The 129,166-nt window shown below is 41.3% G+C and overlaps 1 protein-coding gene across 1 annotated transcript; it reads left to right on the forward strand.

Annotated features, from left to right (window-relative positions):
* The first annotated feature begins 78,044 nt into the window (after nt 1-78,044).
* Nucleotides 78,045-120,187, forward strand: sall4 (spalt-like transcription factor 4). Its single transcript, XM_078418992.1, has 4 exons — nt 78,045-78,122; nt 103,178-105,799; nt 115,842-116,155; nt 117,523-120,187. The coding sequence occupies exons 1-4, from the start codon at nt 78,053-78,055 to the stop codon at nt 117,946-117,948; spliced, it is 3,432 nt and encodes a 1,143-aa protein (XP_078275118.1). The 5' UTR covers nt 78,045-78,052; the 3' UTR covers nt 117,949-120,187.
* Nucleotides 120,188-129,166: the final 8,979 nt, after the last annotated feature.

The following is a 129,166-nucleotide window of genomic DNA, read 5'->3' on the forward strand; positions in this document are numbered from 1 at the left end:
TAACATTGTTAGTGCATGCCTGGTTTGTACATGGCACTGTTGCCATGCATTTGGCCACTTGGGGTGATGCCTTCTTCTGTTGTTGGTGGGGTTTGTCTGCAGGACCCAGCCCATCAATGTACACTCGTGGAAGGAAACTGGATTGTGGTTCTCCCCCACAGAGCCTTGGCGTTGGCTGCACCAAGCTTCAGTGCACCCCACAGCACGCACTCCTGCAGTCTGGAATGCATCAATTAGCAGCATTACCTTATGGACATCTCCCTACACTGGAAGACCACTGCATTTCAGGCATTGAAAGAGCATTGAATTCTCCAATTTTAGGCAACTAACCTACAAACACCACTCCTCCCCATTTCCCCTCCTCTTTTCCCTGTGCTTCTTCCCTGGATTTGCACATATTTTTCACTTTCCCCTGAGCTGTCCCTGAGTCTAGTTGTAAGTGCTTTCAAGATTTTGCATCCACTGCCCAATGGGAGAGAGGAGAAGAGGGAATGACTGAGGTGAAAAAGGCCCATGATTATGTTGGCTGCTTTCCTGGGGCAACATGAAGTGTAGGTAAAAGTGTTGAGTCCGCTCTGCGTGATGGACTGGGCTACATCCACAATTCTCTGCAATTTCTTGCAGTCTGCTATGGTACATCTGTAAAAGCTGGTAAGAGTAGTAGGAGATATGCTGAACTTTCTTAGTCCCTTGAGGAAGTAGAGGCAATGATGTGCTTTTTTGGCCCTAGCTTCAATGTGGTTGGTCCAGGACAGATTGTTAGTGATATTTACGTCTGGAAACTTAAAGCTTTTGACTATTTTCACTTCAGCACCACCGATGCTGATTTGGACATCTATTCCACCGTGATTCCTGAAGACAATAAGTAGCTCCTTCATCTTGAAGACATTGAGGGGGAGGTTGTTGCCTTAACACCATGGTTCTCAGCTCTCTAACTCCTTACTATATTCTGTCTTCTTATTCTTCAAGATCTGGCCCAATACAGTGGTGTCATCTGCGAACTTGTAGATCGACCTTGAATAGAATTTGGCCACGGGGTCATGAATGTATTGGGAGTAGAGTAAGGGACTGAGAACGCATCCGTGTGTTGTGAATTATTGTGGAGGGAGGGGGGGGGGAGAGGGGAGGGGGGGGAGGAGAGGGTGCTGCACCAATGCAGGAGAGGTTTGGGCCCAACGGGTCCACTTGGTCTAGTAGAATAATAAAAACAAAGTGCTGGTGGAATTCAACAGGTCAAGCAGCATCTGTGGAGGAATGGACAAATGACTTTCCGGAATGGGACTCTTTTTCAAACTCGGAATAAGGGTCCAGATCTGAAACGTTGACTTACATTTGCTCCCCTGCCTAACATGCTGAGTTCTTCCAGTACGCTTGTTCTTTGCTCAAGATTCCAGCACCTGCAGTTTCTTGTGTCTACAAAACAGAATAACGTTAAGAGGTAAAAGGGTTGAAAGTAGGAGTACATGGCAGCACCTCCTGGAATGATGAGGGTGAAATAAGGACAGAAACTGAAAGTAGAATGGTCATCTCTCTGCAGATGCTTTCTTGACCAGTTGAGTGGTTCCTGCTTTTTCTGTCTTTATTTTATGTAGACTATAACCTGGATGAAATCATAGTATCTTAAAAGAGAGAAAAAGAGAAAATTAGGACTAACCTTAATCGAGAGGAAGAGAACAAAAGCTTTTTAAACAAAACCGTGCTGGATTAACTCAGCTTCCCTGGTGACGTTTTGAGTTGGGACCCTTCTTCAGACTGATGCTGCCTCTCCTGCTGAGTTACTCCAACACTGTTTTTTTTTTGTAAACCAGCATCGGCCATTCCTTGTGTCTACAGAACAAATGTTAAACTTGGGATATTAGTTTACAAACTGTTGGGAGTGTACACGGAAATCAGAACATTTTTGTACTAAGGTGGGGGAAGGTGGGGGAAATTCTATCAATTTTTCTACGTATTCGCGGGGGTTTAAAAATACGCCCTTGGGATCTTAACTAATTCTCCTCAGCAGCGATCCCTGGCTAACAGAAATACTGATCAGTGCTTCCTTCCCTAACATAAGGTTTGTGGTGGACATTTTTACCCACAACAGTACCGTGTCTGAGTCCTTCGTCACTGATGAAGGTGAGATCTGGGGCCATCATGACCTATCATTATACAACGGACAAGTCAGTCAACCACTGGGAGAACATTAGATCAACCTCACTCCAAGAGTTGCTTTGGTAAGAACAGTCAACTCTGAAATTATGGAGATCATACTTCATGAGGCTGGCATGTACTGTGTCATGCCTGCTTTTCTTCCTCACTTCTTCAGCAAGATAATATGTCTTCATTAAATAATATCATTAAAACTTACAATGAATTGCTGCACAATGCTTTTTTTGTGTCTATCTTCAGTGTAAACCAGTATCTGCAGTTCCCCCTTACTCATTAAGATATTTCTCTGTTTATTTATTCAGGATACCATATTCATCAAAATATCAATTTTAAATGTTAGGTTACTGGATGAGATCTTTGTAGCAGCTCTGTTTATCCCTATTGAAGAACATAATGCTGCACTCTGTATTTCCCCCCATGCTCTATCTGTTGTATTTTTATTTAACATGATTGTATATATGTATTATTTATCTGATCTGTGTGGATAACAGACAAAATAAAGCTTTTCACTGTACCGTGGGGCATTGTGAGGCGGCACGGTGGCGCAGCGGTATGGTTGCTACCTTACAGCGCCAGAGACCCGGGTTCGATCCTGACTACGGTTGCCGTCTGTATGGGGTTTGTACGTTCTCCCCGTGATTTGCGTGGGTTTTCTCCAGGAGCTCTGGTTTCCTCCCACATTCCAAAGACGTACATGTTTGTAAGTTAATTGGCTATGGTAACATTGTAAATTGCCCCTGGTGTGCAGGATAGTGCTAGTGTGCGGGGATCGCTGGCCGGCATGGACTCGGTGGACCGAAGACCCTGTTTACGCACTGTATCTCTAAATGAAACTAAACTAAGCTGAACATGTGACAAAAATAAATCTAAACGTAAATATGGATAGATTGCATGCATTTATTTGATTAGGAAACTTGAGAGTCTATGACTGCTGTTGCAAACTATGCACAGTACTGTATGTCATTTGGGATAATACTGGTTATGTCAGTTGTTTGGACTGATGTCCTTGATTCTCTGTTTTAAAATTAACCGCTGGTTGTGTGCACCACATGTTGCTGAAAATAAATAATCGTCTGTAGCTCAGGAAGGAGCTGGAGCTGGAGCCTCTAATTATAACACTTCTGTGAATTTGAAACGAGGAACTAATCAAGGCCATAAATCCAGAAAGATTTAGTTTAAGAAGATAGACACAAAAAAGCTGGAGTAACTCAGCAGGTCAGGCAGCATCTCGGGAGAAACGGAATAAGTGACGTTTCGGGTCGTGACCCTCCTTCAGACTGATAGTCAGGGGAGAGGGAAATGAGAGATATGAAAAATATCTAAAAAACAAATAAAATCTCATTTGTTTAAGAATTTGTATGTATATGTGTGTATATGTGTATATATATATATACACACACATGCTGAACTTTTTTTCTCATTTATTATATTGTTTACATATTCTATTGTGCTGCTGGAAGTAAGAATTTCATTGGTCTATATGGAACATATGACAATAAAACACTCTGGAATTTGTTTTAAGAATTCTCATTCAAAACGGCTCCAAAGGAATTTAATTCAAAAAATCGTTGCTGCTGAAATCAAGTAAAATATTAATCTGAAGAAAGGTCTTGACCCGAAACGTTACCTATTCCTTTTCTCCAGAGATGCTGTCTGATCGGCTGAGTTACTCCAGCTTTATGTTTCTATCTTCGGTTTAAACCAGCATCTGCAGTCGCTTCCTACACATAAAATATTAATCTCACACTCTAGCTTTCTTCTCCTCTGTGTTTTGAATAGTTATTTATTAATAACTGACCACCCCCAGGGTTGGTTTGGTAAGACGATGAGCAGTGTAAATACTCAAGAGATCAAATTCAATTTAAATCTTGCAAGTTGCACCTCGGTGGAATCTCTCTGTAGATGGTCAGTACTGTTGTAATTTGGAACTCAAAGAATGGTAGCAGCACGGTGACACTTATCACATCATCCAAGGGTTTTGTTTGTTTAAGAGAGTAAACCAGAAAACTCTCCAACGGAAAGCTAATTCCATAACGCTATCTACACCCTATTTACTTTTCCTCTAAAATGGAAGTAATCCTTTTTGATTGCACTTCAGGCTGCCTAGCTTCCTCTCGCCTTTAGGGGAGATATCACGGGGATGATATTAGACCTCAAATAGTTCGCACAGATGGTGACCACCATCAGTCAACATTCTCACATGAATTCTTCAGCGCAGTCAGCTACATTGGGAGATGTTTCTGTGTCACTTGATGCCATTTTGTGGCCTTGGGCTCGTAATCATGATATCAATCATGGCCTTTGTTTAAAGAGATTATGAAGAAGTAAGCAAAATAACAAAAAAAAAGGTCTCATTTCCTCCTTCCACAAATTAATTTGAGTTTCAGATTTAAACAAAACATTCAAATAATAGTTCAGGAGCATGCAGTTATCAGCATTGAGAGAACAACTATACTATTATTATAAAGTGGGTAGGTTCATTGGTGTATCTTTAAAAGTCAAGAGTGTTTTAATGTCATATGTCCCAGAGAGTGCAATAAAATTCTTACTTGCAGCAGCACAACAGAATATGTAAACATAGTGCACTATAAACAATATAATAAATGAGAAAAAAAATCAGTGTGTGTATATATACATATACATACATATACATACATACCTATACACACACACATATATATGTGTATATATATATATATATACATATATATATATTTCGATTATATATATAAGATAGGCACAAAATGCTGGAGTGACTCAACGGGACAGGCAGCATCTCTGGATAGAAGGAATGGGTGACGTTTTCGGTCGAGACCATATTTCTGACTGTATAAACATATATATATATATATACACACACACATAACATTTTTTACAGCATTGCTTCTGTTGTAGATATTAGATGGATACCTTCATATGAATTGTGCTTAGAATACCAATGAAAATATTCCCGTTTATTGTTTTAAATTAAAAATTATGCACGTAGAATCAGCTGGGTAAGTAACAACGTTAAAGCATAATTGTTTGTTTTTTAATAATTGAAAAAACATTTTTGGTTTCGTTCACAGTCTTCAGAGATTGATAACATATGTGCATCTCTTAATGTTGAATTATTTGCATTTCATCCTGTCATTTTTGCATTGTCATTTTTATATTATTTTCACTACTAAATATGAAAGTATAAAATTGTATCTTGTGGATAAAATTATGTTCTGGAATTAGCAAACTTAAAAGTGCTATTAGGAAGCAACTGCCCCTTAAGATAAGAGAGTGAAGTTAAAAGTTCAAGATTCAAGAAAAGATAGCATTGGATTCTTCAATGAAAATAACAGGTTAAATGGCATCATTTTTATATGTCTTATAATCAACTTATATAGCCTTACAATGCCTGGGATCGATCTTGACTACAGGTGCTGTCTGTACGTAGTTTGTACGTTCTCCCTGTGAACGCGTGGTTTTTTGCCAAGATCTTTGGTTTCCTCCCACACTCCAAAGACGTACACGTTTGTAGGTTAATTGGCTTAGTATTAAAATGTAGATAGTCTCAAATGTGTTTGTGTGGGATAGTGTTAATGTGCGGGGATCGCTGGTCGGTGTGGACTCAGTGGGCCAAAGAGCCGGTTTTCCACACTGTATCTCTAAACTAAACTAAACTAAACCAAATCAACATCTACTAATTTGATCAATTTACATATTCACACATTTTTGTGAATTTGTGAATTTGTTTTCTCAAAGAATTTAACGCAGGCCTTTGTTAGTCTCAGAAATATTTTGAAATGCAGTAGGCGAACCAAAAGGTCTTGTGTAATCTGCCTGTCACTGCAATCACGGGACCTGTAAGAATGTCCCGTTTAAACCATATCATTTCTTGACCAACTGAGCTCAGTACAAAGGCAGGTAGGGACTTGTGATTTAAGAAGATCTAATTACATTTTATTCAGCTTTGCCAGAAACCAGAGAGGTTAGGTTTATACTGAAGATAGACACAAAGTGCGGGAGTAACTCAGTGGGACAGGCAGCATCCCTGGTGAAAAAAAAATGGGTCCTTTTTCTCCAGAGATTCCTGACCCACAGAGTACTCCAGCATTTTGTGTCTATCTTCGGTATAAGCCAGCATCTGCAAATCCTCCCTACACATTTAGGTCAGGTCTATTATTGTCACGTGTACCAAGATACAGTCAAAAGATTTGCTTTGCATTCAGACTGAAGAAGGGTTCCGACCCGAAATGTCACCTTTGTTCCTTTTCTGAAGAGATGCTGCCTGACCCGCAGGGTTACTCCAGCACTCTGTGTCTATAACGCTAATGCATGTATGTATAACCGCTGAGAATGGCGGAAGAGCTTTTGCGCTCTTCTTGTTTTGTATATATTTATTATTCTGAATACAGCTTTAAAAAAATAAGGCAGTGATGGAGCGCAAGGCTGTGCTGAGATTGCACACTGTCCATGAAGCAGGGTTACCTTCACTGCACATAAGGACATCACACGTCACCACTGCCCCAACCTAAATCCCCTGCTGGTGTGTGAACTGTGGCCAGCAAACCCCAGAGACAGATGCCAGGTTCACTGGCAGTGGGCATGGTGCCTACGTTCTGCGGCGGTCCATTATATCAGTTACCTTCAAGCAACCAGAGCAAACTAAGAGCGGCTGTGGGAAGACAATGGCTATTTTCGGTAACAACGATGCATGACCACCACCCAACCCAACACACACACGCACTGTTTCTCAGATGGCACCATCCTGCGGCAACTGAGCTGAAATGAAACCCATCGTAAAATTAATCTTCCTCACCCTCTGCTCTGGCCGAGGCCATTTATGACTGGGAATTCACCAAGTGCCGTCTCTGAAACAAGCCCTTCAGCCCAACCAATCCATGCCAACCAAGATGCCCCATCTAAGCTAGCCTCGTAATAACATCCATGTCGTTACTTTGGAGTGCTGTTCTCTGTGCTGGTAACTGTGAGTGTAAGACTGTTGCTTTATCCTCAATGGCTTTCTCTAGTTTCTTGACCAGGATACAGTCCTTGTGTTTCTGAGAATGGGACAATGGTAAAACTGTGGTGCAGAGAGAAAACCTATTGGAGCTTTTACTACATGCACACTTTATAGATCAGAAGCAAACGGGAGATTGATAGTCAGCGTGGACTTATTTCTTTACTCTAAAGAAACACCTTCTCACCTGTATCCACTTGGTAGAAAGAGGTGAGGGGAAGGGGTTTGACAAGGGACAATATTAACAGGTGAATAAGGGTGAGGAGGGGTTGTTTACTGTTTCTTTAAACTAAAGCTAAAGCTGAACTAAACTAAAGTGCAGGAAACTGTGTTAAGTGTAAGAAGGAACTGCAAATGCTGGTTTACACCGAAGATCGGCACAAAATATTGGAGTAACTCAATGGGTCAGGCAGCATCTCAAAAATGCAAGTTACTTGGGAGAATTAGAGAGCAAGTTCTTGTCGCCAGTGTGGCTTCTAGCCCAGTGCTGGCCGCAGCTTCGACAGGGGTTGTCCCACTGAGTAGCAGAGTAGGGGGGGGTGTCAGACATACAGGCATACTTGTCCATCTAGTGGATCTTGGCACTGTACCATTGCTAAGAGAGAGGGGAATGTGTAAATGAGCACAGATAGGTCTGTTGTGTGACGTGGCAGCCATGGTTGTATAGCCGGTAGAATGCTAATGGGGAAGTTGGTGGGAGATGGCATTTGAAGGTATCTTGCAGGCAATGTCCACCTAGGAGACCGTTAAACCTATGCAGCACTGCATCCCCATCTCCAGGCCCTGACTCTTTGAATTGCCATCCAGGGAACCGCTGCCTTCAATGCAGCTTCTGAGAACAGTGGAACCAGCCTTTACCCTCACCTCGACCATCCTTCAATGTTTCCCAGAGCAGACATGGTCATGGGATGACCAGAACCTGGTCCAGTCACAGCGATCCTCGGCTTTCAGATATGCACCTCGAATTGGACCTCACCACTCAGCGATAGTATCCTGACACAAAGTGTTGGAGGAACTCAGCCGGTCAGGCAGCATCTCTGGAGAAAATGAATGGGTGACATTTCGGGTTGGAACCCTTCTTCAGTTTCCTGTGGATACATCCAGCCTTACGGCAGCACAATTAGTGCACAAGTTAATCACACATCTCGATCCCCATGTCAACATTCTTTTGAAACAAGTAGCTTAACTTTGTTTCTTGATCACCCGACTTTGAGAAGTTATACTTGCGTAGTTGCTTTCTACCAAACATTGACATAATCCCATCGATGAATTACTTGGGAGAAAAAAATTTGGAGTGCTGGTTTCCTTCCTTGAAACGGATTATATAATTGGGACATTCCTCCACACCAAATACAGGACATCTTGCACCCTTTGCATTCAACAGATCAAGATAGGTTTCAACCAGTTCCAATGTTAAAGCCACACTCGTTTAATGGATGCAAGGGGGGAAATGAAACACAGGGTCCAGACCACAGTGGCCCAAAATTGTTTTGCATCCAGGAAGCCCTTTTGCAGCTCTCTTCCCTCTATTACAATGAAGAAGGGTCCCGACCCGAAATGTCATCTGTCCATTTCCTCTACTGATACTGCCTGACACGCTGAGTTCCTCAAGCACTTTGTGTTTTGTTCAAGATTCCACCATCATTCGAATCTCTTGGGGAGGCCATATGTGTTTACATTCCTAATATTGGATTCTTAAAAACAGATACGCAACTCAAAGTTGATTTACACAAGAGAAATGATGTTCTCAAAGCCTCCTTTAATAGTCTAACACCCTTAACAACTTGCGGGCATCCCTGGTGTATGAATGCCCGAGATGCAGATGTGGATGGAGATGGGGCAGGATGGTCGCGCAGCGGTAGAGTGGCTGCCTTACAGTGCCAGAGATCCGGGTTTGATCCTGACTACGGCTGTTGTCTGTGCGGTGTTTGTACAGACAACATGTAACCCTGTGGGTTTTCTCCGGGAGCTCCGGTTTCCTACCACACTCCAAAGATTTACAGGTTTGTATGTTAACTGACTTAGGAAAAAATTGAAAAATGTCCTGCCGTATGTAGGATAGTGCAAGTGTACGGGGTGATTGCTGGTCGGCGCAGACTTGGTGGGCTGAAGGGCCTGTTTTCGCGCTGTATCTCTAAACTAAACTGAACTAATTCTGGATGACACTGAGTATCCCACATCCCTCCACCAGCAGCACGTAAGAAGCCCAGCAAAAATAAGTAAAGAGATCGCCAGTTCCCAAAATTTACACCCACCCCACCCCACACCTACTGTTTCACCTCAGCCAGAATCTACCTTTGACCACCTCAGGAACCCGCAGAACAGGAGAGGACGCAGGTCACCCTCATCCTCAAGGGAATGCTTGAGAGGAAGACGAAAATCCCAGAGAAACGAATCCCGTGCTGAAGATAGACACAATGTGTTGGAGCACTCTGCTGGACTCCAGGCAGAGATGGGGAGAGATAGATAGATTCTTGATTAGTACGGGTGTCAAAGGTTATGGGGAGAAGGCAGGAGAATGGGGTTAGAGGAGGGAGAGATAGATCAGCCATGATTGAATGACGGAGTAGACTTGATGGGCCGATGGCCTAATTCTGCTCCTATCACTTATGACATGATAACTCAACGGGTCAGGCAGCATCTCTGGAGAAAAAGGATGGGTGACGTTTCAGGTTAGGACCCTTGCTCAGACTCTACTGTGCTTGCTGGAATGTGCACAAACGTTATCTAACTCGTTTGAAGGATCCCCAGCTGAATCTGCAACATTCATTTAACAATTGAGCAAAAGTGCTTAAAAATCAATGTCCAAGTGTCTTTTTCTCCTGTCCCGCAACAGTGACAGGGATATTGAGCTTTAATTCCAGTGGAACCTGGAAGGAAGGAAAATGCTTAACTGTGAGGATAGAACCACCTGAACTGTCTGCTATACTTTCAATGGTGCCACGGGATTATTGGGGCTGACGTGAATTGACAGAGAAGGCTCTGATAACATCTTACTGAAAGGATGGTACCTCCAATAATACAGCACTTCCGTCAGACTGCTTTGGAATGTTTACCAAGGCTATGATGACACATTGTGCAATGCAAAAGAAACTATAAATCCTGTTGTTACTCTACAGGAACAATGGGCTGATTTTCTTTTACTAACTGGGTATAGTCCAATTTTTTTTTAATGTTTCTTTTGTCTGCAACTGAGAAAACAACATGTTAAAATTCACATTGGCCACACAATATATCACACATTTCTATGGTTTCCTGTCACTTTGGAATTCAGACTGTTCATTCCGACACCCATTTTCCAGGTAGTTTCTACTTGTGTGTCAAATGGAAGTGAAAAGCTATTCATTATCTTTTAGCTTAGTTTTGGGGAAACAGCATGGAAACAGGCCCTTTGGCCCACCGAGTCTGTGCTGACCAGCCATCCCCGCACACTAACACTATCCTACACACACTGGGGACAACTTACAATTTTTACTAAGCCATTTAGCCTATAAACCTGTACGTCTTTGGAGTGTGGGAGAAAACCGGAACACCCGGAGAAACCCCAGGCAGGGTTATGGAGAGTACGTAAAAACTCCATACAATAGAAAGATTCATCCCACTGGCTCTATTATTTACAGGAGTTTAATCCAATTTAATTCGCAACTCAAAATTAGCAGCTGGTGTTTGTGTTTCTGATCTATCTGGGCAGAACAAATGCTTTCAATTGTGGCAGCTCATGACAGAGATGGAATTTGCTCAGAGGGAAGGTTTCATTTTACCTTTTGCTTATCAAAGTCAGTATCTGATTACACATTGAGCCTCAGTTTAGGCAGCTTACTTGTTTCCACTGCTCAAGCAACATAAATAAGCATCTTGGGCTCCCCTGGTGGCCTAGCAAATTCACCCACTTCATGACTGAGCAGCCTAACCTGGCTTTTGGTCTGCAGTGAATGAGCTGTTAAGGATGTGAGAATAACATACATGACTGAAGAGCCATCACATCAGGAATGGCAGAAACTAACTCCTGATCGCTGTTCATCAACTTTTGCTGGAAGAATTGACTGCAGATGGCAGGTGAGACAATTAACGTTAATAATGATGCTGTGGCAGATGAAAAGTTTGCTTTCATTTATCCACAGGGCTTACACTTAAGTGAATCGATAATGCCTTCAGGAGGTGAAGGGAGAAAATTGAAAAGTAAAAGAAGCAAAAATGTCAAAAGCAGAATTGTTCTCCGTGAGGTTCAGTTTTTTTCCGTGCTGTTTCTTTTCTCGTTTCTGCTTCTTCTTTAAATACACCTTGTAGAAGCAAGGAACTGCAGATGCTGGTTTACATAAAAAGGACACACAGTGCTGGAGTAACTCAGTGGGCCAGGCAGCATCTCTGTAGCATGTGGATGGGTGAGGTGTAGTCTGAAGAAGGGTTCCGACCCAAAGATAGGGTTCACCTATCTATGTTCTCCAGACCTGTTATTCCAGCAATGTGTGTCCTTAAATACACCTTTACTTGTTTTAAAGTTAACCCTGTTATTGCAACAAAAATTCAGCATAGATTTTGGAGTTCTTGGGCTTGAAAATTTACTGTGCAGCACTAAAAGGTGAAATATTATGTACAATCATGAATTAATTGGATCTTTGATTGAGCAGCAAATAGAGCCAAGAGTCAAGAGTGTTTTATTGTCATGTCCTAAATAGAACAATGACATTCTTACTTGCAGCAGCACAACAGAATATGTAAAGATAGTACACTGTAAACAATATAATAAAGAAGAAAAAAACGTTCAGTGTGTATACACACATACATGCATATACAATACGATAGAACTTTATTGATTCCGGAAGGGAAATTGATCTGCCAACAGTCATAAAAACACAAACATATATATACATATATACAACACAAACATACACATACACACACACACACACACACACATACACACACACACACACACACACACACACACACACACACACACACACACACACACACACACACACACACACACACACACACACATATATATATCCAAAAACACACACACACACACACACACACACACATATATATATATATATATATATATATATATATATATATATTTTAATATATATACATACATACACATAAAAGCAAACAAACAATAATAGTGCGAAAAGACAAAACCAATGCTGCAAGTCTATGTAGTTCAGAGCTTATTTGGAGGTTGTAGTGTTTAACAGCCTGATGGCTGTTGGGAAGGAGCTGTTCCTGAACGTGGACGTTACAGTTTTCAGGCTCTTATATCTTCTTCCTGATGGCAGGAGTGAAATGAGTGTGTGGCCAGGCTGGTGTGGGTCTCTGATAATGTTCGTTACCTTTTTGAGGCAGTGACTCCTGTAAATCCCTTCAATGGTGAGGTGGTCAGAACCCGTGATAGACTGGGCAGTGTCCACCACTTTTTGCAGTCTTCTTTGCTCCTGGGCATTCAAGTTGCTGAACCAGGCCGTCATGCAGCCAGTCAGTATGCTCTCTGCTGTGCACCTGTAGAAGTTCAAGTAGAAGTTTGCAGATGCTGAAGTATACGTGGAAGTTTGCAGCTGGAAGTGTACGTGGAAGTGTACGTGGAAGTGTCCATGTACATGGATGTTTGCTGGATTGATAGCAAATGTATAGTCGCAGTTGTTTCCGCTAACCTTGGCCAGATATGTTCAATGGTTAAACTTCCTTGTTACTGGTACCAGGTCATTGGGTCATCCCTGATGTTTCTCTGGCGACCTCCTCCTGTGAACTCGTTTATTTTGCCCCCTTCTTCCTCCTGTGTTGTGAAAATGCAGGACCTCATCCCAGGTAACTTTTGCTCTACTGAACCAATTAAGGACCATCAGCTGGGATTTCCACAGCCTGATCTGTGCTGGCTGTTACTACATCATTGTGACAACAACAACTCCAGAAATAATTCATTGGCCACAAAGCACCTTTGAAATATCTTGTGGACACAAAATGTAGTTTTGTTCATTCTTACTACTTTAAGGCGCAAAACAAAATCCTCCAAGTTTTATTCACAGATCATCCCACTAAATACTGCAAAAGTAAATTAGTTTTGACTTAAACTTCTTTATATCTGTGATCCAGTCTGCACTGGATCTTGTTAACAAAGATACCTAATCCGGTGTGCTTCTACTATTTTGGAAGCTTACGGTCAAAATGCGAGATATATCCTTCTCCTGATGTTGTTTACTCTTGGATTGCTGCTTGACCTGTTGAGTTACTCCAGCACTTTGTGTCTTTTTTTCCCTCATATCACCTGCAGGTTTTACCTGGGCTGCATCCACACCTCTCTGCAATTTCTCGCAGACTTGGGCAGAGCTTTTAGCAAACCAAACTGTGATGGTTTTAAGGCCTGGGAGGATTTTGTGAGGTTTGATGGTATTCAGCGCTCTACCCATCTATGGGAGGATGAAATGTCTGGGGCAAAATCTGTGCTGGTGTTGAGTGTGGACAGCTCTCTATTCACTCTGGACTTGATTCTGTGCTCCTTTGTTCAGAGCAAGTGACCAGCCTCGGCAGCATGGATGGGGCGGCACGATGGCGCAGCGATTGCTGCCTTATAGCGCTTGCAGCACTGGTGACCCGGGTTCGATCCCGACTACGGGTGCTGTCTGTGCGGAGTTTGTACGTTCTCCTCGTGACCGCATGGGTTTTCTCCGAGATCTTCGGTTTCCTCCCACATTCCAAAGACGTCTAGGTTTGTAGGTTCATTGGCTTGGTATAAGTGTAAATTGTCCCTAGTGTGTGTAGCATAGTGTTAATGTGCGGGGATCGCTGGTCAGTGCGGACTCGGTGGGCTGAAGTCTTTCTGGCCATAAATCCCAAGATCTTGACAATATCATCTTCATCTGGTTCAGTGAACACTATCGAACAACAATGAAACCATCACACACCCCATGATCTATCAAAGAAGATAAAATAAACTCTTACCAGTGTGTTCACAAAACGTTCATACAACTTTGGAGCAGACTTGGCCTTTTGGTTCCTCCAGCCTGTCTTTTAATTAGATTATGGCTGATCTTATAACTTCCCATTCCCATCTAGCCCCAGTAAACGTTCACCCACATGGTTATTAAGAATCTACCCTAGGAAGGACTGCCCCGACCTGAAACATTACATATCAATTCTCTCTGTAGATGCTGGCTGACCCATTGAGTTCCTCCAGCATTTTGTGTTCTAAGTAAGACATAACCTACCTCTGCTTTAAGTTCAAGTACTCTTCTGCAATCCTGGAAGGGAACTCCAAAGTCTCTCACTCCTCAAAAGAGAAAGGCGGTGGCACAGTGGCGCAGCGGTAAAGTTGCTGTCTTACAGCACCAGAGATCCTGGTTCGATCCTGACTATGGGTCTGTGTGAATGGAGTTTGTACGTTCTCCCTGTGACCATGCGGGATTTCTGCGGGTGCTCCGGTTTCCTCCCATACTCCAAAGAAGTACAGGATTGTAGATTAATTGGCTAGTTGGTAAAATTGTAAATTGTCCCTAGTGTGTAGGATAGCGTTAGTGTGTGGGGGAAGACTGACCGGCGCCGACTCGGTGTGTCGAAGGGCTTGTTTCCGCACTGTAACTCTAAAGTCTAAAAGTAAAGTCGAAAGTCTTTCATCAGCCCAAGCAGTAAACTCACCATCAGTCTGAAGGAGGGTCTCGACCCGAAACATCACCCATTCCTTCTCTCCTGAGATGCTCCCTGACCTGCTGAGTTACTCCAGCATTTTGTGAAATAAACTCATCTTATTAGTTTCTTACTGTGCAGAACATGCACCTACCATACCACAAAGTACCATACCACACTGGGTCTCGACCCGAAATGTCACCCATTCCTTCTCTCCGGAGATACTGCTTGTCCCGCTGAGTTACTCCAGCACTTTGCATCTATCTTCGGTTTAAACCAGCATCTGCAGTCCCTTCCTTTACATACCATACTTCATGTTCACTAATCGTGATCAGTGACTACACTTCCTAAAATAACTCATTGGCTGCAAAGTAGTCTGCGATGACCTGAGCAAATTAACAGTGATTCTCTATGTAAATGCAAGGTTTTCGTTATTAGCATTTCCAGTCGGATATATTTGAGGAGATTTTGTCTTGCAGATGATCCCATTAATACTTGCAAAGACTCAAATGAGATTTATTTGTTCTAAATTAAATTACGTTTGCCATATCAGTGGTGCATCAACTTTTATCTTTTGTGTGTGCCTTGCTTTATTGAGATACTTTGACCAGTGCAAAGGTTTTGTTAAGTACACATCATTTTCATAAGATACAGGTCTCTATTGTTGTCTTTCACAGGCATGATTAAAAAATATAGATCCAAGAAAGTTTCAACGTAATGAAAATGGGGGGGGGGGGGGGGGGGGGGAATACTGAAGCATTTTCTATTTACACTCCAATGTATTCATTTTTGTAACTGAACACAATTATCTACAATTATCTGTCATTTCCAGTTAAGTAGCAGTTTCTTTCTAAAGACGCACACTATGCCATGGATGTTTGTAACCCAAATTACACACACTTAAATTCTACATGAGGTTGTATTTTGCTGCTCCACATGTTTTAGTTTATTTTTGCTTTTGAGTAAATTACAGAATAAAGTAGAACACTGGTGTAACAACCTTCGGTATGACAATGTTCCCATTATAACAAACATCTTTTTAACCGATTCTGGTGGGAGCTTCTTTGAAGAAGTTTTTCTATTCAAGACTTACAGATTTTAATATGTTGTCGACATTTAGCAATTGCATCCTCAGAGTTAACCTTTGAAATGTTGAATAATTTATGCACATACCTGTCAAAGTAAAACAGTAGCCAAAATGTATAAAATAACCATAGTTTCGTTTAATTTAGAGATACAGCGTGGAAGCAGGCTCTTCGGCCCTCTGAGTCCGCGCCGACCAATGACCCTCGTACACGAGCACGGCCCTACACACTAGGGACATTTTACAATGTTTACCAAAGTCAATTAACCCACAAACCTGTACGTCTTTGGAGTGTGGGAGGAAACGGGCGCACCTGGAGAAAACCCACGCAGGTCACAGGGAGAACGAACAAACTCCGTACAGACAGCACCCGTAGTGAGAATCAAACCCGTGTCTCTGGCGCTGTAAGGCAGCAACTCTACAGGTGTACCACTGTGCCACCTACTTTCTCTTTGGGGAGTGGAATCCCCTTCGCGACGTGCTGAGGGACATGTAGCTGGGTGCACTGAAGCTTGGCGCAGCCTCTGCAAATGTTCTATGGATAAGATCAAAATATAAGAAAATAGGAGCAGGGGTAAGCCATTCAGCCCCTCAAGTTTGTCTCACCATTCAATATCATCATGATATAAGAAAATAACTGCAGATGCTGGTAAAAAATGGAAGGTATTTATTCACAAAATGCTGGAGTAACTCAGCAGGTCAGGCAGCATCTCAATGAGTGATGTTTTGGGTCGAGACCCTTCTTCAGTCTGAAGAAGGGTCTCGACCCGAAACGTCACCCATTCCTTCTCTCCTGAGATGCTGCCTGACCTGCTGAGTTACTCCAGCATTTTGTGAATATCATCATGATGACTTGTTCCCCAGGTTTCATCATGTTTTTTTTAATGCCATTTCTCCATTTCCCTCAATTCCCCATTCATTCAAATAATGATCTACTTCCTCTTTAAATACCTCCAATGGTTTAGCCTCCACGATACTTAAGGGTAGAGAATTCCAGAGATTTAACACCTTCTGCAAAAAAGATGGTTACAGTTTAGGGTCCTTTTTCCATTACACCCTGAGGGTCTGGAACATGCGAAACAGTTCCTCAGATGTCGCTTATGGAATGTCTGTTAAAGAAATGTATCTTGAGGGTGGCGCTGTGGCCCAGCTGGTAGAACTACTGTCTCACACAATTAGAAACCCAGGTTCAGTCCTGACCTTGAATGCTATCTGGGTGGAGTTTGCACGTTTCCCCTGTGACTATTTCGGTTTTCCTCTGCCTTCTCCTGTTCCTTCCACCTCCCAAGGACATGCAGGTTTGAAGTTTAATTGGCCTCTGTAAATTGCCCCCAGTGTGCAGGGGCGTGGTTGTGTGAGTGGGATAACATAGAACTAGTATGAACCAATAATGATTGATGGTGGGCCAAATGGCCTGTTTCCATGCTGTATCTTTCAATCTTTTAATCAATCTTTCAAAATGTGATGGTGGACACAAAATGCTGGAGTAACTCAGCGGCTCAGGCAGCATCTCGGGAGAGAAGGAATGGGTGACGTTTCAGGTTGAGACCCTTCTTTTGTGTCCACCTTCGATTTAGATCAGCATCTGCAGTTTTTTTTTCTTTCAAAATGTGATGTTTGGTGTGATGTAATGCTGATATAATGTAAATATTGTTAGCAGGTTGAATAATATCAATTACCACATTTGAATCACTTCATTATAAATTGCACAGTTTATTAATAAAGAATATTTTGGAAAATTTAAATCTTCTTGAATTTTTTTTTCTCATCTTTGTTTACAATTCCCTGTGTCCATTTCCATTATCTTCTGTAGCCTGCAGCCATCTGTAATATCTAGGCTCCAATCTGTTTTTTCAAAGTTCCACATACTTAATCGTACTTGCCAAAACCCCGAGACTTGGAATCCCCTCCCCTAACCTATCAACGCCTGATCTTTTTCTCCCCCTTAAAATGCTCCTTAAAGCTTATCTCATTGAAATATGCATGTTGTAATTCCCCTTGTGTAGCTTATGGACTAATTTTTTTTTATAACACTGTCATTAACATAGCTGAACATCCTAACTTTGGGAAGTTCAGCTATGTTGATGACAGTATATCGATATAGATTGCTGTTACTCCTGTTGTGTTGATTTTCCATCTGTGCCTAAAAGCTGAATACACCACACTGCACACTAACATTGTCCTTTGCGTCACATGTGTTTACTGCTGGAAAGCTTTCTCTGCCTTAGGTGGAATAGCTTCATGGTTTTTCCAGTGGTTGATTAAAAAATTACAATGGTCATCTCCAGGTAACAACATGAAATTAGTTTTAAAGCTTAAAATAATATAACCAAAACACCCATTATCCACTGAAAATGCAGATAGATGTTATCTGCATTTCAGACACAGAATGTTTGAAAGTATTTACTAAATACTTTTGAAAAGGCTGTCAGAGATTTATTATTATATTAGAAGAACAGAATTTTGTGCTATAAAATTGAATGAGATAATTATTAATGGCCATATTCACAATCTAATTGCCACGTGATCTTGGTATCATATCTATGAAAAGTATTTGCCTGCACATAAGGGCCAATGACTAATACACATTTTTGGTATTTGGTTGCACTGTGGACTTTGGGGAGGGGGGTGGGGGGATTGCAGTAGTATTATGGCTATTGATTTATTGATTTTTGGGGATTATTTTATTTGTGTGCGTATTGTGCTTACAGGCCTGATAAGCCGCTGCAAGTAGGACTGACATTGTTCCATTGTCGTTACATATGACCATTAAACACTCTTGACACCTTTGATTTTTCAGATACAAAGTAAAGGTCTCTGGCATTGTGGTACTTTTTTAACAAAGGGTGGAATATTTACATTGTCTCGAAACATGCACATTTCTCTTTGTAGAAATGTATAACATTTACTAGCTGCAAAATTAATTTATGGAGGAGAGGCAGTAATTTCTCTTACATCTGTTTCAACTCTCTCTCTTCTTTCTTTCTTTCATCCTTTCTTTCTTTCAACATCTGATATTTATTTTCCTCCAGTTTCCTGTCTGAACTAATTCAAGCACACAAGGCCATCAACAAAAGTACAAATGACAGGAAGCAATACTCTGAGGACACAACTGTCCCCAACAAAGTTGTTTTTTTCTCTCTCTCCATTCACCTACGAGTAATTTCCTTCTCTTCTCATTCCACAAAAATCCTCAAAAAATCAATACTTCATTCCAAGACTTGATACAAACCTTGGATAAGATGAAGTGGGGGCTGGTGGAGTTAGCAAATAAAAAGAGATTGCAATTTTCTACTTTGCTCAGCCTTTGGTATGTAAAAGTCAGCTCACAATCTTGTCTGCAGATTGTTTATCATCCCCTCGGCCTTTCTTCTCCTTTTGTTTAATCAAGATCTCTTGATGCCGGTGGAGGATTTTTAAAAAAAAGGTGAGTCATCAACTCCCTGACATTAAGGCCACAAAGATGACTCTTGTATTTGAAAAAGAGCATGATGCGTACAAATTATCCGTCAAACAATAATATTTGTCTTTTGGAGACTGTAATTCAATCAAATAATTAGAAGAGGGTCATTGTTTATATCTCAAATTTGATATATCTGAGTAATTTTTATATGGTGCAATAAAAATCACAATAACTTCTTAAGTGCTTTCAGATATATCAAATAAATTCCACATTAAAACCATATAGAATAGTAAGCACAGATAATCCAATCTTCAAAAATAAATTAAACGATAACATTGTTGGAAGTCAGTCTTCCAAATATACCTTTTTAGATCTAACATGTACAGATTAGTAGTTCAATTCTGCTTTATCTCTCACCCTAAGCCTTGTTTCAGCCACCCTATTTATAAAATCCCAATACCGATCTGACTGCACTTATGTGTCAAGTTAATTTAAGCAGGAGATAGATTCTGGCCAAATACTTAGCAGCCAAACTATACTTGGTTCTGAGTAACAGCATCACAATTTCCTCTACTTTGACCCACTGCACGTTACATTCATTCTTACAACGTATCAAACATTCATTGTCTAAAACTTCTGCTCATTTAAAAAAGATACATTTCATTGATTGTTATTCAATGGGCAATATTCTGCCTCTCAATATAAAGGTTCTGAGCTTTTTTTTAAATTAGAAAAGGCTCATATAACAAAATCTTGTGAGGGCGAAATTACCGTGTTTCTATATACAGGTACATGAAAAAAACATTGTGAACTCGGTCAAAAAGCCTATTGCTTCACTCCTGCAACTTACTTATTTTTCAATGTTAACAATAACCAGAATTGAATTCCCACTTCACAGAGTGTCACTGAGCCAGATATTTGTCTATGTTTCCATTAGTGTGGTAATGCAATGTTGTGCCGGTATGTGTGCCTCAGTGAATGTGTATCTATGGTTGCGGGGGTAGGGAGAAGGAGAGTAATGCAAAGGAATGGCTTTGAGAAACATCATTGTATATGCAGAAGGAAGTAGATCCATTTTGTTTGACCTTGTTGAACAATACCAATGATTAAATTATTCTCAAAATGGTGGTTTCCAACATGGTCGAAGCAGCAACCAGGGAAGATCAAGTTTGTATATTATATATTGGTAGACATTAAATTAATGTTCAGAATTCTGCAAGCAAAAATACAACATTTTAAGTGCTGTTTGATTTTTATCTATGAGTTATTTTAAACAATTTATTTTCGTATCAGTGTTTACTGCTTTGCTTATAACCTGAAGCAGTGTGTTAAATGAAGCCAACCCAATTTCCAATTTAACTGATGATATTAGGCTGAGAATATTGTAAGGGTGTTCATAAACTTGCACGAAATAGAAAATTCAGACATACTTCAGAGAGAAAACTAGATATTAAATAAACCAAGGATATTCTTCATCAATTGAATCTTAGAAATCAGTGATTAACTAGACTAGAAGATTTCTTTAGGTTGGGAAAGGGAATTTAGTTCTGTGTGTGTGTGAGCACAACAGTGATGTTTCATTATACACGAGACAATGTGTGTAAGAGATCAGCCCTTATTCACTTAGATAATAGACAATAAACAATAGGTGCAGGAGGAGGCCATTCGGCCCTTCGAGCCAGCACCACCATTCAATGTAATCATGGCTGATCATTCTCAATCAGTCCCCCGTTCCTGCCTTCTCCCCATACCCCCTGACTCCGCTATCCTTAAGAGCTCTATCTAGCTCTCTCTTGAATGCATTCAGAGAATTGGCCTCCACTGCCTTCTGAGGCAGAGAATTCCACAGATTGACAACTCTCTGACTGAAAAAGGTTTTCCTCATCTCAGTTCTAAACGGCCTACCCCTTATTCTTAAACTGTGGCCCCTTGTTCTGGACTCCCCCAACATTGGGAACATGTTTCCTGCCTCTAACGTGTCCAACCCCTTAATAATCTTATACGTTTCGATAAGATCTCCTCTCATCCTTCTAAATTCCAGTGTATACAAGCCTAGTTGCTCCAGTCTTTCAACATATGACAGTCCCGCCATTCCGGGAATTAACTTAGTAAGCTTAGTGTGGTAAACATCTTCTCTCTGCCAGTAGCACCATCCCAGGTTGTTGTGGTACGGGGAGAATTCAGAGTTGTAGTTGCAAGTAGAGAAATACGCGGGGGGCAGCGCTGGGGGTTGAGGAAGATGAATCCTGGAACGATGTGAGGCAGAAGCATCAATGGAAAGGCACACACTCAGCAGGAAGCATCAAACATCAGATGACACAGGATGGAGCTGTGAGAATCTTGTATCAAGCAAGTGGAGCATTGGCTATTAGGAGATAAAGCAAAAGATTTGGGGATGGTCAAGAGCCAAGAGAGTCAATAGTCAAGAGTGCTTTATTGTTATGTGTCCCAAACTGAACAATTACATTCTTACTTGCAGCAGTACATCAGAATATGTGCACAGAGTACTCTGTAAAAAATATAATAAACGAGAAAAAAAAGTTCAGTAAAAACTCTTGTTTGTTTGTTTGTTTGTGATCGAACTTCAGCCAAAACAGTATACGATAGCGCGACAATTTTAGGCCCACCTTGCTCACCGCCGTCCCTTTGGTGCTAATGGAAGCTTTCATTGAAATCGGTGTTATATTTTAAAAGTTATTCACGTGTTAAAGTTTAAATCTACTAGAGAGGGAGCGGGGAGGGAGGGAGGGGGAGGAGGGAGGATATGGGGGGTTGAGGGGGAGGGGAAAGGGGAGGGAGGATATGGGAGGTTAAGGGGGAGGGGAAGCGGAGGGGGGTGGGGAGGGAAGGGGCGAGGAGGGGGAGGGAGGGGGGAGGGAGGAGGGAGGATAAGGGGGGTTGAGGGAGATGGAGGGGAATGGGGAGGGGAAGGGGGAGGGGGAGGGGGAGGGAGGGGAAGGGAGGGGGAGGGGGAGGAAAGGGGGGAGAGGGGAGGGGGAGGAGAGGGTGCTGCACCAATGCAGGTGAGATTTGGGCCCAACGGGTCCACTTGGTCTAGTATACATGTACATATATATATACACAAAAAACACACACACACACACACACACACACACACACACACACACACACACACACACACACACACACACACACACACACACACACACACACACACACACACACACACACACAAGACAAACAATAATAGTGCAAAAAGACAAAACCAATTCCCCTAAGTCTATGTGGTTTAGAGCTTATTTGGAGGTTGTAATGTTTATTAGACTGATGTCTGTAGGGAAGAAGCTGTTCCTGAAATGGGACTTTAATGTTTTCAAGCTCCTCTATCTTCTTCCCGACACATAGTTAGATGCATGGTCTGTGTTAGGAGACTTCAAACATGCATTTGGGACGGTGCGATTGGGCTGGAGTCAGGGTTGGAGGGACGGTGGAGAGAGTTTGCAGAGACACAAGTGAGGACAACAGCAGTAAACAGAGCAGAGCAAGAGCAAGAACCGAGCACACTGCCTTCAGATGTGCCAGAATCCACAGCCACAGATCTGGTGAGCTTGTTTACTTGTGTTGATGTATGCCTCAACCCTCCAGTTAAGACATTATTCCAGAGAGAGTGGCCCTCAATGTTGGCTGATCTCAACTTCAGAATAGAAATGTTACGATCGCAACGTTTAAGAAACATTTAGACAGATACATGGATAGGGCAGGTTTAGAGGGGTGTGGGCCAAGCACGGGCAGGTGGGACTATTGTGGATGGAACATGCTGGTCAGTGTGAGCAAGTTGGGCCAAAGGGCCTGTTTCCACGTTGTATAATTCTATGACTATGACTTTAATATGTTTTAGTTCTAATGACCTGAGCCGTTAACCCTGCTTGTCTTTCCACAGATGCTGCCTGATTTGCTGGGTGCATTTTCTGTTTCAGATTTCAAGCATACTTTTATTTTCAACTCCATCTTTTATGAACCATTTAAATAATATTATTCTGCTACAGTACCTCACTGAACCTTGCTAGGCTTTGCCCCATCCTTACCTCTATTTCCCAGTGTTCTACCCCCCTAGCTCCATCAGTCTGAAGAAGGGTCCCAACCCAAAAGGTCATCTGTCTATTCCCTCCACAGATGCTACCTGACCTGCTGAGTTCCGCCAGCATGCTCAAGATTCCAGCATCTTCAGTTTTTTGTCAAGTCAAGTCAAGTTTATTTGTTACATACACATACACGATGTGCAGTGAAATGAAAGTGGCAATGCCTGCGGATTGTGCACAAAAAAGAATTACAGTTACAGCATATAAATAAAGATGAAAAGGAATTTCTTTAGTCGGAGCGGAGTGAATCATTGCCCCAGATGACTGTGGTTGCCAGGTCATTGGGTATATTTAAAGTGGAGACTGACAAATTCATGATTAGCAATGTGTCAAAGGTTATGGGGCGAAGGCAGGAGATTGGGATTGAGAGGGAAAGATCGATCAGCCATGATTGAATGGCGGAGTAGACTCGATGGGGCGAATGGCCTAATTCTGCTCCCATGTCTTAAGAATTTATGAATGTATGAACTTTTGTGTCTTCATGCTACAATGACCTGGGTTCAATCCTGACCTCGGGGTCCCTCTTTCTGCAAGTGGCACGTTCTCACAACGGCCACGTGAGTTTTTCCTCTGGAGCTCCAGTTTTCTACCACATCCCAGAGACGTGCGGGTTAATAGGTTAATTATCCCAAGTCTGTAAGTGAGTGGTGGAATCTTCAAATGGCGGGAATGTGGGGAGAATAAAATGGGATTAGTATAAGATTAGTGTAAAAGGTGATTGATGGACTCGGTGGGCCAGAGAGACTGCCTTGTGCTGCATAACACTATGGCTCTGAAGCCAACACAGTTGATGCTGTTATCATCTTTCTTTTCATGCTGTTAATTGTTTCTTCATTCTTAATCATGGGTCCATAGGTTAGTTTCCCATGTTTTCGTCATTAAAATTCCAGTCCACATTCTCCAATTACTCCCCTAAAAGGGTGGTTTCATAAATAAGGGAAAACATGAAACCAGTGTACAGGCATTATTCTACCTTATCCAAATGACTAAAATAACAAACTATTGTTAATTGTGTCAGGAATGTTACCAGCACAGATTCAGGGACTCACCCAACCTGCCAGACCATGCATTTCAGTGTTTCCAGATCTTTCCATCATTATCTTTTTAATGGTTCTTTATTGTCACATATGCAGTGCACAGTGAAATACTTTTGCACAATCCACCCATGCATAGTCGCCATAATTTGGCGCCTTTGGTTCGGCCCGGTGGCACAGCGGTAGGGTTGTCGTCTTACAGCGCCAGGGAACCGGGTTCGATCCTGACTACGGGTGCTGTGTGTACGGAGTTTGTACGTTCTCCCCGTGACTTGAGTGGGGTTTCTCCAGGTGCTCCGGTTTCCTCCCACACTCCAAAGATGGAAAGGTCTGTGGATTAATTGGCTTGGTATATTTGTAAATTGTATGATTGTAAATTGTCCCTAGTGTGTGTGGGATAGCGTTAGTCTGCTTTCCCAAGGCAGTGTGAAGTGTAGGCAGAATTTATTTCCCTGTTTTCCCTGTCACATGCATAGCTTATAAACTGTTGAATATTTACACATTGAGCACTGTTGAGTTAAACTGCATTTTATCAACACCAGCAATTGGAACCACCGACAGTGAACTTCTGTGCCAAATGAATAGAACAAAGTTTGAGTGCGTCTTTTAACTAAGGAAAGCTATCACTATCATCTTGAAGGTATTTACAGTCGCGTGAGCAGGAAGTGGGCAAACAGGATTTAGGTGCATCGTAATTACCTTGCAGGTAGACACCAAATGCTGGAGTAACTCAGCAGGTCAGGCAGCATCTCGGGAAAGAAGGAATGGGTGACGTTTCGGGTCGAGACCCTTCTTCAGACTCTTTCTGGGTCAAAACGTGGTCGTAGAGTTGGAGGGAAGGAGGAATCACAGAGGGGGAGCAGCGAGAGAGGATGTTGCTGAACTCTCGTCGGAGAGAGGAGGAGAACTTCTTCAAAGCTGACATACGTTGAGGAGATTTCGGAGTGGAGTGGCTATTAATTACCTTGCACTTCAATGCCAACCATCTCCAAAAGGTTAGGTTTTTGTATATTTGTGTTTATATGTCTTCGTTGCTCATCACGCAGTCTGAGCCAAGTTTGCAAACAGGTTGGATCAAAACAGGTGATCTTGACATTTGACATTTATGTGTGGAACATTTTCCAGCCAGGTCAAGGTTTATTTTGTGCAACAACCTCCTGACCCCCCCAAAAAAATACTTGACAATATTTCGTCCAACTGCTGAATGATCTATTTGCCTGGGCAGCTTGTAGCCCAGTGGTATGAACATCGACTTCTCCAACTTTAGATAGTCCCTCTGTCCCTCTCTTCCCCTCCCCTTTCCCAGATCTCCCTCTATCTTCCTGTCTCCACCTATATCCTTCCTTTGTCCCGCCCCCCTGACATCAGTCTGAAGAAGGGTCTCGACCCGAAACGTCACCCATTCCTTCTCTCCTGAGATGCTGCCTGACCTGCTGAGTTACTCCAGCATTTTGTGAATAAATAGTTTAAATAAAAGATTGTGTAGGAAAGAACAGCGGATGCTGGTTTATACAGAAGACAGACACAAAGTGCTGGAGTAACTCAGCGGGTCAGGCAGCATCTCTGGAGACAAAAGATGGGTGATGTTTCGGGTCGGAACTCTTTAGTTTAGTTTAGAGATACAGTGCAGAAAGAGGTCTTTCGGCCCACCGAATCCACGCCAACCAACAATCTCTGCACACTAATGCTATCCTACACACCACTAGGGAAAATTTACAATTTTACCAAACCAATTAACCTACAAACCTGTACGCCTTTAGAGTGTCGGAGGAAACCGAGCTCCCAGCGAAAACTCACGCGGGTCAGAAGACGAACGTACAAACACTGTACAGACAGCGCCCATTGTCAGGATGGAAACTGGGTCTGTGACGCTGTAAGGCAGCAACCCTCCCGCTGTGACATCGAGCTGCCCAAACCTTCTGCAGATTGAAATTTAAAATAAAATTTTAAATGGTAGTTCAAATAAAAGATTGTTTCTTGTCGCCAGCCTTAAAATTAGCTGTAGGTACCATCGTTTCATTAGGAGGCAGAATCATGCGCATGTCATTTATTGCAGTAACAAAGGCAGCTTTAGAATGGAAATACAGAAATTGGTAATCAGCTGTGGACTTAAAAATGCACAGTTAAAAATAAATGGAAGGGTTGCCTGAGGGTCTGGCAAATAAAGGAACAACCCAATTGTATTACAAAGCTCTACAACCCTGCAAAGCTTCTGGTCGAAACACAAGGGACTGCAGATGCTAGATTTTTGAGCAAAACACAAAATGCCGGAGTAACTCAATGGTTCCGGCGGCATCTGAGGAGCGAATGGATAGGCAACGTTTCAGGTCAGGAGCCTTCTCCACTTTGTGTTTTGGTCAAGCTTATGGTCGATCCTTCTCTATGTGTAAGTTATTTGATCTGATCTAGCACACTGGTTCTTTAGACTTTATACATTAGAGATACCGTGCGGAAACAGGCCCTTTGGCCCATCGAGTCCACACCAACCAGTACACTAGCACTATCCTACACATGAGGATTAATTCACACTTTAACCTAAGCCAATTAACCTACAAACCTGTACGTCTTACAAGTGTGTGAGGAAAACGGAGCACCTGGAGAAAACCCGCACGGACACAGAGAGAACGTACAAACTCCATACAGACAGCACTCGTAGTCAGGATCGAACCCGGGTCTCTGGCGCTGTAAGGCAGCATGTAAGGTTTGTGATGTTAAACCTAGCCTAAGCTATTTAAACTAGGGGATGGGGGGGGTAAAAGTATTAGGCTGAAATTCTATCCAGTATTTGTCTCTGAAATGTGCATAGATAAAATCAAATGATGACTGGGTCGTGCTTAACAAAACTGTGTTGGTGCCAGAGATCCTACCAGCTTCACCTATGCAGTGCTCTGAATCAGAATCAGAATTACCTTTATGTGTCATCCAAAAAACAGGTCTTTTGGACGAAATTTTGTCACCCACAGTCCAACAATAAGAGCAATAAAATAAGCAATTACACAACCACAACCAACACAAAACACACAAAAAAAAAAGAAACATCCATCACAGTGAGTCTCCTCCAGTCACCTCCTCACTGTGATGGAAGGCCAAAATGTCTTTTCTCTTCCCCTGCCGTCTTCTCCCGCGGTCAGGCTGTTGTAGTTGGCCACGTTCCAGGCCGCGCCGGACCGTGAAAGGTCTGCAGCGAGCCGACCCAAGCCCCACGATCCGGGGCGGGCGAAGACGCTGCCGCTGCACGTCGGGGCAGGGGACTACCCTCTGGGTAGGGGACCACAGAGTCATACACCGAAACAGGTCCCCAGCCAATCCATGCCAATCAATAAGCAATCGTCCACAACGCCACCGTAATCCTAGTTTAGGTTTCAAGGTCAATGTCAATTTATTGTCACTTGTACCAATTTAGGGAGAGTGAAATTCGAATTTACCCTCATCATATACCCATCCAACTTCGGCCCATCCCACTACTTACCTTCACACACTGAGGGAATCTACAATGGCCAATCAACCTGCCAACCCACATGTCCTTAAGATGCTAGAGGGAACCGGACACATTCTAGACAGTAGACACAAAATGCTGGAGTAACTCAGCGGGACAGGCTGACAGCATCTCTGGAAAGAAAGATTGGGTGACGTTTCGGGTAGAGACCATTCTTCAGGCTGAGAGTCAGGGGCAAGGGAGACATGGAGATATGGAAGAGTAAGGTGTGAAAACACAGATCAAAGGGGATGCTAATCAAGGAAAACGTAGAATGGTTCATTATTAGCTGAGAGGAAGGTGACAACAAGGTGTACAATCAGTAAAATTTAATCAGAACAGTGAAACTAGTCGGGACTAAGATGGTGAAGGGAGGAGAGAGAGGGAAAGCAAAGGTTATTTGGACCATGACCCCCACAGATGAGCACCAGGCCATAATCATTCCTTCCCACACATTCTATGTCAGGCTCTATCCAAACTTCTCTTCCATTTCTCATCTCTGACATTTCATCTGACCATTGATTACTCGTTCACACTAGTTCTATGTTATCCTACTTTCCCATCCACTGCCTACACACAGGGGGCAATTTACAGAGGTTAAATAACCTGCAAATCTGCACATTTTTGGGATGTGGGGGGAAAACCGGAGCACCCAGAGGAAAACCACATGGTCACAGGAAGAAGGTATAAACGCCACACAAACAGCACCCGAGGTCAGGATCGATCCCTGGAGAGGGAACACGCGGTGTCCACGGGGACTATGGAGGCCTTCCGTGAACGCTGGTCGCCGCGGGGGGTTGAATGTATTGTTGACAGAGATGGCGGGATTTTAATGTGATAATTGTTTGTTTTGTAAACTGCCGATACAGGCGGCTTTTGTTTGATCACATTTTGCTTAGTATGTTTGTATGTTTTTCTTTGGAATAAAACTTTTATATTAAAAAATAAATTTTAAAAAAGAGGTCAGGATCGAGCCTGGGTGACGTGACCCTTTAACCCTTATTTGGGAGTGGGGAAGTTGGCGGCACGGTAGCGCAGCGGTAGAGTTGCTGCTTTACAGCGAATGCAGCACCGGAGACTCAGGTTCGATCCTGACTACGGGTGCTGCACTGTAAGGAGTTTGTACGTCCTCCCCGTGACCTGCGTGGGTTTTCTCCGAGATCTTCGGTTTCCTCCCACACGCCAAAGACGTACATGTATGTAGGTTAATTGGCTGGGTAAAATGTTTTTAAAAAATTGTCCCTAGTGGGTGTAGGATAGTGTTAATGTGCGGGGATCACTGGGCGGCACGGACTTGGAGGGCCGAAAAGGCCTGTTTCCGGCTGTATATATATGATATGATATGATAACCCTACTAATAAGGGACAAGGGCGGTCCCGTACGGGACAAATCAATTTAGCCCAAAATACGGGATGTCCTAGCTAATACGGGACAGTTGGCAACCCTAGCTTCAACCCTACTCCAGACTGGGAAGGGTCTCGACCCGAAATGTCACCTATGCCTTTTCTCCAGCGCTGCTGTCTGACCTGCTGAGTTACTCCAGCTTTTTGTGTTTATCTTCGGTTTAAACCAGCATCTGCAATTCCATCCTACACAGCTTATTTTTCTGCCCATGCCAATGGGCAAATTTTTAGCATGTAAAAGGACTGTCAAGTCTGCAAACCATTATTGAGTCTTAGGCAAGTAGTTAACACCAGGGAAATGGATTGGCTTCTTTGCAGGTAATGGAGGCAGATACCTATGGGGTTGGGCAGCTGGGATGAGGTGGCTGGACAGTAATGAGCACTAATAATTTAGTGTAAAGTAATTGAGGTAAATTTTGAATATAAGAATGAAAGATGCACTCATTTTGTACATTTGTGGTCTATATGTTATTAGAAAGATTGAAATGAACTTTAGCGTTTTGCCTGCATATGTGAGTATTTAAAAATGTAGTGGTGGGAGATGATTGTTAATAGTTTCATCCCCCACTTCCATAAAAGCCTTGCTGTGGCTTTGTAAAGCACCAAATAGAACAATCTCAAATCTTGTCCCAGTCACTGCAATGACTAAGCTGCTTAGTTAGTGTTTTAATCCTTTTACCAACTTGTCTGTGAGCCTGCCCGTTTTTTTACAGGCAGGTTTTACATCAATTTCTCCTGGGATTGGAGACCACTTTTTCTTTCACTTGATTAGCATAATAATAGTTATTTAAATATGACTGAAAAGTTCCAATTTCTCTACAAAGTAAATGTTCAATGGCTCAATGGTTCTTTATTATCTCATGTGCCGAGGTGCAGTGAAGTTCTTTTTTTTTGTATACAGTTCAGTAAAGTATTATTATATATAAACACAAAGTGTATAGAAGTAGTCCACTGAGATAATATCCAAGAGTCGCCAGGTTTTGGCGCCATTTTCAAGTCCAGGCTGCCTTTAAATGCAGCTGGCCTTAAAGGCCTGTTGTCCCCGGTAGTGTTGCAGGGTCGGCCTGGCCAAGTGAAGTTGTAGGCTTGGCCGCTGCAGGCCGTGTTTGGTCCATGTGTCGCTCTCCTGGAGCGGCTCCCAATCCAGTCGAGCCGCCCAGGCTGCTTCAGGGCCTCCAACCATCGCCTCAGCCCAGATCCTCATTCAGCTAGCAAACCGCCGTCCCTCTCCTCGCCCGGCCACTGTTCAGCCTTTGTGCTCTAGGGGGCGCCTGCCACAGCCGACCTGGAGGGTGCGGAAGGTAAGACCTCGGTTCTTTGTTCTTGCGTCTGCTGTCGCCAATTCCCTCCACCCTCCCCTCCAGTTTACTTTATTTTCACATGTACTGAGGTACAGTGAAAAACGTTTGTTGCATGCAGACCAGTCAGCGGAAAGACTATACATGATTACAATCGAGCCATCCATGGTGTACAGATACATGATAAAGGGAATAACATTTAGTGCAAAATAAAGCCCAGTAAAATCCAAATAAAGGTAGTCTGAAGTTCTCCACTGAGGTAGATAGTGGCTCAGGACTGCTCTCTAGTTGTTGGGGAGTGGTCCTGAGCTACTATCTTCATCATTGGAGACCCTTGAACTATCTTTAATTGGAGTTTACTGGACTTTATCTTGCACTATTGGAGGAACCACCATTATTGTTGCTCCCTCGTATGCTTGTTTGGTCTCTCCTTATATATGTCTCCACTATTTCCTTCAGATTTAGATAAGGAAACTAGGAAGGGACACCAGTGGGCCATAACCCCCAGCATCGATGTGTTGGGCCGAATGGCCTATTTATCCAATGTAAATATGATCCCTTTGTGTCTTCAACCATTGGAACTTTTGTCATTTAAGCTCACCAGCCTTCAACCCGGTCACCAACCTTGTTTGTCTTTCTTCCCATCCCCCATCCATGCATTTAAAAACTTGTTTGCCCAGAAATGCAGCCTCATTTGGTAGTGCTCAGTGTGCTATGTGGCAACAGAGTGCATTGCACTCCATCTCTGAAATTCATTAACGATGATTTCAGCTACCATTATACCGTGCGGCACTGACCAGGAATGAATATAAAGGAAGTTATGTGTAAGAAGGAATTGCAGATGCTGGTTCAAACTGAAGATAGACCCAAAAAGCTGGAGTAACTCAGCGGGCCAGGCAGCATCTATGGAGAAAAGGAATAGATGACGTGAAGGGTCGAGACCTCTCCTCGGAGTTAGGGGAAAGGGAAACGAAATATAGGTGGCATATAGAACGCTGGGCAGCACGGTGGCGCAGCGGTAGAGTTGCTGCCTTACAGCGAATGCAGCCCCAGAGACTCAGGTTCGATCCTGACTACGGGCGCCGTCTGTACAGAGTTTGTACGTTCTCCCCGTGACCTGCGTGGGTTTTCTCCGAGATCTTCTGTTTCCTCCCACACTCCAAAGACGTACAGGTATGTAGGTTAATTGGCTGGGCAAATGTAAAAATTGTCCCTAGTGGGTGTAGGATAGTGTTAGTGTGCGGGGATCGCTGGGCGGCGCTGCCCCGGTGGGCCGAAGGGCCTGTTTCTGCGCTGTATCTCTAAATCTAAATCTAAATCTAAATGAATGAAAGATATGCTGAAAGCAACAACGATCAAGGAAAGTAGACACAAAATTCTGGAGTAACTCAGCGGGTCAGGCAGCATCTCGGGAGAGAAGGAATGGGTGATGTTTCGGGTCAAGACCCTTCTTCAGATTGTTCAAGGAAAGGTGGAGCCACAATGGTTCATTGTTGGCTGTGGGGTCGGTGTTCTAATGAAAGGTCATCAACCTAAAACATTAGCTCTGTTTCTCTCTCCACAGATCTTAACAACCTGCAGAGTTCTCACGGCATTTTATGCTTTAATTTATCTGGAGGACTGCAGAACTAAGAATGGCTTAAAAACACTGAGTCGGGTCATTGAGTAGCATATCAGTGGATGTTTCAACTGGGAACCTGCTGCCATTGTCGTTATTGACTGAGCTCTATGTCATTGGGTGGCCCTCTCCTTCACACACTGTAAACATGCAAAGATGAATATAGTGCCCAGGACTGGGTCTGAAGAAGGGTCTCGACCCAAAACGTCACCCATTCCTTCTCTCCAGAGATGCTGCCTGTCCCGCTGAGTTACCCCAGCTTTTTGTGTCCAACCCAGGACTGGGGCCATCTTCAAGCCAGGGTGGAGGAAGTCAGCAGTGAAAGAGCTAAATGACTCTAGAAATGGGAGGGGTGTTAGCCTGGAGATCAATGCACAGGAGATAGAGTTTTGTATCGTGGTATCGGGACGATAACCTCTCCATCAATGCCAGCAAAATGAAGGAGATGGTCATGGATCTTAGGAAGCAGAGTGGAATAGACATCTCCAGTCTGCATCAATGGTGCTGAAGTGGAAATGGTCGAGAGATTCAGGTTCCTAGCTGTTATTATCACCAACAATGTGTCCTGCTCCAACCACATTGATGCCTTGGCCAAGAATGCTTCTGGTGTGAATGGGGGCTCACAACATGGGCTGGTCAGGTTTGGCCTGGGCCAAGATGGTAGGGTCTTTAGTAACTTGTCAGTTTCTTTGTTGAACTAAATTAAGGCGCAATTTGCAATCAAAAGCGCTTTTTGAACAATTGGTTGGGCAGAAAGCCAAACTGTAAGAAAGAGGACTGCGCCTCCTTTTCAAGAGCAGCCAGCTCTTGTACGGTTGGTGCCAAAGCATCAACATGACCCTTATACGTGCCACCTGCCGTTGCTCTTTTCTGTCCATAAACTACTTTGCCATCAAATTCATCCACTGGGATTTTTAGGTCAGGCTCAACTTGCGAGATGATGACATTCAATTGCTCTTCAACTTCAGTCAACAACTGCATTTCATTGAGCATTTGGCTGGAACCTTACCAATGTGAATTGTGCCTGCAAGTTTCATGTGAACGCAATGCTGGAATCACATTGAATAACATCTTTTCCTGTACAAGGCTGGGAAATTAATCCACGTTGTTCTGGACACAACCAGTGGCCACTCTCCGGGTGACCATGTTTACATCGTGCGTTGCTGGAATGAAAGACCTCCACATGAAGTCCCTTTTATTGGTCTGAACCGCCCATGCGCTAATTCCCCCCACTCAACCGTCTTGAATTCTGACTTCCCTCCAATCCCGCAACCCCATTGTCCCTGATTAACCCCGTTTGCAAGACCCTACCATCTTGGCCCAGGCCAAACCCTGACCAGCCCATGTTGTGAGCCCCCATTCACACCAGAAGCCCAGGTCCAACACTTCATTCATCCCAGATCTGAACACCTGTAATCCTCTGATGCCCTGGGATTCAATTTCCCAAGTCTCAATCCCACAAAACCCTCTTTTCAGGCTCCCAAAGGAAAACCCTTAATCTCCACTCAATCTGCCACGGTCCTGATCGCATTCCCTCCCTTCTGCCCCAGTCAGCCAGTCCCTGCCTTTTCGCCATCCTTTCCCCACCCTCAATGGTTCACCCTAGCTCTGATTCTGATCAATGAATGCCTCTCATTCCAACCACCCTTCCCACACCCCCATCTCCCAGTCCTTATCTGACCTCCAGCCACAATCCTCTCTCTTTCTCAACCTCTGCAGAGATACTCTATTAAGTTTCCAGAATTACTTTTTGGAATGTGACTTTGTAAGAATGGATCCGAGACTAAAACATACCTACACCTACACACTTATCATCTACACCTGCACACTTATCATCTATACCTACACACTTATCATCTACACCTACACACTTATCATCTACACCTACACACTTATCATCTGCAAGTATCATTCTTTGCCTCATTAGGTCCTGGCCCAGCTTCCTTCACGTTACTTTAGAAATAGAGCGTGGAAACAGGTCCTTCGGCCCACCGAGTCCAAACTGACCAGCAATCACTCCGAACACTCACACAATCCTAACTATCCTGCACACTAGGGTCAATTTACAATTTACAAAAGCCAAGTAACCTACAAACCTGCATGTCTTTGGAGGGTGGGAGGAAACCGGAGCACCTGGAAAGATCCCACAGCCTGAGGGGGCGCTGTGAATTGTTTATGTATGTGCTGTTATGTTTGTGTGCCATTGTATGTTCGTTCTTAGTACCTGAACTGATGTACAGCACTTTGGTCAACGTGGGTTGTTTTTAAATGTGCTATACAACTAAAATTGACTTGACTTGACTTGACAGCGGTCACAGGGAAAATGTACAAACTTCATACAGACAGCACCCGCAGTCAGGATAGAACCCGAGTCTCTGGTGCTGTGAGGCAGCAACTCTCCCGCTGCGTCACTTTGCCTCCCTTCGATGGATGTAGAGATTCAGCAGTCATGTTCCCAGCACAGTTCATTGGGAAATCATCTAATATCCTACACTGCACTTTAAAAAAAAATTCACATTCATATATATTACAATAAACCATCCATGCAACTACATTTAATAATAAAAAATAACTGTTGTGGTCAGAAGCGACTTTAAGAATCACAACACTGTCAGTCTCCAGTGACAGTGATAAGACACTTCGTCTAAGAGTCCCTGTGATCTCGTATCTGGCTGTGCTATCCTTATCGGATGTACACTTGAAGCCCTAAAGTGTGTTTTAAAATTGTTGCATAGATCTGCATTATTGGGCAGTCAATGCACCCACTTGTCAATGGTGTTCCATGAATCTGCAACCAATCGGACTTTACTGGACTTTATCTTGCACTATACGTTATTCCCTTTATCCTTTACCTGTACACTGTGGATGGCTCGATTGTAATCATGCAAAGTCTTCTGCAAACTGGGTAGAAGACAACAAAAAGCTTTTCACTGTACCTCAGTGCACATGACAATAAACTAAACTAAAGTTACTTACGGAGTCATGGAGCAATACAGTGGAAGCATGCCCTTCGACCCAACATGTCCCAGCTACACTAGTCCCACCTGCCTGCGTTTGGTCCATATCCTTCCAAACTTGTCCTATCCATGTAATGCAACTTAAAATGCAATGGAAATTTGTAAAGTAAAACAAAAAAAGAATGCCTTCATTAATCGATCCATTTAGATTTTTTTTTTAATGAATAGGAAGAAAAATGTGGATTTTAGTTCATTACCAATTAGTATTATTACTAATCTTTTATTACCTTTCAGCTTTCTCTGGGTATTTGATCTTTTAACCTTAAGGATAATCCACATGACAGGTCAGCAAACCCAATCAGCTATTCGTTGGTTTTGATTGCTTTTCTGCAACCTCATCTGTTGTAATGATTTCTTTTGAACTGAGATGTTGTGTAAAGTTTCACAGAATTTTACAAGCCATTCTTTCACCTTTGGAAGTGGGATTTAATTCCACTCCAAACTGGGGAGGGTTGAGCCCTTTGATGAATGTTAATGTTATTTGATAAAACAATCAATCAGCTGGTGTACATGGAAATGCTGATGAAGGCAGTTCACAATCAGGCAACTGTTGGCACTTAGAAACAAAGTGCTGGAGCAACTCAGCGGGTCAGGCAGCATCTCTGGAGAAATAAAATGGCTGACATTTTGGGCGGGACCCTTCTTCAGACCCTTCCAGCTTTCTCTCCACACCCCCCTCCCCCACAAGAAGGGTCCCGACCTGAAACGTCTCCTAGCCATGTTCTCCAGAGATGCTGTCTGACCTGTTGAGTTATTCCAGCACTTTGTGTCATCACCCATTGGGAAATGTGGTTACACCCAGATGACAACTTTTTTTTGAACACTTATTAAAAAGAAAAGATACTTGTTGCTATTTATTTTATATTAGACTCGCGTTATGGAAATGTTGCAACTTACATTCACTGTGCAGTTTGGCAGATGCAGAAAGGAGCATAATACCACCTCGTCTGAAGAAGAGTCTCGACCTGAAACATCACCTATTCCTTTTCTTCAGAGATGCTGCCTGACCCGTTGAGTTACTCCAGTATTTTGTGCCTACTGCCGTGTGATTATTGTGAAATGGAGCAATTAATTGTCTGCATGCAACTATGAAACAAGCTCTGTGCATTAGCCACAAATAAGTGTCCAAGCTTCAATAATCTGCTGTTTTATTTGGTACTCCTCTCCTGTACAGAACAGAATCCCAAGGGCTGCACCTGCAAATTTGCTTTTTTTTAAAATTAGGAGATCTCTTTTTTGTTTTTCTTTAATCTTTTTTAACGTCATAACAGTGTCTTCCATATATTGTCATTTTCCTCCATCATATCAGCGCACTCTTTGTTCCAATGCCTGCTTTCATCTTCGTTCCTTTGCAGCGGTTCAAAATAAACTAAACAGATCACAAACTCAATAAATGGAGTAATCAGAGACAACTGTCAGTTTAAGGGTGAGGAGCTAAATTATCAAAGGTGACACGATGGAAAAATATGATTTTCGCATGGATTCATGAATCCGTTATTTCCCTTTAATGTGCTAAAATCTAAACTTTATTTATAACCCAATTACAAAATAATGTATTTATCAAATTGTTGTATCAAATTCCAACCAGTAAATTGAATGTTCACGTTCATAAGTTCATATGTTCAAGGAGCAAAATTAGGCCATTCGGCTTATCAAGACTACTCTGCCATTCAATCATGGCTGATTTATCTTTCCCTCTTAACCCATTTTCCTGCCTTCTCCCCATAACACCTAATACCCATACTAATCGAGAATCGATCGATCCCTGCCTTAAAGATGTCCATTGACTTGGTCTCCTCAGCCGTCTGTGACAATGAATTCCATAGATTCACCATCTTCTGACTAAAGAAATTCCTCCTCATCTCCTTCCTAAAGGTACGTCCTTTTATTCTGAGGCTATGGGCTCTGGTCCTAGACTCTCCCACTAGTGGAAACATCCTCTCCACTCATAGATAAGAGAAAGCATTTCATAGATGGGTCGCACATCGTTTAAGCTAAATATATAGACATGATCTTTTATCATTAAATATGATGGTTCTTTTGATCATCAATGACTCCATATGTATATTCCCTGTGGCTCAGCTGTTGGTGAATGTAACTGAGTAAATGGAACATTAAAACAAGGATGTCCCTTCCCATTCCCATGCCTACCTTTCTGTCCTTGGCCTCTTCCATTGCCAGTCAGTCCACATGTAAACTCAAAGAACAGCACCTCATATTTTGTTTGAGTAGCTGACAAACCACCATAATGCATTCTCCATTTTCAAGTAGCAGCTCTCCCTGCCAGGCTGGTGCAAATAATTTTGTCCTACATTTTCAAAGCACAAATCTCAGCGAAATGCCTTATTTAAGGTTGTGAAAGAAGAATGTAGACACAGAGGGAACTGCGGAAGCTAATTTCCAAAAAAAGACACAAAGCGGGTCAGGAAGAATCTCTGGGGCACATGGATAGGCAATGTTTCGGGTCTTTCAACCTGAAGAAGGGTCCCAACCCGAAATGTCGCCTATCCATGTTCTCTCTAAAAGCAGAATGATTTACTATCAAAAGATGTATCTTCGTGCTGATATACTTGTACTGAACTGTATACAAAAATGAATTTCACTGTACCTCCGTACATGTGACATATAAAGTACCATTGTAACCATTATAACCTTCCGGTTCAAGTAAAACAAACAATATTTTGTTGAATAAACTAATATTCTAAATACTGCTGCAATATTTCTAGTTTGACTGCCTTCAATGAATGACATATGGTATGGTACTTTATAATATAAGAAAATAACTGCAGATGCTGGTACAAATCGAAGGTATTTATTCACAAAATGCTGGAGTAACTCAGCAGGTCAGGCAGCATCTCGGGAGAGAAGGAATGGGTGACGTTTCGGGTCGAGACCCTTCTTCAGACTGAAGAAGGGTCTCGACGCGAAACGTCGCCCATTCCTTCTCTCCCAAATTGGTACTTTATAATATCGTACATTATTTGTCACATGTACCGAGATACAGTGAAATTCATTTTTGTATACAGTTGAGTACAAATATCACTACACATAAGCACTTAGATACATCTGAGTAAGCATCTAAGATACAGTACAAGTGTTTTGCAGTAGTATAATTGTACAAAGTATAATTAATATAAGCACGAGAAATATTTGAAGTAATAATAAAGACAAGTAAACACCACCATCCTTTAAAAGTCTGAGTGGCAGCACCACATGCACGAAATAGTCAATCTCCACATTCTCTAACGTTGGGGTGGGGGATGGGCAGAGCTCTTGTAATTAAGTATTCACTGTTTTGGTGAGGGAAATAATGGGGCAATGCAGAAGTGCCAGCAAATCATGTGCAGTCTACATAACGTGTCAACTCATTTACAGACTATAAGCCTTGATCTGCAACTAATATCCATTTCCATTATCCCTGATGAAGATGTAAGGACTTACACTGTGGTTTCCTGGAGTTTGTTTGCTACAATAATGGAGTAAGCTGCCGGTTGGTGAGCCATTAAAAAGGGTCAATATTCAAGGAATTCCAAGCCAATGATTTTTCAAGATTGCCATAAGAATTCACTCTACTTTAGTTTAGTTTAGTTTGGTTTAGTTTAGAGACACAGTGTGGAAACAGGCCGTTCGGCCCACTGAGTCCGCACCAACCAGCGATACTTGTACACTATCCTACTAGGGACAATTTACAGTTTTACCGAAGCCAATTAGACGACAAACCTGTACGTCTTTGGAGTGTGGGAGGAAACCGGAGAAACCCCATGCGGGACACGAGGAGAACGTACAAGCTCCATACAGACAGCACCCGTAGTCAGGATCGAACCCGGAACAGTAAGGCGCCAATTCTACTTCTGTGCCACCGTGCCACCTAAACTCAAAAACAAATAGAAAATTGGTTGTGTACCTGCTTAAGTACTTCTTGCAGAAGTATAAAATCACTGAGCAACATTTCATGGTAGAAACCAAAACCTGCAAAATGCGGGTTTATATCAAAGATAGACGATAAGTGCTGGAGTAACTCAACAGGTCTGGCAGCATCTCTGGAGAAAAGGAATAGGTGTTGTTTTTGGGTCGGGACTCTTCTTCGGACTGGGACTCTGTACTGGAAAGTGTGGGTGTGGATATGTTTGCCTGAAATTGGCAGATACACTACCTATGATTGTGGAAATACAGATTCGGATTCAGATGTTACTGTCATATACACTAGGGTACAATGAAATTCCGTGTTTGCATTAAGCTCAGAGTAATTAGTATATATATATGTGTATAATAAGAGATATAAGAAAATAACTGCAGATGCTGGTACAAATCGAAGGTATTTATTCACAAAATGCTGGAGTAACTCAGCAGGTCAGGCAGCATCTCGGGAGAGAAGGAATGGGTGACGTTTCGGGTCGAGACCCTTCTTCAGGTCCCCTGCCATCAGTCTGAAGAAGGATCTCAACCCGAAAAGTCACCCATTCCTTCTCTCCCGAGATGCTGCCTGACCTGCTGAGTTACTCCAGCATTTTATGAATAAATATATGTGTACAATAATAGATACAACAATAACTGCAATAACGAATGTGAAACAGCGGAATGGTGCAAAGATTGCAGAGCAACCTGACGTCGTGTAAAAAAAATACTACGGTACAGTAATGGAATTACCAAATGAGGTTGAGTTAAGCATAAGAGTAGGTGCCTGCATCTTCAGGAAGGGGGTGTGGAAAAGGCTCAGGAGTCAGATAGCAATGGGGTAGAAGCTGTTCCTAGGACTGCACATCTTACCTTTCAAACTCCCGTAACTTCTCTAAGAGATTAGACAGGAGAAAGGGGAATCAGAACTGCCCCCTCCATCGACTCCTGGAGTGTGGGAGGAAACCGGAGCACCCGGAGAAATCATCATCATCATATCATGTACATACAGCCGGAAACAGGCCTTTTTTCGGCCCTCCAAGTCCGTGCCGCCCAGTGATCCCCGTACATTAACACTATCCTACACCCACTAGGGACAATTTTTACATTTACCCAGCCAATTAACCTACATACCTGTACGTCTTTGGAGTGTGGGAGGAAACCGAAGATCTCGGAGTAAACCCACGCAGGTCACGGGGAGAACGTACAAACTCCTTACAGTGCAGCACCCGTAGTCAGGATCGAACCTGAGTCTCCGGCGCTGCATTCGCTGTAAAGCAGCAACTCTACCGCTGCGCTACCGTGCCGCCCATGCGGGTCACGGGGAGAACGTACAAGCTCCATACAGACAGCAAACAGACAAAGTCCAGACATACATACAGACAAACATACATACAGACATACATACAGACAAAGTCCAGGCTCAAAACCTATTTCTACTCCCTAGTGTTTAAGGCCCTCTGAGGGGGCGCTGTGAACTGTTTATGTATGTGCTGTTATGTTTGTGTGCCATTGTATGTTTGTTCTTAGTACCTGAACTGATGTACTGCACTTTGGTCAACGTCAAGTCAAGTCAAGTCAATTTTATTTGTATAGCACATTTAAAAACAACCCACGTTGACCATCTGATTAGGTTCCAATGGAAAAAAAATGAAACATACAGTAGCACGCAAACAGTTCACAGCGCCTCCTCAATGAGCCTCAAACGCTAGGGAGTAGAAATAGGTTTTGAGCCTGGACTTAAAGGAGTCGATGGTGGGGGCAGTTCTGATGGGGAGAGGGATGCTGTTCCACAGTCTAGGAGCTGCAACCGCAAAAGCGCGGTCACCCCTGAGCTTAAGCCTAGACTGCGGGATAGTGAGTAGCCCCAAGTCGGCCGACCTGAGGGACCTGGAGTTAGAGAGGGGGGTTAGAAGATTTTTGATGTGGGGGGGGAGTGTCCATTTAGGGCTTTATACGTGAATAGGAGGAGCTTGAAGTTGATTCTGTACCGTACAGGGAGCCAGTGGAGAGAGGCCAGAATCGGGGTAATGTGGTCCCTTTTACGGGTACCCGTCAGGAGTCTCGCTGCGGCGTTTTGGACCAGTTGCAGGCGGGACAGGGAAGATTGGCTGATCCCAGTGTATAGGGAGTTGCAGTAGTCTAGGCTGGAGGAAATGAAAGCGAGAATGATTTTTTCTGTGTCGTCGAATTGGAGGAAAGGTTTGATTTTAGCTATGGTTCGAAGTTGGAAGAAGCTGACTTTTACCACAGCGTTGACTTGCTTATCAAATTTTAATGCAGAGTCAAATATCATGCCGAGGTTTTTGACATGCGGTTTGACTAAGCAGGATAGACTTCCAAGACTGCCTGTTATCAATTTGATGGAGTCGGGGGGGGGGCCGAATAGGATGACCTCAGACTTGCTCTCATTTAATTGGAGGAAGTTCTGTGCCATCCAACATTTTATGTCCTCAAGGCAGTGTGAGAGGCTGTTTAAATTTGACTGGTTGTTGGGTTTCAGGGGGAGGTAAAGCTGAATGTCATCGGCATAGCAGTGGAAAGAAATGCCGTGCCTTTGAATGATTTGGCCAAGGGGGAGCATGTATAGAGAGAATAGAGTGGGGCCTAGGATGGAGCCTTGTGGAACTCCGCAGGAGAGGCTAGCTGGAGCAGAGGAATAACTGCCTATGTTGATGGCGAAACTCCTATCTTTGAGGTACGAAGCGAACCAGCTCAGGGCAGTGCCATCAATGCCAACCGCGTACCGGAGACGGTCAATAACGATGGTGTGGTCCACTGTATCGAACGCTGCGCTGAGGTCGAGAAGGAGCAGGATTGCACAGTCGCCGGTGTCGATGGCGAGAAGCAGGTCGTTGTGTACCTTCAACAAGGGAGACTCTGTGCTGTGGTGGGCTCTGAAACCTGACTGGAAACTTTCCAGGATGGTGTTTTGGTGCAGGTAGGGCACTAATTGGTTTAGAATTGCCTTTTCAAGGACTTTTGACCGGAATGGCAGTTTGGAAATGGGTCTGTAGTTGCTAGGCAAGGTGGGGTCTAGGTTAGGTTTTTTCAGTAGGGGCTGGACCACCGCGTGCTTGAAACTGGTTGGAACAGTGCCAGTGGCCAGAGAACTGTTGATAATAGAGAGGATGCTGGGACCGGCTATTGCAATGACATCCTTCAGAAGGGCAGTGGGGGCAGGATCAAGGGGGCAGGTTGCAGGTTTCATAGCGGAGACAAGCTTTGCAAGGGAGGATAGAGTGACGGGTTGGAAGCAGTCCAATTTAGATGAACAGACTAGTGAGACAGCTAGGTCACGGGTGGGAGGGGAAATGTTTATTCTAATGTTCTCAACTTTGTTGGTGAAAAATTTAGCGAATTCTTCGCACTTAGCAGGGGACCCAACTAAGCTGGTACTGGGGGCGGGACATATGACAGAGGTAATTGTTCTAAATAGGACCTTGGAGTTATGAGAGTTTTTGGAAATAAGGTCGGAGAAGTATTGTGCTCTAGCAGACTTTACTGCTTCCTGGTATTTGAGAAGATTGTTTCTCAGAATTTCGAAGGAAATTTGAAGCTTGTCACATTTCCACCTCCTTTCTGATTTGGGTTGTTTTTAAATGTGCTATACAAATAAAATTGACTTGACTCGACTTGAATGCACTGTGCCGATAGATTGAATGGAAGTGACGGGCCCGTGATGGCCTGTGATGCTACGGTGCCTCGTGGCAGACCCTGCTGACATGCCCTTCCCTTGGCAGCAGGCCTGACCCGCCCGCCGTAGAGCCGGGAGCCTGGCCTCAAGTGGCAAGACACCGAGCCCTGACATACTCGTCCCTGAGGGCTGGAGAGGGGGATGAAAAGATTTAAGATGGAGGCAGTGGCGGCGGAGGCAGATGCAAGGATAATCGAAGTCGAACTATCTGTCCGTGGGAGAAGCATGGGGAGAAGAGAGAAGACATTTTTTTGCCTTCCATCACGGTGAAGGGGTGTCTGGAGGAGTCACTGTGATGGATGTTTGTGTTAAAATTGTGTGTCTTGTGTCTTTTACTCTGTACTGTTGTGGCTGTGTGGCAAATGATTTTCGTTCTATTCATTTTGAATGACAATAAAGGTAATTCAGATAATGGGCTGGTAAGCGGACTTATCTCCCGCACTCCTCGTAGCGTCCTGGATGCCATGAGGTCGGATGCGGTAGGCTCGCTGGCTGATGTGCGGATCCGGATCGAGGTGACAGAGGATGCCCTGTGGCAGCCTGGGACTCGACTGGATCAGCCACCGCTCCTGGAGACCGAGCGCATGGACCAGACTCGACCTGCAGTGGCACGGAATGGTGGAGCAGCAGTGGAGGACACGACCGACTTTGCTTGGCCAGGCCGACCCTGCAACAGCGATGGGACTTTATGGCCTGGTTACAAACTCTGCACTTACAACCACTTGCACGTTAAAATGGCACCAAAACCTTATTATTTTATTAATTTAACATCGTTCCCTCAAGATAGTGAATGTGGTATGATATATCTACTTTTTATTCTGTTCTTCAAAGTGCACCATATTAATTATGTGACAGGTATGCTTTCAAAAACAACCATATTTGAAATTGCAGTTTAAATCTCTGACTCAATGCATCACTTCACAGCTCCTTTTGCAGTCAATGGCAGGTATATTTTGGCAAAGAAAAGTCCTCAGAATGATAGGAGTTTTTATAGGGCACAATGCTTCCTTTTGTATTTCAAAGACGTGCAGGTATGTAGGTTAATTGGCTGGGAAAATGTAAAAATTGCCCTTAGTGGGTGTAGGATAGTGTTAGTGTGCGGGGATCGCTGGGCGATGCGGATCCGGTGGGCCGAAGGGCCTGTTTCTGTGCTGTATCTCTAAATCTAAAAATCTAAATATCTCTGAACTTTTAACTCATTGTCAAGGTGATTACGATGCAAAGCACCAGTGAACAATCCAGCAGTTAGTTACTCGTGACTATTTTAACACATTAGAAACCTGCAAGTTGGTAATCTTCAGACATTTTGTTATTTTACTTTGGTGTGTGGGGACTGGGTATTTCCTTAATGTGGTTTTGGTGTTGTTTATATTTAATTGTTCTACCACAACTTAAATTCTGAAATATAGTTCTTTCAAATTTGGCTGAGTCCGGAGCTGCATTTTGCAAAAGGTTTTCAATAAAGTATGATTCTAGGACCCAATGTCTTAACTCATTTCTTCGAGTGTCGTCTCAACAAAGTCGTCATGCAAGTAGCGCAGTTGTCTTGCAGATGCAGTAACCCAGGTTCAGTCCTGACCCCGGGTGCTGCCTGTGCGGAGTTTGCAAGTTCCCGCTGCAACTGTGTTGGTATCCCCTGGGTGCTCCAGTTTCCTCCCACACTAAAGGTACAACTGTTCAATGGGGCTTTATTGTCACATGTACAAAGTGCAAATCCACAGTGAAATTCTTATAAACAGTCCGGTAGAGGATTGCCATATCATCCCTGATTAGCAAGTGTACGGAAAATAGTCTACTCAGCTCGCGTGCAAAAGGCGCCATGTTTTGCCACCATTTTCCCAGTCTAGCCCACGCTCCAGTTGTTATGAGCGGTGCCCGATAGCCAAGCCACCAGCCATCACCTTCCTTCGTCGACCAGCAACCGATGTCTTCCTCACCTATCCACCTTTGTGCTACGGGGGTGCCTCCCGCAGCCGACCTTGAGTGCGCAGTAAGCCAGACCCCGGTTCCTTCTCCTCCCCCACCAGCCCCGCTCCTCTCCCGTTGCGTCCTTCGCTGTCGCCGGCTCCATCCTCCCCCTCGGTCTCTGCTCTTCGGGGGAACGCGCAGTGGTGGCTCAGAGGGCTCTACTACCACCAACCAAAAAGATCCACTGAGGTTAATTGACTTCCATGGGTTCTCCGTATCCTGGGATGCCACCCCCAGCAAAGGCAGATGCCAGAGACCAAATCCATCATTATTTCCAGTGTGGAGTGCAGCCTTCAGCCAACTGAAGAAAGCCCTGTTGCAAGACCAAGATTTCAAAGCCAATATGGCCCACCAGGTAGGAGCAATCCATGCCAATATGTCATAGACTCCTAAAAGCATCAGCACTTCTGCAAAACCTTGCTAACTTATTGGCAGGAAATATTGTTCATTATCATTATCTTTTCCTAAGCATCTTCAGTCACAGGCCACATTATCCACAAGCCTCACACTAAATGTCCAAACCACATGTGCTACTCCAAGCACTGATGAGAGATTTCCAGGAGCATAGGAAGATGCTTCATGGGCATTCTCCATGTCACCTTGGAAAAATATAGCATCCTCACTTTATGGGAATCTTTAGCCTATGATGAAATTGTAAATCTAACCAAAAAAGTTAACGAGTGGGTTTTATGTAAAGATTTTGAATTTAGTTCTGGGATTACATTAGCGGTCTTTACTTGAACTGTCGGCAAAAGTAATATTTTTACATTCTAGTGGTACTAACACTCACTTTGCACATAACCACGAAATACAGTCAGAAGAAGGCAGTCAGAAGAAGGCTCCGACCCGAAATGCCATCTGTCCATTTCGCTACGCGGATGCTGTCTGACCTGCTGAGTTCTTGCAGCTCATTGTTTTCTTTGCACTTTCCAGTCTTATAAAGTTCCAAAAAACACAAGAGGAACTTCGCAATGCATTGTTTTATTCTGTACCGGAAGGAACTGCAGATGCTGGTTTAAATCGAAGATAGACACAAAATGCTGGAGTAACTCAGCGGGACAGGCAGCATCTCTGGAGAGAAGGAATGGGTGACGTTTTGAGTCGAGACCCTTCTTCAGGTCCCCTGCCATCAGTCTGAAGAAGGATCTCAACCCGAAAAGTCACCCATTCCTTCTCTCCAGAGATGCTGCCTGTCCCGCTAAGTTACTTCAGTTACTCCAGCATTTTGTGTCCATCTTTTGTTTTATTCTGTAGTTTGTCCTCGTTTCACAGTGGCGCACTGGGTAGAGTTGCCACCTCACAGTGCCAGAGACCCAGGTTCAATCCTGATCTCGGTTGCTGTCTGTGTGGAGTTTACACATTCTCCCTGTGACCGGGTGCTCCAGTTTCCTCCCGCATTCCAAAGACATGCAGGTTTGTGGGTTAATTGGCCGCTGTAAATTGCCCCGAGTGTGTAGGGAGTGGATGAGAAAGGGGGCAACATAGGACTAGTGTGAACGGATGATCGATGGTCAGCGTGGACTCAGTGGGTTGAAGGAACTGTTTCCATGCTGTATTTATGAACTCTAAAAGCAGCACATGACGTTAGCATGGAGGAACAATGCAGCACACAAATCTCATCATGATTAGGTTTTCTTTTGCCAGATATTGCTCCATCCTTTCAGCACCTTTAAACGTGTCATGCTAATCATATCTTCCAGTCAAATGGGGCTAGCTAGTCTTGGATCATTTGGTTTCAAACATGCTGGATAGTTATTGCTACTAATAGTCATCAGTTTACATATGCAGTAGTCAAAGATGTAGTAGCGTTTGAACGTTAATGGAGGTTTCTGACCCTGTAACTTGTATATGTGAAGCCAACTTCTAACTTCATACGCTGATGACCCAAACTAAAGCTTAAAAAGATCATGGAATTATTTCATGAGGGATTTGGTACTGTAGTAGATAGCAAGTTGGGCGGCACGGTGGCACAGTGGTAGAGTTGCTGCCTTACAGCGAATGCAGCGCCGGAGACTCAGGTTCGATCCTGACTACGGGCGCCGTCTGTACGGAGTTTGTACGTTCTCCCCGTGACCTGCGTGGGTCTTCTCCGAGATCTTCGGTTTCCTCCCACACTCCAAAGACGTGCAGGTTTGTAGGTTAATTGACTGGGTAAATGTTTTAAAAAATTGTCCCTAGTGTGTATAGGGTAGTGTTAGTGTGCGGGGATCGCTGGGCGGCGCGGACAAGGTGGGCCGAAGGGCCTGTTTCCGCGCTGTATCTCTAAATCTAAAAAAAAAGTCGCTTTTTGTTGTATCCTGTAGAGAAGTCTCCATAAATTATTATTGAAGTCAGGGCAGATATAAGATTGGTATGTGTAGGAAGGAACTGCAGAAGCTAGTTTGCACCGAAGATTGACACAAAATGCTGGAGTAACTCAGCGGGTCAGGCAGCATCTCTGGAGAGAAGCAAAAGGTGATGTTTTGGGTCACGACCCTTCTTCAGACTGAGAGTCAGGGGAGAGGGAAACTAGAGGCATGAAAAGGTACAGAACAAATCAGAGTCGGCACCGATGACCATAGAAAGGTGGAGCCCACAATAATGCATTGATGGAAGGGATGATGACAAAGGGATACAAAGAGTGGAATGAGCAGGATGACTATGGTGGGGGAGAGATGGTGAGAGAGGGAATGCAAGGGTTACTGGTGGGGTGTAAGCCGCAACAAGTGAAATGTAAGGTGCTGTTCCTCCAGTTTGCGTGTGGCCTCACTCTGACAGTGGAGAAGGTTCAGGACAGAATTGTCAGTATGGGAATGGTATGTTATGGAATGGTATGTCTAGAGACAACGTGTATAATAATGCAGAGACAGGTAAGTTTGTTTAATCCTTCTGCTGGTGTGGGTTTTGTTGGCAAGCATTTCATTTATTGTCTGTCTCTAGTTGCCCTTGAGAAGGCTGCCTATTAAAACATGTTGCCCAGGTTTTGCTGAGTGCAAGAACATGATGCTTCTTTGACCAAAGAGTAGAGGGTGGAAATGAACATTGGTCAATCTGCAAAATAATTTTTGCTCGTCTTACTTAAAAATGACCATTGATGAAGATGGTAGAACCTTGGAAACTGTCCTGAAGAATTCAGGTAATTATGCTCTGGGGCCAAAATAGTTAGCCTCCGGCAACATCAACTTTTTTTTCCTTTGTGTTTGGTGTGGCTGCAGTTTTCCCACTCCTCCACTCATCACTGATTCCCACTGATTCCAATTTTACTGGAGTTGCTTAATTCATGTCAAGAACAGCCACACTGGAATTCAACAGTTTTGTCTATATTTATAGCAAGGCTGGAATGATGATTAAAGATAAGCAGTTCTATCAGAAACCAAATTGAACATAAATGAACATAAACATCTCTGGAGAGCATTGCCAATGAAAACCTCCATTAGTTTATTATTTGTGGAAGCGGCTTTAGCAATAGGTTGGATGTGGGAGTTCTGTGGGATGTTAGAAGAGTTCATGATGTCATTAGCTTGAGGGATCTATTATAACCCCACTCCTGACCATCCATGTACTTGTAAAGGACCATGAAAACTCGGACATGGAAATTAACATGGACAGCAAGACATTTCCCTCAGTGGCGTAGCTGGTAGAGCTGCCGCCTTTGTAGGTTAATTGTCCTCTGTACATTGCCCCGAGTGTGTAGGGAGTGGATGCGTAAGTAGTGTATCATAGAACTATTGTGAACAGGTGATCAACGGTCAGCATGGACTTGGTGGGCCAAAGGGCCTCTTTCCATGCTGTATCTTTTAATCAATCAATTTATTCAATTTATCAATATATGAACCGAAAAATTGATTTTTTGGGGGGGGGAAATGGGATTAAGTAGTCTGGTAATAATTTTGCCTTACTACAATATTAGAGTACACCATCTCCTCATGATGAAAAACCTATGTCTTGCCCATCAGCTGCTACAGTTGATTACGTATTTATGTATCTCTAGGCGAGAAGGAAATGTGTTAGGGTGGGTGATTTAGAGTGATTTGCTTGTTATAGCTGGCAGCGTGTAGAAGCTGTGTTAAATATCAGTGAGGCATCAAGTAATGTTATTTGTGTGAGGGTGTGACGAAGTTAGGTTTGAGACCTAACTGATAATTCCTGGCACGTTTTGAGAGGAGTTCCGCAAGGGTCGGTGCTGGGGCCGCGACGCTTCACGTTGTACATTAATGATTTGGATGAGGGGTTTGAAGGCTTTGTGGCAAAGTTTGCGGATGATATGAAAATAGGTGGAGGGGCAGGTAGTGTAGAGAAAGCATGGACCCAGGAGAAGGACTTGGACAGGTTGGGAGAGTGGGTAGAGAAGTGGCAGATGGAATATAGTGTAGCAAAATGTGGACTCATTCATTTTGGTAGTAGGAATAAAGGCGTAGACTATTTTCTAAATGGGGTGAGAATCCAGAAATCGGAGATGCAAATGGACTTGGGAGTGCTTTTGCAGGATTCCCAAAATGTTAATCCGCAAGTCGAATTGGTAGTAAAGAAAGCAAACTCAATGCTAGTATTTATTTCAAGAGGGCTTCTATACTAAACAGGGATGTAATGTTGGGGCTCTGTAAGGCACTGGTAAGGCCGCATTTGGAATATTGTGAGCAATTTTGGGCACCATATCTGAGGAAGGATGTGCTGGCTCTGGAGAGGGTCCAGAGGAGTTTACAAGAATGGTCCCAGGAATGAGTAGGTTAACTTATGATGAGCGTTTGTCAGCATGAGGCCTGTACTCACTGGAGTTTAGAAGAATGAGGGGGGACCTCATTGAAACATACAGAATAGTGAAAGGCTTGGAGCGAATGGATGTGGAGAATGTTTCCACTAGTGGGAGAGTCGAGGACTAGAGGTGATAGCCTCAGAATTAAAGAACGTTCTTTTAGGAAGGAGATGAGGAGACATTTCTTTAGTCAGAGGGTGGTGAATCTGCAGAGATCTTTGCAACAGAAGGCTGCGGAGGCCAAGTCAGTAGATATTTTTAAGGCAGAGAGAGATAGATTCTTGATTAGTACAGGTTAGTACAGAGGTTATTGGGAGGAGGCAGGAGAATGGGGTTAGGAGGGAGAGATAGATCGGCCATGATCGAATGACGGAGTAGACTTGCTGGGCCGAATGGCCTAATTCTACTCCTATTCCTTATGACCTTATGACCTTTTGAGACAGTTTACAATTTTGAACCCTCTATTTTTAGGATTGAAGTTATCTTGTTGGGAAAATCTAATTCTTTTATGAAGGGATAAACAATGATATTGCTCTACTAATTGTGAAATACATGAAAGTTGCCAGATCAATCCCTTAGATTAGACATTAGTAATATGATTGACAAATGGTACCGGGTTAAACATCTCCAAGAAACAAAGTACTATTCTTTAGCTTGGTGTCTTTGGTGGTTATTACTGGGGCGTGTACAAACCACTAGAACTCCAGGAAATATGACTAATACTCCCTGCAAATCCATTAAGGAATGAAAAATAATATTTTGCTAAAGATTTAATAGTAAATATAGATATGTATTATATTGTTGTTATTGTTGATATGTTGCTATTGAGGGCGTGCAGCGTAGGTTTACTAGGTTAATTCCTGGAATGGCGGGACTGTTATATGTTGAAAGACTGGAACGACTAGGCTTGTATACACTGGAATTTAGAAGGATGAGAGGGGATCTTATCGAAACGTATAAGATTATTAAGGGGTTGGACACGTTAGAGGCAGGAAACATGTTCCCAATGTTGGGGGAGTCCAGAACAAGGGGCCACAGTTTAAGAATAAAGGGTAAGCCATTTAGAACTGAGACGAGGAAAAACTTTTTCAGTCAGAGAGTTGTGAATCTGTGGAATTCTCTGACTCAGAAGGCAGTGAAGGCCAATTCTCTGAATGCATTCAAGAGAGAGCTAGATAGAGCTCTTAAGGATAGCAGAGTCAGGGGGTATGGGGAGAAGGCAGGAACGGGGTACTGATTGAGAATGATCAGCCATGATCACATTGAATGGTGGTGCTGGCTCGAAGGGCCGAATGGCCTCCTCCTGCACCTATTGTCTATTGTCTATTGTATTCTTTAGTGGACCAATGGCGAGATTAAATCAATTTTTCCTGTTGGTCTCTGTTGTAGATGAGTTCCATGTGAATATGCAGACGATAGACACAAACAGCTGGAATAACTCAGCAGTTCAGGCAGCATCTCTGAAGAAAAGGAATAGGTGATGTTTCGGGTCGAGACCAGGCTGAGAGTCAGGGGCATTTAATATACAGACCCTTGAACACCGGAGAATCTGTATACAGTTCTGGTTAAAGAATCTATTGATCCATAATTGCTAGTTTTTAATGAGGATTATAAACATTGTTTTCCCACAGAAAGCAAAAAATAAAAAAGTACTGGAGTAACTGAGAGAGTCAGGTAGCATCTGTGGAGGAAACGGAGAGGTGACATTTTGGGTCAGGGCCCAACTTCAGAAAGGAGGCCAGAGAACTGGAGTGTTCAGACTTGGACTGAAAAGCCTACGTCACGAATTGCCACAGTAAAGTCCTGCTCTTCCTCAGGTATATAGCTATATCCTGAGCCTAACAACAAAATTATATAAGGCGAAGACCAACATACATCATATGATAAGGCAGGTTACGGTCTTCTGAACTTGATGTTGAATTTACATAACAATTCTGCAGTTGCCACTTACACCTTCTCTGACCATTTTGTTGGGTCCTTGTCTCGTTACCTTCTCTTTTTCATGACATGGTCACTTTTCTCATTTAATGAGCCCGGCACTCCACCATTTCACAGACTTTCGCATAGTTCTGAAAGTTAATTAAAAAAAACTGCAGATGCTGGAAATCTGAAATAAAAACAGAAAGTGTTGGAAGTACGCAACATGTCAGCCCGCATCTGTGGGAAGAAAAACGGAGATAATATTTCAGGTCAAAGACCATTCTTCAGAACATCAGTTCAATGTCTTGAGACAATTGTGTTTATCTATGTTTCTCTCTTCACAGATGGCGTATTTTCTAGTTTAAATGAATGAAATGCTGATGCTGTGAGGCCCACGTTGCTCAAATGATAACCATGCCATCTGGCCTCAAATGCATCCACGCCCAATATCCACATTCCCAGCAGAGGACTGTGGATAATAATGGCGAGCAGGAGAATTTTTCATTGGTTCCCTCCTTAGCCCGAAGGCCATAAAGTCAATAGTGTAACCTCTTTATGAGACTGCTCAATCAACAGAAACTATAACGTGAACAAATGCTTTTTCCATCAGCGCGACTCGCCACCAATTAGTTAATTTAGACAGCGCAACAAATATTTTCTGAGGATCTCGAATGCATATTCCAGGTCATTTGTGTGCAGTAATGTCTAACAGCGGCACACTGCTGCACCTAAGTTTGCATGATGTGAGAAACATTTGATACAAAAGCCCTTTTGGCTATTCAATAAAACAAAATTTGTATGAAATAAGTTGCATATCATTCAAATCATACCACCTGAAATAAATAAATAAGGTAATTTGTGTGTTATCCAAATGCAGGTTGTTATCATGTTTAAAATCTTGTTGTAGCCTGGGGCATGGTGTCTATTCCTTTTATTAAATGCAGAATGTTCTGTTTGGATTCACGGGAAGTGGTGACTGGAAATTGTAAGAGCTAGTCAAACATAAGGAACAGCATTTTTTTCCCATCTGTAGGGCAAGGTGACCTGTAACGAAAGAGGTATGAATTAGCAACAATATCAGAGGACTTTTTAATCTGTACATTAGATCAGTAAGGTATTTAAGGATTAGATTTGGATGCATTTGGGTCCTCGTCTTCCATCAGAATTCCAGTTTGCCTTTGTGTCATCTTTGTGTCACCTCTGGCTGCCACTGCCAAAGCCTTTAATATTGTAGAGGGTGCACTGTGGCAGCACTGTGGCGGGGGCAGCGGTAGTGTTGCTGCCTTACAGTGCCAGAGACCCAGGTTCGATCTTGACTATGGGTTTTGTCTGTACAGAGTTTGTACGTTCTTTCTGACTGCATGGGTTTCCTCCGGGTGCCCCAGGTTCGTGCCACATTCCAAAGGCGTACTGTAGATTAATTGGCTTTGGTAAAAAAAAAATTTTAATTGTCCTTAGTGTGTAGGAGAGTGGTGGCATATGGGGATCGCTGGTCGGCATGGACTCAGTGGGCCAGTTTCCGCACTGAATCTCTAAACTAAACTAAACTAAACAAAACAGCAGTAGGTGCTCCCAGTCTATGAATTGCCATGTCCATGGCCAAAATTTGCAGGTGCATTATTGAGAGCTGGCATAATAAATAAGGCATTCGAGCTTGAGGCTTGGCTCAGTGGAATTAGCCAAACCTCAAAGCAAGCAGATGCAATTGTTTTCCAACAGTAGCCCCATATTGTTAGAGCTGAATAGACACTGTTGCCCGCAGCCAAATGAAGGTTTTGTCTTCTCTGGGAAATTGTTAATCACAGTTCAATAATGTAGGCAATAGTGGCAGAGGTTGGTCAGATACATCCTACAATCTGCTTCAGTATTCAGTTCGACCATTGTTAAACAATCTTCTTCATGTCCATTTTGACAACCTCTCCCTTACTCAATTGGCTTTGATTTATGAGTTGCTAATTTTGATACTTCCTCAAGTAATAATATTTACTTCAAGTTCTTCATCCTCATTAGGACAATAATTTCCAAAATATTATTCCCCCAAAATTATATTAAAATATTGTTAATATATTAATAGATTATCTCCAACAGAATAGACAATAAATATTTGTTGAATATTTCTGCCATTCTTTAATACCCCATTATAACCTCTTCTGTTTCTCTCTCAAGAGGACCCTTTGTTATTTCCTTGGACTTCTTTTTATTATACACTCTTAAAAGCTTTGGTGATCTGTTTATCTTACATAGTGCTCATTTATTCTTATCTGCTTTCTGCCATGATTCCTTATTTACTCATTCATTGGTGATTTTTAATAGCTTTCTTTTATCTTACAGTTACATTGTTTGGAACTAACCTTGTCAACTTCTTTTGTCACAGTTGTACCAGAGTGAATTTGTTATCCCTCAAGAATATATATATATATATTCAGTAAGAATTATGCATAGTCTTTCACAACTTGACCTCACTGACCAACTATTAATACCTTGACAGCTGATTTCCCAATCTCATTCAGCCAACTCACATCAGCTATTCATTTCATTGACTTAGCTTTTAATTTTAGATATTGCGCTCAAATATTATACAATTCTATCGTAATTTGACCAAAGAGGATTCTTATTTTTTATTAATATTACCTTGGTTTATAGAAGATCTGGAGTTTCTTAAGGGCAGTAACAGCTGGTAGAGCTGTTTCATCACAACTGGCAATCCAGGTACAATCCTGACCTCCGGTGCTATCCGTGTGGAGTTTTCATGCTCTCCCTTTGACCACTCGCTTTCCTCTGGGTGCTCAGGTTTTCTCACACTCTCCAAAAAATCTGCAAGTCGGTAGGTGAATTGGACACTGGAAATTTCCACCAGAGTACAGGTGAGTGGTAGAATCTGTGGGATGGGGCGTTGATGGAAATTGCAGGGAAAATAAAATGGATTCGGGAGGAATTAGTGTAAAATTAGGTGGTTAAATGTTGGCACAGACTCTGTGGGCCGAAGGGACTATTTCCATGTTGTGACTCTACGACTCTAAAGAATACTATTCCCTCTCTATGTTTTTATAAAATGCATTCAACAAACTTGACCTACGTTCTACTTTTGCTAATTTAGTTTGCCCAGCCGATGGGAAGATTAAAATTGCACAGGATTTTTGCATTATCCCTATTACTTGCTCTTCCAGTTTTCTGATGTTTGTATTCTGTTCAACATTACGTTCTCTTTAGGCATCCCATAAATTATTCTCACAGCACTTCATGGTTTTTTATTATATTTTTGTTCCAGCCCTGGAACGTCCTGGACTATGTCTCTCTCTTATCTCTACTTTCATCTCAACTGTTGGAGCCTCCACATCAACCTTTATCTTTTTGCTTACCTATCCTAACAAAGTCAAACACCCTTGAATAGTCAGTTCCCAAACCTAGTCATTGCACAACTTTGTGACAGTAATGGCTGATAGTTCAAACCTGCATTTTAATCCGTGCCGTTATTTAACCAATCTTGTTACAAATGCATCTTATATTCAATTCTAATCTCATTAATTTTAACCTTATACAACTTTTTCCCATTGTGCTATAAGTGGCTAACACTCTACTAAATATTGTTAATCTCTCTGTCCTTTCCTAATCCACACATTCTCATTTCCTGAGACTTATAACTTTATAAGTTGCTGCTGAGACTTATAACTTTAATGTGATCTGACCCATCCTTCTATCTTTGTGTAGGAAGGAACTGCAGATGCTGGTCTACACCGAAGATAGACACAAAATGCTGGAGTAGCTCCAGCAGAGAAGGACTGACTCTCAGTCTGAAGAAGGGTCTTGACCGGAAACATCACCCGTTCCTTCTCTCCAGAGATGCTGCCTGTCCCGCTGAGTTACCCCAGCATTTGGTGACTATCTTCCCTCTAACTTACTAATTTAAAGCTCTGTCTTCCACAATAGTAAGATGCAGGTCTCAGTCTAATTAAAGTAGACTTCATCCCTAACTCTGTGGCTTTTCAGGGTAACCTGGTACCTAAACGTGTGGTATGGACATCAACACAAGGTGTTTAAATGAAACAACCTGATTCTACACAGTTGGCTCAGGTCACTGGAGTTTCTTAGGTAATTTGTACCATCAATTTCACTGGGATACTGGATCCTAGTAGTTCATATGGTAATCCTAAACTCATGCAAATGAAGAGGGTTCCATGCCCCACATTTAATATGATCTGACCTGATGTATATCTTTGGAGTACCATCACTGACTTTGATGATTCTTAGGGAAGATTAGGGAAAATCTTGCACTTTGTGTTTTCCCAGTTTCTTGTTCCAGCTTTTGGCAAATGACCTCTCCTTGAAAAGTGTTCATGTGCAAGTTCTGGCTGAGGTTTGCACCATATTGAGGCTTCCACAAGCAAACAAACTTTGGAAATGTGGAGGAGGCTGCTCTATGTGGGAACATACTTTCGAAAGAGGGAGAAAGAATGTTGCGATCATGTTTTTACATAATGTTGAGAAATAAAGAGATTGAGATCATTGTCAGCGACCCATTGCCATTGGCCTCCACAGACCTTGGGAGTAAAGATTTCCACAAGTTCACCACTCTCTGAGTGAAGAAACATCTCCTCACTTCAGGACCAAATGTCTTACCCAATATCTCAAGACTTTGAGCCCTCATTCTAAATCCTCCCAGCCAAGGAATCATCATTCTTGTCAGAATTTGATACATTTCAATGAGCTTTCATTTCATTCCTGGCCCAGGCCTGGTTGACACAATTTCTCTTTTTACACCAGCCCGTTTATCCCAAAAATAAATCTTGAGAACTTTTCATGCACTCCTCCCTGGCAAGAGTATCCTGTCTTCTCTTCTTACACTAAAATTGCACACAATACTCTCGATGTGACACCACTAAGGCCTGGTATAGTTGTGCAATGACTGGGTTTGGGAATATCTATAAGATATTCTTCCTCTCATAATACACACAACATGCTGGAGCAACTCAGCTAGTCAGGCAGCATCTCTGGAGAAAAGAAATAGATGACGTTTCGGGTCGAGATGCTTCTTCAGAGTCATAGGTGACATTTTGGGGCGTGACCCTTCTTCACATCTGATGAAGGATCTTGACCCAAAACGGTACCTATTCATATAATAACCATATAACATATAACAACTACAACACGGAAACAGGCCCGTTCGGCCCTTCCAGTCCACGCCGACCACTCTCCCTGACCTATTCTCATCTACCTGCACTCAGACCATAACCCTCTAATCCCCTCCTATCCATATACCTATCCAATTTACTCTTAAATAATAAAATCGAGCCAGCCTCCACCACTTCCACCGGAAGCCCATTCCATACAGCCACCACCCTCTGAGTAAAGAAGTTACCCCTCATGTTACCCCTAAACTTTTGTCCCTCAATTCTGAAGCTATGTCCCCTTGTTGGAATCTTCCCCACTCTCAAAGGGAAAAGCCTACCCACGTCAACTCTGTCCGTCCCTCTCAAAATTTTAAAAACCTCTATCAAGTCCCCCCTCAACCTTCTACGCTCCAAAGAATATGGAGAATATTCCTTTTGTCCAGAGATGCTGCCTGACCGACTGAGTTACTCCAGCATTTTGTGTCTATCTTCGGTGTAAACCAGCATCTGCAGTTCCTTCCGACATTTCTTGCTCCTACACTTTTGTTCAAACCTCGAGTTAAAGGACAACCAACCATTTGTCTTCTTGATCGCTCGCCCCCCTCCCTGTAAGATTGTGTTCAGTCATTGGTGTACAATGTTACCAAAATCCCTTTGTATATCAGCACTTCCCAGTCTATCACCATTTAATTCATACTCTGCCTTTCTGTTTTCCTACCAAAATGGATAACTTCACTCTTATCGACATTATACACTTGGTCCATATGTTTGCCCACAAATCCAATTTGTCTCAATTACATTGAGGCATCTAAACATCTTCCTCACAGATCACAATCCCACCGAGGTTCGTATCTTCAGCAAACAAGGGCGGCACGGTGGCGCAGCGGTAGAGTTGCTGCCTTACACCGAATGCAGCGCCGGAGACTCAGGTTCGATCCTGACTAAGGGTGCCCGTCTGTACGGAGTTTGTACGTTCTCCCCGTGACCTGCGTGGGTTTTCTCCGAGATCTTCGGTTTCCTCCCACACTCCAAAGACGTACAGGTATGTAGGTTAATTGACTGAGTAATATGTAAAAATTGTCCCTAGTGTGTGTAGGATAGTGTTAATGTGTGGGGATCGCTGGGCGGCGCGGACTCGGTGGGCTGAAGGGCCTGTTTCCACGCTGTATCTCTAAATCTAAATCAAACATAAGGTACTCAGAGGGTACACTGTTTATAAAGTTGCTCGGTTTATACATGTCCAAAAATATATTCCTCATCCAAGTCATTGACGTATATTGTGAATAGCAGAGACCAAAGTATTGATCTCTGTCGTGGCCCTTTGGTCACTACCCGTCACCCCAAATAAGATGCAAGAAGTTGTCTTGCTCCCAGATGACCAATGTCCACATGATGAAACCACCCAGACCCTCTCCACTGCATGGTTCAGCTGTAAACAGTCATCCCTGTTACAAATGCAAACAACCCTGGAGTATTTTGTTGCCTGCCTGATGATATATGTGCATTATGTTCTCCAGGTAGTCTTTCAGTTTCCCTCAAAAACTTTGGCTTTTTTAATGGAAAATTCATTTAAAATCCGTCCCTTGTGTATCAGTTTTAAGACTTTAAAGTATTTTTGTACATTTATAAACTGACCGAGTTTATAAACAGTGCACGTTCTCAGTCTATTATGAGGTCATCTTTGTTCCTTTATGGATGTTTATATTTATTTAAGATTTTATCAGTTGGCACTCTCAATAATAGTGCATAAATACTTTAAAACAGGAACCAGATAACTTTGGTAAAGCTCTTAGGTGGAGGGAACCTGACATTTAAATGGGCCGGAGGATTAGTTGAGGAAGCAGCTTAAAGGTAGGCAGCTAAGGGTGAGAGTGTTTCTAATCGAATACCTAAAACAGGCCCTTTGGATCTATTTTCCAGAGTAACTTACTCAAAGTTTCTACATGTTACCCACTGCTAACAGATCTCAGCAAATCCTCTCCCTCCAGATTCTAGTACCTCTTCCACCAATTACAATTAGGTATATGGCAGCATGGTTGCACAATGGTAGAGTTGCTGCCTTACAGCGCCAGAGACCCGGGTTCGATCCTAACTATTGGCGCTGTCTGTACGGAGTTTGTACGTCCTCCCCATGACATGCATGGGTTTTCTCCGAGATCTTTGGTTTCCTCCTACACGCCAAACACGTACAGGATTGTAGGTTAGTTGGCTTGGTATAAAAGTAAAGTTTTCCCGTGTGTGTGTAGGGTGATGTGAGTGTGCAGGGATCGCTGGACATTGCGGACTTGGTGGGTCGAAGGGCCTGTTTACGCGCGGTATCTCTAAAACTAAAAAATCTAATCCCAACATCTCGTTACTAACAGTTACCAACATTCCCCTATTACTGCCTAATCCTACTAAAACCCTCAGCTTCTCCACAACAATATGCACACATGCCAGTGACAAGCCCTCACTGATACTCCCAGCTCCTAACAACTAACCACTGAATTATGCCAAATCATACAAACTCGCTTATTACATAAGATTCCAACAATTACAATCCCCTTCCCCACCTACTGCAAGTTTCCACAACCCCACATATTATGGAGACCAAAAAAAAGCTGCAGATGCTGGAAATCTAAAATACCGACAGAAAATGCTAGATACACTCAGCAGTGCAGGATGCATCTGTGTGGAAAGAAAGAGAGTAAACGCTTCAGGTCAAAGAATCTTCAACTCACATATTGTTACTCCTTCTCAGCAAATCCCATGCCATCTACTACACATCACCTACCTTCACCCCCACTGCACATCATCCCATTCGCAACAAAAGGTACACATTTCTGGAGTCCCTCAGCGGGTCAGGCAGCATCTCGGGAAAATATGGATAGGCAAAATTTTGGGTGAAACCCTTCTACAGACTCCTATGAGTTAATGAGATACACCACTGAGATACACCAACACTTTGTGTCTTTTTTTTGTAAACCAACTTCTGCAGTTACTTGTGTCTACACGCGATTCTCAACCCTAATGTGTAGAAAAGAACTGCAGATGCTTGTAAATACCCAAGATAGACACAAAGTGCTGAAATAACTCAGCAGTTCAGGCAGTGCCTCTGAGACAAATGCAGGAGCTGGAGTAGGGGGGGGGGGGAGGTGGGGGGTGATGAGCATATGCAGGAGGTGGTGGTGGGAGAAGGAACACGGTGACAGGGGTAGGAGGAGTGGAAGGAAAGTTGTGCACGGAGCGAGGGGAGAGGGAGGCAGGTTGGATGATAAGGGGAGGGGGTGGGTTTACTTGAAGTTGGAGAATTCACTGTACCAGCCATTGGGTTTGCAGACTACACAAGCAGAATGTGAGGTGTTGTTCTTCCATTTTGCATGTGGTCTCACTCTGGCAGTGGAGGGGGGTCGGGGACAAACAGGTTGTTGGGGAACTAGAAAGAAACGGAAGTGGCAGCAACCAGAAGCTCCAGATAGTGCTGGCGAAGAGAGCACAAGTGTTTGACAAAGTGGTCACTTAGTCCCATATCAGCTAGATTGACTGCATACCTCCATGAGGTGTAAGAAAATAACTGCAGATGCTGATATAAATCGAAGGTATTTATTCGCAAAATGCTGGGGTAACTCAGCAGGTCAGGCAGCATCTCAGGAGAGAAGGAATGGGCGACATTTCGGGTCGAGACCCTTCTTCAGACTGATGATAACGTGGATCTCATGAACTCTACTCAGTGTTCATAATACCTTAAAACCCCCAATGCATTCAATCAAATAATCGCTCTGTGCACTTTGCCAGAACCCAGTTTCACCCTTCCTTCCAAAGGAAGTGATCTTTCTCCTGGATTCTGGAACATTTTCCATAAAGTGCCGCTAGATTTTAGCCATCCTTCCATTACTGTTGACCATGATCTCAACACCACAGCCTTCTAATTCCTTGCATTCTTCACTTGCTAAAAATTACTCTTCTTTAAAAAAATGTTTGGCATTATACATTGATTTTTTAAATAAAAACTCCAATTCACTATTAGCAGTTTCATGGACAATCTGTGGTACTACATCCTCCAGTACCAGTCCTGTGTAGTGCATTCATGTTCTGTTGATGCAATATTTACTTCTTGAGCAGTTTTCACACGCAGCACAACTTTTCTTTTAGTTTGCTGCCTTTTCCATGCCTGTCACACTGAAACTTAACTTTACCCCACAGAGCTAAATTTCCCCAAATTTAGAGTATAATGGCACAGTGAGGTATAATGGTAAAAACAGACACAAAGTGCTGGAGTAATGTGCATTTGAGAAAACATGGATATTCACAGGATATAGGGATTCCCCATATTTAATAGCTAGAACTTCCATTTTCTGCCCAGAAGCCAAAGAGTCATTCGGGATGGGGGTGGTACTGGCATTTAACAGGGACTAGGCTGCAAAAGTGAGGAAGGAAAGACAGGGCTTGGGAGTGGTTTTGATGTGGAGCAGATAGCAGAAGCTCTGGGAATATCAGTACTCTGCAATAGTGAGAAATGAAGGGAAAGATCAAATGAGGATCTTCCATTGATGGTAATGGAACCTATCACTCAACATAAATCCAGTTCAATCAAATCCGGTTCATTACACACAAGGAATGCGTTTCTCATCTTTAATTTTTAACCTCTAGTATTTAATCCTCCCAATCAAGACAATGTTAATATTAATCACAGACAAAAAGAAAAAGAAGAAATAAAGAGAAAGGTGACAATTGTGTGGTCAATTGAAAGTCAACTTCAGAGATTAGGTTTCCTGACATAATCTCAAATTGAATTTATATTTAAAAGTCTCTTGACATGTTGGACACCACCCAACTCTCTCAGTGATTCATTTTCTAATTGCTAGATATCATTCTGGTAGATCCATAAACTACCCACCTTGGAAACACTGGCCCAGAATAAGCAAAGGCTATTTCACTCCACTTTTCATCCCAATATCATTGCTGGCCCATATCTAAGATCCAACTTTCCATAGCGTCCATTAAAGCTCAGGAGTGCATTCCAGGTGGTCCTTAGCAGATTTCAATTTGCAATGTCATGGATCTCAACATCTCGTGCAGCGGTCTCAAGTGCGAAACAATCTTTTAACATCCCTTACCTTACAACAACCCTCTCACTGCTCCCACCAAACTAGATCTTCCTCCATGACAATCTAACGTTCAACTACCATCATCCCACTGATCTATATTTCCTCTCCACAGCACTTTGTCTTCCTCCATATTCCTTGCAAACTACTTCCAGTTACTATTCTTTCTCACTGCGAGAAAAACAAATTGTTGGAGCAGCTAAGTGGGTCAGGTAGCATCTGTGGAAGGAAACTAGCCTCTTCTGCAAGTTCGTCCACCCAATTGTTTGATATAGACCAAAGTCACCAGCAGCTATGGCCAACATCATGGTATTGGCATTAAGAAACGTGCTTTAACTCCAGATTTTAGTAATTGTCCAGAATTTTGTGCATAAGAAGCAAAAGAACACTGAGATGCAGAATTGTGAGGAGCAAGCTTGGGCCTGAGCAAAAGTCAGAGCATAATTAATCTTTTTTGCTGATTTAACATGTATTATTTTACTGCAGTTAAAAAATATCCTTTGAGTATCTATGAAGGAAATAAAGGAATAATGGTAAATTATTTTCTCTTTTAAAGGTGGTGTTTAAATGACTGTGATGAGTGTACTCATGGTCCATAACTACAGATATGAATATTGGTGCATGATGATCAAATCTCCATACTGAAGAATAAAAGTATTTCAAGGAAGGTAATAAAATGGCAGTATCTGTGGAGGGAAATAGACTGGAGGAAGGGTGTTGACCCAGAACAACAACTGGCCATTTCTCTCCACAGATGCTGCCCGACTCACTGAGTTTGTCTTTTGCTTCCCGCATATTTGTTTGGCTCAGCTATACTCAAAATAATTTAGTTGAACTATGAAGCTTTAGTTGAGCTTTAGTCAGAGGGTAGTTAATCTGTGGAGCTCATTGCTACAGAGGGCTGTGGAGGCCAAGTCAGTGGATATTTTTAAGGCCAAGAAAGACAAATTCTTGATTAAAATGGGTGTCAAGGGTTATGGGGAGAAGGCAGGAAAATGGAATTAGGAGGCAGAGATCAGCTATGATTGAATGGCGGAGTAGACTCGATGGACCGAATGTCCTAATTCTACTCCCATAACTTGTGAAAGGAATGATAATAAATCAAAGCAAATATGCCATTGTTAATAATTATAGTAACCACTATAAATAGTAAGTGAAATAACTTGGTGACTTTCTTGACCTCAGCATGTTGGAATCCTGTTATAGCCAACAAAGTAATTTTGAGAGTAGTTGCCGTTGTAAAATAGAATAATTCCGCATAGAGTATTATCTTGATGACACAGACATTTTATTAGGATTAGCTTGCTGATATCATGCATTTGTCTGCTAGCTTAAAAAGGCTCCATAATGCAGAGGATGCAGCACTAGTGACAATGCATTGTTGCTGTTAATTGCTTATGTTTCACACTTAAATTAGTTTCCTAAGAGGAAATGTGAAAATATGAATTGCACAAATGATGTAGCTGAATAATATGTGTATGAATGTCACATTTCTCCCTTTATACTGGGTTGAAATTCCAAAGTAACAGGCATGAAAAATTGCTTGGTTATGGATAGTGATTATCACTGCTTCCTCCTGCTTCCTGCTATGATTATTCATAGGTTCAGCAGAAGGTCATCTGGACTGATAGGGGACACAGGTGACTACCTTCCTTCAAGTAAGTTTATGCTTCAGCAGACAGCCCCACCACATCTTGTCAAACCTTTCCAACGTGGAGGCTTGACCAGCATGCACCAATATTAATATCCAGACTGAAAAAGGGTTTCGACCCGAAACATCACCCATCCATTTTCTCCAGAGATGCTGCCTGACCCGTTGAGTTACTCCAGCACTCTGTGTCTATCTTCATATCTGCGCATATGGACCATCAGCATATTAATCAGTTGTGAACTGTTGGAACTATCTTCATCGAGGCAGTTGAAGACTACTTCATTATTCTCCTAGTTTGTGCCTTGTAGAGGTTTCTGGGGTTAAGCAGATACCAAGTGTCTGACGTGCTTTTGTAGGCATTGATTTACGTGGCTGGTCTAAGTGAGTTTCTGATCCATGGTGACTCTCAGGATGTTGAAGGTGGGGAGCTTGAATGGCTATTGAAAGTCAAAGATAAGTTGTTAGTTAGGCTTACTCTTGTTGGCAATGGTCATTACCTGGTACTTTTGTGCCACAAATGTTTCCTAGTTCATAAGTTCATAACTTTTAGGAGCAGAATTTATGCCATTCGGCTCATCAAGTCTACTCTGCCGTTCAATCATGTATGATCTATCTTTCCCTCTCAACCCCATTCTCCTGCCTTCTCCCCATAACCCCTGACACCCTTACTAATCAACAATCTGTCAATCTCTGCCTTGGAAATATCCATTGACTTGGCCTCCATCACCACAGTATACTTGCCACATGTCAGCCATGCCTAAATGTTGACAGGCTCTTGCAGATTGCAGGCATGGATTTTTTTATTTGCTTCGGTTCACTAGGTTAATTCCCGGAATGGCAGGACTGTCGTATGTTGAAAGGCTGGAGCGATTGGGCTTGTATACACTGGAATTTAGAAGGATGAGGGGGGATCTTATTGAAACATATAAGATAATTAGGGGATTGGACACATTAGAGGCAGGAAACATGTTCCCAATGTTGGGGGAGTCCAGAACAAGGGGCCACAATTTAAGAATAAGGGGTAGGCCATTTAGAACGGAGATGAGGAAGAACTTTTTCAGTCAGAGAGTGGTGAAGGTGTGGAATTCTCTGCCTCAGAAGGCAGTGGAGGCCAGTTCGTTGGATGCTTTCAAGAGAGAGCTGGATAGAGCTCTTAAGGATAGCGGAGTGAGGGGGTATGGGGAGAAGGCAGGAACGGGGTACTGATTGAGAGTGATCAGCCATGATCGCATTGAATGGCGGTGCTGACTCGAAGGGCTGAATGGCCTACTCCTGCACCTATTGTCTATTGTCTATTGTCTAAACCAGCATCTGCAGTGCCTTTTTACACATTCATTTCATCTGTGATTCTTGCTTGCTCTGAGGCTGGAACTAATTCTTCCAAAATCCATTCGTGCTGTGTGCTGATCTTCATGTCGAAACTTCCTGTTTTATTTTATTTTTATTTTTATTTTCTGCTGAGTTATGAATGAAATTGAACAGTGTGCAATCATCAATCATCGATGAGGCTGTTAATGATGGTTGAGCCCCTGACACTGCCCTGAGGAACTCTTGCAATGATGTCCTGGATGGAAACAATTGCCTTCCACCAACAACAACCATTTTCTTGTATGCAGGGTATGAGTCCAAACGGAGTGATTTTTCCTTTCATGCTACACACAATCAAATGTTGGTTTGATGTCAAGCGCAGTCATTAACCTCACCTCTGGAATTCACCTCTTTAGTCTATGTTCGGAAGAAATCTGTGGTGAGGTGTGGAGTCAAGTGATCCTGGTGAACCCAAACTGGATATCAATAAGCAGGCTATTGGTAGATGTCACTAGATAGTAATATTGGTGTCGCCTTCCATCACTTGTTAATGATTGAGAGTAGACTGATTGGCAATAATTAGCTGCATTGAATTTGTTCTGCTTTATGCGGAGAGAACATGCTTGGGAAATTTTGTACATTGTTGGGCAGATCCAATCTGGAATGTGTAGGAAGGAACTGCAGGTGCTGGTTTAAACCGAAGATAGACACAAAATGCTGGTGTAACTCCAGCACTGGAATGGCTTGATGAGAGACTCAGACAGATCTTGAAGATGCCTCATTGATGTCAGGGGCAGTAATTTTCACCTAATTTAATCTGTGATTCTTGGTGACTCCAAGGCTGGAACTGTGTAATTCTTCCAAAATCCATTCATGCTGTGTGTTGACCTTTATGACTAAACTGCCTGCCACTGTTAACCTACGGGGAGCTAGTACATGGCATCAAAGCTGAATCCTACCATTACTTAGTGTGAGTTCCATGGAGAAAATTTAGCTTAGAATTTTAATGATTACTAAAAGTTATAGATCTACCATCATGATATTTACTCATTTTGTATCTGTAATAAGTTTCATTCGCCAGTTCTAATGTAGTTAATAATAAACAGAAAAGCAACTCGCAAAAGAACTTTCAGGTGCACAGAACCTGTTTAGACATTGACAGACATGACTTTATTTCTCTTGTTAGTTGGTGAAAATGCCCTACAGTATAAACAGCCTTGGTTTAATGACTCAGGAGGAAAATAGATCTCAAATTTGGCTGAATTTCCATACAGTTGTCATATTAATTCTGCACACTGACAATTATTAAAATTAGATTTGCGCAGTGACCTGGGTGTTGGCAAACTCCTGCTGCAAATATCCAATATTCTAGATGGATATGAGAACGTATGTTTTTGAGATTGTCCAAAAGCACACGGACAAGCAAAATAACTCAGAGTTTAGAGGACCTATGATTATAGTACCTACCTGCAATACCTACTATTCAGTGGAAGATTGGCAAGTATGAATCAAAGTGTGAATACTTTCTTTCAGATTGTGAATGTAAGGAACAGATAATTGGAATGTGTTGCTCCGAATCCTTCTCCCAGTTCAGTTCATTTTATTGTCACGTGCACCAAAAAGTTTTTTTCTTGCATGCTAACCAGTCAGCAGAAAGACAACACATCATATCATATCATATCATATACATACAGCCGGAAACAGGCCTTTTCGGCCCTCCAAGTCCGTGCCGCCCAGCGATCCCCGTACACTAACACTATCCTACACCCACTAGGGACAATATTTTACATTTACCCAGCCAATTAACCTACATACCTGTACGTCTTTGGAGTGTGGGAGGAAACCGAAGATCTCGGAGAAAACCCACGCAGGTCACGGGGAGAACGTACAAACTCCTTACAGTGCAGCACCCGTAGTCAGGATCGAACCTGAGTCTCCGGCGCTGCATTCGCTGTAAAGCAGCAACTCTACCGCTGCGCCACCGTGCCGCCCTACAGTGTATAGTAACATGATAAGGCAATAACGTTTAGTGCAAGGTAAAGCCAGCAAAGTCCAATCAAAGATAGTCCAAGGGTCTTCGAAGAGGTAGATAGTGGTTCAGCACTGCTCTCTGGTTGTGGTAGGATGGTTCAGTTGCCTGATAACAGTTGGGAAGAAACTGTCTCTGAATCTGGTGGTGTGCATTTTCACACTTCAATACCTTTTCCTTGAAGGGAGAGGGGAGAAGAAGGAATGGCCAGGGTGCGACTTGTCCTTGATTATGCTGCTGGCCTTGCTGAGGCAGCGTGAGGTATAAATTGAGTCAACTATTACAAGAGACTGATTAAAGAGAAGCATTGAAATGTTTCTTGAAAATGGTCATCTGCCATTGATGGTATCCATGAATGTGCCAAACAAAGTTCACATTCAGGACCCATAAATACCCATATGGTCTGTGGGTAATATTATGATAATCTTCAGTAGTAGTGGTTCATAATCAGTGAATAATTCTTACAGTTTTCTAGTTGTATTTTAGCTGATAATATAACAGAACTATATTGTTGCCTTCATTCTGGATAAACAGGGTTTTTTTTAATTGAAACTCAGATGCAAAGAGAAACATGGTCATGTTGCCGAACCCATGTACTTTCTGTATGTTCAATATCCAGATTTTAACCATTTCCTTGGTCAAAGGAATATTTTAATTAGACCAACTCTTCAGCATTAGAAGGAAAACTCAAGGTTTAGTCATAGCATGCAGAAGGAACCAATAAGATTGGCTCAGTTGGATAAATCAGATTCCATTTGGGAAATCAGACGAAACAGTAGAATAATGTGTAAGTTGAAAGTTTGAAGGGATAAGGTGGATTAATTATGATCAAACCATCATCTGTTAGAGGCCCCACCCTCGCTGGCAATGGCTCTGTGTTGGTCATTCCAATGATGATCAGCATTCTCTCCTCCAGATCCACTCAAACAAAGAACATGGCTGGTCACCACTGAACTGGTGCAGATGCCAACTTCCCTTATGAGTGAAAAAGGAAAGCATTAGTGAGACTACTGTAATGAAGCAGTGTGATATGGCTGCAATGATTGAACAGAAGGTAGTATTTGTGAACATGTTTGTCAGTGGTGAAATAATGGTAACTATGTGAATGCATGTTAGAACATAAATAATTAAGGTAATAATGGTGATTGATAAAGGGTGTTTTTAGATATCTAAATGTTCGTGTGGCAGAGCACTGAGCTGTGAGTAATGTCTACTGGTGTGGTTGTTGTGAGCTGGGATTTGTAGCAAACTCACTGTCTTTGGGGCATCATTTGTTGACCTATTTTCCTCTCCTTTCATTTCCCTGTGCATTTTATTTGAATTCTGAAATTAAAAGAGAAATTGTTCAAAACACTCTGTAGGACAGGCAGCCTCCGTAGAACAAAAACGTCTGGTCCTGTTCACCTCGTCAATACTCAGTGTGAACACAAGTAAGCGACTACCTTTTCAGTAAAAGTCAAAGGAACAGAAAGTGTGACTGTTGTGCAAAGCTTGAGGAATGTTTAATAAAGTAGGAACAAAGGATAGAAGAGATTTGAGCATGAGATTGGATTTTTTAAGGTTGGAACATTGTGGAACTGAGATTGTGTCACTATGTGTCATTATGTACCTGCTAATAAATGACTAGAATTTACTGAGAGGATGGAGTAGAGGTGACACCTGTTAGAATGAGTATGAAGATGGCAAGAGGTGAATTGAAAGATTAAGATGGACTCTGATTGAGGTAAAATGTTTGCAGCAGATGCTACAGATAGTGGCTTCAGTCTTCCTAATGTTTAGATGCTAGAAAATAGCCCACTTCAAAAGTTAAAGGTCAGAAAAACCACAGAGGCAAAATGTGTAATGAGAAAATGTTTTAATACCACAGAGGCAAAATGTGCAATGAGAAGTTGGTGAAGTTGGCATGTAGTCAAGGGTATGCATTTGAAAATTATTTAAGGCTTGTATGATATGAAGGTCAGCATAATGATGGGAAGAAGAAGGAATATTATCAAGACACCAAGCAAATAATTCTGTGCTCTTCAAATTATGTCAGAGGATCTTTCATGACTTCTTGAGCCTCCTAACATAACTTTGAGTTTAGATTCATCAGGCTAATTGCTGGGATAAGAGATTGGATCTATTAAGAGAGACCAAATATATTGGGCCGTATTCCTTGGAGTTTAGAAGAATGTGGGGTGAATTATTCAAACATACAAACTCCTAAATGGCTTGACAGGGTAGATATTGTGTAGGAAGGAACTGCAGATGCTGATTTAAACCGAAGATAGATACAAAATGCTTGAGTAACTCAGCTGGACAGGCAGCATCTCAGGAGAGAAGGAATGGGTGACGTTTCGGGTCAAGACCATTGGGATGTTTTTCCTTGCAGGAGAGTTCAAACAAGGGAACATTAACAAAAAGATAAAAGGCCAGCCATTTAAAACAGAGGGAGAAAATTCTTCTTGCAGAGGGTGTTGATTCTCTGGAATTCTCGACCCTGGTGGTTGGTGGAAGCTCGATCATTTGAACCATTTAAAGTGGAGGTGGATAAATATTTGTTAGATCTAATGATAGAAATATTTGACAGAAATTAGAGGGGACATGGAGAATTGGCACAGAAGAGGAGTTTAGGCCAGCATTGTTTAATCATGATCATATTAAGTAGTGGGGCAGACTTTGAAGGGCCTGATGACCCATGCCAATTCCTATTTCCTTCTTTCTTGTGTTTTTTCCCAGGTTGAATCCCTATCTAAAAGACGAATGCTTCTGACAATGGAGAAGTTTTTAGAAGACATAATGAAAGTTCTGATGAAGGTTCATCAGCTTGAAATACTTATTCTACTTTTCTTGCTACAAATTATGACTTTAGTGACCCGTTAAATAAGACCATAAGATATAAGAGCAGAATTATGCCATTTAGCCCATCGAGTCAAAAAGGCATGCCTTTAAATAAGCTAAAAGGAAGGCAAAGTCATACTTTAAGCACATTATTTGGTTGCATCGTAATAATGGCAGGAAATGCATTAGACCACAAGACATAAGGACAGAATTAGGCCATTCAGACCATCAGGTCTACTTCACCATTCAATCATGGCTGATTTATTTTTCTCTCACAACTCTTCTTTCTACCTTCACCCCATAGCCTTTGTTTCCCTTACTAATCAAGAACCCATCGATCTCCACCTTTGTATACCCAATGTCTTGACCTCCACAGCCGTCTGTGACAATATATCAAGTATTTTCTATTTTCAATTCAGAATTCCACAACCTGTAGTGCTTTGCTTCCTCAAAGGAATCTGAACAGACTAGGAAAGTCATCACATGAGTGGGACGTTACATTTACCGTAGGCAAATAAAAGATATTACAAGAAATGGAAATAAACATGGAATTAGATTGCCTGTTTAAACATAATGAGAGATCAAATCCAAGGACATGTCTTGGAATCAATTCAATTCAAGTTGAAAATAATATATATTTTAAATTCATGTAAAAAATTAAATACAGTATTTCAAATTTTTTCATTGTTAGTACTTGAATGAATATTTCGGATAGAATAATGCCAGGTGATGGAAATATAATTTGTACATTTCTAACTAAAAGTTGTAATTTTTAAAATCTGTAAATCATTCATTTTTTTCCACCACTGCATCCAAATCTCTGGTCCCCTGGTCCAATCCTCACACAGATTTTTGGCTTACACAATGTTCAAACATAGTTTCATAGAGTATGATGTTTTCGTGCTTGTACCTCTGTTGTGAAACTTATTATCTTTTTGGGTTTGTTTATCAGAGTCCATATTAACCAGAATATCATTATTTGATACTTATTATGGCTTAAACTATAAACATCAAGTTTCCTGTGATAAAGGCAAGAGAATCGACAGAAGTGTATTTGTATTACTATTAATTTCTAATGTTTATCTGCAGATTATATTGATGGCTATTGAGACACTCCCAGTGGCTCATTGCATTCCTTATGAACAGCTATGCAAGGCAGTTAGCATCTGTGGATGGAGAAATAGGGCTAATGCTTCATGTCAAAGACCTGATGTGGGATGTAGGGAGAAAATGCAGATGCTGGTTCATACCAAAGATGGACACAAAATACTGGAATAACAGCAGGAAAGGCAGCATCTCTGAGATAAAGGAATAGGTGATGCTTCAGGTCGGAATCCAATGGAAGGGTAACCCTATTGAGTTACTCCAGCCTTTTGTGTCTACCTGATGAAGGGTTTTGCCTTGAAACATTAACCCTATTTTTTTCCCCGTAGATGTTGCTTGATTTGCAAGCATTGGGGGGGGGGGTTTTGTTTTAGATTTCCATCAAGTATAGTTTGATTTTTTTAATCTGAGGTTTATTGTCCAGTTCTCATGGCTAAGTTGAAGTCAGCCAGGCTGATGATGAGAATACATGAATTGGTGTCAGTACTCTGGTTCACAGAGATAATCAGCCAGATTTCCCATGTTCTAATTTTTGGTAATCAGAATTGGGTTTGGCTTTGACAACCCATATAAAAACTCACATTTAGTTTCTAAAGCAGCTTAAATCATCATAAAAACAATACTGTCACTGAATTGTAGACACCGTTGTAATCAGAACTGTACAATTAAATAGCAAGTTGGCACATATCATCAAGACTAATGGCTAGTTTACAAATGTTCTGGGGAAATAAGAGAAACAAGAGGGCAACAAAGAAGATTTGCATGAAAAAAAGAAGGAGGTGCTATTAATCTTCAAACAGCCATTTTGTTACCAGCTAGAAGCAAACAGAGTTTGGCAATGTGCGACTAGCTGTTAACAAAAGCTCAAGCCAATCTCTTCAACTAGTCTATTATCATGTTTAAATTCTTATTAAATAGCACAATACAACTGAAATCATGGAATTTCCATCACAGATACCTCTCTTAAAGGCAATGAACCTGTTAATTATGAAAATGAAACCAACAAACTCTTTTTGTACTTAAAATAAACCCAAATAGTTTCCCCGTTTTGCTTCAGAAATGGTTAATTATCTATCTGCAATGACACCGTCAAACTGAGCTCCAGGGGAGAATTGCAGTAACCTAATTTATGAAGACTGATATAACTGCATACAGATTTTAGCATTATAAACCTGTCAAACAAAATACTGAGCACAATATTAAGAGAAACTTATTGGGATGCACACGATGCATTCTCTTTTGGTAATTTTTCAACATTTGTTCACAAGATTTTGAGAATTTCCTGGCTATATTACAGCAAATAAGTAGGTCTGATGAAAGGTCATTGACTTGAAATGTTAACTCTATTCCTTCCCCCACAGGTGCTGCTTAATCTGCTGAGTGTGTACAGTGTTTCCTGGATTTCTTTAATATATAAAGAAGGTTTGCAGTTTGAACAAAATACCCATTTTGAAGAAATCCATGACTTTGAAGAACGATAATTGTTTAGGAATTCCATGATGAATCCATCTTTTCACGAGTTGCCTGTTTGAGAGCAATGTGAATCAGAGCCAATGCAAAATATATTGTCATCTAATGTCGTTTGCTAAATAATAAAAACTGCAAGTAGCACAATTTCTGCAACAATAGTTTTGTATGGTATTTTTGCTGATGTGATATTGCTGATTAAAGCCATTATGGTCGGTATCTTCTCAGGTCACATAGTTCTATTATGGATTTGTTAACCTTAGTAGAGAAGAGCTTTTCTATTCATTAAAAATAATGGAAATTTGGCTTTAAATATCACAGTGCCTCAGCAAAACACTGCCTCCAGAATCTATGAAGCCAAATCATGACTGTTGCTGTGCTGTCTTCTCTTATTAGGGTTGCACATAATTCAGTTATTTTATCATTGTTAAGAACCTGCATTTTAATCTATAATTACTGTTCCAAAGTCATAACCACAACTTTTACCACATACGAAGTATATTGGTGCTAAGCGGCACATTTTTTTCCATTGGTTATATTTAACTAAGATATAATTCTGATGATATCTTGTGACATTTGCTGGGGCTTAATTTGTCTCCAACAGGTTTAAACTAAAATTATATTAATTAATTTTGACATTGTATGACATAAATACTTTCAGCAAATTATCAACGTCGACGAGATACGATAAATAACTAAGAAAAAAAGAGCCACATGATCTGATTGGCCACCAGACGTTTTCCGAAGCTGTTTATTTTTTAATGAATTGTACATTAGACTGCACCTTTTAATATCATTTTTGATGTATTTTACATTTATTTTTGAAGAAAGCTTGAAACAGGCTTTGCTTGCATCTTGACCACTGGAGGCAAAATGAATTATGACGATGAATTGCTTATTGTAATATTGTAATCAATGTAGAGAGGCATTGAGATTTCAGCATCCAGGATTTTTGCATTAAAGCATTCCGATTTGTTTCAGAATGGATCTGACCTGTTTGCAGGGTTCCATGCTCTTTTCCCAAAGGAAAACAAAAGGCATAGATAAGACATGACTCCATCGAGGAATAATCTCTGCACAGTAGTTCATTTATGGTTCTCATTTATTGGGAAAATAAACAATGGGTCCTGTACTTTATCATGCAAAACATGGCATTAACGAAGTTTAAGAAGAGTAGACCCAAAAGCTGGAGCAACTCAGCAAAGAAACTCAGTAAAGAGTAAGGCAGGGTTGCTTGAATTCTCACGTGTTTGCAATGCACCTCTTCCTCTGCTAACAAAGGATATTTTCCACAAGTTATATAAATCATAGACTTCAAAAGCACAGAAAAAAGGTTATTGGCTGAGCTATTTGTTTGCCTAGCCAACCAAAGGACAGTGCTGAACTATGATCTTCCTCTTGGTGAACCCTCAGACTATCCTTGATTAACTTTGCTGGCCTCACATTGCACTAAACATTATTCCCTTATCATGTTTCAATACACTGTAAATGGCTCGATTGTAATAGTATCGTCGTTCTGCTGAGTGGATAGCATGCAACAAAAGCTTTTCACAGTACCTTGTTACACGTGACAATAAAATAAATTGTAACTGTAACTATGCACCTTGAAGCAGCAATCCAATTATTTCCCATTCCCCTGAACTTTTTCCATAACTCTGAATTTTTTTTCCTTATCAATTATATGTCCAGCTTTCGTTTGAAAGATTTTGTTGCATACGAATCCATCATCATTTCAGGCAATAAAAAAAAATATTATATCTGCTCACCTGGAAATTTTTGCCAGTTATCTTAAAAGTAGCAATCATTTTCCTGCCAACAGAATTATTCTTTGCCTTTACTAAAACCACCCAATTAATTTTGATTCTTCCTCATCTCTTTTTAATTGTTTTTATTCTGTAGAACACAACTCCAGCTCCTTCAACTCCAGCATTTTGCATCCAGCTTCTTCAGTCTGTTTAAGTAACTATAGTTTTGATGTTCTTTTCTATGCCTTTGTTGATGCTAGACTTGACCATTTCAATGTGTTTTTTGGCCAAACTCCTATGCTACCTAAATCTGAGTTCATTTCCCATGTACAAACCTAAACCAAATTTCAAGAACCTATCACCCCACTGCTTGTGAAAAAACAATGGCTTCCAATTAAGCAACACCATTTCTGTCGTACAATTTTCTTCCTTGCTATCAAATTCTTCATAGCCCATGCTATCCTTATCTTTGTAATTTACTTGTCTCAAAACTGAGTTTAACTTGTCTGTCTTTCCTTCAGATGCCAAGATGTTCAGCCCTTGAATTTCCACCCTAAATTTCTCTTCTCGCTTGAAGAATCCCCTTAAATTCTACTTTCTTGACCTTTTTTTTTTAGCATCTTCTCTGACAGCTCATGATATGAATCAGTTTCAATCTGTATTTGTTCAGTGAAGTGTCCTGGGTTGATTTACTACATTAACGCTTCTGCAATTCAAGTTAATATTGAAAGTATCCTCTAGAGTGCCTTCAACCCGAATGACATCCTTTTTATAGCTCTGCCCATAATTGAACACAAAAATCTGATGAGAACTGAGATGACTTCCAAATTCAATATGTAAAAAAATAACTGCAGATGCTGGTACAAATCGAAGGTATCACAAAATGCTGGAGTAACTCAGCAGGTCAGGCAGCATCTAGGAGAGAGGGAATGAGTGACGTTTCGGGTCAAGACCCTTCTTCAGACTGATGTCAGGGGGCGGGACAAAGAAAGGATATAGGTGGAGACAGGAAGACAGTGGGAGAACTGGGAAGGGGGAGGGGGGAAAAGAGAGAGACAGAGGAACTATCTAAAGTTGGAGAAGTCAATGTTCATACCGTTGGGCTGCAAGCTGCCCAAGCGAAATATGAGGTGCTGTTCCTCCAATTTCCAGTGGGCCTCACTATGGCACTGGAGGAGGCCCATGACAGAAAGGTCAGACTGGGAGTGGGAGGGGGAGTTGAAGTGCTCAGCCACCGGGAGATCAGGTTGGTTAAGGCGAACTGAGCGAAGGTGTTGAGCGAAACGACCGTCGAGCCTGCGTTTGGTCTTGCCGATGTAGAGAAATTGATATCTAGAGCAGCGGATACAATAGATGAGGTTGGAGGAGGTGCAGGTGAACCTCTGTCTCACTTTCCCCCCCCTCCTCCCCCTCCCCCTTCCCAGTTCTCCCACTGTCTTCCTGTCTCCACTTATATCCTTTCTTTGTCCCGCCCCCCCCTGACATCAGTCTGAAGAAGGGTCTCGACCCGAAATGTCACCCATTCCCTCTGTCCTAGATGCTGCCTGACCTGCTGAGTTACTCCAGCATTTTGTGATACCTCCAAATTCAATATTCTCCATTCCATCAATTTACTTCTTTTGCATTTCAGCCCCATTTTCCAAATATTTCTAATTTGTTCTATTCAGACCCAACCATTTCAAAAATGCCTTTGCTAGTCCCATAACTTCTAAACCCTGAAAATCTGTACATTGAAAATTATAGCTGTACCTGTCCCCCAGGCCAAACTCTGCACCAACTGTTGACTCTGAATCCTCTCCCACCTCTTGTTCCTTTAAAATGTTCAACTTTAGTATCCCTAAAAATTCAAGGTAATGTCCAGGTTTTGCATGCATCTAGAAATCATTCAAAATTTCCACCATTCCATCTTCTCCTAATCTTCACTGACTGGATCACCCCATGGCTCTGTCCCCTCTATCTGTGCATATTCTCTGCCTCTGTGCACTCATCTATTTGATGCCCTCCATTCCCTTTGCAGCAAAATGGTTTCCGACCAACCTAGCTGCTGCATCCTGACCAGCAATGCAGAAATACTTGCCTGACCCTTAGATATTTTTGAAGTCCTGTTCTTTGATCATATCTAACCTTTTCCATTGCCATTTCCCCTCCTGTTTACCATACATTTTAACCTCTATAATGCATGAGCATCAGCAAAGAATTGTAACAGCTTTGTTGGCACTTTCATTGTATTTTCAATTGTGATTAAATCAGCCTTTATTGACTTGCAAAAATTAAAATATTTTCCTCTAATTAGTGTTTAAGTGATCCAGTCCCCAACAGCTATGATTGCAACATTGTTTCTGCTTTTTCCTTGTTGCAGGAAAAGTATCAAATACAATCTTGCAAATATATGTATGTACACACATAAAACAATCTTCAACAAAATATATATTTGCATTAAAAATCTGCATATTATATATACACACAAAAATAATCTGCAATAATATATATGTATACATTTCTAATCTGCATATTATATATGCACAAAAACTGCAATAAAAATATATATTTGCATAAATAATCTGAATATAATATATACACACAAATAATATATTTATATTATTTTGAAAACATCTTTAAAGTATTATTTTTAACAAAAATATAAATATATTATCTTGTGTATATGTCATATGCAGATTATGCAAATATATTTTATTGAAGATTATGTTTGCGTGAGTATATATGTATTTGCCACTTGAACTGCAACAAGAAGAAGCAGAAACAGTGTGGCAATCACAGCTCTCAGGGTTTGGATCACAACCACTAATTGGAGCAGATTATTTTAATTGTTGCATGTCATTAAAGCTAATTTAATCCCAAGTGAATATATTTATGCAAAATAATTGCACATACACACATTATACACACACACACATATATATATGTGTGTGTGTGTAGAAAAAAAACACCCATGCAATATATATATTTACATAAATAATTTAATATAAAATATATATATATACACACAAAATAATATGCAATTCTGTATATATATGTAATCTGCATATATATATATATATACTTTTGTGTGTATATATATTTTATATGCAATTATTTACATAAATATATACAAACACAAATATTCTCCAATAAAATTGAAACTCAAAGCAAATTAACGTTTTGATTTGCTACCAATATATATATTATACGCTCTATGTATATATATATATATATATATATATATATATATATATACATATACATACACACACACACACACACACATATTATATACTATATTTGTGTGTGTATATTTTATATGCAATTATTTATGTAAATATATGTATAGCAGATTATCGTGTATTTATATAGCATATATGCATTTCTATATACACACACATGCACACAAATAATTTGCAATAAAATTGAAACTGAAAGCAAAGGAGTGCTTTACTTTGCCACTAATATATTATATGCTCTGCTTATATTATTAGTCTAGATTTTTGTGCATATATATATATAATATATAATATGCAATTATGTATGTAAATATGCACATATATTCCAGATTGTTGTATATATGTATATATTTTTGTGTGTGTGGATACTGTGTATATTGTATATATAGTGTTTATACATATACAGATATAGATATAAACATGATATATACAATATACACACAGTATATATATATATAGGGGAGGGGAGCGAGAGGGAGAGAGGGAAGGGGAGGGAGGGAGAGAGGGAGGGAGAGAGGGAGCGAGGGAGGGAGAGAGGGAGGGAGAGAGGGGGGGAGAGAGGGAGGGAGCGAGAGAGGGAGGGAGCGAGAGAGGGATGGAGGGAGAAAGAGTGGGGGAGAGAGAGGGGGGAAAAGGGGGGGGGAGAGAGAGAGAGGGAGGGGGAGAGGAGAAGGAGGGAGGAGGAGAGAGGAGGAGGGAGAAGGAGAAGGAGGGAAGGAAGGGGGAGGGAAGGAGAAGGAGGGAGGAGAAGGAGGGAGGAGAAGGAGGGAGGAAGGAGGGGAGGAGGGAGAAGGAGGAGGAGGAGGAGGGAGGAGAAGGAGAAGGAGGGAGAGGGGGGCAGCTGGGCTGGAGCTGCACTACAGTCCCCAGGGTGCACTGGCTCGGGGGCGCGGGCACGATTGCGCGCTCCCGCGGCCGCCTGCATTAGCCTAATGTGGGGGCGCTTGGAGCGGAGCCAATCGGCCGTCAGGAGGCGATGATAAATCGCAATGCATTATTGATAATCATAATTACCGTGACACATGCGCACTCCACTTGATGGAGTAATTTGGCAACTCCAAGAATTTGTTTGATTTTTTTTTTTGTATTTGTTACTGATGCATCTACCATGTCGCGTCGCAAGCAGGCGAAACCCCAGCACATCAACTCGGACGAACAGCTAATAATAGTTGCAAACGGTGAGTGCGTTATATTTATATTTGTTTTTTAAAGGTGAAAATTGGGAGAGGAAAAAAAAACAAACCCCCCCCCCCCCCCCACAAGAGTTTCCAATTCATGTCTGATACTTTATTTGATTGATCAACAGATTATAATGGGGGAGGAAGAATATCTGTGTTGTATGTGTGAGAGAGAGAGAGAATTTTTTTTCCTTTTGCAAGGGTCTCATCCCTTTGAACTGGTTATCAGATGCGAATATCAGCAAATATCCCCTGGAAAAATTGGGGATAGTTTCTTCAGTTTATCATTCGGGAGCGAACGTGGGATGGAATTCAATTGAGTGGGGTGAGGGGAACAAAAACAAAAAAGTTGATCAGTTGTGTTTCAAAGGTTGGAGTTGAGATGGAGAGGAGAGAAAATGACCATTGCTTGCCATGGCCGGAGGGAGCAAGACCCGGGCTCTGACCACTGACCGGCTGAAAACACCTCGAATTAAATCCATGCAGCACATCCCCATTCCCCGTGTCCTCGCATTAAATTGAACCCCGTCCCCCCGTGTGTGATGGCCGGGGTTTAGTTTTACTGCAAAAGGATTATTTTTGGGGGGTATTTTGACCCAATTATGAGACGGGTCCTGGCTGTGCGCATGCTTTGCGTGACTCACTCCTATTGATCGAGGTAGGTTTAAATAGTTACAACATGTAACACAAAGAAGATACTATCTTATCTTGTCACAATTTTGTTTCAAATTTCATTTTTCTCTCTCTGTTACCTGCCCCTTTATTATTTTGTAGTCATTTTAGGCTTTCCGCTGCTGGCTACCAGTTGATGTTGCAACTTGTTTTAAAAGGAAAGGTTGACGCTTGCGCTTCGCGATGGCACTATTCAAATGTGTAATAAAAGTTCCATGTAGCTGTGTTTGTTTGTTTTTTAAAAAGAGGGAAATAAAGCTTTGCAAACTTTTTTTGGGGAAGAAAAACTTTCTTGCCTCCCCGATTCATTCTGGTACTCCTCAGCGTTTAGCTGGTTTTCCTAGCGAAGGTGGCTGTAGCTTTGTGTGTGTGTGTGTGTGTGTGTGTGTTGAGGAATAGGGCAAGATCGTGATCACCCTGGACTCCGAGCCATGACCTACAGCCATCTTTGATTTCCGACTTCCTCCAGCCACTCAATGGACGCATTTGTTCTATTTTTTTTTTAATGTCACAGAAGTTGCAGTTGAAATGCAGTGGATGTTCAGGTTAAAGGCAAACCGTTAAAAACGAGACCTGCGATACCTCCAGCCTGGAGACCGATCTGGATTTGCATGGTGCGATATTCGAACTTTAATTCGTAACACAGCGATACCCTGTTTTAAAACGGTTACAACAGAGTGTGATCAATTCTAGTGGATCGGTGTGAGATCAGTCTGTGTTAATATGTCAATGATTCTTTCCAAAAGGCGCACACGCACTACCTTATTGTAAATAGTTCCCATGTTTAAAGGTGGGTGGGTATTCTTTGGGACGTTCATCAACAATGCATGATTAAATCTTTCTAAATTGGTATTTTAAAAAAATGTAACTGCAGATTGTTTTAAAATGCGTTGATCATAAATGATTGATGGGGGTCTAATTCGGAACACGTGGAGCACTTTTGCATTGGTACATATCTGAGCGTTAAAACGTCCTAACTACGTTTAATGTTAATTATCTCAATGATGGCAGGATTCTAGTGACGATGTGGTGTACGCATTTTGCATTTTTTCGCCCAATAGGCCTATTTGCGCAGGGAATATTTTTTCTGACAAATTTATCAGCCCCCATTTTCCCTCTGGAAGGGGGTTTATTTATATCTCTGTAATGTAATACAGCTGTGGCCCATTAGTATTGCAGTTAATTGCTGTTGTGTGCAAGAACTAAGGATGGCCAGACTCACCAACACACTTTTTAATCATTTTGCTTGTAAAAGTAAATTGTAACTTGCACAAGCCTTATGTTGGTGGTAGAACTATTTTTTTCTCTTTCTCCCCTTCCTTCTCCCCCCCCCCCCAAAAAAACATTTGTTATTGTCCAAATGCTTAACTATCCTGTGGCCCACCCATTGTTTGCAGTGGCAAATCCTTAAAGAAGCATTTTGAATGTTAATTTGTTCTGAAGAACCATTCTGTAACTTCTCCTCTGGTGCTTTACATCTTGTGTTCAGGTGGGGGATGGAATGGTGGTGCTGGTATATATGTACTAACACATGGCACAAAAGCTTGCAAAACCCCTGGGTACCTCCCTGTCACAAAGAAGCTTAACGGCGCACTGGCTTTAAAAGCAGGAGCAATGCTCCTTCTCCCACTATATGCAGTGGGCAGTATTGGCGTACAGAGTGCTTTGAGGAAGATTGATATTGTTAAGGAAGAGGGGGGGGGGGGGGGAGGCTTGTGAGAGTTGTGGTTTAAGTGGTCATTCCTTTAATCTTCCAATTTGTGTACTCTACTTAGCCCTACCACCCTAGCCCATCTATTCATGGTGTGTCTATATGGTTTGTTTCCTCTTAAATCTATTATTTTAACTTTATTTGAAGATTTAAATTTCAGTGCGATTTTGTACATAACGAAATATTTTTGGGAGAATACATTGAAAAGGTAGTTGTCTTTCCTCCAACTTCTAATGATGTAAACTGTCACATTTCAATACATCGATAGAAAATAATGCTGTTGTGTTTGCATTCTTGCCAAATTTGATTCATTGGTTCAATAAACTGAAAACATTGCAAATGGGACAAGCACTGCGAAAGTTTTATTACTACTTTGATTTATGTGCTAATCGTTATTTGTTAATTGTCAAAGATGAAAATACAAAGTAACAAACATTTCGATTTAAAGCCAACAATCTAGGTAGCAGTGCAGATGTATATATTGTGATTGGCAGCATGATATAAAATATAGTGCATCTTTTGTCAATTTTGACAGCGTCCCAGTTCTGTAATAGATGATCTGCTTTTAAAAGTGCTATTTTTTCTACAATTATACTGAATGAATCTTTGACCATTTTTCAAGACTTGAGTAACATTTTCCCCTCTTATGTGCATGGTTTACACCACACATGGAATTCATTATTTTACTTGGGAGAGTGAAGTGTAAATAAAGTGAATGTCGGATTAAGCTAAAATGCACCAATGCACAAATACAACATTACAAGCCAGAAAAATGAATATTGACCACATTTACAGTAATGTTGCACATTCGTGAACAGTTTTCCAATTTCCAATATGTTCATTTCCATTGTGATCATTTTGATTAATCTTTCATCATCGTTCTTTCCTGGAAGAAAGTGCTTCAATTAAGGTGAATGCATGAGCTACACAGTGTGAAAATGTGATTAAATGGACAAATGGCTTTTTAATTTTGATCAATAATCATCTTAGGAAATTGAAGTGTGTGTGTAAATTTTGTTCTTGCATTTTAATTGAGTATCCCAGGTCCATCCAGTGAAAAGAAGGGAGGAGGAAGGAGGTGGCGAGGGTGAGAAGAATAGGCATTCAGAGTGGAGGGGAGGAATTTTTGGATGAACTATATGAAGTGAATCGCAAATGATTAATTTCTTTGGAAATGTGTATTTATTGGATTTTTTTTCCCAAAAGGTTGATGTAATATGTGGATAAATACATTTACAACATTTCATTATTACTAAGAATATTTGGGCTTTGAGATGCAACAGTGAGGATCAAACATTTCTGCTCCATGTAGCTTTTACAATAGTAATTTACCATGAAAGATGTTTGCTTTATTTAACTCCTTTATGATCTTGTTTTTCAACTTTGCACAAATCTACGTTGGAAGAAAAGCTGTCGTCAAACATGTCTCCCAGAAATTTTGTTGGATCATTTTTTAAGTTGAAAGGTTCAAGACTGGAATAAATGGATGGGAATACTAATATTTGCGAGACTATATGAGAATGCTTTTTAATGTAATTGAGACCAATCTGTTGCTCGCAATAGGAAGCGGAAACATTTCCCTATGCTTGCTTATAACAAAATGCCTTGCTGATTGTTATACAGTACAAGCCCTCAACTCTCAGTAATTTTTTTTAAAAAGTCACTTTAAAAAAAGAGCTTCTTTACCTCACAGCTTAAAGGAAATGTTAGCTCTTTGTTGCACAATCCCTAACTATTTTTGTGACCAATTTAAAGTACGATTCTCATGGTTGGGGTGCTGGGTAGGTTTTGCGGGAATATTTCAAAAAATGGTCATAAAATATTGTGACCTTGAGCCATTTCTTTGCTACCTTTTGGGTGCAGAGTGCAGTAAGTGTGGCATATTTTTGCTTCCTCTTCCTTCTCGCGAGGGAAATGCCAAAAATTGGAACTTTAGCATTCTCTATCATATTTGAAATTTTGCAGTATTTTCAGGAATGTTTATTGGTGTTTCTTTGGTTTGTTTTTGTTTCTTTGAAATTATTTTGTGTACTTCCCCAGATTCCATTTGTAAACAGCCCATCCCGGAAAACCAGTGGTACAATATATCCCATCTTTCACTTGGAGCTTCAGTTACCAGGATGCAGCACAAAACTTGTCATAATATCATTTTATTTTTAATTTGATGGTGTACAATTAAACTTATGGTCCTATCAAAATAAAGCGGGTGTTTTAAAGCAGGAGCTTTAATCAAAGCTGGGGAGAAAAAGAAAATAACTAGTTTTAAATTTGTTCAAAATTGTGTACATGGAAAGTAAATGACTTTGAAGAGTTGAACTGGAAACAAATGGGGTAAACTGCTAGGGTTAAGATTGCTTGTAGACTTGAAAAATGCAAAGTAATCATTTCCATTTTTTTGAGCAAATGTAAATGGGGAAATATTTCCAAGTTCTCTCTCGGGGACATTAATTGATTAGGAAATGCAAAGAGCCCAGAAATTTGACCTTGTAGAGCTAAATTTTGAGACCTCTTGTCTTTCTTGTTCTGTACCTATCAATGTGACTTCCAGACTATTCCTTTTTCTGTTTTATCTTGCTGCATTAGATGAGAAATGTAATGTGGGTTTGGATGTTAAATATTCAGTTGTCTCCATTGTTGAAATTGTTCCATGTAAATTGTCTGAGCAGAGTTGTTATAAAACTCAGTGATTGTAGAGCGTATATCCTGCATCACTCTTCCATTGTTTTCTATCTAGCCAACCGTGTTGAAGTAAATAGATTATTGGAAATGTGAAATGTAAATGTGTTTCTAAAAGATTATTCGGCTGTGGGACTTCCACTGGCAATAACCATCTAAAAGTTTGATATTGTCTTGAATCTCAATGGAATTATATCCAAAAAGCACTGTAAACATTTCTTGTTTGTTCATTATTTCTTAATTTGATGAGCCCGGCAGTGGATCAGCCTTGAGCCTGGGGAGAGGAAAATAAGTTGCCGTAAGGCTTCATTTCAGCCTTCCTTTTAAAAACTAATTGACCCAAATTATTGGAAGACATGTGTTGACATCATTCTGATCCTTCTCCGATTTCGTTCGAGGCTGACCTGACGGGCAGCATGTTCCAAGAATGGATATATTTTCTCAATTTTTATCTTATTCCGGAAATTTAAAGCTTGGGAAAATGATTAACTTGTGTCAAGAAAGACTTTTTTCCCCCCTTTTAAATTGATATGCTGAATTTGTAATTCTGCATGAAATGTTGCAACTTGTGGTGAACCAACAGAAAACTTTTCTTAAATTTAGGGTATAATTCTGACTACTTGGAATGGATCTACAAAGTCTTCTGTTAAATCCAAAGACCATAGAAAAGATTTGTTAATGTGTTTTTAAATCATTTTTAAGGATGAAAAGTGATGTCAGCAATCAGCTTAAATTATTTGTGTTAGTCGGGTTATGGATCTAGTGGGGAAAAAAAGTTGCGTGGAATGATGTAGTTTGTTAAATGCCTGTAGAACTGCATGTTTATATTGTTTTTTTTAATGTTGGCACAGAACTGTCTATAACTCTCAAACCAATCCCGATAGTTTCCTGTCTATATTAATCCAACCCAAAATTGCCATGGAGATGTACACCAAATGGTCTATAAAACTAATTGGTTTATGCAGAGCCTATAAATTGTTACAACTGGCAATTCCCAGAAGAGTATGTGGGAGATTTTCTTTCAAGGAATAGGTATGGTTTGTATTTTAACATTTAGTCTGACTATGGAAGGAAAGTTAGTGTTCAGTTCTAACCACAGGTGCTAGTAGTTGTAATTTGATGGGCCTGTTTTCTGCCGTGGATAAATAGCAGGCAAAGCTTGTGCATGTCTTAGTTTTCCTTTCAGTGACATACAGTACAGGAGATTTCTGCAAGAGCACCAACATCTTCATGAAACTGCTGATGTAACCTTTGCCTTCTTGGGCCCACTGGGTGGCAAGTTGATGTCAAGCTAACAATTAGGGCTTCCAATCAATTGACCTTGGCAGCAGGGTTTTGCGTTGTTTAGTTTACTGTTAACACCACAGTAGTGTTAAGCATGACTTTGAATAGCCTGTTTACCAACTAAAGCTTATTGGTGGATATACATGTATATTGGAAGTGGTTACCAGGAGCATCCAATTTTAGTCTGAATTGGTTAATCTTTTGTGGGTAGTACTGTTTCCTTAGTACGAACAAGAGTTGGAAATGCACAGGGTCTTCATTGTTTCCAATTCCCTTTTTCGAAGGTATTTCATCAAGTCATTCAGCATCTGTTGGAAGCTTTTTTGAAAAATAAGTTCTCATCAGTCTTTAAAAAGAAAGTTATTATCTTGAGCCTCACTGAGGTAAGTCTCCACCAAGTGAGGACTAAAGAGCGTTGGATTAAAGAACTAAATGGCTCGTGTTGAGTAACAGCAAGCAACATTTAACCTTCAGTAACTTTACTGCAACTTAAAATACACTGGGTAAATAATGAAAAATGTGGATGTTTAGTTATGGTTTATCCAAAATTATGAGCATCTTTAGAAATGCTTGTAATTTTCTTGCACTTTTATGACTAATCATTTTTTTGAGTCATTAATATTTTTGTGCTTATCGTAGAAATTGTTTTGCAAGCTTCCAAAGCAGTAAAAAAGAAGCTACGTCTTGTTATTGGTTTTATCCAAATTGAATCACTCACACCCACTCTTAACAAATTGAACTGCTTTTATATTGGGTTTAGTGATATACTTGGACAAGAGTAGCCACCCCAGATTCACCTAGATTGGACGAGACTCGATTCACCAAACCTGACTGTGGCAATGCTGTTTTTCTCCTGGCAGTCGTAGCCATGATAAATTCCACTTTGTGTTTGCACTTAACTGTGAGGCTGATGCATCAGAAGCTGACAGTCTGAAGAAGGGTCTTGACCCTGAAACGTCACCTATTTCTTTTCTCCAGAGATGCTGTCTGACCCGTTGAGTTACTCCAGCATTTTGTGTCTTTCTTCGGTCAGAACCCGTTGCCTAGCTATATATATATTTTTTTAAACATTTTTGCACGATACTTACCACATTATATCAACTGCACCATACAGGCCAGAAAGCCTCAAGCTTGATTCTTGGCCAGTGCTGCTATAATTAAAGATGGTACCATTTGCTATATTGCATCTGGGCAAGGTAGAGGAAAAAAATTATAGGACTTTGATTTTTTTTTTCCCCCCTCTGGTTTTGAATGAATTTTGCTATAAACAGGATGTTGTTGACTGATTGGGCTTGGGGGTGTTTTTTGTTTTGTACACTCCTGGTGAAGAATAGCCTGGAGCCCCCCCCCACTGTTGTGCTAGCGTATGAAGAATGATTACATTTGAATCAAGTGAGGTACTAGAGTCTGCCAGCAGCTGTGGAAGTAGATCTCAGCTGGAGTCACTGCACCAAAGAGAGGGGGAGGTAAGCAAATCAACAAAATAAATAATTTAAACTTGGTTTCTAAAGTTTCAAAAAGTTCAGCAAACCCTCTGCAGCCTAAACCCAGGCTCGTCAGTTGCGTTTGTCCATCACACTGATCTCCATCTGGCCTTTGCCAGCTAGGGGATTGTTTGTTTTTAATTTTCGGCTTTGTTTTTAAACCCAATTGCTATCTCTCTAATCTTCTTCAGCCCCCTGATATCTTACAGATTCCAACCTATTAGACCACCTTTCACCACCATTGACAACTTTGTCTTCAGCTATCTGGGTGCATATGCAGTGGAATCCGTAATATCTCTACCTCCTTGTAAGGAGGCTTCTTAAACTTCTTTGTCCATGCTTTTGGCTACCTGTCCTGCTATCCTGCCTGCCTCAATATCAACATTTTTTGGGGTCCTGCAAAGTACTTTGTAACATTTTAACATCACAAAGGAATTGCTGATTGCCATAATATTTTCATGTTTTCCCACATTCCCCAATTCTAACTTTTGTGATTTCAAGTTTGAAGAATGGAACTAATTCGCATTTTGGTATCAAGTGCCCCAACACAGCCAGGAAAGCAGGAGAGTGAAACTCTTCAGGTTGGCTGCAATGTTTTAATGATGTGCTTTCGGTTTCTACACCGGCTGATGCTTGAAATATTTTCATGAGGAATAGTTTTATACCGTAGCATTAATACAGCTAGAAGCGAAATTGTTACTGACAGTGCATCTTGCTGCACCCTGCATTTCCCAGTTGAGAAAAGGAGTTGATAAATATTCTTTTGGCTGCAATATCAAAAGTGTTGGCACAAGAGACAGCAGATGCTGGAATCTTGAGCAAAATGGAAAGTGCTAGAGGAACTCAATGAGCCAGGTAGCATCTAGGGAGGGAATGGGCAGGCGACATTTCCGGTCCACTTAATCAGACTGAAGAAGGATCACAACATGAAATGGCTCTTGTCCATTCCCTCCCCAGATGCTACTGGACTTACTGAGTTCCTCCAATAAGTTCATAATTGTATCCAATTGTATGTTTTTTAACTTCATGATTATATGCATATTTTTGTATGCTTTTGTACTATTTGCTTGACTTGGGTGCCCTCCTGTGTTAATCTTAATAGTTGCAGTTATGGTGCAACTGGTGTGCAAGTAGAGCAGATGTTTACCAGAGAGCTTTCAGTACTCTGCCCCCAACAGGTGATTAAGTCTCCATTTGAGATTTAAGTTTAGTTTTTGACAGCATATTATGGTGACTGTTAATCTTCTAATTTCACTTTCTAAGTTGACAGAATGTGCTAACATTTAGAATGCCTCTGCTGGATGAACAAATGGGGTGCAAGTGCCAATTTACTTTTGTGCCATTTAAGTACGGTTGATTTTGGGTGCAGGCAATGTATCGGTCGGTATGAAACATCAAGATGGAAAATGCAGGCATGTAGTTGAGGCAGTACCACTATATGCTTAGCACTTCTTGTATTCTGAAGTGCTGTTTAGTTATTGGTCCTGGCTTTGCTAACTGCAGTAATGTGCTTTCTGTATTAATTTTGCATTAAAAAAACCCAAAATTGAGCACTTAAAGCTAAAAGGGAGCAGAGGCACAACATGAAGGGGAGTTGAATTTAATACTGCTAAATTGGGAGACAAATAAAAAAGCATTGTTGGCCTGATTTATTAAATCATCTGAATCATAAGTGACAGTTATCATAACTGTAAATTGCCTGAGGCTGGGTGAGGTGTTGACATGGTCTCAAATGGGAAATGAGAGCAATTCCACTTGGAATTGTCCTTGCTACTCTTTCCTACCCCCAGCCTCCCTTGGATTGTAGCACTATTTTAATTCCTGAGTCTTATTTCAGGATTTGGAGTATACATTTTTAAATCCTCGCTCTTTCAGAAATGTTTCTTGTTACTAATTTAGCAACTCAAATTACTTGAGGAGTTGATGTTTCTTTTAATAATTTAGCTTGTTTAAAAACTTGAATGTTGTCAAGTTATGTTTCAAGTGTTTCTCTCTCTCCCTCCCCCCCACCCCTACAAACTATTGTTTCTTGGAGTGTTTTGTTCCCGCTGTAAGTGCAGGTGTATGCTATTTGAACTGTTAGTTTGAACAACTTTTTAATTGTTCTGTGGGTTGACTAAATATAATGCAGCCCTTATCTTCACATCGGCTCTGTTGAAATCACTTAATGCTTTTTGTCTTAATACCATTTGGCAACAGTTGGATCTCAAATCCCTGCTGAGTTTGGTGCATTCCCAACATTTATTGGATTACAGGATGCTTGGAGATTACATTCTTGAAATTCTAGGATCTAGATAAAAGAATGGAAGGGGGACAATAATGTTTTCTTCTTTTGAATTTTCTTTTTGATTTATTCTTCTATGCTCTGTGGTCTAATTAAACATTGACATTGGCTGGAGGTAATACATTTTAGACTTAATTGTTAAGCTGTCGAATGAGCATTTTGCTTGTTATTGGAAAAGTGCACTATTGGTTAATTGTTTAAAGCCAGGCATGCTCACATTTCGGAAAGCAACCTATATTATTAGAGAGTGTTTGACCTCTGTGTGAAGTGGAGCGTGAAACACTGGTCAGTGCTACGCTGTGTCTCCTACTCTCATCCATAAAAATCAAAACTTATTAATGATGGCAGCAAGCGCTCTTTGCTTTGGTTTACTTCAATCCATTTTGCTGTTTTTGAATTGTTGCCTTGCAAGTGACTTGCAAGTTTGAGATGACTGTAACGCATTCTTGATTGGCGACTTGTTAAGCAGGTTCAAGTACTATCATTGGAGGCGTAGTTATCAAGTAGCATATCAAATACTTGTCGGTAAAAAATCATACTTAAACTATTTGAACATGAACTTGCAATATTTGAGCTGTTTATAATGCAAAGATCTTAGTGAAATGGGTGATTTTTCTTTGCTACTGTACTTCTATAATTTGTCAATGACAGTATACAGCCCCCCTCTCAGGAAAAGACTACTACTTTTAAACTCCAGGTTTTAATTGCTTCAAGGTTTAATGCATCTTAAGAATGAGCTTTCCATTGTGAGACCTGCTGCTGTTCTGCTCTGCACTGGATTGATGTGTACTGTAAAAGACCACAATATGGCATGTCCGTTCTACTTGACTGTTTCCAAATCAATGAATTGCTTTAATTTATTTGACCTTATCTGAGAAATCAGAGCTAACAAGGACCCAAATGGCAGCTTCTAGTGAGGGTAAGAACACTGATTACAATCTGTACAGGAAATTCGGAGAGCCTCACTAATGAGACAAAGACAACTGTTTCTTCTCAGGCTTTTAACTTGCTTACGGAGTTCAGCTGCTTTCTTCTCAGCTCTGTTTGTAAGTATATATTGGGGAACTAAGGACTTGAATGTGGTATCTTGTTACAAGAGGTTAACAGGAAGTATGTTTTACTGGTCAGCTTTAGTGTTATGCATGAGTGACATGAACAGTGATGTGAACTGTTAGTGAATGGTAAAGTTTTGTCAGAGTGGGGAGGCACTTATTTAGGATGGGGGGGGGGGGGGGGTGGTGGAAGAAGAGGAAGATGGGAGTCCTGTTAGTGCAGTGGCTGGAATATCTCTTGCATGTCTAAATGGCCTGCTTCTAATTTATGTATAATTGGACAATTTGTTTAACACATTTGATTTTATTCTGGCAACTATATGATTATTAATACACTAATCATTAAATCTGCATAATGTCTAATTCCATTTGGGGAAATCGTTCAGTTTCCTGGGTTGATGTCAAATTTTCTTCCCACCATAGACGACTTTGCTGGATTCAGTTCCTGTGTCCCCTGGTTCTTGACTCTCAGAAATGTGTTTTTTTGTTGCTTGTCAAGTTTGCAAGTATTGTAAAATTGCTGCAGATTGCACGATAGGAGCTTGATTTATTTCTGTTCTTGCCATGTCAATATATGTGCATGTCCAGGTCAACTTACTACCCAGTGATCAGGAGTGATAATGCTTGGCTATGGTTTTCCTCTCCCTTTTCACATGGTAAGGTCTAGAAACGAAAGCTAATGTTGCCATAGAAACATAGAAAATAGGTGCAGCAATGGGCCATTTGGCCCTTCGAGCATATATGACCATGGCTGATCATCCAAAATCAGTACCCCGTTCTGGTTTTTCCCCCATATCCCTTGATTCCCTTAGCCCTAAGAGCTAAATCTAACACGAACATCATCTACTTGACAAAAGGTATTGGATAACTTCAAGCCATCTGTAAATGGTTTTGTTAATTTAAAGTTACAGTGTGGAAACAGGCCATTTGGCCCACTGATTCTATCACCGATCATCCCTTCACTCTACTATGTCACATCACTTTCCCACTCCCTACACACCAGAGGCAATTTACAGAGGCCAGTTAACCAGCAAACCCGCATGTCTTTGGGATATGGGAGGAAACTGGAGCCCCCGGAGGAAACCCACGTGGTCACGGGGAGAATGATCAAACTCCACACACAGCACCCATGGTCAGGATGAACGTCTGGTATGTGGTGCTGAGGCAGCAGCCCTACCAGCTGTGCCACGTCAGCTGTATGTGTTTGGCCCACATCCCTGTAAAAACCTTTCCAATCCAGCCTTGACTATCTTCTCTGGTGGCTTGTTCCACCTACCCACTAGCCTCTTGTCGAATGTGAAATGGAAGCAATAAAGGGTTAAGCAAGGAAATGTAATTTTGAATAGCTCTGATATGTGATGATAGCCTTTGTCCAGTTCAATGATGACACAATGTCATCAGTGCCAAGAAATAAGTTGCATGATAGTGTGCCTTTCCCAATCTTGATGTCCCAAGGGTAGTTTTGAAATAGAGTCCACGGTTGTGGTCTGTTTAGTATAAGACCTGATTCAAGACCGGGCGCAATTGAATGTGTTTGCTGATATGCAACTTGCAATAGCACAGCTTTCGGGTTCTGCAGGTTAAAATGTTAAACGGCTGAAATTGGTGATTTTTGGTGCAAAAAATACTGATACGGATAGACAAAATGCTGGAGTAACTCAGTGGGTCAGGCAGCATCTCTGGAGAAAAAGGATGGGTGACCCTTCTTCAGTCTGAGAGTTGGGAGAGAGAGGAACTAAAGATATGACGAGGAACTGAAATGTTTTACTCCAGCGATGCTGCCTGACCTGCTTAGTTACTCCAGCATTTTGTGTCTATCTTCGGTATAAACCAGCATCCTCAGTTCATTTGTACATAATATTGTGAAGTAATTTGAAATTATAGATCATGTGGTTCAAGCATCAGGAGTGAGTGATTACAAAAAAGATACAAATGGCAATGTGAAGAAATCTTCCTTTTATCCAATATTTATGGTCTGTACTTCACTGCTGGTGAGGGTGACTGATGGGCTCCTGCTAGAAGAATATGTTGGGCTGTGGGGAAAGAGCAGGGCAACAGGACTGATATGATTGCTGCACTACAAGCTGGCATAGACCAGGATTAGTATGGCATTGTGGTGGTTATGTCTAGATTCTCAACAGATCGGGGGAATATCTTGCTTATTGCTTTACTTTAGCAAAACATTCTTCCCGTGTCCTGATTCACCAGAGTACTTGCTTTATTTGTGATCTTGCTTTGTGTAAAATTAGAGTGTTCTGTGCTTTATAACAGTGACTACACTCTAAAGTACTACTTTGGCTGTACAGGGCTGATGGTGATGTTGGATGAAGTTCTTTAAACAAACAAACAGATGTTTCTCCTTTTTTTAAATGTGCTTTGGCATGTGATTGGAAATTTTGCATGGTAGATGGCTTGAATGGTTTGGCCATTACCTTGGACAGACAAATCTCTCTGTATTTCTTCAGCAATATGTGACTCTTTATTTAAGGAGGGTCAGATTGCTGATCTGGTCACTTTTAAGAGCATTTCTCACATGATACATTTTAAACCTTTTTTTGGGACCAGGTGATGTCACAAACACTAGAATTTAGAAAATGTGAACAAAAACAAGAAGCCAATCAAAAACAAAATACTGAAAATCTAAAATAAAAAACAAAGGGGAAGTTCTAGGCATCAGGGTTGGGAAAAAGATTGAATATTTTCAAAGGCAGGGAAGTGGTGAAGGCTTGAGATGTTAAAGAGAAAGATCTGAGATGCGGTATAGGTAGAGGACATTGAACATGGAAACTAGAAGCTGGAAGAGGCCATTGAGCTCTTTTTGCTTGCAGCGCCATTTATCCTTCTTGCTCATATCACCATCACCATATCCCTGGATTTCCCTTAACTTCAAAATAATCTCTTCATTGCTGGTGTGAATATAGACAATAGATGCAGGAGGAGGCCATTCAGCCCTTCGAGCCAGCACCGCCATTCAATGCGATCATGGCTGATCACTCTCAATCAGTACCCCATTCCTGCCTTCTCCCCATACCCCTCACTCCGCTATCCTTAAGAGCTCTATCCAGCTCTCTCTTGAAAGCATCCAACGAACTGGCCTCCACTGCCTTCTGAGGCAGAGAATTCCACACCTTCACCACTCTCTGACTGAAAAAGTTCTTCCTCATCTCTGTTCTAAATGGCCTACCCCTTATTCTTAAACTGTGGCCCCTTGTTCTGGACTCCCCCAACATTGGGAACATGTTTCCTGCCTCTAATGTGTCCAATCCCCTAATTATCTTATATGTTTCAATAAGATCCCCCCTCATCCTTCTAAATTCCAGTGTATACAAGCCTAATTGCTCCAGCCTTTCAACATACGACAGTCCCGCCATTCCGGGAATTAACCTAGTGAACCTACGCTGCACGCCCTCAATAGCAAGAATATCCTTCCTCAAATTTGGAGACCAAAACTGCACACAGTACTCCAGGTGCGGTCTCACCAGGGCCCGGTACAACTGTAGAAGGACCTCTTTGCTCCTATACTCAACTCCTCTTGTTACGAAGGCCAACATTCCATTGGCTTTCTTCACTGCCTGCTGTACCTGCATGCTTCCTTTCAGTGACTGATGCACTAGGACACCCAGATCTCGTTGAACATCCCCTCTTCCTAACTTGACACCATTCAGATAATAATCTGCCTTTCTATTCTTACTTCCAAAGTGAATAACCTCACACATATCTACATTAAACTGCATCTGACATGTATCCGCCCACTCACACAACCTGTCCAAGTCACCCTGCAGCCTTATTGCATCTTCCTCACAATTCACACTACCCCCCAGCTTAGTATCATCTGCAAATTTGCTAATGGTACTTTTAATCCCTTCATCTAAGTCATTAATGTATATCGTAAATAACTGGGGTCCCAGCACCGAACCTTGCGGTACCCCACTTGTCACTGCCTGCCATTCCGAAAGGGACCCATTTATCCCCATTCTTTGCTTTCTGTCTGTCAACCAATTTTCTATCCATGTCAGTACCCTACCCCCAATACCATGTGCTCTAATTTTGCCCACTAATCTCCTATGTGGGACCTTGTCGAAGGCTTTCTGAAAGTCGAGGTACACCACATCCACTGACTCTCCCCTGTCAATTTTCCTAGTTACATCCTCAAAAAATTCCAGTAGATTTGTCAAGCATGATTTCCCCTTCGTAAATCCATGCTGACTCGGAATGATCCTGTTACTGCTATCCAAATGCTCAGCAATTTCGTCTTTTATAATTGACTCCAGCATCTTCCCCACCACTGATGTCAGACTAGCTGGTCTATAATTACCTGTTTTCTCTCTCCCTCCTTTCTTAAAAAGTGGGATAACATATATAAATATACTGAGCAACATTGCCTCCACTGATGCACTCTACATATTCAATGCCCTCTGCATGAAGGAAGTAATTCTCAACTTCGTTCTGAATGGCCCAACTCCTTATTTTGGAACATTTGAACTGTTGGTTCTAGACATCCCAGCATAGAGTGGGGGAACATGAACTCTGCATCTACACTGTCCAGTCCCTTAAGAATAATGAGGACCTCACTTCTGATGAAGGGTCTCAGACTTGCAACTTAATTCTGTTTCTCTTCACAGATGCCGGCTGACCACCTTCTGAACGTTCTTTGCTTTTATTTGTTAAGAATTTTGTCTCCATGAGATTAGTGTTCATTCTTCTCTTTTAGAGTTTATGGGCCCAGCCTGTTTAGTCTCTGGTCATAAAACAAACCCATAAAGACTCAAATCTAATGAACCGTTGCTCACTATGTCCCCTTGCTGGGCAGGCCTTCCAGATGTGGTCTTACTCGGGCTGTATATAATTGGAGCAATAAGTCTCTACTCTTGCAATAAAGGCCAATGTGTCATTTGACTTCCTAATTGTTTGCTGAACTTTCAGCAAAGCTTGTTGAAGACACCAACACTCTTCACCAGTTTCTATCTTCAATACAAATAAAGTAGGATAACAAGATCTGGTGATTGTGTTTGACTGAAAGAGAATGGTAAATGTGAAGAAGTAAAGGAAGTTATTTCGGAGGGATGTGTAAATATGAGGAGACTACAAGGTTGCAACTGGTCCGTCTAATTTAGTCAATAAGTCTTTCCCCAGGAGAGCACTTGTAAAAGTGCAGGTGCCAATGGCAGGTTGTGGTAGTTATTTGAAATTGATGGAGCACTTTTTCATTGAAGCATGTAGGGTTTTCTTTCCTGGACTCTTCTGTGAATGCATTATAAATGGCACCACTGCAGATATTGCAGGGGAGCAATGAGGGAACCCTCATGTCACTGTCTCTCCACATTTAATAGGTGGAAATCCTCCAAATGCCAAGCATGGCATTCTAGAAATGGCCCTGACAAGTTATCTACCATGTTTCATTCTTTGTTGGGGAAATGTGCTGGATCTTTATTCTAGTACAACATTTCTTGCGGCTCAAGGGTGATTTTTTTTTTTTTTTGGTAGAAGGGATGAGCATCGCTTAGTCAATGAGGCATGAAAGCTTCAAAGTTCACTGCCCTGGAATGGTCTTCCTGTTTGGAATCACCAGTGCTAATATTGCATTTGCAAATGAGCTGTTGGCAGGTATACTTAATCACAAAATGTACCGCGTGTCTCGTGTTGAAAGGGGTTGTCCAATTCCTGAAGAAGTAATTGCATTTAGATGGTTGGAATAAACTAAGTTCAGTAACAAAAATAAGTAGAATCCAGTATAGTTGGCAAAAGTTATTTCTATTGTACTTGACAAAATCCCAATTAGATTACAATTCTGCAATGTTAACAGACATGAACATCTCTTTTATAACGGGTGGTCAGGTTGAAGACTAAACAAAAGCATTTTCTAATAGTATAGATGGGTGGACTACTGCAAATTCCTGGTTCTTGTCGTCTGGGCTATATCGTAGAAGAATGCATTGTTAAGCAAATAAATAAACAGCTTTTGTGATTTAAGGGCACTTCAGTACAAATTAAAAATTACAGGTTTACATTTAACAATGGTAATAAACCTGTTAGCTTTGTTTTATTGCCTGCAAGTCCTGAGCTGGCTAGGGTCTGCACTTGTGTGAAATGGAAGAGAATATGGCTATTGTGATTGATTGGCAGTGGGACTCATGGGGAAAATTGTGGGGGAAAGAAATTGGTGCCATGTCAGTATGATGCTGGGTGATTCCAAACAAGCAATTGTTCTTGTTTTTAAAAAAAACTAGAGTTTTAGACCAGGAAGCAATTATGCCCCACAGGTTAGATCCAGTATTGGCCACCAACCATGTAAGAAGGAACTGCAGGTGCTGGTTTAAACCGAATACAAACACAAAAAGGAATAACTCAGCGGGTCAGACAGTATCTCTGGAGAAAAGGAATAGGTGACGTTTCGGGTCTTGACCTGAAACATCACCTATTCCTTCCAGAGACGTTGTCTTACCTGCTAAGTTCCTCCAGATTTTTGTGTCTATCTTCAGTTGCCTACAGCTCTTTGAGGACGTGTGGGTCCGGTTCCCAATCAAGTGAACAGAGATTAATCACATGCACATAATTCGTATTGTTTCCACCTGATGCCAGGTTGTGGCACCAGGGGCCAACCTTAGTGGTTAGGTCATATAAGAAAATAACTGCAGATGCTGGTACAAATCGAAGGTATTTATTCACAAAATGCTGGAGTAACTCAGCAGGTCAGGCAGCATCTCGGGAGAGAAGGAATGGGCGACATTTCGGGAAGGGTCTCGACCCGAAACGTCGCCCATTCCTTCTCTCCCGAGATGCTGCCTGACCTGCTTAGTTACTCCAGCATTTTGTAAGACCTTTGGTGGTTAGGTCTCTCATTGACCATCACTGCCATTTTTTCAAAGTTATTTTAAGGAGTTGGTGCCACATGATTTGCAGTAAGATTCTTTGAATTTCCAGATTCAAAGAATCTTATGGCCGGGCTTTCCTCCTAAATAGTACACTTGATAGAAAAAGCCTTAATATGTGAACACGAGGGATTCCAAAGGACAATTGTTTGTCAGGGTGGATAGAGAGGAAGTGCATTTAGTTGCTTACTTTAGAGGAGAGGCAATGGCCTGCTCTCGAAAGCAAGGCATGACTGTTTAGGTTTAGAGAAACAACATTTAGCTTTTATATCTTGTTGCAAATGCCATGGAATCCTGGCTTTTTAGAGGTTTTTATGATGTTTCGGGATTGTGTAACTAAGAAATAGTTTTTAAAAATTTAATCAAAAGCCTCGTTCGTGCACATGGCCACAATGGTTTTTTTTAAAAAACATCTGTTTGTTTGAGCTTTTCTGTCTTCTGTCTGATGAGAGAGAGGAGAAGGGATGAAGTGGGCGAGGTGTATATTTCCTTGATTGTTTCCCAAGGTAGCGTGAAGTGTAGACGGAAGTGATTAGAGGTTGGTGGGGGAGGGGAGAAACTGGTCAGTGTGATGAACTGGGCTAAATCCACCACTCCACTATTTTCTTGCTGGCAGAGCTGTTGCTAAACCAAGCTGTGATGCATCTTGATAGGATGTTTTCTGCAGTGTATCTGTAGACATTGGCAAGAGTTGTTGGAGACAAGCTGGGCATTCTTGGTCTTTTGAGGAAGTAGAGACATTAGTGTGCTTTCTTGGCCATAGCTTCATTGTGCTTGGTCCTGGACAAATTGTTAGCGATATATTTATGCCTGGAAACCTGAAGTTCTTATAGACAATGTCTACTTCAATCTAGAAATCTGTGGATGCATATTATGTGGAAGACATGCAATAGATGCTGGTGGATGCAAAATGTTGTGGAGAGACTATAGTGAGGGGTGAGATGGAGCAACCATGTATGCAATGGTAGATACACACAAAATGCTGGAGTAACTCAGCAGGACAGGCAGCATCTCTGGAGAGAAGGAATGGGTGACGTATCAGGTCGAGACCCTTCTTCAGATGTGCAATGGTAGAGTAGATTTAGAGATACAGTGCAGAAACAGGCCCTTCAGCCCACTGGGTCCGCTCCGCCCAGCGATCCCCGCACACTAACACTATCCTACACCCACTAGGGACAATTTTTACATTTGCCCAGCCAATTAACCTACATACCTGTACGTCTTTGGAGTGTGGGAGGAAACCGAAGATCTCGGAGAAAACCCACACAGGTCACGGGGAGAACGTACAAACTCTGTACAGATGGCGCCCGTAGTCAGGATCGAACCTGAGTCTCCGGCGCTGCATTCGCTGTGAGGCAGCAACTCTACCGCTACACCACCATGCCGCCCTGGGCTCCAGAGATTTGAATGGCTTCTTCATGCTTCTTTTTTTTTCCCCTTCTGCTTACTTCCCTACAGTTATTGTTCAATGTTTGCTTTAGGAAGTTGCCTGCTACATGTTGATGGTTACCAATTATTGGCTAAATGGGTTCGGTCCGATTGCTTCAACTTGCTTTTTCTCGTCAATATTGCACAATAAACCATATGAATGTGTATGGAAAATTTCTGCAGATCAAGTGACAAGTTCCTGATTGTTGTTTTGTTAACAGTAAACTAATCATGAAAATCCCATTGTTTAAAGAGTTTGAGTTTCTCGTAAGCACAAGTAAAGTGCAGTACAGGTACAATGAAAATCTTCTAGCAGTATCACAGACTCCAACACCGCACATAACATAAGTTATAGATAAATTATGCAAGACAATGCAAAAAAAAAAGACGGTACAAAGCATGTAGAAAACTGGTCTGCAGTGATGGCAGTATTCCATTGCTGGAGTAGAATTAGGGTTGTGCAGTTCATTCAAGAATTTAATGGGTAGGAGATAAGTAGCTGTTTCCTAATCTGGTGGTGTGGAACTTTAGGCTTCTAGCTGATGGTGGCAGCGAGAAGAGGACATGGCCCAGAATGTGAGGATGATTGATGCTGCCGCCTTAAGGCAGCACCTCGTGTGGATGCTTTTAATAATAGCAGGGATAATAGTCGGGAGAGCTGTGCCCTTGATGGATCAGAGTGAATCTCATTCTCTGTAGTTGAATCATGTTCACTGCATCCAAATTCTCATATTGGTCCAATAGAGGTTTGGTAGAGTATTCTCTTTCTACTTCTAAGAAATTAGAGGTGTTGGCGAGCTTTTGAAGTGATTCCATCCATGTGCTGGATTTGGAACAGCTCACTCAAGATTTTAACACCCTGGAATTTGAAGCTGCTATCTCTCCACTGCTGTCCAACCACTGAAAACTTGCTCCAGAATTCAACTTTCTGAAGTCAACAAATATTTTCGTTTTTGTTGACTTTGAGCAAGAGGTTGTTGTTTTGGCAGCACTCAACCAGGTGTTTCTATCGCTCCTGTACACTAAACTCATTAACTCCCATGCTTTGGCCAACAACAGTGGTGGCATTGGCAAATTTGTAGATGGGGTTTATCCACACAGTCATGGGTATAAAGAGTGTTGAGTAAAGGACTAAGCAGCAGCCCTGAAAGCATGCAGCACTTCTATTTAAATAAAAACAGTAAAAGTTGTTTTTTTTGGACAATTTCTCCATTGAGAAACATTATTCTGATTCGTTTATGCAAATAGTAATTCACACATGATTATTCCTACTTAAATTTTGATTACATTTTGATGAAAGCTAATTAAGTTTAGGGATGCATTGATTGATTTAGATTGCCGTGTAGCATTCCAGAATAATGAAGTTGTAATATGATAGCATTCTTCACCCTCCCTCTGTATGGATTTAGAAAAGGGCTTTTATATCAATTTTGCATCACTGATAATTTTGGTATCTGATGACCAAGCACTCTGATTCATACAAATATGTCCATTGTACAAAACCATTGGTATAATAAAGCATTGGCAATTAACATTTGTTGTCATGAGGTCTATCTTTGGGTGCTCTTTGTATTTTAAAAAAAATCAATGATAAAATACATTTGAGATGTGTTAAACATGTTTAGTTTTCCTTATTATTTAAATGCGTTTTTTGTTTTGTTTTATTCCTCTTGTGATATATGAAAATGCATTTTATTTCAAATACTTTTTTCACCTCTTCGCTCACTTTGTTCTCATTCCAGAGTTGTATAGTTGCATTGTGTCGGGGATGCACTTCAATAAGATGTAGTCTTTGTACGACTCTAAATGTGGGGTGTTGGCAATGTTTTGATTGTGTCCGCTTGTTTCTTGATGGTGATCATCTGATTTGGCTAACCCTTTGGATCCCATTCCGTTCAATCAGCTTACCTCGAGCAGATTTGCACTTACATATGTAAGAAAATAACTGCAGATGCTGGTACAAATCGAAGGTATTTATTCACAAAATGCTGGAGTAACTCAGCAGGTCAGGCAGCATCACCCATTCCTTTTCTCCTGAGATGCTGCCTGACCTGCTGAGTTACTCCAGCATTTTGTGCACTTACATGTGGGTTGGGTTGGGATTAGTATGGGGGTGGTGGGGTGAGGGATTCTGTAACTTTTTTTATGAGTAAGTTTAACATTTTTTGTGCATTTTAATACAGTAAAATTATGTTCTATAATACTGAACTGTATTTGGAATCTTTTTGCTGTCTATTGTACTCTAGTTATGTATAGTATTATTTGATCTAATTGCATAACATATCAAACAAAGCTTTTCACTGCACCTTATTAAATATGATCATAATAAACCTAAAGGATGTTTCAAGTGTTATCAAATAAAATTTAATACTTGCCCACCAAGCTGTTGGTACAGATAATTTTGTTTTAAACTCGGTGGAAGAGTGTTTTAACGAGCACATTTTAAAAGAAGACCACCAGTGTGCAGGTTTGGGGGAGTAATTGCATAACATGAGGGCCTGTTCACTCAGTGAAGGGACTATGGAAGCATGGATGTGCAGCCAACAAGAACAGGAGTCGTGCGGAGATCATAGTGTGTTGTCAGGTTGACGGGTTAGTAAGACTGGAAGGGGCAAAGGGAAATGAGAATTAAGGTATAAATGAGAATTAAGATTTTAAATTTGTGGCATGGCAGGACCTGCAGGCAGTGCAGACCAGTTAATATGGGGTGTTGGTAATTGGTGGAAATCAGAATGTGGGTGTCAAAGGGTGTTTGCTTGCAGTGAGGTTTTGATAGTGTGGAAAGTTGGAGTAATTGTATATATTTGTTAGTAACCCGATACAAACTCGCAAATAGCTGCAAACAGTAGGTATCTCCTTCAATCCTCCTCCTCCCCCTCCCCTCTAAAAAAATATCCAATGCTCTAATTACCTTGGTTATCTTAAAATCAGGATGATGGCTTTCTTTAGCTGTTCATTTTTTAAATTTTTGGGTGTTGGTGCTACTGCAGGATTATAGTTATCAGTTAACACTGATGCTAAATTACATTCAAGAATGTCCCCTTTTTTGTTCATCCCATGAATTGATTTTGTTCATGTTGTCATGGAAGCATTTTAGGAATGACCTACAATGTATTGTAGCTCCCTCTAGAGTTAAAATAAGTAATGAAACCTAAGCGCACCAATTTGTCATTAGAATGCACATGGATGATAAAGCGTGGAAACAGGCCCTTTAGCCCACCAAGTCCTCGCTGGATCCCCATACATTGGCACTATCCTACACACTTGAGATCATTTTTAATTTTTTTACTGAAGTCAATTAACCTAGCTGGAGTGTGGGAGGAAACCGGAACACCCCGGGAAAACCCACGGGGAGAACATTCAAACTCCATACAGACAGCACCCATAGTCCGGATCGAATCTGGGTTTCTAGCGCTGTCGGGCAACAACTCAACTGCTGTGCTACCATGCCACCATGCTGTATAATATGAGGAAATGGCATTATGGTTAAAAGTTTCTTCATCCTGGGCTGGGTTAAATTTTCTGCGTTTTTTTTTGTGTCCAGTTCCTTCATTGCCACCAAACTCCCGTATTCATTCTAACTTGTGTCTAATAAAAATGTTTTCTTCCCTATCAACCACTCTGCTTTCCTTATGTTCTTTTTTTATTCATGCGATTTGACCAAAGATTAATTCTGACAATGGATCTTTCTTAAATGCAAAATGGTGGATTAACAATTTTTAAAAAGGTATTTTGCATATTTATCAGATGAAGGACTGTACATTTTAGTTCTGTGACTAGCTATTCATTCTTATGTTAAGGTAACATTGTTAAACAGATTTTAAAATAAAGGGGTTACTTTTGTGCTTGGAGGGGGATGGAAGGTGAGAAGAAGCACAAAGCTATAGACATTTTGATTATCCTGTCCCTAATCTTAAATGCACAGATGTTTAGTGATTATTTAGCATGGTGATTTAGTGTTGTGACAATCCCTTCAGGCATTTCCTAATGGACTTAACTGGTAGTAATTAAACTGATCTGTTTGTCGTTTAATTTTTAGTTTATTCCTTTTAAAGTCATGTTTTTTTTCTGGGATGAAATTCCAGGCAAGTGGTTAAATGTTGTAGAAAGAATGTTATCTATTTAAAAAAGTACTTTGCAAGCTAAATTTTAAAAGCGCAAACCAATGCATTTTTACTCTTGAGGGAACAATGGAGGTCGAAGCTATTTTTCTCCAACACAAGTAATGCATCCCATGTAGATGTGCACAGTTGTGATAATTTTGAGGGATCTTTGTATAGTTGCATTGTCTTGGTGAGGCCCTTTCTCATTGTGATCAGACTTCTCTTGCCACACGCCTAATGCTTTGGATAAATTAAGAGGGTTTGTAATGTTGAACAGTTTGAAGTGTGGAAGAGTCTAGAGGAGGAGTGAAAGATTGGAATTGCAGTGTAGGAGTTTACATCGGGTCATGTTTCTTCATTTTTGCATATATAGCTTCTCTCTAAACATTTCAATGCAATTCCAGAGTTTAAAGATTCTGCTTTAAGAAGGCAGTTTAAAGCATAGTTTGTGAAGCATAATAGGAAATGCAGTTGGATATTGCCCATTATTTAATTGGATAGCTGTCTACAGAAGGGTCCCGACCCAAGATCTTACCTCCAGAGATGCTGCCTGACCTGCTGAGTTACTCCAGCACTGTCTATCTTTAGCTGTACTCTTGAGTTTGGACTTGCTTGTCTTGTTGGGGCTAAAAAGGCCCTCTACATGTGATTCCTGGTGAAGCAAATTCCTGAGAAACAACTTTTGGATTTTTTTAAATAATTTTTAACTAAATATGGGTTCCAAATAGTCAATTGTTTTAGCATGGTTGCATTTGACTATTGTGATGAGGGGAATAGAAGGAAATTGAAGGAATGTTGGTTTGCAGTAGATTTAAAGAAAATACTGTTGGACATTGGAACTACCCACGGATTCCACCATCCCCTCCCTCCGCCCATTCTGGTTGATGAAATGTAAACTCATGTGAACTTCAGCATTTCTCCCAATGATTTTGCTGCCAAAATTGTGATTTGTGAATAGAATTTGCCTAACTCTACTTGTCCTATTGGCACAGAAGACAGTATTCTAAGAACTCTGATCAGTGCTTCCAATGTGTTGAATACTATGTGCAAATATGGCAAGAAGCACATTGTGATTTGGCTGGGTAGTGGGGAACTGTGTTCATCAGGGGGAGACTTTACTGTTTTTTACTTTACTATTCTTGTAAATCTGTGAATGGTTTATTATCAGGACTGGAAGGAAACCTAGAGATTGAAAGAAATACTAACTCATTGTGTTTTGCATTTTGTGTTTTGGTTGTTGCACATTTTCTAACAACTTCAACAATAGCAAGGAAGCTGAATTTTCTAATCATTTCTTTTGTCAAAGGGGCAGTGGTAGAAATAGTGTACTAATACATTTATTAGATTAATTTTAATGGTTGTTTGCATCTAGTGGGATCTCTATTTCATAAGTCTTACTAAAAGTATGTATGGTAAAGATTACCACTATTTTGAAGCATGACGAGTGTTGGTTTGTACTAAGCTGTCTTGTGCTTTTGTTATTGCCTTGCAGCTTCTCGAGTATGCCAAAATGATGGAGTTGGGGAAATAAGCGCAAAGAAATGTAGGACCGAAGAAACCAACATCTGTAAGAAATGCTGTGCCGAGTTCTTTGATCTTTCCAAGTTCCTTGAGCACAGGAAAAATTGCACTAAAAACCCACCAGTTTTGATTATGAATGAAGGCGAGAGGGAAATGGCTCCAAAAGACTGCCCAGAACCTTGTCCGGATAACATCACAAACGGCCAAATGAACAATCAATCTAACAACAATAATAGTCATGAAGAAAAAGATCATGAAGAGAATGATACTGCTGAAATGAATGTTGATAATGTAGAATCTCAAAAACCATGTGCCTCTAAAGCTGCTACGAGTTTACATCCAGCCTCTGATGTGAACTATGTGTCCCAGTCTAAAATACCAAACACTAATGTCACATTGGAGATGATTCACAACACTAAGGTCGCTGTGACTCAGCACGTTCCTGACAATGTGCCTGCCAGCAACTCCAATGCAACTGCAAACATTAATGTCATTCCAATCTTGCTCGAGCAATTAGTCTGTTTGCAGCAGCAACAACTTCAACAGATTCAGTTAACTGAGCAAATCCGCACCCATGTGGCAATGATGGCTCCTCATTCTCTGCACCCATCCATTGTTGCAGCTGCAGACCCCCTGAAAGCTCTAGGGGCACACCTTTCTCAGCAGCTTTCTGCTGCTGCTGCTTTAATCGGGCAGAAAGTAGGTAGCCAGAGCTACTCCATAGAAGGTTTTAAACCAATACATATACCTCAGTCTTCTGTTGGTTCAACTCATTTCAACAAAGGCTTGCACCACCCTGACTTTGCATCTCTCCAAACTGCTAGTGCTCTAACTTCGCTAACCTCCAAATCTGATTCCATTTTATGCTCCGAAAACCCAGCCAGGCTTAAACATGGGAGCCTTACCAGCTCGGCTGTAAGATTTCCAAATCCCTTGCTGCCACGCTCTCCAAATACAGTGGCCATCCACAACCCACTGATCGGACTATCTGCTGCTTCAGCTGCGCGAAATCAGAAAGGCAAGCCCCCAAACGTCGCCGTCTTTGAAACAAAGTCCAGTTCGGAGGAGTCCTTCTTCAAACACAAGTGCAAATTTTGCGGCAAAGTATTTGGAAATGACAGTGCCCTGCAGATTCATATCCGTTCCCACACTGGCGAACGGCCGTACAAATGTAACATTTGCGGTAATCGTTTTACAACCAAGGGCAACCTGAAGGTCCATTTTCAGCGACACAAGGAGAAGTACCCGCACATCAGGATGAATCCTTATCCAGTTCCTGAACATTTGGACAATGTTCCAACCAGCAGTGGGATACCTTACGGTATGTCTATACCTGTTGATACTTCTGCAAATTGGTCAGACACCAAGCCTGTCTTGCAAACGTTGCCCAACTCCGTGGGGATGAATCTGTCAAATACTTTTGATGATACTTCGGATAAAGTACCTGCGAGTGATTTTCTGCAAAGACGATCTCCCACAGTAAGTGAAACTGCCTCTTTGTCATCAAATATCAGCAGCTACGAATCGAACATAGAAGTTAAGTGTACAAATGAGAATGGCAATGCACCTAATCTGGCTACTTCCATCATGTCTGACACCTCCAAGCCTAAGCTACCTTTTGGTAACATACTTGATAACAGCCAAACATCTGAGACATCCAAGCTTCAACAATTAGTAGAAAATATAGACAAAACATCAACTGACCCAAATGAATGTGCTGTGTGCCATCGTATACTAAGTTGCCAAAGTTCACTAAAAATGCATTATCGTACCCACACTGGTGAAAGGCCATTCAAATGTAAAGTGTGTGGCAGGGCTTTTTCCACAAAAGGCAACCTCAAGACACACTACGGGGTCCATAGGGCAAAGCCGCCTCTGCGAGTGCAGCATTCGTGCCCAATTTGCCACAAGAGATTCACTAACGCTGTCGTCCTCCAGCAGCACATCAGAATGCATATGGGAGGTCAGATCTCAAACACCCCTCTGCCTGAAGGCTATTACGATGGTTCTGATCCAGAGCCAGCACTAGCTGATGAAAATGCTGAGCTAGACAGCAGTTTTACAGATGAAAATATGGATTTATCTGAGTTGGAAGGGGAAAAAGGTACAAAGCTGCCTACAACTGAGTATTCAAAACCAGTTTTGCCTTACAGTGACTTACCGGCCAACTCTCCCCTGCTGGTATTCTCCAATATAGCTGCTTTGGAAAGTCAGATGAAAATGGTTAACTCTAATTCGAATGTGAACTTGCAACGACAGAGCAGTTTAAAATCCAGTGAGAACGGCTCCCCTGAAAGTGAAGGAATGGCTAATGATTCTTTATCGGCGGCAGGAGATCAAGAATTCCAGAACAATCGGAGCCCAGGTCCTGCAGAATCAGCATTGTTTCAAGCTTCATCTCCTGCTCATAGCTTTAATGGTAGTCACAAGTCCAAGTCGCCAGGATTTACTAGTGAAAATCCAGCAACAAAAATTGAACCTGTCGAGACATCTGAACTGACAAATGATGCTGCATTAGATTTAACATCAGCCAATATTCATCGAAAAGTTAAGGAAGAAGTGACTAGTGTTCCATTTACTAACGGAGACTGCAGTAAGTATAGAAAGAAACATGTAGTTTAATCTTTGCTATTTAATCTTTAATAATTTAATAAGTTCCAGTCTATTATTTGAGACTCTGCTCCATTAATTATGAAAATTATAATCTATGATTAGGTGTTTGTGCCCTAGTAATTGTAGTAATCAGGGACTTTTATATAAAGAAATAAAACTTGTGTAAGCAGATCTCTATTTTTAAAGTATGCTGAAACTTTGTGTTGAGATCTGAACAGATGTGTAAAGTGGTGTAAGACAAATGGTGATTGGCCTCCCACCCTTCTTTACGGAATCAAGAGGAAAGAGAAATCTATTGTTTGACTTCCTCTGGTAGCTATCTGTTTCTTGCTAGAATGTGGGCATTAATTGTTGTTCGGTAACTAATTAACGACTGTACGTGTGCACGTAAGTGTCCTAAACTAGTCCTGGATTGTTTCTGTACCTCTGCAATATTGATGAAGATGAAACTGCTTTATTTTAATTCTCCATTAACTACCAATATCTAGGGGCTTTGGAGCAATCTAAAACTCTCACTACCATTGGTCAGGCTGAGATCAGTGGACTTTGGACCAGAGATTGAACCTGAGAACTTTTCAAAATCAAATGTCTATTAACAACACTTTGTCAGCGAGATAGGATGTGGGGCATTTGGATACACTCTCAATCTATTGTACTGCAAGCAACTTCAAAAAACATATTGAGAAACTGGGCAGGGGTGTGGTGATGGTGGTGGTATGGTGAAACAGGACTTGTAACAGAAACACCAGCAAAAGACTTCCCACTGAAACCAGCGTCATTATTGTAGGTAGGTTCAGTAAATTAAAGATTATTGCAAATTTATGATCTAGGCATAAAACGAATAAGGTCCACAACAATATGGCTTTCAGGTTTGATTGTTAGAAATTGCTCATCATCTCCATTTAGCGTGGTAAAAGTTTCAAAAATAGGACATCAATTAAGTCCTCTGTCCAAATTAACATTAAAAAAAGTATTTAATTTGTTTGGTTCCATCATTATGGAGAACTACACTTGTTCATTGTTTAAGCCTCTATCCCCAATAAGTTTAATAATTTATTTTGTATAGTAATTGATTTATTCTAATTTATGATCTAAAACTATTTGAAACTGTCATATTTGAGTGCTGTGTCCTGTAGATAGTAAAGAACATTGCTCCATTCACTTGATACAATGGAAGGACCCAATACAATATTTAGCATTTAGTCGGGTGTTGTTAATTGTTGATTTATGGTTGCATTTTATGGTACCCTGAGCTCCTGTAGTAGGACTTGGAATGTAATTACTGTTGGAATATGAGTACAAACAATTAAAATGGGACACGGGATGTTTTGGGAACCCGAAAGAAGCATTGAAAAGCAACAGTAACTGAACAATAGATACATTTGTCCAGCTGCTCTTCACTCATTAGATACAAGTGTTTTACAATTGTCTTTGGGTCCCTTCTTTGGAAGACATTGGTTCATAATCCAGCTTCTGAACATCTTGTGAATTTAGCTGAAGAGAATTTATTTTGAATTTTGACAACTTAATCTGAGTTGGCTTTAAAGACATCGTGCTTCAAAGCTTGTTGCTTGTTTTTGCAGATCTCGAAGGCTGATTGTTGGTGTCTCCAATATTCACCTTAAAAACAACACTGCCCTCAATCTAAATTTACTCATGGGTACAGCAGGTTCTATACAGCAATGTCTTTCATTTGGTGCAGTAGTATTTGACAGTTTTACAAATCAAAGATGGCCTAGGGAGTGTAGTATAACATCATTAGTATCTTGGACAACCTCACTGCTTGTGCAAATATCATAGAATGGTTGCAACATTCAGCCCATTATATCTGCCCGATACAAGGGCAATTCACTGGTTCCACCATGACCCCACCCTCTACCCAAAGCCCTGCAAATTTTTCCTTGCCACCTCCTTATCCATCTCATTCTTAAGTGGTAATATCTCATCTGCAAGTAATGCATTCTAGATTCCAATCATTGTTTTAAAACGTTACTCAGGTCACTATTAATTGACTTTTATACCAATGATTTCTTGTCCTCAATCCATGCATCAATGAAAATGGCCTCCCAGTATCCACTCCATCCAAGCACAGAATAAAGAGGGAAGAAGATTAGACTTTATTGCCTTCCATCACAGTGAGGAACGTAGGGTGTCTGCTGTGGTGGATGTTTATGTTAACTTTTGTGTAGTTGTGTGTCTTGTTGCTTTTTTTTAGTATGGCTGTATGGTAAATCGAATATCACGGTAGCTTAATTGATACATGTGACAATAAAAGACCTTGAACCACCTCATTTTATGTACTTCTGCTAGGTCCCCATTCAATCATCTTGTAGTAAAATAATTGTAGCCTCTCCAATCTATTGTTCACATTGTACTCCCTCATCCCAGGATGTAGTCCTTCATCCCATTCTCTTGCATCTTTTTCTCACTCTTTGTGTGGCTTCACATCTTTCTATGAGGTGACCAGAATTAAAGAGTACTCAATTTGAAGCCAAATTACCACTTCACCGATTGAGCATAGCAGCCAGGCTTTTATTTTTCTGTGATTCTATTGATAAAGTGCAGAATTGTGCATGCCTTTTTGTTAATCACTTTCTCAATGTGTCCCACTTTCAAAGACTTGTGAACCCGTATCCTGCTGCTCTGTACCCTTTGAAGCAGAGAGCATAGCTTTGAGGTGAGAGGGGGAATATTTAAAGGAGATTTACAAGGCAAGTTTTTGAGTGGTAGATTCCTGGAATGTGCTATCAGTGGAAGCGAATACGTCAGCAATGTTTGAGACATTTGGGCAGATGTGAGCAGGCTGGGAATGTGCAGGTACGGACTATGTGCAGGCAGATGTACAGTTTAAATTGGCATTGCGGTCGGCACTGATATTATGGCTCCACGGGTCTATTCTGTGCTGTGCTCTACTGTTCTATGTTCTTCCAGAATACTACCCTTTCATATTGCCCCTTCTCCTTTCTGAAATTCCGCACCTCACATTTCCCCACATTAAACATCATCTGCCTTCCTTTGCCCACATCACCTGCTGTAGTGTATTAACTGTTGCAATTTATTCTGTCTGCGGTTTGCAATACTACCAAGTTGGTTTTTTTTTGTCATCCACCAGTTTAGAAATTGTGGCTTTCATCTACAAGTCTCGATCATTAACGCAGGTCATTAAAAAAAAAGTCCTAATGCTGATCCCTGGGACCATTATTCATTATGACCCTCTGTTACTTAGCCAACTTCTATCCTTGCTGTCAATGTCCCTTTTTAAGCCCTATGCTTCAACTTAGCTGATAAACATTGGCAATGTTTGATGAGTAGGAAATAAAGCTCCATTAAAGACTGATGCTTTCTCTTGAAAGCCGCTTACAACTAACCCCTCCAATCTTTCACGAATCATCAGTTCTTAAAATCTAAAAATCGTTGAATTATACAACATAGAAATGGGACTGGCAACCCTTCTTCCCTTCTCGCATTCTGTCTTGGTTGAAGCACTTAATTGTACCTTAAACTCCTCCATTAGGTCATCTTTCAACAGATGGTACTGTTTGTTTTTCTATTGTTTCCATAACTAAAGGTGTTATCTGAAACTTTTCCACATCTCCACCCAGCCCTTCACCCTACACTTAAGTAAAGTTCCTAAAAGTGTAAAAACAAAATGATGTAGCTTAACTAAAATTTCGACATATTTATCATTGCAACAAAAATTTAAATTTCTATTGAACTAGTTAGATATCCCAAGTTTTTGAAAGGTGCATACTAAATGCTATTTTAATTGCTATCTCTAGTCTAAAATATCAAGCATTTGTATTTTGGAACTTTGGAATCCTTCCTGTTTGAATAACTAATTTTCACATCAAGTATATAGTTACTCGTTGAGCAATAATCTAACTCCATTGATTCTTTGAGTACATGCCTTCGTTTTGCCGAGCTTATTTTCCACTGCCGCAAATTGTGTGCTGCTTTCTGCTCATTCGAACACGATGCACAGAAATAAGTCCATAATGAATGCCACCTATCTGAAGAAGGGTCTCAACCCGAAACGTCACCTATTCCTTTTATCCAGAGATGATGCCTGACCCGCTGAGTAACACCAGCTGTTTGTGTCTATGAAAATCACCCAGCCTTTTTTTAAAATAAATTTCACTTGGCCAACCATTTTCCAGAAAAAAAATTACTTTTAACTTTGGAATGGGTGCGTGTAATTTCAGAGCTATATCTTTCCCTCTTAATTTCTTTTAAGTTCCATCAACTAATTGTACTGAAGGCAATGGTAATCCTCCACCTTGACAATTTAAAAAGAAACTCTCCATTATCACCATTTGCTTTTCATGGTTAATTGGCTGGGTAAATGTAAAAATTGTCCCTAGTAGGTATAGGATAGTGTTAATGTACGGGGATCGCTGGGCGGCGCGGACTTGGAGGGCCGAAAAGGCCTGTTTCCGGCTGTATATATATGATATGATATGATGATGTGTGTAATCAAACTCAAACATCTTGCCACCGACTATTAAAGAAATTTGAGGTGTCCCTCAATATCAGGGTATGCCAGAGCTTTACAGCAAAATATTTTAAATCTGTAGTCAAGTAGCAGCTAATTTGTGTACTTTGGCACAAGAACATTAGTAGGGGTGAGTCATTTCACTCGGTGTGCCCACTGTGCCATTCAGTAAGAACATGACTGCCATTTTAGTTCACCACCACTTTCCTGATATATTATGCAAGCCATTGAGTCTTCACAGCCTCCTTGGATAGTGAACTTGAGTATTCTGTACCTTCTGGGAGAAGATATTTTCTCTCCATCTTTGTTTTGAATGGCTAATTTTTTTACTTTGTTACTCTGGTTTTTAGGAGTTTCTCCATCAACATAGGCAATTATTCCTCTTCCCCAGCTAGCCTCTCCTGTGGGGTTCCACAAGGCTCCATCCTAGGCCCCATTCTCTTCTCTCTATACATGCTCCCCCTCAGCCAAATCATTCAAAGGCACGGCATTTCTTTCCACTGCTATGCGGATGACACACAGCTTTATCTCCCCCTGAAACCCAACAGCCGGTCAAATTTAATCAGCCTCATGCACTGCCTTGAGGACATAAAATGTTGGATGGCACAGAACTTCCTTCAACTAAACGAGAGCAAGTCTGAGGTCATCCTATTCGCCCCCCCCCGACTCCATCAAAACGATAACGGGCAGCCTTGGAAGCCTATCCTCCCTAGTCAAACCGCATGTCAAAAACCGTGGCGTGATATTTGACTCTGCATTAAAGTTTGACAAGCAAGTCAACGCTATGGTAAAAGCCAGCTTCTTCCAGCTTCGTACCATAGCTAAAATCAAACCATTCCTCCAATTTGACGACATTGAAAAAATTATTCACGCATTCATTTCCTCCCGCCTAGACTACTGCAACTCCCTATACACTGGGATCAGCCAATCATCCCTGTCCCGCCTGCAATTGGTCCAAAACGCTGCAGTGAGACTTCTGACGGGTACCTGTAAAAAGGACCACATCACCCCGATTCTGGCCTTTCCACTGGCTCCCAGTACGGCACAGAATCAACTTCAAGCTCCTCCTATTCACATACAAAGCCCTAAACGTGCTTGCCCCCCTCTATATCAAAAATCTTCTAACCCACCACTCTATCTCCAGGTCCCTCAGGTCGGCCGATTTGGGGCTACTCACTATCCCGCGGTCTAGGCTTAAGCTCAAGGGTGACCGCGCTTTTGCGGTTGCAGCTCCGAGACTGTGAAACAGCATCCCTCTCCCCATCAGAACTGCCCCCTCCATCGACTCCTTTAAGTCCAGGTTCAAAACCAATTTCTACTCCCTCGCGTTTGAGGCCCTCTGAGGGGGCGCTGTGAACTGTTTATGTATGTGCTGTTATGTTTGTGTGCCATTGTATGTTCATTTCTTAGTACCTGAACTGATGTACTGCACTTTGGTCAACGTGGGTTGTTTTTAAATGTGCTATACAGATAAAATTGACTTGACTTGACTTGACTTGGTTCCAAGCACTCCAAATGGAGAAACATTAACTCTGCATCTTTTCGGTCACCGCTAAGAATTTTGCTCATTTTGATAAGATTGCCTCTCAGACATAAACTGCCAAGCGGGTAGACTTAACCTGCTGCTTTGTATAACGAGCCCGCTAGCCTAGGAATTTGAAGAGACCCAACCTGAAAAGTCATTTATCCATGTCCACTAGAGAATCGGCTTGACCCGCTGCATTATGCTAGCACTTTGTTTTCCAAGTCTAGGAATTAATCTGGTGAGCATTTGGATCACTTCCTCTATAGTATTAATAGGTAGGGAGGCCAGACTTACACATCATACCCTAGAAGTGATCATGTCAGATCTCTGAATACTTGGAGCTAGATGCCACTACTCTTGTACGTTGGTGCCTCACTTAGTATGTAGGATGCAATCCCAAGGATAAGGATACTAATGAAATGAGCATGGAGAGAGATGTGTTGTTGGTGACGGGAGCCTGGTACAAAGTCTACTGATTGGATGACAAAGTGTATTAAAAGTCAGAACACTGGGTAGGCTAGGCCGGATGTGGGAGTATTCAGATCATCGTATAACAAGCTACCCATTTCTGCCTTAATTGCTTGCTGTGTGTGCATTCTAACTTTCAGTGGTTCATCTATAAATACACACCAATCATTCCGGAATACCACTATTTTTCAATCTTCCAGTGGATGACCTTGAATTGTTCTAATGGCCATTTGTTTAGTCTGAATATATACCTCAATTTCTCTGTATCCTTCTCAAAGCTCACGCTGCCACTCACCTATGTACATATTGCTTGACCCACCCATTCATATCCATGTCATTAATACAACTAAGACAATCACTTAACACTGGAGCAACTCGGCGGGTCAGGCAGCTTGCCTGGAGAAAGGAATAGGTGACATTTCTGGTCGAGACCCATACGTTGCCTATTCCTTTTCTCCAGAGATGCTGCCTATCCCTTTTCTCCAGAGATGCTGCCTGACCCACTGAATTACTCCAGCCTTTTGTGCTTATCTGCAGTGTAAACTAGCATCTGCAGTTCCTCCGTACACATCATTAATACAACTTGTGAGGATCTCAAACCATTAACCAAATTCTTTTGAGTTAGTTATATCTTTAACTATTGGACAAAATTCTGAGATCTACATTCTTATTCAAAAAATACCATGGAATCTTTTGTACCACAGCCTTCCCTGAGAGGGAAGTTGAAACCTCAATTTAGTGTCTCACCTAAAAGATGTGGTCTTTAGCAGGGTAGCATTTTTACTGAAGTTTTTAGGTCACAGCTTTAACCCACAGCACTGTAATACTGCATGCCTTAGTTTTGTCAACAACACACAACGCGCTGTGCATCTATTGAAATTTGGGTTTTAAACAAACTTTTCCCTTTTAATCTGGATATTTCTCAATTCCCTCAAAGAACTCAACTAGTTATGTTGAGAACCTAGACACAAAATGCCGGAGTAACTCAGCAGGACAGGCAGCATCTCTGGAGAGAAGGAATGGGTGGCGTTTCGGGTCGAGACCAGACCGAAACATCACTCATCCCTCCCCTCCAGAGATGCTGCCCGTCCCCTGAGTTACTCCAGCATTTTGTGTCTATCTGCAGTTCTTTCCTACATAAGCTGAGAACCTGTTCCGTAGACGGTCCACAAAAGGTGGTCTTGCAGCTTTTAATTTTGTCCTCTTGTACAGATTCTGCCTGCACCCTTCTGAGTCCACCATGGTGTGAATTTGGAAATTGTTATGTTAATGCTGCTCATATAATGAATTCTGACAGACCACCATCTTGTAACCATTGTTTAATTTGAGCCGAGTAGAAATTGCTAGGTTTTTACCTTCCTGCCCAGGGGCTGACATGCAGAATTGATCTAAAATATTTGTACTTGCATGCTCTGTTGCTGAATTCCAACCTAATTCTAACTTTCGTAACTAAATTAACATGTGGAATTGTCCTATGTGATATTATTATTAAATGTCTTATCTATCATACCACATCCTACGGTTTGCCCATAGACTGATGCAGAATCGGACAAGAAAAGGCATGGGATTTGTACATGTAATTCACGTACCTACATTTTAAATTTTTTATCACTGCTGTTTCAGTAAGCTGTCATAAATGTTAGTTTAAACAACATGTTGCATTTTTTGATATAGAACTCATTTTAGACCCCACACGACTCTTTAAAAATTGAGCATTCATAAAAAAAGGATTGTTCCTCTGCTTCTCACTGAGTGTAAAAATTCAAATCTTAACTACAAAATTGGCCAGTATCATTATTCTTCTTTTAAATCTCATCATCATTCACTTCACTTCTCTTGTCTGCCTTCCTGACTCCTGACTACCATGCTTCCATTACTTCTCGTGAATCTATCACCAAGTTTTTGCTGATTCTGCTCAGTTTGAACACTTCAAAAATTGAACGTTTGCTAATTTAAAATTTCGGTTGAGGTACCAGTGAACCTGCTACCTTTTAGATCTTGCAAATATTACAACAGATGTTAGTCATGTATTGCTGGGTATTTGTATCACTAGCTACTCCTGCAAGCAAATTGCAATCTAGAGCATTTGTTTAACTTCTTTGGTAGTGATATGACCCTTGTTGCGTCTTTTATGTACCATTGCACGTGCCACCATTTGAATTCGCTTAAACTTCTGAAGCTGATGACTAAAGGCATAGTCAAAGAATAGAGGTCATAGCTTTAAGGTGGGAGGGGCAAAGTTTAATGGAATTGTGGGGGGCAACTTTTTTTAATGTTGGGTGCCTGGAATGCACTGCCAGGGATGGTGATAGAGGCACATGATATTGGCATGTAAGAGGATTTTAGATTGGCACATGGATGTGGAAGGATATATAAATCAGGTATAACCAGAGGAAATTAGTTTAGGAAAATAACTGCAGATGCTGGTACAAATCGAAGGTATCACAAAATGCTGGAGTAACTCAGCAGGTCAGGCAGCATCTCAGGAGAGAAGGAATGGGTGATGTTTCGGGTCGAGACCCTTCTTCTGAAGTACAGTACAGGAACAGGCCCTTCGGCCCATAATGCCCATGCTGAACCTGCCCATATGGCCCATGCCATATGCCAGGTTAAACATAATATCCATATCTTTCCATTCCATGCATATTCATGTGTCTATCTACCAACCTCAGAAGTACCACTATCGTACCCGCCCCTTCACCTTAACGCTATGCCCTTTTACTCTTTGATATTTCCGCAGTGGGGAAAAAGTTTCTGACTGAATATAGTGTCTCTGCTTTTCATAATTCTATCAGGCCTCCCCAAAACCTCTGACTTGGCAGAGAAAACAATCCAAATTTATCCAACCTCTCCTTGTAGGTAACGCCCTCTAATCCAGGCAGCATTCTGGTAAACCTCCTCTGCACCCTCTCCAAAGCCTTCACTTCCTTCCTTTAATGGGGTGACCAGAACGCTATATGATGCTCCAAATACGCTCATAAACTCCTGTACAACTGCAACATGACTTCCTGGTGTTGTACTTGCTGACAGTTGACGACAAGCACTACCTTTACCATTCTGTCTACTTGTGTTGCAATTGTAAAGTAGGCCATATATTAGTAAAAACAGGAAATAAATCTGTTTGCATTCCACAACAGAACTGAATCTTAAATTTGTATATTGGTGTTACTTGTCTATATCTTTGTCATAGTGACATTGATTCCAAATAATAAGTTGGGAAGTTGGTGCCTCAAAAATGCAGATGCTGGAAATCCAGAATGAAAAATAAAATTACTATCAACTTTCAGCTGGTCTGACAGTATCAGGAGAGAAAAAATGAAAGTTAACATTTTGAATTACTACATGTGTGTTTCTTATATCATTTTGTTGACTTGAATTGGCTCCATTTTGCCTAGCTTTTCCTGAAGCTTTAGTGTTCTGGCCTGAGATAGAGAATTCTAGAATGATAACTGAGGATTAGCTACAGTAAGGGATCCACCGTGTATAATTTACAACCCATAATAGACTAAACAGTGAAAAACTGTTGTATGTTTTTAGGTGCCGTTCAAGTTCCTGCAGGTTCCTTTATCAGGGCACCTCCTTGTCTGATTAAAGTGGAACTAAGCGACCATGGAGAACGACCAGCAGCAACCACTGCACAGTTTCTTACCCCATCAACTGTGGCTTCAGTCATGCCACCTATTTTGGCACCTCCACCCCGTCGCCCACCTAAACAACACAACTGTCCTACTTGTGGAAAGAGCTTCTCCTCAGCAAGTGCTCTCCAGATTCACGAACGCACGCATACTGGTGAAAAGCCATTTGCATGCACCATCTGTGGAAGAGCTTTTACAACGAAAGGAAACCTCAAGGTAACTTGTTCAGATTGAAAGAAAAAAAAAATGCTTCAGTGCATGTTAAAAGTCTAAGTATTGGCCTGGATTTTAATGGTTAGTGGCAAAGGAATGTTGCTTGCCGTTCACCTGGCTGACAGATGCCTACAAAGATTTCTCTAGTTTCTGGGGCCGATCTGTACTAATCTGACATCCAGTCCAGAAGCCTCTGAAAATAACCTTTGCCATCTGAACAAGGTAAGACACAGCAAGGCTCTTCGACTACTCAGATTGTAGTATTTTTCACTTGAAATGCATGGAGCCTAAACCAGGATGTATAATTAGGAAACAAGTTAATTGTACACCATGTAAAGGAAGTAAAAATTACATGAACTTAGACTGAACATAATTTTTAAAATTACATTTTAACTTGAATGAATTAACTGCTGAAGGATTGAGAGTCCACTCTTTAAAATGTCATTTTCCCAGTTAATCTTCTGACAGTCATGCTCTTTAAAAATTCACTTGCTTCTGAGTGGACTATTGACAGTGCATATTTAGTGGGCAACTTGAGAGCAAGTACCCAAGTTCATATCATTATAATGATTTCAACGTGGTCTCAATCATTACAATGAATTTTGGTGTTGAGCCTCTCGGCACAGACTGTTACTGTCCAGCAAAGAAGCAGGTTATTTCTAGCGGTAACTCTGGATCCCTGTTTTTTTTAAAAAACTGTGCATGTGGATATTGTAGATGTTGCTGACAGATTTTTGACTTGGCCCGAGCATTTCCTCAAAGTCCAGATAAATTCAGGCAAAGCTAATCTGGTACTCAAGTATTTTTAATAAAGATTTTGGTCAAATTTCTACCAATATTTCAATATGTGCTACCTAAGGTGGTGCTGGGCAATATAGACAGAAGTCACAGGTTTGATCTCTGGTTTGTGCTGCATTAACTGATCTCAATGCAGTTGTGGGAGAAGACTCGGAATTTGCTTCATTGCTCCTGTTCTTGGTGAGAGGGGGAAGTAATGCAGGTGTTGCTGTTGATTGACACACTCCAGCACTGGCCACAGAACAAGTGTGAATGTTGGGTGAAGAGTTATGACCCTTTCCCTCCCTCCCTCCCTCACTTGACATGTAGTGAGCCTTTGCAGAGAATTGGGAAAGTGTATATCATTGGTGAGAACTGCCAATTTGAAACTAATGAAATGTAATCACGACAGAAACATCTTGAGTGCATGCTTTTTAGGAGGGAGGGGAAAAGTATATTTTTGCAGAGGTAACTCGTAGACTATTATGTTGGTTGTTTCTAATTGGGGAGTGACTTTTGCTGAAACTCTGCACGTGCGCTGGATAACTGAACCACTCTGTATCTAAAATGCGTTTTGCTTTTTTGTTTTGTAGGTCCACGTTGGAACTCACATGTGGAATAATTCGGCTAGACGTGGGAGAAGACTTTCACTAGACAGTCCAATGATACTGATTGGCAATGACCCAAAGAAGATTTCCGAGATGTTCCCGAGGGATCTAATGGTTCCATCAATGAATATTGAACCAAGTGTCTGGAGCCAGTACGCCACCGTGCTTACCAATGGCTTGGCTTTGAAAACCAACGAGATCTCCGTGATTCAGAATGGTGGTATCCCTCCCATCACAGTTAGTGTGGGAAGTGGATCTGTTGTATGCACCAGCACTGCAGTTTCCAAAATGAATGCATCCCAGTCTGGCATCAACCCAGCAATTACTGATGCGGAAAAACCTAGCTCTAAAGATGTTCCAACACCTCACTTCTCCCATTTTGTGGAAGAAAGCAAAATAGCTGTTAATTAATGACATTCTGTAGCAAATGTGCAGAGTAGAGTAGGTTTTAGACTTAGGTTTTATGAAAGAAACAACCACAGACCTCAATATGGCTACTATTTTCATATAATCCCAAAATATGTAAAATAGATTTTTTTTACTGTAGCTGTCTCTAACAAAACTGCTGGGTTTCTCCCTGAATTTATGTTATGAGTACAATCATTGCTTTGCAAATTTAGTGTATAAAACTCTCTGGGATTTATCTAAAAAAAATAAAGCGGGTCTTGCAAAGTGAAGCGTTTACAATATTGACTTGAGTTTACAATATTTGAAGTGTACAGCCTCTTTCTCATGAATTTTTACTGCAAATTCCTTATGAATCCAAAGATTGAAATAAATTCTGTAACTAGTGATAGTTTTGAAATTAGTAGAAATTGAAATGAATCATTTCCATAAACTACTATAGATATGTCTTTGCGAATGTGTGTAATTTGTATTTTGCTGTTTATACATTAACCATTTATGCGGGTAACTGTTCTAGAATGTCAATTGGTGCCATTTGTCTAGAATTTGATGAGGACTGATCCATCAAAAAAATATCTTGAATGAACTCTTGTTTTAAATAAAATCCAAGAAAACACGATGCCTTTATAGGACGATGTACTCAATAATTTTTTTTTCCTTGTTTATGTTGTTTGGGATTCCCAATCCAAGATTATATTAGCTACTTCCTCTGATGCTCAGCTAGAAAGACCAAACAATTATTGTTTTGGCAATACAAGTGAGGTTAACCATGATGGGAATGTAGGAATAAATGAGCTGTTTTTCCCCCACCCCCGCCCCCTCTCCCCCAAGCAAAACACTTGGGTGCAGCAATAGAATTCACCTCACTGCATCTAATCTGGAGAGGCACAATAGTCTTGATCAGACCACTGGTATTTTTCAGTAACTTTGTACATAGTGATTCGGGGAGGAAGTGTGAGGCTTGGCTGCAATGCCCTCCAGAAAATGATCTTACACACAATAACAATATAGAATGCCAAAGGGACACATCGTGGTCTGCAGGCATCTACAGAATTAAGATTTGGCATGAGTTGTTGCATCAGGGGAAGACATTAAAAAAATGCAGGCAAAACGAATATTTATGGTAAAACACATCCTTTACTTTCCGTGACATGAATTGAAACGAATTAATATTATTTCTGCAATAACATGAAAATAATGCATGGTCTTAGATAAATTAATAATCGACATGTCATTTGGTTTCAAAGAGTGGGTGGGTGTGAGGAAAATGTCATGAGGTGAAACTCTTTAGAAACCCAGTCATTTTGATATGAAATTCATGCAATTGGCTGGTGAGATCTTGAAGAACTTGCCAACTACCTATGTTAATAAGGATAGTGTTTAACCTTTTATGTAAAAAAATTACAAGTGATAATTAAATTTAAGAACATCCAACACAATTAAATCTGAACTTGCCTTTCTCTTTTTAATACTGATAAAACAAGAGTGCATTCTTGATCAATTTAAACATATCCTGGTTAAAGCCAGGTAACGTGTTTAATTTGTGGATGGTACACCATTTGTGCTTTAGCCAAAGGAGACCCACTTGTAGCATATGAGGGAAGTGGGGAGGGTGGGCCCCAGAACTTGAAGTAATTTTGTTAACTACCTCACTTTCTAATTTACTTGTTTTTATGTTTTGTTTTGTTTTGGTCATATTGGTTACTTTTTGTAGAATATGACCAATTTTTGTAAAATATGAACTGGCTTGAAGTAGATGCCTTGTGCAGTTGGACACCAGTAAATGGACCAAGTTTGTTTTTCTTTTGTTGACAGATTGGAAACATTGTTTTTTAAAAATAAAATTCTCTTGACCTTTTCTGCGTGCTATAGTTTAACACTGAATGTACAACTGGAGTGCTGAACAAAATGGACACCGACTGCCTTTTGGCTTGCAGATGGAATAGTTTGGGATTTAGAAGAATGAGTAAAATTTAATTGCCTACGTGGAAGAGTAAGCTACCATTTCTGTGCAGTGTTTTCTTTGGAAGATTTGAAATGACTGCTTCACTTTGGCCTATTTTGATTTCAGTTTCATGGTGCTTTCGTATGTAGAGGACTGACATAGGGTAACTGTGAATCTACAGAATCTAAATGGTTTACATGAAAAATGGATTTTTGTTACATTATGTTGTCTTGAATATGCTGTCTTTTCATGAATGTTTTAGCAACTTTCTTTAGTACATCTGAATGTAAACTTGATTCTTTCTGGCATATGGGAATAAATGCAGGATAGCATTGTCACAATCACAGGTGTTGTTATCTTTGTTCGTAATGACTTAAAAAGCTCAACTATAATATTCAAAACTGTGATCAATATTTTCCGCTGAGAAATAATTATAACTTTCTAAGCACAACATGCCAGCGTTGTTCCTTTATATTAGCCGATCTCTTTTAATAGTTTTAGGAACACTCCAGTGCGCGTGTGTGTGTTTGAAAGGAGTGGGAGAATAAGAGAGGGAGATCATTAGCAAGGGTTGTATTTCATCACAAATACTGCACCTTCTAACAAGCTCCGTGCATAAGGCCATAAGGTGAAAGTGAATGCTTGCCTGATCTTGGTCTCTTATAGATATCATGCAGGTAAATGTTCCATTCATAAAGTCAAGAGCACAGATCAGCTGTAGGTTCTGATTAAATAAGACCTGCTACTACTTATAGAAACATGTCTATTCATTGTGATCACTGAACATTTTGTTAATTTTAATATGTTGAATATGGTATTACATCAGAACTATACATTTTGTCAGACTTCATCTTCATGAGCACAGAAAAAAGTTTTCTTGCAGCCACTCTTTGCAGAATTCAAATCTCTTCGGCTTAACTATTTTGTGGTAAAATTAAAATTAATTATTGGGTTGAAGTGTGGATTCTGCACGTGTGGTTGAGATTTTCTTATTGCATTTACACAATATCATTTCTGTATTCCGTATCATTTACAGAAATGTTTGGCTCCCATATTGTATATTATCCTTTACTCTTCAAGTCAGTAATAGTTCTAAATAACAGTTGTATTGTAATAGAACAAATGCAGGGATGAAGTAAATGTAATTCACTCTGTAAATATGTTTTCTACTAATAAGGAAATTTTGATTTTAACGTTTTGCTTTGGTTTTTAAATTAACATGAATGGCATATTACATCCAAATTCCAAGTACCAACAAGATTAAATAGTGCTGCATTCATGAAAATTGCAAATATTCTGATGGAGCTAGGTTTCTCTATTTCAATGAATTAATATTTTTAAAATTTGCCACGAAAGCAATTTATGTACATTGTAGCTATTAATTCAATGTCGGTCAGTAATTAATGATATATTAAGTCTAACTTTTGTTCGTTTAAGGTCCACTCGACCTTTTCTACACTGGCCATGGTTGGAATGGTGCTCCCAACAATGAAACACTTCACTATTTCTGTTCACCGCCGTTAAAAATCATAAAGTTATTCCTCCTCCACCAGAACCTCCCAAGCTACATTTGCAATCTAAAGTATAACTTTTCATTCTATCATTTCAGTAGTGTTCAGAATAGGTGCCTAATTTTTAACAGCTACCATTAACGTCTGGTTTTCTTCCCTCTTGGATAATCTGCCAATCTGGAGTGCAAATAAATCAATTTAATACATTCATAAACTTGAGTACAGGTGCAGCTTTTGACTAAATATGCAATTAATCCTGTTTTTTTTTTGTCCACTTACAAATTTAGACCCGGGTAACACTTTAAAACCCAAAATAACAAGTTTAAAAAAATTAATATGTGACCAAGAATATGATATGGTGATACAAAATATAACCTCTTTGTTGGGAGATGTTTTATTGATGGGATTATTCTATGGAGATTAATGGGTTGATAGTTTTTATTCCTGTTCTACACTCTACATTCTACGTACAGGTGTCAGACTTACGGGGAGAAGGCAGGAGAATGGGGTTAGGAGGGAGAGATAGATCAGCCATGATTGAATGGCAGAGTAGACTTGATGGGCCCGAATGGCCTAATTCTACTATCACATGACCTTATGACCTCATGGAGGTCATCTGTTTACAGTTTCACCGATGCCACTCTAACCCCTGTACCTTTTTGATGTAGGCCATTGTTCAAGCCAGACTCTTAGAATGCTCATAATTTATCTACTTTAGGACAACATAACCAAAGTAAATTTCAACATCTGTACACTCAATTCCCGTGCATGTTGTTCAGTGGATTGCGAGTTGGGTTGGATTCTATTTTTCGTCCTCGCCGTTTCTCTCTTCCTGCCAGTTTAAATTGCGCGGCATGATAACACTACCGGTCTGTTTAAGATTTATTTAATGGCACAAGTCTAGTGATTGCAGTTCGATGTGGATCCTGGAGTTCTAAGGATGTGAAAGGTGTTCATTGGTTGAGTTTTCTGTTCAACCTGGCGTTATTTGGAGGTAAGGATATTTTGTGAAGGTACTTTAATTGTTAGATCAGTAAATCATAAACTTCTGACAGTAGGAGAGATATTCAGCATTCCACAACTACCTAAATGGAGGGCAGCACTACAGTGCAGTGGTAGAGTTGCTGCCTTACGGCACCAGAGACCCGGGTTTGATCCTGTCTGCGCGTCATGTCTGTATGGAGTTTGTACGTTCTCCCTCTGAACTGCGTGGGTCTTCTCTGAGATCTTCCGTTTCTTCTCGCTCTCCAAAAGACATACAGGTTTGTAGGTTAATTGGCTTGGTACAATTGTAAATTGTCCCTAGTGTGTATAGAATAGTGTTAGTGTACGGGGATCGCTGGTCGGTGCGGATTCGATGGGCCTAAGGGCCTGTTGCCATGCTGTATCGCTAAACTAAACTAAAGAACATAGTACTGCACTGCAACGGGTCCTTCGGTCCACTATGTCTTTGCCGAACAAATCCTCAATAGAATTAGCTGTCTTAATTCATTCCTCTGCCTGTTCCCCACATCTGTTTTTATTTTTCTCCAAGATGTGTATTTTTGTGTTTGTCATTAAAGTACATTTAGGAAAGCATTCTCAGCGGGTTGAGATTAAAAGATTCAAATACAATTGCTTTTTCTATTGATAATGTTGAATCTATTCCTTTGTAACAAAGGTAACCACATTTGGAAAACCAGAAAGCAAGAAATTAAAAATCTGAAATAAAAACAAAATTATGGAAAGTATCCGGCAGTGGTGTGGAGAGAGAAAAATATTTGATGTCTCTGGCTGATAATGCTTCCAACAGAACCGCAACACTGGCCTACAGCACAGAAACAGGCCCTTCAGACTACATTGTCCATGCAGAGCATGATGCCAAGTTACACTGATCTCTGCCTGCATATGATCCATATTCCTCAAATCCCTGCATATCCATGTGCCTACCTAAAAGCCTCCTAAATTTCACTATATCTTATCTCTCCACCACCACCACTGGCAGTACGTTCAAGTTACCCACCACTGTGCGTGCATGTGCGCCTTACTCTTATGGAAAGAATTCTGACCATCAACCCAATCTATGCCTTATTATTATTATATACACTTGGATCTCCCCTCTGCTTCCAGCGTTCCAGAGAAAACAATCCCAAGTTTGTCCAATTGCTCCTTATGTAATCCCCTCTAATCCATACAGCTTTCTGGTAAACCTCTTCTGCTTGCTCGCCAAAGCCTCCACACCCTTCCTGGAATAGAGTGATTTGAACTGCTCACAATGCAGTCCTAGTGATGAAATGTCACTGACGCGACACATTGGCACGTGACACATTGATCCTCCTTCCATCAAAGCTATTTTAATTGCTGAGTATTTTTAGCATTTTGTTTTTATATTGGCATACAAAATAAATTGCACGGTTCATTGTTTTTAAATGATTTGGAAGCAATTGCAACTTCATCCAGAAATGATCTAAAGTACTCTTGGTAAAATTGTGCCAAATGTGAAATTGATCTGGATACTTATGCACACTTCGTGTTAACATGTCTTATGTTTTCCAGTAAATGGGTATGTACCAAATGATATGTAATATTTCATTCCAATACAATATATCTTTTGTCATTGTACAGGGGTACAACGAGATTGGGAATGCACCGCCCATACGATGCAATAAATTAATTAGCTAGTCAGTATTAATTTAAACAACCCAATGAACTAATATAATATAAAACGGGATGTGGAAAGGATGTTTCTGCTGGTGGGAGAGTCTAGGACCAGGGCCTCAGAATTAAGGGCGCTCTTTTCGAAAGGAGGTGAGGAGGAACTTCTTTAGTCAGAAGGTAGTTAATCTGTGGAACCTATTGCCTCAGGGGGCTATGGAGGCCAAGTCAGTGGATATTTTTAAGGCCGAGATAGACAAATTCTTGATTAGAACGGGTGTCAAGGGTTATGGGGAGAAGGCAAGAAAGTGGGTTTGGGAGGCAGAGATCAGCCATGATTGAATGGTGGAGTGGACTCGATGGGTTGAATGGCCTAATTCTATCCTATAACTTGGGAACTTGTAAAGAGTCACAGTTTATTACAATAATCATTGAAAAGTCTCACTAGAACTAGGTTTGTTGATTTTCTCTTTATTTAAAGGAGCAAATCTACTGTCACAGGAGATGTAACTCGGCATCTTCGGAAGTGACTGAGAGTGCTCAAGTACCTTCCAAAATCCACAGAATGCTACTGTAAACCGTAAGTGTTTTGGCCAACATCTAGTTATTGAGATACTCATTGAATGGGTACCTCGGTGCGACTGCAAGCAACACTCTTATTGGAAGCATCATTAAGTCTACGGCCCTGATCTTCTGCCTAGACTGTATTTCCCATGGGGGCAAGTCATATTGACCCATAGAAACTTCAAACGGCAGAAAATCGTTGCTTCCATCTAATTTTCTGCTCACTGCTGCAGTCGAGATGTTACTTGGTGCTAGATTTGCACAAATGTTTCCATTGTCCAAGGAGGGACTTGAGGATGGTCTGTTGCCTCCCTGGTGCCAGGGTTCAACACATCACAGACCGGCTTCAGAAAATCCTAGCGAGGGAAGGCGATCAACCTGAAGTCGTTGTGCACGTGGGCACGAATGACGTCGGGCGGAAGAGGAAGGAGGTGCTACAGCGGGAGTTTAGAGAGTTGGGAAAAACGCTGAGAAGTAGGACGTCGAAGGTAGTTATCTCTGGACTGCTACCGGTACCTCGTGCTGGTGAGGCCAGGAACAGAGAGATAGAGGGTATGAATTTATGGCTGAGGGACTGGTGCAGAGAGCAGGGATTTAGATTTCTGGACCACTGGGATCTCTTCTGGGCTAGGGGTGACTTGTACAAAAGGGACGGGTTGCATCTTAACAGCAGGGGGACAAACATTCTGGCAGGCAGGTTTGCTAGTGTGACACCTGTGGCTTTAAACTAAGTAGTGGGGGGGAGGGGTTAACAAATTGTGAATATGAAGATGAGGTAAAAGGGAATACAGGAGATATTGCAAAAGACTCTCGGAAGAATGGGAACAGAAGTTCTAGAGCGGAAAAGAAATTAAGGGCAGGGCCAATTGTGAACAATGTGAGAGGGGAGGTAAATACAGAAGTTAAAGTGTTGTACTTAAATGCGCGTAGTATAAAAAATAAAGTGGATGAGCTTGAGGCTCAGTTAGTCATGGGCAAGTATGATGTTGTAGGGATCACTGAGACATGGCTACAAGAGGACCAGGGCTGGGAACTGAATATTCAGGGGTACACAACGTATAGAAAAGACAGACAGGTGGGCAGAGGGGGTGGGGTTGCTCTGATGGTAAGGAATGATATTCATTCCCTTGCAAGGGGTGACATAGAATCAGGAGATGTTGAATCAGTATGGATAGAAATGAGAAATTGTAAGGGTAAAAAGACCCTAATGGGAGTTATCTATAGGCCCCCAAACAGTAGCCTCGACTTAGGGTGCAAGTTAAATCAGGAGATAAAATTGGCGTGTCAAAAATGTAATGCTACGGTGGTTATGGGAGATTTCAACATGCAGGTAGACTGGGAAAATCAGGTTGGAAATGGACCCCAGGAAAGAGAGTTTGTAGAGTGCCTTCGAGATGGATTCTTAGAACAGCTTGTACTGGAGCCTACCAGGGAGAAGGCAATTCTGGATTTAGTGTTGTGTAATGATCCTGATCTGATAAGGGGACTAGAGGTAAAAGAGCCATTAGGAGGCAGTGATCACAACATGATAAGTTTTACTCTGCAAATGGAAAGGCAGAAGGGAAAATCGGAAGTGTCGGTATTACAGTATAGCAAGGGGGATTACAGAGGCATGAGGCGGGAGCTGGCCAAAATTGATTGGAAGGAGGCCCTAGCAGGGAAGACGGTAGAACAGCAATGGCAGGTATTCCTGGGAATAATGCAGAGGTTGCAGGATCAATTTATTCCAAAGAGGTGGAAAGACTCTAAGGGGAGTAAGAGACACCTGTGGCTGACAAGGGAAGTCAGGGACAGCATAAAAATTAAGGAGAGGAAGTATAACATAGCAAAGAAGAGTGGGAAGACAGAGGATTGGGACTCTTTTAAAGAGCAACAAAAGTTAACTAAAAAGGCAATACGAGGAGAAAAGATGAGGTACGAGGGTAAACTAGCCAATAATATAAAGGAGGATAGCAAAAGTTTTTTTAGGTACGTGAAGAGGAAAAAAATAGTCAAGGCAAATGTGGGTCCCTTGAAGACAGAAGCAGGGGAATTTATTATGGGGAACAAAGAAATGGCAGACGAGTTAAACCGTTACTTTGGATCTGTCTTCACTGAGGAAGATACACACAATCTCCCAAATGTTCTAGGGGCTGGAGAACCTAGGGTGATGGAGGAACTGAAGGAAATCCACATTAGGCAGGAAATGGTTTTGGGTAGACTGATGGGACTGAAGGCTGATAAATCCCCAGGGCCTGATGGTCTGCATCCCAGAGTACTTAAGGAGGTGGCTCTAGAAATAGTGGAAGCATTGGAGATCATTTTTCAATGTTCTATAGATTCAGGATCAGTTCCTGTGGATTGGAGAATAGCAAATGTTATCCCACTTTTTAAGAAAGGAGGGAGAGAGAAAACGGGTAATTATAGACCAGTTAGTCTGACATCAGTGGTGGGGAAAATGCTGGAGTCAATTATAAAAGACGAAATTGCTGAGCATTTGGATAGCAGTAACGGGATCGTTCCGAGTCAGCATGGATTTACGAAGGGGAAATCATGCTTGACAAATCTACTGGAATTTTTTGAGGATGTAACTAGGAAAATTGACAAGGGAGAGTCAGTGGATGTGGTGTACCTCGACTTTCAGAAAGCCTTCGACAAGGTCCCACATAGGAGATTAGTGGGCAAAATTAGGGCACATGGTATTGGGGGTAGGGTACTGACATGGATAGAAAATTGGTTAACAGACAGAAAGCAAAGAGTGGGGATAAATGGGTCCCTTTCGGAATGGCAGGCAGTGACCAGTGGGGTACCGCAAGGTTCGGTGCTGGGACCCCAGCTATTTACGATATACATTAATGACTTAGACGAAGGGATTAAAAGTACCATTAGCAAATTTGCAGATGATACTAAGTTGGGGGGTAGTGTGAATTGTGAGGAAGATGCAATAAGGCTGCAGGGTGACCTGGACAGGTTGTGTGAGTGGGCGGATACATGGCAGATGCAGTTTAATGTAGATAAGTGTGAGGTTATTCACTTTGGAAGTAAGAATAGAAAGGCAGATTATTATCTGAATGGTGTCAAGTTAGGAGGAGGGGGAGTTCAACGAGATCTGGGTGTCCTAGTGCATCAGTCAATGAAAGGAAGCATGCAGGTTCAGCAGGCAGTGAAGAAAGCCAATGGAATGTTGGCCTTCGTAACAAGAGGAGTTGAGTATAGGAGCAAAGAGGTCCTTCTACAGTTGTACCGGGCCCTGGTGAGACCGCACCTGGAGTACTGTGTGCAGTTTTGGTCTCCAAATTTGAGGAAGGATATTCTTGCTATGGAGGGCGTGCAGCGTAGGTTCACTAGATTAATTCCCGGAATGGCGGGACTGTCGTATGTTGAAAGGCTGGAGCGATTGGGCTTGTATACACTGGAATTTAGAAGGATGAGGGTGGATCTTATTGAAACATATAAGATAATTAGGGGATTGGACACATTAGAGGCAGATAACATGTTCCCAATGTTGGGGGAGTCCAGAACAAGGGGCCACAGTTTGAGAATAAGGGGTAGGCCATTTAGAACGGAGATGAGGAAGAACTTTTTCAGTCAGAGGGTGGTGAAGGTGTGGAATTCCCTGCCTCAGAAGGCAGTGGAGGCCAGTTCGTTGGATGCTTTCAAGAGAGAGCTGGATAGAGCTCTTAAGGATAGCGGAGTGAGGGGGTATGGGGAGAAGGCAGGAACGGGGTACTGATTGATAGTGATCAGCCATGATCGCATTGAATGGCGGTGCTGGCTCGAAGGGCTGAATGGCCTACTCCTGCACCTATTGTCTATTGTCTATTGTCTAATATGTGACATTTTGGGCTACCTCTCTATCTTTAGGTTCACTCTTTCTCTAAGTTATTGGTAGATGGTATATTGGGTGCCTGCGGCATGGTTGGCTTTTACGGTGTTGAATAAGTCACAAAACCATGACTGTTAGTGAGTTGTTGAGCCCCCTGAGGTCTCTCCATCCACAATTTGTCCCTTTAGTTTGGTGCTGGGTCTCTGTTCAGGCACCCATAGAGTTGTTTCCCGGATAATGGTAGAGTTTCCAATCTGGGAATATTCTGTGCTTGTAGCTAATTAGCTCATTGATTTACACATCTATTCAGCTTTTTTGCAGAATACAGCTGGCGTTGGTCATAAACCAGCTGTATCTGCAAAAAAGCTGAATAGATTTCAATTCTTATTGATATTATAAGAAAATAACTGCAGATGCTGGTACAAATCGAAGGTATTCACAAAATGCTGGAGTAACTCAGCAGGTCAGGCAGCATCTCAGGAGAGAAGGAATGGGTGACGTTTCGGATCGAGACCCTTCTTCAGACTGATCCACAAAATGCTGGAGTAACTCAGCAGGTCAGGCAGCATCTCAGGAGAGAAGGAATGGGTGACGTTTCAGATCGAGACCCTTCTTCAGACTGATCCACAAAATGCTGGAGTAACTCAGCAGGTCAGGCAGCAGCTCAGGGGAGAAGGAATGGGCGACGTTTCGGGTCGAGACCTTCTTCAGACTGAAGAAGGGTCTCGACCTGAAACGTCACCATTCCTTCTCTCCTGAGATGCT

This window comes from Rhinoraja longicauda, chromosome 22 (genome assembly GCF_053455715.1).
Source record: "Rhinoraja longicauda isolate Sanriku21f chromosome 22, sRhiLon1.1, whole genome shotgun sequence".
Classification (NCBI taxonomy): Eukaryota; Metazoa; Chordata; class Chondrichthyes; order Rajiformes; family Arhynchobatidae; genus Rhinoraja; species Rhinoraja longicauda.

Excerpts from the sequence above, each read along its gene's own strand:
- sall4 (XM_078418992.1), top strand. The coding sequence starts at position 78,053 with ATGTCGCGTCGCAAGCAGGCGAAACCCCAGCACATCAACTCGGACGAA. Across the intron at positions 78,123-103,177 it reads GCTAATAATAGTTGCAAACG|CTTCTCGAGTATGCCAAAAT; the intron begins GTGAGTGCGTTA and ends ATTGCCTTGCAG. Across the intron at positions 116,156-117,522 it reads CAACGAAAGGAAACCTCAAG|GTCCACGTTGGAACTCACAT; the intron begins GTAACTTGTTCA and ends TTTGTTTTGTAG.